Source organism: Vulpes lagopus, chromosome 8 (assembly GCF_018345385.1).
Source record: "Vulpes lagopus strain Blue_001 chromosome 8, ASM1834538v1, whole genome shotgun sequence".
In the NCBI taxonomy this organism is placed as follows: Eukaryota; Metazoa; Chordata; class Mammalia; order Carnivora; family Canidae; genus Vulpes; species Vulpes lagopus.
Genome location: NC_054831.1, coordinates 80,250,555 through 80,394,733, shown reverse-complemented (window position 1 = coordinate 80,394,733; position 144,179 = coordinate 80,250,555). Strand labels below are relative to the sequence as shown.

Genomic DNA, 144,179 nt, shown 5'->3' with positions numbered 1-144,179 from the left:
AAAAAAAAATCTTATAAATTTACATAGCACCTTAAAATTATCCCTATTACTTATGGCTTTGGCTCATACAGTTTTAGGACTTATAAGTACTTCAGTTGAAAAACCAAAATAGCATGTCTTTGTAGGGTAAATTGCATATAATGAAGTGGTATTCTCACCAATCCTTGCACCCCAGTTTTATAGAAGAAAATGTGGAAAAAGTTCCATGGATACCAAAGGTCCCTGCCGAAGGCACATGACTGATCCTGTTGATTTGAATCCTAGCATCTTTCTCCTTATGGGATGACAGTAACTTTACAGTTGCATTGTATATATTAATTGATCTTCCTGGAAGTGCTAGGAGAAGTTTGTTTCCATGAGTGGCAAGAGGAAATAACCTGAAGCATTGACCCATGTCTAGAAGGACAGGCCAGTTTGGATGGGGAGTTCAGAAAAATATGTAATGACAACAGAAAGGAGAGGAAAAAGGATAGCTTTCGGGTGCTCTAAAGGAAAACATTTCTGCTGGAACACCACTCAAAATGTTGGAAGAAAATGTAAACATTCACACACATGCACACACATACACACACACACACAGATGGCGTTAGCGGTCAAGAAAGTGAAGCATTCTGAAAACCTGAAAACTAAACCTCATAGGATCCCAGAAGTCTACACCTCTGCATAGTGGCATGCTGAAGAAGAAACTGCCCCACAGAATAAAATAAGAAAGGGCCTCAGACCAGCTTGGAAGAAGAGAGCCAAGCCATGTATGAAATTAAGGGTTGAATTTTCCTCCAAAGAAAAATTAATTTACTGTGGTCTCAAGTTTATGGGGCTCAGGTTTATACAGAGAAGAATTCCTTTTGCAATTCCTTTTGAAGGAACGGCACTTTGACTCACTTTGCAGAATATTCTTACATGAAAACATGTAAGAAAGCAAAGACTGTCATTAAAAAGGAAATCACAAGACCCCCAAGAAGGCAAGCTAAAGTCGTTATTAAAAGAAAGATTAAAGAGCAAAAGTATGTAAGAATGATGAAACACTTCAAAAATAACCCAACTGAAACCTAGGCCTAAAAAATGGGAAATGAAAATTTTTAAAGAATTGGGTTTAACAATAGTTCATCTAGATGAAGAAAGAACTAAAGAAATACAACATATATTTGAAAAGTTTGTCAAGATGACAGAAAAGACAGAGGTTGAAACATAGAAGACAAGTGAGGAGAAATAGATGCTAGAGGACGTCGTCTAACATTTGAGATAGAGTTCATGGAGGAGAGATGAGAAGGATGGGAGGGGCTCATCAGCTGGCTCAACTGGCTTCCAACACAGGCAGAGAATGGTTGGGAAATATCTGGAAGTTCTGGTAAGTATTAATACTCCAAGATCTCGTTGAATTCCAAACAACAAATATAGAAAAAGTAAAACTAGTCACTGCACAGAAACATTAGCTCCAAAGACAAAAAGAAGATGTTAATAGAAAAAGAGGGAATAAAACAAGACAAAGTAAAACAAAGAAAACCTGAAAAAGATCAAGGTTAAATGTGCCCTCTCATCAGCAGCAGTGGAAACTATCAACCAAAAACTATTTTCAACCAAACTCTCTGAATATATTTATAGTCACAATACATGTCAATGGACTTAGCTCTTCAATTAAAAGATAAACTCGTCAAAATGGATAAATAAACCAACAGATCAATCCATATGCCATTTACTAGAGATAAATTTAAAACTCTGGGACAGAGAAGATTGAAAAAGTATTCTTTAAATAATGTATCAACTAATTGATATAGAATTATCAATAGATAACTTAGTATTCCAAGTATTTGCTTAGTATTTTAAAGAAAGTTGCTATATTGTCATCACGTAAAATGTATTTTAGACCAAAACTTAAGTTACTTGAGTTAAAGAAGGCTATCAAATAATGATTAAAAAAAATTGAATTCACCAAGAAAATATGAAATCCTATACTTACATTCCTTCAAATTATATACAGCAAATATTGACAGAAATAGAAGGAATAATTGAAAAATCCATTATAGTTAGAGATTCAATGCAGATCTTTTAGTAATTGACAGATCAAACAGTAAAATCAGTAAATTACTATAAAATAAGCCTAATACAATGCACTTGTATTACAACCAATGTTGAAGGATTCTCACTCTTGTGAGAATTTTTTATATTTTTATATAATATCTATATTTTTATATAATATCTATATATCCTCAGCAATATGCACATTTAAATTTGCATATTAAAATCATATTTTAAATTCACTAGGAAAACAAACATTAAAATCTGACAATATCAACTTTATTGGAATATGCTTTAATGGCATAAGAAATAGTTATACATGAAGCTTTTTTTTATGAACAGACATTATTTGTGTAGACAAATTTTAGACTTATACAAAACAGTACAAAGTTCCCATGTATTTCTCTCTCTGTTTACATGTTTTTCCCCTTTACTAACATCGTTCATTAATAAAGTATATTCATTACAACTGATGAATCAGTATTGATACTAACTAAAGTCCATAGTTGGCATTAGGGTTCACTGTTTTACATTTCTGAGGGTTTCAAAAAATGCATCACATCGTATATCCAGCGCTAGAGTATCATACTGGCTAGCATCACTGACCGAAAACCCCCTATGCTTCCCCTATTAAGTATCCCTTCTCCCTATAAACCCTTGAAAATCACTGATAATTCATTGTCTCTATAGTTTTTACCTTTCCAGAATTCCATGTTATAATAACACAGTATGGTGCCTTTGCAGATTGCCTTCTTCCACGTAGTAATAGGCACTTAAGGATCCTCCTTGCCTCTTCCTGGCTTGACAGCTCTCCTTCTTCCTATTGCTGAATAATACTCCATTGAATGGGTGGGCCACCACGAATGTATCAATTCACCTAGAGAGGGACATCTTGATTGCTTCTAATTCTTGACAATTTAAATAAGATACTGTACACAGTCATGTGCAAGTTTTTGTACGGATTTTTTTCGGTTTTCAGCTTATTTGGATAAATACCAGCCAGCACAACTGCTGGAACACACATAAAAGTACGTTTAGTTTTGTAAGAAACTACCAAACTACCTTCCAAAGTGGCCATAGCAGGTTGCATTCCCACCTGTGGGGAATGGGGGTGCTTCGTGCTCCAAGGCTCCCCCAGCGTTGGGTGGAAAGTCCATCTGCAGAAGCTGGAAGCCGAGCAAGCCCACCTGAAGGGCCAGGTGCTCCGGACCTAACCGCCCCCACCTGCTCGACCACCGCAGCAAACCCAGTGACGGGCGGGGACAGGTAACAGGTGCTTACCTGTTAATGCGCTCACTGCTCGCAGGGGACCCCAGGCCCAAGCCTGGAACCTGGATGGTGCAGGGCTCCCACGGGGCCAGGCCACCCTGCAGCCTCCCTCTTGTGGAAACCCCGGTGCTGAAACCCAGGCCGACTCTGCCTCACGTGTACCGACTGCAGGTCCCGCAGAAGGTCAATGGCACAGGGGCCCAGCCCACCCAGCAGGTAAACCGGCGTGGAATCGGGGATCTCACTAGGACCTGAAATCGGTTTAGGGGACACCAAATCCTGAGCGTCGACCTTCCTCCCCTTCCTCCTCCAGCATGTGCGTGGTGATGCCGAGGGCTGGGCCCCGGGGATGCTGGACACCCAGGCCGCCAGCACCTGGCCTCTCCCCGGGGCTCCGGGGTGCTGTGGGTGCCCCCCAGGCCTCGTCCTCCAGCAGCCACTGGGTCCCCAGCTGCCCATCACCGCCACCTGGCGCCCCTGAGGCCCGCGCCCCCTGCTGCGCAGCCCCAGGTGGGCGGGCTAGGCTTGCAGGTGGTGCGGCTCCCATCTGCGCTGCAGCCGAGGGCCACCTGTGAGGCGTCACCCCACTGGGGCGGTTGGGTGGAGGTGCCCGAGAGGCGCAAGGTCCTGCACAGGCACAGGAGCCACAGGCCCGGTTGGGAAGCTGGGGGCCAGAGAGCACAGATGCAGCTTCGTGCTTGGACCCTGGTGAGTTCGCGCTGGGGGTCACAGCGGGCGGGGAGCAGAGGGGAGAGCTCGGCCCCTTGGTTGTGTGCAGCTCAGATGAGGCCTGCTGGCACGTGGACTCCAAGCCCACCCCCTCCAACGTGGTCCCCAGGCCACCGGAGTCACGTGCCACCGCGCACCTGTGCACCTGCTGACGCCAAGTGGACACAGGTGATGCCTACACATTATCCTTCCCATAACTCAAGGACAGCTGAAAGAAGGAAGGGAGGGGAAGGAAGGGAGAGGAAGGAAGGGAGGGGAAGGGAGGGGAAGAGGGCATCCAAGTGGCTCAGTCGGTTAGCCACCTGCCTCTGGCTCAGGTCATGATCTCAGGGCCTGGGATCCAGCCCCCATGTTGGGGGGGGGTGTCCCTGCTCAGCAGGGAATCTGCTTCTCCCTCCACCCTTCCCTCTGCTCGCTCACTCTCAAATAAAGAAATACAATCTTTAAAAAAAGAAAAAGGGTCGCAGTGAAGAGCAGGTGCAGTCCGATATAAAAAGTGCCAAGTCACTAGCATTGTGTTCATCTCTTGCTTGTATCTTCAGCTCTTCCGTGACATTTAACCACGTTATTGGTTTTATTGTTTGTAATCCCACTTACAATGCCAGTTAAAAATCACAGTGCGAGTGATTTTTGATTTTTTGTATCTACTGTGGAGATATTTGAGTTAGTGCTAATGTGATTAGAGACCGGGTGCAGGTGTCAACAAATATTGAGATTGTAATGGTGCTTAGTATTGACGCATGCTCTGGTTTAATTTTTTTTTCTTCCTAATCAAAATGAAGTGCTGAGATAGAGTTCAGCACACATAGAAAGGACTCGTTTATTTTATCACAAAGTACTGTATAGCTAGGGTTCAAGGCATAGAACCTTTTTTATCTTCACAACCTGTGAGAAAATTTCTTTTTACCATTAATGTCATTAAGCGTACTTTGAAAAAACATACCGTTGGAGAAAAGAGGGCTGAGTAAGAGAAGAAACCTACTCTTGGAAAGCTTAAAATTAAATATAGGTGATGCCAGGAAAACCATTGAGCATCTCAGGTACATGTTAAGTTCTGTGGAAAAATAGTATTTTACAAAGTTAAGCTTGATATAGAAATATTAATAAATATTATTTAAATAATACTTATAAAGTCACGGTTTTGTTTTTTCACGTAACATCTGTCATTACTCCCTTTAACCTTCTGATCATTAGTTTTATTTCTTAGGCTGTTTATTTTCACTCTTTTCTCTACTTTTTTCTACTGTACACAGAAAAAGATGTCTTAAAAGTTAATTAAGGAGACACTACAGATTATGGGGTACTTTAAAAATATATTGTAAGCTTGTAGACATAATATAATTTTATTTATTTTAAGATACAGTGAATAAAAGTGTCTCGATTAGCAGCTAAATTCTTGTGTTTAGAGCTTCATTCATAAGGAGAAAGAACTAAAGCTTACTCTCCTATTTTAATTCACAAAATAGAAACTATTTCAAGCATACTTAATGTGTAAAGTATATATACCAGAGAGAAATGGATTCTAATTACATGCTTGACTTGAGAAACCTAATTTAGTTGCCTGAGAAAAGTTAATTTGATTGAAACATTTTTGTTGATGTCATTTTAACAGACCGACATAGTTGGTGCTTTCATTTGAAGACTGATTAATTGGTGACAAGCTGATTTTTGATTTTTGTATCTACTGTGGAAATATTTGAATTAGTGCTAATCATAAGTGAAATTTATAAATTATGGGTTTACCTTTAGCAGTTATTTAGGATTTTTTCCATGTAGTTACTTAGCTTCGTTGAACTATAGGTCCTTAATTATATAGATTTTTTTAAAAAATCAACCTATCAGAGTGTTTTCACTGGTAAAAAATTCTGAGCAACTACTCACACCATCTATAAAAATCAATCCTAGTTAATTGCTATTCTAAATGAGGAAGCTAAAACACCAAATCTTCTAGAAGAAAATATAGAACGAAATCTCAAGTACCTGGATCTAGGTGAATAGAGCACAAGAAGTGCAATAACCATAAAGTAGAAAAAAAAAAAAACTGATACATTGGTCTCCAATTCAAACTAAGAAATTCTGTCCATTAATGATGCCACAAAAGTGAAAATACAAGTTATAACAAGGATGAATGTTATTTTTAAGTTGGATAAATGAAGTCCCTACTATGGAACCCCCGACAAAAAAGCCACTAAAAATCTTGGACATAATACAGAAAACAAGTCCTTGAAAGCACTAAAGAGTGAAAAGCAGCAGAAAGATCCTAGTGAGGAGTCCAGGGATTGGAGACTGACAGCTGTAAGGATTCTGTAGCCTGTGCAGTGGCTGTGCGGCAGCAGACATGGAAGACATCCACAGTCTATCTAGCTAGGGACACCTGACAAGTGGAGCTGGGAAGCGAATGCAGAAGAGATAGTGAGAATCCCATAAGAGAAAGAGCTAGGGACAATCACCCAAGGTCTTTCCACGCATATCTCTGACTGAGCTCCGAAACCCATGTGTAATCATCTCGGCTAAAGACGAATGATCGACTCAGACCTCAGCTGACTCTTAAGGAGTAAAGCTTGTGGCTCAGTAGAGTCCGTAGACTCAGTAGAGTCAAACAAATTATCTGCTAACACATGTGAAACAATATTCATCAGAGAAATGTAATAGAATCTAGAACCTCCTTAAATTGGAATTCAAAATACCCGAGATGTCATCTTAGGATAGCAGACGTGCGAAGAATCCAAAAATTAGAACACATTCTCAGAAGAAAATAAAATACATAGAGCCTATCATGAGGTGAACCAGATGTCTCAACTAACAGACAAAACTTTTAAAGCAGATGTTATATGTGTTCTTCATAAATAAATAAAACCATTTTCAATGAATAGGAAATAATCAGTATTAACAAGAACCATAAAGTTTTTATTTCCATTTCAGATGGGAGTTTTAGAACTGAAAAAAAATAGAATTTATGAGACAAAATATTTACACACAATGGAATGGCTAGAACTAAGAAGACAACATTAGGTGCTGAGGAGGTGAAACAGGAAATTGCATACATTGCTGGTAGAAATGGAAAGGGATTTGAAGGTTTTTCAAAGGTTAAACATAAATGAACAAGGGACTCAGTAGTTCTATCCCATGATATTTACCAAAGAGAAATGAGAACATGTCACTAAAGACTGGTACCAAGTGACTTTATACTTAATAGCTTAAACCTCGCAGTTGAACCAAATGTCCACCCACAGGAGAATGGATCAACCAACTCTGGTGTGTGCACTCAGTAACAGAGCACTGGGCAATACACCTTAATGGTTTATTTCTATTCATAACCTGTGTATCACAAATACCTTAATGAGCAAAGGAAGACGGATGACACAAAAGAGGATATGTTATAATTGCGCTAGTATAATATTCTAAAACAGGTCAAGTTTTGTATTCACTGAACACAAAGCAATGGTTACCTGTTCCTGGGATAGAGGAGGGGAATGACAGCTCAGGGCACAAAGGGTCTTATAGGAAGAAGAAAATATTCTGTGTCCTTATTGTGGCAACGGCAAAGTACTTCAGTATTTTTTTCAGCATTTTTTTTTCAATCATACATGAGTTTCCATCAGAACTTATCCAGCTTCTGAAGAGTCACAAGATACTAAATTTTAAAATTTGCTTAAATTTCCTTAACACAGTTCTCCTATTATTCTATGAATAGATTTTTTTATGCCCCTTAAACCCTGTGAACATCAAAGAATATATATTGTGAAACGCTGTCGTAGGGGATAAAACAACAATGAAATAAGGGCCCTGACTCGAAGCCCCTTACACCCTTGTTGAAGATGTAGCAAGAATGCAGATTTCTCTGTCACAGGACATTTAGTGTTACGTGCTATATATATTTAAAAAAAATCCAAAAACGTGCTAGAAATTTTAACAATGCGTCTTACATGTCACTTCGCAGAGGAAGTTCAAAGTCGTGAGAATGAGACCCTTTGAGCTAAATTTCCCTCTGGGAGTCTCTGTTTTTCATATGACCCATGGGTACTAGAAATATGAAAGCTTTCTTAAATTTAGTTTTGAAGAGAACTCTCTTAAGAAACAAGAATTGTTTTTTGAGATCTCATTGTGTAGTGGTGGGAACTGGGAAGGAACATAGTTTGGCGGAGAAGGTACAAGATTCTGTGGGTATTTAGAGGTAAAGACACATGTACCTACTATAGTTCTATCCACATAACGGCCGGTGAACTCTTAAGTCTATTTTGCTAATAAAGTAGAAGCTAAATGGTGGAACATTTTCACATCTTGTCATGTCCAGCAATTCAGACTCAAACCTGAAAGGAAAGATTGACCTGAGCTTTATGTCTTTTTTCCCCTGCCTTTCTCAAGGTTCCTAACAGAATTGATTTATTTGAGCATCTGCTTTTTAAATGAACAGTTTCCAGCAAAATATATGCCTACGGTCACATTCAGCACCTTGTCACTTAAGAGATATGGTGACCCTAGACCAACGGCTTTTACAGTAGTTTATCTTTCTGTGAACTTTACACACCTTGGGCCCAATTTGCTGAGTAGGAGTGTTTCTCTCTGTTCGTATTTTTTAACATTTGGAAGCTACTTTGCCTTTTACGGTCTGCTAAATGCTGCCTTAGTGATGTGAAAATAATATACAGTTTGCCCAACCAAGTGTATTCTTTTCAGCACGTGGTATGCACAGCATCATTCCAAGTCCTTTTGCCTGACGTAGGAAAATATGTTATGGTTCAAAGCCCACAGCCAAGAGAGAATTCTTGAGACGTCTTTAGTGCAGAAAGGTAATTTTATTAAAGCCTGGGGACAGGACGTAGAGGTAGAAAGAGCTGCCCTGGGGTCACGAGGAGGGGCCCATTAGATACTTTCAAGCTGAGAGGGGGCTAGGGAAAGTGTGAGTCTCTATGGAACTTTGGAAGCAAAGTTCCCAGGACCTTGAGGGGGTCGCTATTGTTGGGACAAGGTCATTTATTACCATCTAATAAAACCTGAGTCATGAGACCCTTCAGATGTACATTGGTGGGTCATATGCTTGGGGGATGAACACCAACACGTATGTATCTTGGGGGTCTTAGAGATAAAGGAAATTTCTAAAGGAATTTTTATATGTTGAAGTAGACTCCCAGGATCCCGGGGGGTTGGGCTAAGATTGCCCTTCACCCTGAGCCAAGTGTTAACATGCAGGCAGTTGAGTCCCTAGGGGAAGGTCACCCTGCCTGTCTCAAGGATGTGTCAGTGGGCTGTAGGGAGTAAGGACATTTAATAATTTCTCTTCTGCCTTTGTTTCCCACATCCTTACCCATCTTGGTTTACCACCCTAAGGGAGCAATGGGTCAGTTTGAACCAAATAGCCCAACCAGCTTCAGGTAGGTTAGATATTTGACCCCAGAGCACCCAGGTCCAAGGTCCTGGCTGACTGCAGGCATCTGACCCGGTCTCCACTTCTGTTGCAAGAACCTGCCAGCTCTAGAGTTCACTCAGGTCTTGGCAGAGACTGTAGGAAGGGCTCCCCTCCAAGCATGTCATAACACATCTAGAAGCTTGTGTGCCCTCCCCAAATTCTGAATTCTTGAAAAGAAATGAAAACTCTGCACCACCCAGGAGCTAGCATTAGTTTGGACAGAGAACCCAGCACTGTCCTATTTCTGGCCTGAAGAAAGCTCTTCCTCCCCATGGAAGCAGTCCTGTCATTTACTGCCCTCCTCTCCAAATCCTAGTTTGGACTCCTGTATGATTTTGGTTGTGAACTCAGGGAGATTGCATTACTGCAGACCCATGCAGGCGTCTGAGGAGGTTCTCCACTCATTGGGTCCTCTCTCCCTCACACTGTTTCTATTTCCATCATAAACACAAAAGAAAGCAGAAGGAGAGCATCTACCTCACATTTCACCTAGAACAAAATAAGATGAATGGCCAAGGTGTGTAAGTTTATATAATAATTACCAGCCATTCGAGCTATAGAGTACCCTGACTTTCTACTTAATCCCTCACTATACCATATTGTTTAGAAAGATTCCATCACATGATTTATAGATAGTCTTTCAAATCAGTAAACTCAGAAAAATTTCAAATATCCCAGAAAGGTATTTACAATTGCCTACAGGGGATTCAGCTGGCTACCAGGATTTTAAATAGTTCAAAGGATACTTTAGCCATGTGTTAATATAAATTATGCACAAATATGTCTTTGTCATGAGAGTGAAATATCCTTTTAGGACTAGGGTTACTGAACTAATTTGTTGAACTTATTTTGTATTTCAAAATTAGTGTTAATATGAATGTCGGAATATAAGGGGCCTTGTAATTGGATTACCAGAATATCTGAGTATTAAAAAAGATGTGAAAAATTACTTCCAGTTCTATTAGATTCAAAAAGATTTATTAAGATTCTGAAATATCACACTTGCCAAGGGGGGGGGGGCTGTCTTCCAAACTCATCTTTCTTTTCTAAATTTGGTTGTCCAAAATCAGTGCATTTACTGCAATTAATAAAACTCCCTGGCAAGGCATGAGTGTTCCTGCTGAAAGCTGCAAGCACTCTCCCCTAAAGAGTTAGAATGACACGAAATTAATATGAGGGAGGAAAGGAAGAATTAATTAGTGTTTGATAGCAGAGCATTAGATGTTGATTTATTAGTCAGGACCAACATTAGCTGAGTTTACTTTATAAACCTCAAACCATATCCTTCCCAGGCTCATTCTCATCACCACCATAAATTGTCCATGTATTAACAGATAGTAATTTGTTAGAAACAAACATAAGGAGCTCAAAGTCAGACGGTAACACAGGCGTGGAAGTGCAAATTTCCTCTTACTAAAATGACCAGAGGAATATGACAGCTATGGGAGCCATCACACTCACATAGGGAAATGAAGAACTGGATTAAATACAAGTGAGTGAAAATAGACACAAGAGTGAGACTATTACTGCCAGACACAGTCACGTTGAAGGCAGTAAACTTTAAAAAAAAAAAAAAAGAGGAGTATTGTTTCTTGATAAATGTTACAATTTGCTACCATTCACCTGAAAGCTCTTTTTATAAATAGATTTTATTTCTCCCTGATATATTTTTATATTGCTGATTTTATAATTCTGATTAAAGCTGAATGGATCAGTTTAATCTGTACTATTCTACCATGATGCCTTTTTTTTTTTTTTTAGGAGAAAGGATTATATATTATTTTTTACAGTTGTAGAAGGAACTGGTAGTAAGTCAAGACCATGGAACGAAAGAACTATGTACATGCAATAATTCACTGCCATTTTTATAACATTTTGAAAATGTGTAGGTACAGAACAAAGGAATCTGTTAAACGGTATCATAAATACATGCAGAAATTTATTTCACTGTTATTTGTAGCATTTCATTGGGTCAAGAAAACAGGAAAACTAAAAAAAAAGCATAAATTATTGTGCTTAAGAACATGTTAGAAAATTGTAGATCAAAATATTTACAAGTGCTGGGAGAATGTGGGACAATTTGAGCTACAAAATACTTGACACTAATGAATGATAATTCATAAAATTATCATAAATTTATGATAACTCATAAATGGATATTTCATAAGTCTCTCCTGATATTAAAAAAATAAATAAACAAGAGAAGGGAAAACTTTTTCTTATAGTATAATTCCAACATATAAACATAGAAGGAATGATGATGATAATAGAAACTCATCATTTACAAACACTAAGACCAAGATTGTCTCAGGCAAGAATGGTGATGCTATAATTAGTGGGCAAAGGTATAAAGAGAAACAGAATATTTATATACTCTAAAATATCACCAAACAGGATACTTATTAATGAGAAATGGAGGAATTAAAATTGTACTTTATCCAGGTATCAAAGGTAACCTCACTAATGAAACGTATCAATACCCTGGCGTTCCCAACTCAATGCACTGGGAAAGGGACAATGGCGGAGACATCCTTGTAAAATAAGGCCTAACCTGAATGTAACCAGAAACCTCAGACACACCTAACCTGAGGAGCATTCTGGAACATAGCTGGAGAGGAGACTTCAAATTTCCAAGGTTGAAGACCCTCGAGGACCAATGAAGACTGATGAGCTGTCTCAGACTGGAGAAGGCCGGAGGCCCGAGCAGTCAACAGGCGTGGGGGCCTGTGATTCTCTCCTGGAATTACAGCAAGGAAACGAGCAATACAGCTGGACAGTTGACAAAATGCAAGTAAGGCCTGTAGGTCAGTGGATAGCATTTTATTAGTGTTCACTTTCTGCTTGTGATGCTGTATCGTGATTACGTCAGAGAAACTGAGCGAAGAGGGCATGGGAATGTTTTTGCATTTTCTACCTTTCTGGTCACTGAAATTATTTGAGATGAAAAGTTTAGCATTTTTTTAAAAGAAATGTAAGGTGATGTTGATAAAAAATAGAGCAGCTTCAATGCATTTTCCTGAGTGTTTGATAAATCCAATAGACACAATAAATACTTGCTGAGTCTTGAATATAGAAAGTCTGAAGGACGGCATTTGTGAGGATATGCTACTATGTGGTGGCCGGCACAGAGGAGATCCATTGCCCTTCCCCACTGCCAGAGGTCAGAATCTACTGTCAGCGCCGTCAGTCTCTACCTCATCTGCACAGCTCCTTGCTCCAGGGACACCCTGGCGGGGGGCAGCCAATTCCAGTGACTTATGGGGAGTATAAAGTCTGGCCTTTCCCTTCAATTCTGAATAACTCTCATGGCTAGGGCTGAATGCAGAGCATCCTTCCTTTCGGACTTGTGTACACTCTGACTCTGCCCTCAGCCCCTTCCTGCTTCCTCCCCTATCTCCCCAAGGGATCATCCCCTAATACAAGTGTACATGCAAGACCCTATCTCGGGATCTGCTTCCAAAACCCCAGCCTGTGAGACACATATTGAATGCTATTCTCAAGGAATAAAACCTCATTTCTATGCCCCATGGAAATGTCACCAAAAAATGATATGACATTACATCCAAGGAATATCTCATATTCTGTATAACAAATGATCCTTTTTCCCCAAAGCAGAAATTTCACATGCCATGTTTCCTAGACACAATGCAATAAAAAAATAATAAAAGTCAACACAACCAACAAAATGAACTCTAGCATTTTAGTCTTATAAATCATTATTCCAATCAATTATTGGATAAACGAGGAACGAGGATTATAAAACATCAACAGTCAGAACTCTATAAAAATATATTCACTGCGGTCACAGCCATGTTAAAAAAACCCTATAGCCTTAAATTTTGGTATTTACTGAATAAGAATGAATGAAATAAGCATTCGTTTGAAAATGCTGGAAATAATATGAAAAAATAAGAAAAACAAATGACAATGAATTGCATATTACAATGAATTACAATATTGGTGAATTATAACCTGAGAGTTAGGATATGGAAATACAGCAGAGAATTGGTGCTTTAAATAATGATATAAGATACACATATACCAGATTCAAGGAAACATACCAAAAATATTATTTATGGTTTTCTCTGAGCATATCAAGTATTGGTTATTTTAAAGTTTGCTTTCTTTTCTTTTCTTTTCTTTCTTTTCTTTTCTTTTCTTTTCTTTTTTTTCTTTTCTTTTCTTTTCTTTTCTTTTCTTTTCTTTTCTTTCTTTTTCTTTTCTTTTCTTTTCTTTTTGGTGGGAGGGAGCATTGGATATGAATTTATTTTATGAATCAGAATAATGTTAATCTCTTAAAACATTAAAATGTTAAAGTTTAGGATCACATATCTCAAACCTTTGAAAAAATCATAAAAATCGACACCTTAGAAATTCTTTGAGATGACAGTGTCCCTTCATCTATAGCACCCTCTTTAGTCTTCCACAATATAAGTACTAATATAAGAAGGCTGTCTTCCTCTTTTATTATATCTGACACTGTTGTTGCTTTTCCGATATCCATTCCTCTCTCCTCTTAGGGAAAAATAAAGTTGCTTGGTGCTTCTGAGAAGAAAAAAACACAGTAGGAAAGCCTCTCTCCCTCTGTGTCTGTATCTCCTTCCCATTTGTGCATGAGGAAGGCTATTGCCTTCCTTGAGGGTGGTGGTTGGTTGTTGTCTGGCATTTTGCAGCCATTGAAGAACCATCAGCCTCAGAGGGAAGCTGGCACTTAGGGAACCGACGCCTTGGTGACCTCCTTGTGTGTCTGGGTCCAACTGTAGACCCTATATAAGCATTGTCCTGGAATGGAAATCTCTCCTGTCAGGGAACAAAGCTGGAGTTGGGTTATTTGTTACTCATGATTATAGCGCTGTAATACTTTTACACCAATATTCTCATAGTAGAATCTTACACAAGTAGAGCTCTACAAATCATTGTTAAGTCCTCTCTCGTCAAATAAAACCAGCACTTTTAAAAACCTGACTCTGCCATTTTTTTACCTTTTTTTAAATTTAAATTCAATTTGCCAACATATGTCTTAACACCCAGTGCTCATCCCATCAATTGCCCTCCTCAGTGCCATTTTCTATCTGTGTTCTTGTGAGTGAGTCTCTTTGTCCATGTTAAGATGGTGTGAGTGATGTAATTTTTTGTTGTTGTTTTCAATTTCAAACATAAAATATAAGTGCTATACGTAGTTCTTATAGTAGGCACACAAAAATGATACAGGGCCCTTCATTGTTTCTCCCATCATATCATAAACCCTCTGAGTCTTCAGTGTTAAATACACCTGCTCATAAGGTCTTCTTGAGAATTACCATCAAGAGACCGACTATACATGTGGATAATCCCAGACTACACATGGTGGTGGGACTCTGACCCACAACCTCTGCAGGGATCATTCCAGAACCATCAGCACAGGGACACAAGCAACCTCCTACCCTGTTTTTGCCTCCTAGTTCCAGACCAACCAGAGAAAGCCAGTAGGCTCTTTTAACAATCACATGTTTCTCTTGCTTTCCTTTATTTTTATTTTGATTATTTCCTACATTTAAAAAATCTATCATGTAGAGCAGCAAACAACATACACACACACAATTTATAACTGTCCTCATATTAACAATTTTCAACTCATTTGCCTGTGGTTCCCCCCACCCTCTGACTCAGGTTCTGCAGACAGATTTGTTGCATAAAACTACACCTCTGAGAAATTTGATGATGCTGGCACAGTGTTCTGGACTCTTGCTGTGGTATTACTGCCAACAGTATGCTCCTTTATTAAAAAATGCAGAGGCTCACTTGCAGCCAGTTTGATAGCAGGATGATCAAATGCAAGATATTTTTAAATACAGGTTTCATGAGACATGTGTTTTATGTAATGAAGACTGAACGTCCAAGAAATCACCATGCTGCTCTGAGTGTGGTGTAGACTATCCTGGCCTGAATCGCACCACTCTGCTAGCTCAGCCGTAGCATCATGTGCAGGAGACATGCACACAGTGGTCTGTGATGGCACCACGGGGTGTGGCACACTGGTTATCACACCTCCCCACCAAGATGTCTCACCTGGGAAGGTCTGCAGGGCAGCAGATGGGCGAATAATGGAAATGCCTGCTAGAAGAAGATGTTATGACTCTTTCTCCCACACACTACCTCTTCTTCCTCAACACACAAAATTCATTCCTTAAAACCAGACAAAGAGCAGGTGCTTAATAGGAACACATCTGAGAAGCTGTGCTTTTAGTTTTGCTCTTGGTAAGATTAGCCTAAATGTAAGGTTATGCGCCTGTTTCTCATTTGGAATTTTCTATGCAAATTTCAAAACAAACTCAACAAGGACCACTGATTTTCCACCAGTTCTATACTGTAATATCAACTTCCCCCAGCTCATAGTTCTCCTCTCCATTCTGACTCCCTGAACTGTCATGCAGTTCACACGGAATCACATATTTGGATTTGTTTTCTCTTTCTCTCATTGTCCAAATCTATGTTTTTATACATTTTTCTTTCTACTCTCTGCCCCTTCCATATCACCTGCATTCACCAGGGACTGAATTTTACTAAGCAAGATCCAAAGTGCTGGAGATAAAAAGATACACAATCACTGCTACTAAGAATATCCCATTCAGTCAGGAAGACAGCATGTATAGTGACTAGAACGAAATCCAGGGAGGGAGCACAGAGGAAGTGAGTTTAGGTGGGTGGCACAGGGGGTCACGCAGGTTTCCTGGGAGAGAGAGTGCTTGAGATGAGGGCTGAAGGGTGAGGGGAAGATGAGGCAGGGTTGGCTTCAAGGGTGTGTGACCTGGGTGATCACTCATCCTTAAAAAGGATCTGTGCTTGGTTTAGAGCTCTGATGTCAATGTCTTCAACATCTTAATTTTTGGACAAGCAGCTCTGTGTTTCCATTTTGCACTGGTCTGTGCAGATTATTTGGTGAGCCTGGGAGAAAGGGAATACCGTGTGCAAAGGCACAGAGGCACAAAAGAACGCGGTCAGTCAAAGCACAGCAGTGGGCTCAGTGTGACTGCCAGTACGTGCAGGTGGGGCCCCGAATGGACAAAGTGCTAGGAAATAAAAGGATGGACTACATTTATAGAGTGAGATGAGACTGGCACTGAGCTGAAAAGAAAATGCATATGTAAGGAGCTAACAGAAGAGAAAACTACAAAGGAAATGAAGAAAGTGTGTCCAGAAAGGAGGCAGGGAGCAGAGGCAGGGTTTTGAGAATTTGATAGGGTAGTGACCACGAAACACCCATTGGGTTCTGCAACATGGAGAATGTTCAGCAAGAACATGCATCTTTTGTAGTGTAACAGGCAGTCAGATATCAGTGGGTCCAGGCTCCTGCTGATGGAAAAGAAGCGATTAGAGAAGCAATGACAGCGTTATAGGAGAGAAAGGGAAATTACCCATCGGTGGAGCAAAGTCTCAAGAAGATGAGAAGGACATCCTCCCTAGCTCTGTCTCCCTTCCTTATTGCCCCAGACACTGACTAATGAATTCTAAATCCTTATCACCTTTCGATGGACACCGAGGCTCCTTCCACAGTTTGGCTATTGTGGCCATTGCTGATAGAAACATCGGGGTGCAGGTGTCCCGGCATTTCATTGCATCTGTATCTTTGGGGTAAATACCCAGCAGTGCAATTGCTGGGTCATAGGGCAGGTCCATTTTTAACTCTTTGAGGAACCTCCACACAGTTTTCCAGAGTGGCTGCACCAGTTCACATTCCCACCAACAGTGTAAGAGGGTTCCCTTTTCTCCGCATCCTCTCCAACATTTGTGGTTTCCTGCCTTGTTAATTTTCCCCATTCTCACTGGTGTGAGGTGGTATCTCATTGTGGTTTGGATTTGTATTTCCCTGATGGCAAGTGATGCAGAGCATTTTCTCATGTGCATGTTGGCCATGTCCATGTCTTCCTCTGTGAGATTTCTCTTCATGTCTTTTGCCCATTTCATGATTGGATTGTTTGTTTCTTTGGTGTTGAGTTTAATAAGTTCTTTATAGATCTTGGAAACTAGCCCTTTATCTGATACGTCATTTGCAAATATCTTCTCCCATTCTGTAGGTTGTCTTTGAGTTCTGTTGACTGTATCCTTTGCTGTGCAAAAGCTTCTTATCTTGATGAAGTCCCAATAGTTCATTTTTGCTTTTGTTTCTTTTGCCTTCGTGGATGTATCTTGCAAGAAGTTACTGTGGCCGAGTTCAAAAAGGGTGTTGCCTGTGTTCTCCTCTAGGATTTTGATGGACTTTTGTCTCACATTTAGATATTTCATCCATTTTGAGTTTTTCTTTGTGTATGGTGAAAGAGAGTGGCCTAGTTTCATTCTTCTGCATGTGGATGTCCAATTTTCCCAGCACCATTGAAAGATGAGTGGATAAAGAAGATGTGGTTTATGTATACAATGAAATATTCCTCAGCCATTAGAAATGACAAATACCCACCATTTGCTTCAACGTGGATGGAACTGGAGGGTATTATGCTGAGTGAAGTAAGTCAATCGGAGAAGAACAAACATTATATGGTCTCATTCATTAGGGGAATATAAATAATAGTGAAAGGGAATATAAGGGAAGGGAGAAGAAATGTGTGGGAAATATCAGAAAGGGAGACAGAACATAAAGACTCCTAACTCTGGGAAACGAACTAGGGATGGTAGAAGGGGAGGAGGACAGGGGGTGGGAGTGAATGGGTGACAGGCACTGTGGGTTATTCTGTATGTTGGTAAATTGAACACCAATAAAAAATAAATTAAAAATAAATAAATAAATAAATCCTTATCACCTTGTAGTAGGTGACAGGAGAAAATCCCCGTTGGCATCTCCCCAACGTTGACCCAATATTTACACCCCTGACAAAGCAGTCCTATTCAAAGCCACATTGAGTGGTCACCCCTTCTTGCTTTGCCTCTATCCTGTCTCCCTTAAGCTCTTGACATACCTGCTTTCCTCATCTTGACATACTTTCCAACCATCCTTTCAGACTGACCTCTCCCACAGAATTCTCTTCCATGATTAATTTTTCTTGCCGCTTTTATTATAACTGTTACATGTTCCTAATAATTGACTCAATTGAACTATTCCTAATGTTCTGCATTTCTGCCATGCCCATTAATCCCTTCTCAGAAAAAAAAAATCATGCTGATTTACTCAAAATTAAGTTATCGGATGTTATGCAACCTGATGGCTTTATCTTAACATGGCTCAGAAACGCATGAAGGTGCCTCCTGGGGACCAACCAAACTCATGCGGGCACCACAAGCCATTTCCAACTCTGAAGGAAACCGAGATACTTGACATCTGTCAAACACTGCCACAATACTAGCTTGCATAATTAGTAGTTTCGACATTATATCACACTATAATCACTTTAGCAATGTCACCTCCTTGCCAAGCAGGAGTTTGGATGGTTGGTGTGATAAAAAGCATGCACAATGAAAGTGTAAACCAACAAATGAGGATTAAGAAATTGCACCATGCCCAACAGGTGCACATTTTCCACTAATGGTAATGAACTATAAGATAAAACAATATTTGCCTTTCAACTTATGTGTGTTATTTTTCCCCATGGCCCCTAAGTTGTTAGGATATAAATGTATATTAAGTTTTCTGGACTTCACTGCTTAATGAGCAGAGCTATGTTTATTTTGGAATGGGGCACTGTGCAAATACTGCAGGGACTGAGAAAGCTGAAGATCTCTGCCCTACTTCACTGGACCAGGGACCGGGTGGAAGCCAGCTGTCTGTGGTGGGTCTGCTCTGAAATTACAGTCCAAGAGGGGAGCAGGCCACGCAGATCGCCCTATCCCATCAGACCTGCTCTCCGGGGGGATGGGGGGGTGGCCCTGAGACGGAGAGGGATTTGAAATCATGGTGGAGAAATCAGGGGGAGAGTGCCTTTGGATTGAAGCCCTGCCTATTACTGACCCACCTTCGGGATTGAGCACCACAGAAAGGACTTGGCCACTCCACAGTGGGGCCGACCTGTCAGGGAGAGCAACGGAGACAGCGACTGAGGAAGACTGGCCCTTAGCCGACCTGTTGGATCAGCCAAGGGAAGCTGCTCCATTCTCATAGTCTGAGTATGAATGGCCAGTGTCCCAGTTCCAGCCCACGGAAATGTTTTCTTATGTGTCTTTATAAATCTTTACATCCTTACGTAACTCCACCAGCGCGTGTATTTACTGTATCTTGTGTGCTTTTGACCTTTGCCACCCAAAAGAGCCAAATTATCATATTAGCACCCATTCTCTACTGCTTGTTCCTTTAGGTGTTTTACGTGTCCTTTGAATCTCCCAAATAGAAGTCTTTGTTGCCAGGGAGACCTATTTTATGTAAACCCCACAATATTAGTCACATAATTTTTATTATAAAACATAATTTAACATATGGCGAGCCATATGTTTTGAACCTTATCAATTCCGCTGCCTTATTTTAAACACAAGAAAAATGATGTCCACTAAAAGTAAAACAGGCCAGGGTTATATATAGTGAGTCATAGAACCAAAATACAATTTTGTCTCAAGTTGTTGATTCCAAAACACCAATGTACCCTGGGAAGGTAAAGACGCTTACTGTTCCTGTTTGAGTTTTAACCTCCATTATTAGCATCAGCTAAAAATCTCCTAGCTGAATGTAGCCCATTATATAAGTGAGTGCATATTCTTTCCACGTATCTTAGCCTAATAAGACTCCATTCTATAAAATTAACATTTCAATTGTAATACCAATTAAAATATTAATCTTAAAGAGATATTTGCTCAGATAGTTCCTAAAGGGTTAACTGCTAAAATATGTATTAAGAACCAGGGAACTATAACAAGGGAAAATTCGAAGTAAGTATCTCCTCTTAGATGAATTTACCAAAATCTTCTGATTTAAAAAAGTACGTACACATTTGTTTTCACGTTGTACATTGTCAACAGATCTTGTCACGTAGACCTCTTTTACCACTTGCTCATCGTCTGCTCTATTCTAACTTGCAGTCTCTGTATTCTTAAGGGAGGTTATTTTGCCTCAGAAATCCCATTGTCTTTGGGAGAAACATATTATCTTTCATATTATCGAAGCCAGATACTTATTGACCCGGGATCACTAATGATTAATGACAGTCAGATCTGAAGAATGTGGTTTCGCTTATTGGGCTCTTAGGCTACTTGTGTAATTCAGACTGTGTGTCCTCGGGGGAAGGGAAGGCGAAGGCTGTATGAACATTTATGAAGACATAAGTAAATACACAGGTTTGTTTTTTGTTTTTTGTTTTTTTTTTTAGTACACAGGTTCTTGCAGAGCTGTTTCCACTTAATGTAGACTGGTACATGTATTAGATATCCATCCAGTATTTCATCTGATCACTAGAATAGTCTGTGGTCTATCTTTGTTACACGCACAGATTTGTTTTCATTTTGTAAATATTTGCTTATTTTTAAAAAATGTGTCTAGGCTACATTGTCAGAACACTCTGTTAAGTCACATGTAAGGAACTCAAGATGAATTTGTAGTTCAACATATGACCACATAGATATTTATAATTTTTCTTCCTTCTTAGTCTCTAGATGAACATTTTCTCGCCAGGTTTTAAAATATAAAACTCCTTAAGGGTCTATTAAAAACGTCTGATTGCTTCTGCACAGGACAAATGACCACTATATTATACTACCCTGAATCGGTCACATTTTCTACTTTATTGATTTATTGATTTAATTTTTTTTTTTCGTTTTAAACAGACTGGCCTGGAATTGAAACTTGCAGGTAATTTAAATGTAGTACATGCTGCATGTTTCACTTCAGGAGGGTAGTTGTTTTTCAGTCAAAATGCTTACATCAATGTATGGTTTTGACACATAATTTATTTGTTTAACAAGTATTTATGGGGCGCACATTGTGTGAAAAGCACTGCAAATGTATGGCCTCAGAAAATAAAACCTAAATTTTGCCCTCAAGAGAGATTAAAATTTCATTGTGAAAATTGGCAGATACATAAAGGCATACCCCAGATTGAATTATGGCATAAAATGGGGCACAGAAGGAAAATGTGTGGTGGAAAGAGGATTGCTACCTACAGAGCTCTGTAAGGTAATGTTGTTTAGGCTGGACCATAGAACATATATAATATGTTATAGACAGAAGTAACAGTACATATACAGGTAATATTATATTTACAGTTTAGATAAAATTTAAAAATCATCACAATTCTATTCTAACAAATACTAGGTTAATAACTTTATATATTTCCTTCCAGTGTTTTTCCTATGAATTTAAATTTTACATAACTGTAATTAAGGACAAAATATAACTCTGTATTCACTTAAAAAAACCAATTATTATTATACCATAAACATCTGCACAGGGCTGCATTTCTTCATATCCACTGTTTTGAATAAGAGCGTAACGTGGCTTTCAGAGGATTTGCTATATATATTTTTTCTCTCTTCTGCTTTTACTTTTTTTGGTTGCTTATAGTATTTCATTCTTTTATATAGCTTGTTTTGGAAAATACAGTCATGCATGCGTTTTTGTCCCCCCACACTTTAAAGTACTTCCTTAGAAGAGGTTCCAAAAAGTGGGACAAACGTTATGCAAATTATTGATAGTGTGTCACGGAAGTTGCATTTCACTATTGAGACTAAGGCTGTAGGATCCTCTCTTGTCTGAGGACACAAAAGAAGTGTATGACAGAGCATGTCAAAGCATGGCCCAGCATCTCGAGACAGTAAGGATTGGGACAAGGATGCTGCTAAACCAGGGAACATTTCTCCTAAAGACCAGAGAAAACACTTCCTGAGGGTAAATAGAATAAGCATTTACCGAGAGTTCTGATCGGGATTGGGAAGAGCATGTAATAAACATCTCTGGAAAGAAATACAGACTTGGGAGAAAAAAAAATCATACACTTGTAAAATTGCATTTTGCTGGTTTCTGCCCAATATTTAAATATAACATCTTTTAAAATCCCAATCCTTACCCTGTCATATTGATGTATTAACATGCTTGCCCCAAATCGTGTTCTCATAGATTTTATCAGTCAGTCATCTATGTTGTTTTCTCTTGCTTTTGAAAACCAGTTAGCCCTGCAGATAGAAATTTGTTTTGTATCACAGGAGATTTCTATTAAGGTTGCAATTAACCCACCGTCATCTCAGTCCCGGGACTTTCTACCAATTCACAGTTCTCCCTCTTCCAGAGAGATTCATCAAATGACTCACACACACCTACGTATTAAAACTGGATACAAGTAATTAAGTCCCTTTGCCTAAATCTTGCATATTTTCCCAGGACCAGTGAGCTCTTACTAAATGCATGTTTGATCATGGTACTACTCAATTAAAAACAAAAACAGAAACAAAACCAAAAGGAAATCTGGAAATGCAAAAATCACAGAGACCACGAGTGCTTTATCCCAGAGTGTGTTATCCTCAGTACCGCCCTGATGCCACTGGCCAAACCTTGGGTTCTTTCCAGAAATGCCCATAATTTTGTCTACAGCTGGCAACATAAAATAGGGTCTTTTCCTTCTGTAGCTCTTGAATATCACTCATTGGAAGCATTTACTATTATGCTGGTGACAGGGAAATCTGGAAATATGGAACAAAGTTGAACTTAGAAGAGTGCAATTCATATTGAATATTAACAACAAAATTCTGGCCCAGTGCTTAACAAGCCATTGTTGTATCAACTTATCTTTTTTAGCCTCATTTTTTCCACTTTTGAGGTGCAGCTTGCTGCTGGGACACCCTTAAATATTCCAGAAAAACTGCCCAGATATGGCAAATGCAGAACACTGTCTCATGATCCACTACCCAACTTATGAGAATCTCAAATTCTGCAGATGCAAAAGCATACCCCTCTGTCTCACCCTACAGATAGCCTGGTACCACTGTCCACACTGTTTGTGCGATGAGAAACTTGGTCTTTATCTTTGACCCTTGCTTTGTCTCTGTCTCCTTCACCTAATTGACCTTCAAGTCCTGAGGCCTCTAGTTCTTCCTTCTGAGTTCCCACCTCACTTTAGGTGAAAATTATTTATCTCCTAGGTCATTGCAGGACCTAAATCCATACCCCACACTTCAAAAAACATCTAAGTTTGTGCTCAGATTCTTCTAATGGTTTCCCCTCATTTTTTTTTAAGATTTTCTTTGTTTGTTTGTTTGTTTGTTTATGAGAGAGAGAGAGAGAGAGGGAACGGGGTGGGGGGAGTAGAAGGAGAAGCAGACTCCCCGCTGAGCAGGGAGCCTAATGAGAGGGTCAATCCCAGGACTCCAGGATCATGACCCAAGCCTAAGGCAGATGCTCAACCAACTGAGCTACCCAGGAACCCCATCCCCTCATTTTTAGAATAAATCCCACTTTCTTAATATGTTCTAAAACATGTGTGTGCTCTGACCTCCACTTCTGTTCCATCTTCTGTCATTTCATCTACCTCTACATCCCTATCACATAAAACTTCTGATATTTCCATGTGCCTAATTACAACCCCTCTTTTCTCTCCAATTTTCTCTCCTTCCCACTCTTTTACTCAGAATCTTTTTCTGACTAATTTCTACTCATCATTAGGTCCCAGCTGAGATATCATTTCTTGAGAAGATACATACACAGTGGTCAAGCTGAGCCACTGTAGAAGGTACTATTTAAATATAAAATGAGAAAAGATGAAATTCTGTGTCCTGCTGTCCCATGAAGGTGTTCAATATGGTGGTCCTTTCTGTACCAGTTCATGTAACCCTGTAGCATCTGGTTTTCTGACTCATTAACAACTATAACATAGTATTTTCATTTATTTCCCTTGTTTTTACATCCACCCCATTCGGAATATGGGCCTTTGGAATATGGGAGAAAGGAAGAACCCCTATTTTGTTCAGCATTGTATGTGTAGACACATCATGAATACCTGTTACATGAGCAGATAAATAAGTGAAGTTCATACTCTTTCCCTTATCTGTCAGAAAGCCAATCCATACATAATCTGACAATGACAGACTGGTCTCATACTTACTGCAAGGTGCTATTCATGTATGACCTGCCCTTGTGATACACACCTTGATTTTTCTCTCCCACAACACCCTCTTCCCCTGGTAGCAGCAAGCACTTCCCCCTGGGGATGTAGCTCTGTCTTATCTGACATGGTGCCACTTCAGTTACAGGCTGCCCAGTGGAAGAGCAAAAGCTTACCTAGGCTGGCCACATACTCACATTCTCTGTTTTGATCCTTGTGTCGTGTCCCAAGCCTGGTGCAGAACAATCAAAGCTGTGAAGTGTGTAAGGTATTGACCTGATGATGTCTCCAATCGATACCGCTCACTACCGGCCCTCCAATGTTGATTGGTTAGGATGTAACTTTTTTACACTTTCTATTTTGTTGTGATATTAATAATAAATATGTTTAATAATAAATATGTATTAATCCCTGTTAAAATAATTTCATCAAGTAATTATTAAAGACTAAAAATTCTCCAGGCAGAATTATTTCTCTACATCCTAAAGTATTGAAGCAATGCATGCAATATGCTTGCAAGGAACAGACTGCTTCATTATTCTATCCTTTGCATTTCTGTAGAGTTTAAAACATTTCCAGAACAAAAGATTTTTTAAAAACCTACCAAAGCCAAATACATGTATTTTTGCTGGTGGAATTTCAGGGGAATTGTCCAGGGCCGAGGGACTTCTACTGTGACATCAATTTATTCCCTTAAAGAGGCAGTTATAAGTGAGCACTATAATTTTATGAATAGATTTATCTCATCATGCAATTTTTATTATACTTTTAATATGTGTAATGTTATATTTTTCTTTGGATGTCAGCATTATTACATGAATTTAAAATTTTTGTGCTTTGAATTTTTAGAGTGAACATTTCAGTTCATGTATTAATCTTTTTTTTAATAAAGAGCTTCTTAGAAGCTTTTTCTACAGCTGAAAATAATTAAATCCTCTCATAAAATTGAAGTGCACAAATTCCTCAGTAATACAAATAATTATTCTACAGATGACAATGTGTAGGATCTTGCCTTCTTAAATTCCAGGTGTTTCTGAGGTAAGCCTTACCTTAATCAGGTTAAGCTCTTCATAATTTAGAGTCAAATTTACATAGGTAAAGTGAGCGGCCCCTCCTTGAAAAACAAGTGTATAAAGAAACCCTGTTACAAATTTATATAAATGTTTTTAAGCAACTTAGAACAAAAGTGCACCATTTTTTTAATGAATGGTATCAGGATGATCAAAGAGTATGATTTTATTTCTCTCACTGAATGCATTATTTTATGACTACTTTAGTTGCATTTTCACCAGTTCATTGTAATCATTAAATGCAAGCTATAAGACAAAAATGTCCTTTTAAAGGTCACTTATTTAAATTTTCAATGATCTATCAATCCCTTCAGTCTTAAAGATTAACCCTGAACAGTTATAAATTGAGGATGATTAGCATTTTCCTTAGAAGGGATCTATTCACACCACCAATTTAGGTTAGGTTGACTTAAAAGTATATACTTTACGTAATTAACTACTTGCTCATCAGTAATTATTCAAATGTCTCCAAATTTTTATAAATGATACATTAACGGCAAATGTAGTTATTTCAGTTAAAAAATAAAACTGAAAAATGTGGAAAGGATTAAGAGGTATAAACTTCCAATTTTAAAATAAATAAGTCAGTGAGATGAAAAGTATAGCACAGGGAATATAATCAATAATATTATCATAACGTTATATTGTGACAGATGGCGATTATACTTATCATGGTGACCACTGAGTGATGTATGGAATTGTCGAATCACTATATTGTACACCTGAAACTAATATAACATTGTATATCAATAGTAAAAATTTTTTCAACAAAATATACCAATTCTGACATTGGTTCCTTGGCCATTTTCTTGGTCTTAAAATGGTTCCTAATTAAAAAAAAAAAAATTGTTTTTGCATATTTAATATATATGTTTAGTATTTAGTATTTAGTATTTAGTATTATATTTAGTATATATATATATATCAATGACTAAAACAATCTGAACAACTTTATTTTTATTTTTTTTTGGCTGGAAAATACAGTGAATTATGATATGGAGTTTATATGATAGTGTAAGTTAGCATTTTTTCTCATACTTTCTTTGTTTCATACAGAGATATGCCCACATATCTGAGCTGAGTCTGCCTTCATCTTTGTATTTTATTCTTTTGAAGCCATGGGCGGGGAGCATACTTGAGGGTCTACAGCATAACCAGGGAAGTTTCGACTTAAACGATACAATCGATGACATGCGATCATAATTTCTGTCATTACCAATCAACCCATGTGTCACTTCCTAATACTTCACATATAGCTCGTCTTGCTTCAGTCCCTTCTTTCTTGCATGGACAAATCAAATGTCCAGTGAAGGAGGCCTTGCCATAGGCCAGAATGGTGTTATTTCAATAAACATGTGAATGAATGGAAAAATAAACTGAAGTCCAGACAAAGCAGAACATGCCCACTAATCAGCGATAAAGAAGAGCATTTTGTAATGATAAAATGGTCAGTTCTCTGAGAAGACATAACAATCATTAACATGTAAGTGCACTTGACAGATGTCACAACACATGAGGCAAACACTGATTGAATTGCAAGGAGAAACAGATGAAATTCTCATACATGGAGACTTCAACACCTCTCTATCAGTAGTTGACAATTCCAACAGGCAGAAAATCAGTAGATGACAGAGATGAACTCAAAAACACTAAGGATCAACTGCATCTAACCAACATTCATAGACTTCATCCAACAAGAGCAGATTGCATACTCTTCTAAAGCCCCAGTGGAACATGTGCTAAGACAGACTGGATACAGGGCTATAAAACGGACCTTAAAAGATTAAAGAAAATTGATCATGTGAAGAAATGTTCTCAGGCTAAACTAGAATTAAACTCGAAATTAGTAACAAAAAGATGGCTAGAAACCCCCCACCCCCCAAAATATTTCAAGATCGAAAAACATACTTGTAAGTAACACATGGCTCAAAGAAGAAATCCCAAGAGAAATTAAAAGTGTCTTGAATTAAATGTAATAAAAAAAAACATGGCCTATGAAATTTGGTGGGATATTACCGAGGCACTGCTTAGAGGGAAATTTTGGCATTGACTGCATGTATTAGAAAAGAAGATCTTCAAACCAATGATCTGAGATCCTACCATCAGGTAATAGAAATGGAAGAGCAAATTAAATACAAAACAAGCAAAAGAAAAAGAAGAAAAAAATCATAGCAGAAATCAATGGAATTGAAAGCTTCATTTATAACCGCCTTATTACCAAAAAATTGGAAGCAAGTGGGATATTCTTAAATATGTAGTTGGATAAACAGTGGTACATCCATGCAGTGGAATATTATTCAATAATAAAATGAATGAGCCATCAAGCCATCAGAACACATAAAAAACAAAAAAACCCTTTAAATCCAGATTGTTAGTCAAAGAATCCAGTATGAAGATCCAAGAGTATGATTCCAACAGTACGACATGCTGGCAAGGCAAAACTGTAGAAATTATATAATTATCAGAGGTTGTCAGGGTTGGGGGAAATGAGGGATAAATAGGCAGAGCACAGGAGAAATTTAGGAGAATAAATCTGTCTGTATGACACTGTAAAGATGGATATATGGCATTTGTCAACCCCTACAACTAGACAGCTTGAAAAAGTGAGGCCGAATAATTTATAGACTTTAGCCAATTGGTTCATCAGTTTTAACAAATGCACACCACTAAGGCAAGATTTTAATACCAGGAGAAATTTTATCAAAGGTAGGGGAGATCGTATGGGAATTCACTGTACTATCTGTACATTTTTTCTATAAACCTAAAATTAGGGCACCTGGGTGGCTCAGCGGTTGAGTGTCTGCCTTCAGCTCAGGTCGTGATCCTGGGGTCCTGGGATCAAGTCCTACATCAGGTTTCCCGTGGGAAGCCTGCTTCTCCCTCTGCCTGTGTAGAGACAGAGGCAGTGTTGCCTCTGTCTCTCATGAATAAATAAATAAAATGTCTTAAAAATATATTAAAATAACTATAGAAAATAAAGTAATTTTTTTTAGAAAATAAAGTCTTTTTAAAAAGAAAATAATATTCCTTAAACTGTACCTTTAAAGTGCGTGCATTTTTTTTTAATTTGGCCTCAAAACGCTGATTTAAAAATTGGAGAGAAAAAGGATAATGGTTAAAGAAACTTTGATCAATTCTGTATAGCTCTTGTCTCAAATTAACAACCAGAGGCTTTTTGGCAAGGAAGAAAACAGGAATCTGGAATGCGTGATATAGTTTAAAAGTAACTAGAGCAAGGATGAGTAAGAACCACACAAATTTTGCAATTAAAAGTTAGCTATGGGTTAAACAAAGATAAAAGACTACCAGCTTTAAAGGATTTGTCATATTTTGAAATAAAATCTCAGTGTGGAAATTTAAAGAATAATTAATACTACTAATTTAAGAAATAATTGTATCAGAAGATAAAATTGAACATTCAAAATATAAAACTGTACCCCCAAGTGAGAAAGAATCGGGATGGAGCTCTTCCTGAAGGTATTTGCAGCAGCAGTGAGTGTGGGTTTCCGAGTGACAGAGCCTGGATTTCCTTTCCATATTATACTTTACTAACTAGCTGACCTTTGAAAGTTATTCAAAATCTCTAAGACTCAGTTCCTTTCCAATGGGGAAAACAATGGAGAGAGTAGTATTATCTACTCTTAGAGACATTTGAAAGTTAAATGAAATAGTACATATAAAATGTTTAACACATTCCTATTTTTAGGAAAAGTCAATAAAATGTGTTATTATTAGTAATATATTATCATGGGTATTCTTTTGAGTATGTCTCCCTCCCCCAAGATTTCATGAGAAGAAAGGATCAACATCTGCAGAAGAAGTAGTTAATAGGGTTTTAGGAAGTGATCATCAGTGGTGATTATAACAGAACTGGTATATTAGGTGTATAAATTTGATTTTTTAAAGATTTATTTGTTTATTTGAGAGAGAGAGAGAGTGTGTGTGGAGAAGGGGAAGAGAGGAAGGAAAAGAGAAAATCTCCAGCAGACTCTCTGCTGAACATAGAGCCCAACGTGAGGTGGGGTTCAATCCCATGACCCTGAGATCATGACCTGAGCTAAAATCAAAAAGTCAGATGCTTAACTAACTGAGCCACCCAGGCACCCCTAAATTTGATTTTTTAAAATTTTTGTTGTATATTTTTTTATTGGAGTACGATTTGCCAACATATAGTATAACATCCAGTGCTCATGCATCAAGTGTTCCCTTCAGTGCCTGTCACCCAGTCCCCCCATCCCCCCACCCACCTCCCCTTCCATTACCCCTTGTTCATTTCCCAGAGTTAGGAGACTCTCATGGTTTTTCACCCTCTCTGATTTTTCCCATTCATTTTATTTCCTTTCCCCTATTCCTTTCCCTTTCTCTATTTTTTATATTCCCCGTATGAGTGAGACGATATAATGCATTTAATGTTTGTCCTTCTCCGACTGACTTACCTCACTCAGCCTAATACCCTCCAGTTCCGTCTGCATCAAAGCAAATGGTGGGTTTCCGTTCTAATGGCTGAGGAATATTTCATCGTATACATAGATCACATCTTCTTTATCCATTCATCTGTCGACGGGCACCGAGGCTCCTTCCACAGTCTGGCTATTGTGGACATTGTTGCTGTGAACATCAGGGTGCAGGTGTCCCGGCGTTTCACTGCATCTATATCTTTGGGGTCAATCCCCAGCAGTGCAATTGCTGGCTCCTAGGGCAGGTCTATTTCTAACTCTTTGAGGAACCTCCACACAGTTTTCCAGAGTGGCTGCACCAGTTCACATTCCCACCCACAGTGCAAGAGGGTTCCCTTTTCTCCACATCCTCTCCAACATTTGTTGTTTCCTGTCCTGTTAATTTTCCCCATTCTCACTGGTGTGAGGTGGTATCTCATTGTGGTTTGGATTTGTGTTTCCCTGATGGCAAGTGATGCGGAGCATTTTCTCATGTGCTTGTTGGCCAAGTGTATGTCTTCTTTGAAAAAATGTCTGTTCATGTCTTCTGCCCATTTCTTGACTGGATTGTTTATTTCTTGGGTGTTGAGTTTAATAAGTTCTTTATAGATCTTGGACACTAACCCTTTATCTGATGTGTCATTTGCAAATATCTTCTCCCATTCTGTAGGTTGTCTTTTAGTTTTGTTGACTATTTCTTTTGCTGTGCAGAAGCTTTTTATCTTGTTTAAGTCCTAATAGTTCATTTTTGCTTCCCTTGCCTTCATAGATGTATCTTGTAAAATGTTGCTGTGGCCAAGTTCAAAAAGCATGTTGCCTGTGTTCTCCTCTAGGATTTTGATGGATTCTTGTCTCACATTTAGATCTTTCAACCATTTTGAGTTTATCTCTGTGTCTGGTGTAAGAGAATGGTCCAGTTTTATTCTTCTGCATGTGGCTGTCCAATTTTCCCAGCACCATTTATTGAAGAGACTGTCCTATTTCCAGTGGATATTCTTTCCACCTTTGTCGAATATTAGTTGACCATAGAGTTGAGGGCCCATTTCTGGATTCTCTATTCTGTTCCATGGATCTATGTGTCCGTTTTTGTGCCACTACCACACTGTCTTGATGATCACAGCTTTGTAGTACAACTTGAAATCCGGCATTGTGATGCCCCCGGCTCTGGTTTTCTTTTTCAATATTCCCCTGGCTATGCAGGGTCTTTTCTGATTCCACACAAATCTTAAGATTATTTGTTCCAACTCTCCAAAGAAAGTCCATGATATTTTGATAGCAAGAGCATTGAACGTGTAAATTGCCCTGAGTAGCATAGACATTTTCAGAATATTAATTCTTCCAATCCATGATTTTTTAAAGTCAAATGTTTTACCTGAACTTTACCTGTAAGATTATTTTTTAGAAGATTTTATTTATTTATTAATGAGAGACACACACACACACACACAGAGAGAGAGAGAGAGAGAGAGAGAGAGAGAGAGAGACACAGGCAGAGGGAGAAGCAGGCTCCATGCAAGGAGCCTGATGTGGGACTCGATCCTGGGACTCCAGGGCCAAAGGCAGGCGCTAAACTGCTGAGCCACTCAGGGATCCCTACCCGTAATATTTTTAAGAACAATGGTTTCTCATCAAATTGCAAACATTCATGATTTTTAATTTCTTATAACCAATGACAGTTTAAACATTCTGATAGACATGTACTTAAATTTCTATTTTAGTTTGGCACAATTTCAAACTCGCAGAAAAGTTTCAAAATAGTCCAAAGAACTTCCAAATTTCTTTCACTCAAAGTTCTCAAATGTTAGCATATCACTACATTTGCTTTATCCATTTCCCCCTTCTTCACACATATGTGTGCATGTGATATTTCTGAAACATTTAAGAGGAAATTGCATGTATGATGATCCTTCTTCCCTAAGTAAGTCCCTCTATATTGCCTAAAAACAAAGTATTCTTTCACAAAACCACAGTATAATCATCAAACTCAGGAAATAGCACTGATACAAAACTACTCTGTAGTATACAGACCTGGTCCAGATTTTACCAATTATCCCTGTAATGTCACTTATAGACAAAAATCCCAGATGACTGGTTTCACTGGGGTGTCATGTCTCTAATTTCACTTAATTTAGAACAGTTCCTGTGTCTTTACACATTTTAATATATTAATATTTTATAAGAATATTAGATGCATTTTGTAATGTGTCCCACCATTTGGATTTGTCTGATGTTTTCTTAGGATTAGATTCAGGTTACGTACTTTTGGCAGGAATACCACAAAAATAATAATGGGTTTTTTTTTCTTAGTTGGCACGATTGGAAAGCAAATGTTGTCAATGAACTGCATTGTTGCAGTGTTAATTTTGATTATTTGGCTAAATCATGCAGATGAGCTTTCTCCACTTAAAAGTTACTATTTACCCTCTGTCTCAGTGTCGTTTTCTGTGCTTAGACACTTTGAGACCGCGAAACTCTTGTGGCTCCTCAAACTTTCAACCCTTCATTTTAGCATTCATCAATGATTCTTATCAATGCCAAAACAGTCATTGTAATATCATATGATAATATTATTTTAGTTAAATGTATCAGTCACCAAATACTAGTGATCCCTCCTAGATGGGCATAGCTGGGAAAGGTCATCGTTCCAGAATCCAGTAGACGTGGAGGTGCAAGTTCTCCTGCCAGAGCCAGGAGCTCTTTCCATTGGCAAGAGAACGGAGTCCATCACACCTGTGTTTAAATGGTGACACTATCATTTCTTAGCCATCTGACTTTATGCAAAATACTTAACCAATTCTCAGGTTTCCTTTTTTTTTCTATGTAAGAGGAATAAGAACACACTTCATAGGTTTTTCTTTTTAATTGAGGTACTTTATATAAAGAACTTAGAAGGCATTACTTATATGTAAATATGAGAGCTACTTTTTTTCTTCTAGGTTTTATTTGCACCTACAGAAATTTCACTCTTACACCTATCACAGATACAGGGGCTTGCATTGTGTATTGCATGAGAAATCTGTTACTTTCGCATTTATGTTAATCATGGCAGAATGTGATTATTGAGAATGGAAAAAGAAAGTGTGTTTCAATCCAGTTATTCCATTCAACTTTCCACTTTTCAGGACAAATTTCTCTGCTTAATTGGAGTCACAGGTTTTGAATCGAATCTAAACACTGAACTGTATCCAAAAAGATGTTTAGATATCGTTGCTGTTCTTATCTCCTCTCTGGTTTCTCAAGATGTTTCCATGATATATTTTCAGAATGAAATGTAGTTAAGAAGCATTTATCCTTTGGGCTTTATGTTAATTTCGTAACCGGGAAGCTAAGTGAGAAACAGACAAGAACTGTACGCGTAATTCTGGATTAGAATTTGCAGTTTGAATGTAACTCTTTAAAATATATTGAATCCCTTCATAATGTGGATAAGCATACGAAACATCTAAATTCACATAGTACTGATATGTAAATTTGGCAAACTTGTATACTAAACAACAAAATTCTTATACTAATTAGGTTTACAAAATGTTATATGTAAATAATGCACATAATAAAAACTATTTCTACCATTTTTATATTAGCAGCCCAATGAGGACATTTGCAATCAGTAAGAGAATCCAGAATTACAAGGCACATGTTCAGGGCTCAGTATTTATTTTTCAAATAAATAAGCAAATGGAATAAACGAATAGATTGCATTGTTAATCATGTTTAATTGCAAATGAGCGGTAATTTTTCGTGGACTCTAGCCATGAAAACAATACTTGTGAATATGCTTGGCAAATAGGACACACTCACAAACTCCCTAGAAACATATTTTATTTCATTTTCTAATTTTTAATCTTCATATTTTTCAATTAGTCTATATATTCATATCAAGCACTTGTCATTCCACAAGAGCAAATGTAGAAAGTGCAAACTTCACACATGTTAGTATGGTTATCATAGAATATTATTTGATAGCCAAGAACTTTATACAAATGCAAAGCTGCACCACTAAGCCTAGGGATTTAAACTTCGACATTTTTTAGCTTTCTGTTTTTTAACTCTTTAATTTTTTTTTTTTTTTTAAGAATTAGCTTCTGGGATGATCACTACACTATTAATTGGAGCAGTGCATATCCATGTTTCTACTTCATCTGTTTACCTATCAGTACTTAAAATGAGTGTGGATGTCTCTTATGCTATATCTAGCAGACATTGAAATCAAAATGGGACTTGCTTTTTGAATAGGAATGACATTAAGTTTGACCAAGGTCTTAAATTTCTTAGTAGGGTTGAATATAACACTTTTTTAGAAAACAATTTTTTAAGTTTCCCAATTTCCCTTTTAGTCTAAAGAAATACTATTATCTTTCTGTTCTTGGCTTCCCTGGAAGAGCTTGCTGGCTATGGCCAAAGATGAAACTGGGGGACTCCAATTAATATCCAATCCTTGAACTTTGAGACCGGAGCCCAACACCTGTTCATGTCTCCAGTGGCAAATTCTGTATCTAATTGCACCAACATCTTCGTGACCCTTGACTAAATGTTAAAGTTATACATTACACTTCCTAAATGTAAATTTATTTTTAATGTTATTTATTTATTCATGAGAGAGGCGAGACATCGGCAGAGAGAGAAGCTGGCTCCCTGCGGGGAGCATGATGTAGGATTCGATCCCAGGACCAGGATCATGCCCTGAGCCAAAGGCAGATGCTCAACCACTGAGCCATCCAGGTGCCCCTTTAAATATAAATTTCTATAATCATTGTATCTTAAAATATCTTTACAGGTTTTAAAAATCTGTATAACATGGAGAAAGTCACTATTATGTTTTGACAAGAACCTAATGAAATAATGTAACTATTCAGGTGTTGATTCATTGAGAAAATCAAACCCCTGGCAGGCTGTTCATAGTCCATTAAGTGCCACAACACATAAAATTATGTGAAATTTGGATATAATGTCTAATATTCAGTTTTAATATATATCCTCTCCAATTCCATGCCTCATTCTATTTCTTAACAAATTGATAAAGCTTCTGTTTAAATGGGCTTCATTTTCAAACTCTGCAGGAATTATGGATCACTATTGAGTATTTTTCTTATCAGAGCATCAAAGTAGTCAGTCATAACTATCCTCAACCCCCAATCTGTACATTAGACGAGTCATATGACGTATCCTCAAATAAGTATATTTATCCATCTGCCTTCAAACAAGTATGAAGCCAAATTAACAGAAAGATAGCTGTCTATTCTTCACATTTTTTCATGAAAAAGAATTTCCAGTAGACTGTTTTTAACTAGCAATCATCATAGTTTGTATGAATTCTTACATCAACCAGTATACGTTCTTTAAAATTTAACTTTTTGCCCTTGTTTAGTTCTCAATAAACAAAAGAAAATAGTTTTGGGGGGGTATCATCTGAGCAGTTATTTTTATAGTAAAACCTCCCACCATGCTCTTCTTATTGAAGCATTATGTTGTCCCACTCCATTTTTCTGCCATCAGCCTTTTTCTCTGGCCTCCCCTTAGGTTTCTTCACATTTCTAGCATCGTCCAAAATCAGGTATCTTCCCTTTGAGGACTGCACCCAACCACACTGATGAACCCCTTCACATCATGTTACCTGGAGTCCTTGGAAATCAGATACAAGCTTTATGCCTCCTCCTAATTTTGTTTATGGTTCTGAATGGTGCAGTACTCGGGAGAATTAGATGTAAAGAATTTGTTTTTCACACAGCTGTGCTGGCACCTACTCACCATAGATATAGAGTGAAAATCCACATAGATTGGTTCATGAGTTTTACTCGATGAGGAGTTCACATACATGCCAGTAAAGACTCTGGTGTTAGTAGTAGTTGTTATTTATATATGACAGGAATTTGTCAATGCCCTTTTACAAAGAAAGCACAATTAGAGTATGCCCTTATATCCAGCTCAAAACTGTTTACTTTGAATTAATTATTGAACACAAAGTATTTCTTGCTCTTGAATAAAATAAGAGTGCCCTCTTGGAAGGATACTGCACTCTACAAATGGCAGGGAATGAGGACCAATGCAGGGCTTGAAACAAACCGTGAATGTTTTCACCCATGGAAAACAACACCAATTTGACTGGCTATGGAATTTTATTTATGTTTGCTTTATTTGAGTATTTTGATTCTTAGTTTTTAGGCAATCCTGGATATACTCCCACTAAACTGAGATCAGTTTGAAAGAATGAACGACCTCCTGTTATCCTGTCACCCCTAAATAGCTAGCCCAGCACCTGACAGCCACTGGATAATCAATATCTGGTAATTGCATGAGTCAAACAGAATTTAAATACAACTTAAATGGTTATTTTCCCAAAAATATGATTAAGGACTCCACATTTTTTAAAAACCTCATCTTTTATTTTTTGGAAAACATGTCACATAAAATATGTGCATGATGTGTGAATTCCATCTATTTATTTATAAGCATCAGAGTCTTGAAAAAGCTTGCTCTAGATTTCCATAAAGTCTTCAGTCAGACTTCTTTTGGCACACAACTTTGGTGTCTGCATTCAGAGGTGGTCATAAAATTTCTGTACACACGCTCAAACAGCAGGGCTATCAGCTAATTGCTGCTTCAATCAGCCACCTGTGCCCCCAGAAGCTGAGCCGGCACAAATGGACGCTGGCAAATAAAATACGAAATTGCCAAAAGGGCCACCACAGTCAGGAGACATCTCTCTAGATCCATATCACATGGATCTTATCAAAGCACAGTGAGGAAAAAAAAAAAAAACATAGCGTGGAAACATGGAACAGTAATAATAATGCAACATCTAGCTCTGCAATCTAAATACACTCCACATGATACAGTACTATTGTTAACCAAATATGAAGTCACAACAAGGCAAAATTGGCAAATTGAAAATCAAATAACAATTTTAAAACAAAATTTCCTTGGATATATTACATTTATATTCAAGAAATGGGTGAATGCATGCAAACATGTGTGAAATATGAGGGAAAAGAATGACTCCTTTCACAGAAGCACCTATGCCCTGAATGTGGGACATCATGCCTTCTATTTCAAGGTATTGCTTGGTAGCTCTTTGAATGCTTTCTGTAACCAACAAGTTTCTTATCTTATATGAATTTTACAGACAATTTTAGAATAAACTTTAACCTTCTAGCAAGAGGAAACGCTTGAGATTTAAAACTCCTTCTCATCCTGACTCAAAGTATTACCATTACCCTAAAGGCACCGTGGTTTAATTTAAGCGGTCAGTTACCCACTGGCAAAATTTTTCTTTCTCCTACTCCCAAGCTCAAACTTCAGTGTCCCGAAAGAATACTTCACAGAATGGAACACCCTAAATGAGATATTTTGACAGTTTCAGGAGTCACTTATGGCTTTGTAAAGAGTAATTTAGACCCTGAACTATTTTTGCCATATGTGCAGACCTTACAGGTTTTAACCCTTTTTAAATGAAAAAATAACTGAGTTTAAAAAAAAAAAGGTCCAGTTGAATTTTTAGCTGTGAAAGCCATAAGAATATAAAGCCAATTATTTTACTGTTTAATTTTTTAAATTTTAATTTATTTTGTTTAAAAAGCCCAAATAGTACGTATATGTGGCTGTTAAATGAATGATTGGTAATGTTCTCTTAATTTAATTTTGAAAAGCATGTTTTAGAATGTCAAGCTCTTTTTCCTCTGCAATCACAGAATTACAGCCCCCTTTGTATAGTATTTATATTGTATTGAGTCTTCTATAGTATATAGCGTATAGATCACTCCTCATGAGTTGCATATACTTCAGTCACTTTATGTAGAAATAGGACTAAAAATATCTCCATCATAGGATGTTGAGAGACTTAAACAAGGAAAAATAAATAAATAAAACAGCCAACTACTCCACGTTCAAAAATTTCAATTTCTCACTCCCTTACATCTTTTAGTTATTGTTGCATATTGAGAGTCGGTGTAGATTAACTCTCTCTGGAATGGTATAAGAAAAAAAAATCAGCTTCCCTAATATCAGTAAATATCCATAGAGGGCTTCTTTTTTAACCAGCAATTGTTCCAAATATTTTACACTAAATAATCTTTTTAGCCCTCCAAGGCTCCTTTGGAGACAGATGTTAATCGTGTCCCCATTTTGCAGAAGAGACAGCGAGGTACAAGGACAGAAGAGGTCCTAAACCTACAGAGCTGGTAAGGGGTAGGGCCTGGGTCTGACCCATGTGGTATACATGCAGGGACTGAACTCCTATCTGTGATACCCTACTACCACACTATAGATAGGGAAAATAAACTCTTGTCTCTAAATGTTGAAGAAAAAAAAAAATCATGAGAACCGAAATCAGTGGTTTCTTCTCGGCAGTTTACCATTCCAGTACGATTTCTTCCCTACTAACCCGTGCTGCATGGCTTTACCCTTAGCATCATGCCATAGATTCTGAATGATCAAAGCATTTCAGAAATTCTGAAGCCCTACAGCAATGTAATCCCTTCCGAGAGGGATGGCCATCACTGGCCATAAATTCTAAGCAATCCTACTGGGAAAAAATGAGAAATGATTACATTGGACATGGGGGAAATGCCTTTAGCTCAAAATCTGGGCTTTCTGTATATATACAAAGTACAGATTAAACCTCCTTTTGCTCTGTCCAAAAGAAGCACTTGCTTAGACACTCAGCTTTTCCACTTAGACAAGATGAAGAGCTAAGTGAATACAGCTGGAAGCTAAACCGTTTGCTCCAGATGGCATAGATATTTCAGACCTGTCGTTCCGAGGCAATGGCAGCGCACAGAATTTTACTCTAGGAGAAAGCAGTAGCGTGTTTGGGAGGGCGACACTCACTTCTTTGGTATATGAACAAAAGGCACGCCGAGTTAAGGAAGTATCTGTGCTCACAAAGTGGAGTACAGAAATGGGGCAGTCATCGGCCCAATCACACTGAAAAAAGTGTGCCTTTGAATCAAAAATAGGATTCTTTTGAGCCTCCCTCTTTTCTTCTTTTTTGCTTTAATAATCTGTTCGATTGCTTTTTGAATACTTATTTAAATTATCTTATGTAGAACAAGCATTAAGAAAATATTTGCAAAATTGTGTGCGTGTGTTTCATTTTAGCTGCGTCCCTATACTGTTTTTTGGGTGCCGTGTGAGAGTGGAAGGATGAAATCCTCATCCTCTGGCTTCCAGGGCTCTATGTCGATGAAGACCTGTCTCCATGCCGGCAGTGACATGGTCGCATTGTCCCCCATGTGGTTTTGATCCCATAGCTGATGTGCACATCCTGTCCAGGATACAGGAGAGCTTCTGTGCAGGCAGAGAATAGATATCGCTTAGGAGGTACATACCTTCTTCCTCCCCATCTTAACCACAGCACCCCAGTGTCCCTCCAAACTGCAACAAGAGCAGCAAAAATGCCATGGCCCCACATCACTGCTACTTCACTGACTCACATATTTGGAAACATATGATATCCTGAACACGATAACATGTTATTCCAGCTTCTTGAATCATCCTCAGCCTTAGCCGGCCACTGTCCCATCTCTGTGATCTTTTCTTTCCAAACCTGTAAATGAAGGAAAAGTAGCAATTGACCAAACTTACTGTTTTAGCTGTGATGTCCCTCTAACTTCCCTTCACAGAGGGTGGAGTGGCCCCTGGCCTTCTGGAATTATCGGATTTGAGTTCATGCAACCCGTCCTTCCTCTGGCCCACACCCATGGCACGTCTAGGATGAAACTTCCATTCTGGTCCTTTTGCTGTCGCAGGTCTCCTGCAATTGCCCCGAATATCCCAAAGACAAAAGTGATATTTTATTACCAGGATTATTATTATTAATTCCACCAGAGTTAACATACAGTGCTATGTTAGTCTCTGGTGAACAACATAGTGATTCGACACTCTATACCTTACTTGGTGCTCATCAGAAATGTACTCTTTATTTCTCATCACCTATTTTATCCATCCCCCAAACCACCAGTTTGTTCTCTGTAGTTAAGAGTCTGTGTTTTGGCTTCTCTCGTTTTGTTTTCTTGGTTCGTTTGTTCCACTCCTTAAATTCCACATAAGAGTGAAATCATACAGTATTTGCCTTTCTTTGACTGATTTATTTCACTTAGCGTAATACAGTCTAGTTCCAACCATGTTGTTGCAAAATTGCACCATTTCATTCTTTTTATGGCTGAGTAACTTTCTCTTGTGTATATACCACTTCTTCTTTATCCATTCATCAGTCAGTGGACACTTGGGCTCTTTCCATAGTGTGGCTATTGTTGATAATGCTACCATAAACATAGAGATGCACATATCTTTTTTAATTAGTGCTTTTATATTCTTTGGGTAAATATTCAGTAGTGGGGTCTGGGTCATACGGTAGCTCTATCTTTAATTTCTTGAGGAAGCTCCATACTGTTTCCCAGAGTGGCTGCACCAGCAAAAGTGCAGGAGGGCTCCCCTTTCTCCATATCCTCGCCACCTGTTGTTTCTTGTGTTGTTGATGTTAGTCATTCTAACAGGCATAAGGTGATATCTCATCGTGGTTTGATTTGCATTTCCCTGATGATGAGTGACACTGAGCATCTTTTCATGTGTCTGATGGCTATCTCTATGTCCTCTTTGAAAAATGTCTGTTCATGTCTTATGCCCACTTTTTAAATTGGATTACTTCCGGGTATTTTTGGTGTTGAGTTGTATAAGTTCTTTATATATTTTGGATACAGGCCTCTCTGTTTTAAAAGATAGATATTTATTAGGAAATAGAAGAAATGCTTCATCTGTGATGGAGGTGTGTTTCTTGCTACTGTGGATGTTAAGCAGCATCTGGGAGAGCCTCAGCAAGGAGAAGCCAACATCCACTCACTAGTCCATTCTGGCCCTTGGCTTCCCATTTGTTTCCTTTCTGTCAGCAATAGGCATATGAGTGCTACAGTTTTCAGATGCTGGAGCCATGATTTGGCAGTGGATAATGATGAAGTTTTGGAATATAGGTGAGGTCCAGAGCCTACAACCAAGAAAGAATTCTTGAGATGTCTTTGGTGAAAAATGGTGCTTTTATTAAAGCACAGGGACAGGACCCACAGGCAGGAAGAGCTGCTGCCCCTGGCCTGTGAGAGGTAGCTGATTATACACCCAGGAGTTGGGGGAGGTAAGCAAAAGGGAGATTCCAAAAGGATTGTCATCTGCTCTTGAGGGCCTACAAGATATTGGAGGCTTTGCCATTGTCAAGATTGCTTTTCCCTCTAGCAAGGCATTAACATTAAGACAATTGGAAGCTTCCTGATGAATGTCACTTTATCCCATCCTGGGGGTGGGGGGGGGGGGATATCAGCTGGCCTTTGTCCTCAGCTAGCCAAACTCCCCCATCAGATCCTATGAATACACATAGAACAAAGGCCACATGTAGCCATAACTGGATTGGAAAATTCATTGAAACTAATTGCAGAACTTTGTAGATAAGCAAATTTTTTTAGGAAAATAATGCAGTATTTCTGATTGTGAATGAATGCTGTCTGCATAAATACACAAACTAACCCTTACTAATGGCTGTGGGGTTGTTTGAGCAGCTCCCAAGGTTTGTCACATTGTAATTCAATGTGTATTTAGTGTTTATTTTTACAAATTTCCTGGCTTCCCGAATTTGTGCAAGTTACTATTCATGACCTTGAAGCTCATTACCTTGAATATTCATGACCTTGAAGATTCCAAGTTTTGTCTGTGTCCACATTTCCAAGCACATCATCTCTCAGGTGCATATAGTGCATCCTCATTAGATGTGAGCTATCTGGATCTTTCTGAGTCAGTCAATAACATGGTACCTATGTGGGAGTGTCTTCAAAGTCATCATTATCTACTCCTATCACTGTAAAAATGAGGGAATGTCTTAAATGTTCCACTTTGAATTATAACTCAGTATATTTTAATATGCTTGTACTTTTCAATTCAAAATAATATCCTCTGATTTATTTCATTTTATTTTCAAGTACATAAATTCATTTGCTTTTCAAATGTTATATTCATAGGCATTTCTTTGTATTTTCCATTAGTTAACAGAATACTATGTATATTTTGAGAAAAAGCTATTTATGGGCAAAATATTGGGGTTACTACTTTTTTGCCTTATTTTAAGTTTTAAAATACATTCATATCTTTTTGATTGTATAAGACTCTTAAGGACTTAGGTAACATTTCTGCTTATTGAAAATGTTCTTAGCTTGTGTACCTTCTTTGTGATTCATTTTCTTCTTGAGCAAATTCTTTTTTTGTTTTCCTTGAGCAAATTCTAAATTTGTTACATTATGATCACTTTTTCTATATATAATACTAATGGCTAGCCATTAAGATCCTAGAGATGGTGAGAATTCTGGTTCAATATTTATCCTTTCTTTTTTTTTTTTTTTTTAGTTTCTCCTGTGAGTTATGATATTTACTATTTTCATTATTTAGGTAGAAGTTTACTTTTCAAAATAGAAGCATTTATTTCCTTTGATCAACTTCTTAATAGTCCATTGAGAACCTCAGGATATTTTTTTCTCATTCTATTCCCCTTAATAGGTATTATATCTATTAGAACCACCTCTCAGTATCTACCAGGATCTCAATTCTACAGATTCCTTTTTATGGAGCAAAAGATCAAAACTTTCTTTCCTGTGTAATGATTCAAATTCAGCAATGAATTTTATACATTATTTTCTTTGCCTACATATACTTACAATGCTAAAAAATAATAATAATAAGAGAAATAAGGACAATTTCTTGCAAAAATGTATTAATCAGTCTTTACAAATCAGTGACAACAGGGGAGGACCTCTTGTTTCTTGAAACTGCAAGGAGCTGGGGTGTTGGGCTCCCAGATAATTGCATGTCTCCTATCAAGTCTTCCCCCTTAATGCTCTGTGGATGGCTGCTTGAGCTGCTCCTGGAACACCACAAATCTAAATTAACCTGAACTACAACAGAGGTTCTGGGAGTTACATCATGAGTGTAGAGAAGAACTCAAAAATATCTCTATTTCAGGAGGCCTTATCTTAATTAACTTTCTTATCAATGTACGCATAACATTTTCAAACACACGACAAGCCTTTCAGGCAGATCAGCTTGCTTCCTCTGTCTGTGTAGCTCCTTCCACAAGATCCTAGACAACACCTGCTCCCCCACCCGTGCCACAGGAAGATCTATTTCACTTGCATTTTATTTTTCTGTGGATGCCAGTTACCACATCTAGATCCACAAATATGACGTAAAATGATAAAAACTATTCTTTTACAGCAGCGAAATACTGCAGCACGTAGACTGGCTAACCTCATGGGTTGGAAAAGGGAGATGATCCAATCCACCCTTTGGCTCACTGGTGAAATACAAAACATGCAAATAGTCATGGCTATCAAGCCAAAACAAACAAATAAAAAAGAAGCCAACAATAAATGCAGGTTTGTGAACTTCTTTGGGGAAGGTAATGTTATGTTAACTTGAGGAACTGAAGGACTACTGGTGGTTTTCCTATCATGGTAGAGAATGAAAAGCTGTAAAGGAAGTAGTTTCCCTGAATTGATTGGTTAGATGACTATCTATTATTTCTCTATTTAGACAACCTCATGGGTATTGGGAGGAACTCCTAACTCTCTGTGGAGACTGAAGAGAATGAATGTTCTTCTCTTTCTTCTGGTTAGTGTATTGAAAGTAAAGTAAAATATATTAAACTGAAAATTTTGTTTCATCCATGACCTTTTACACGACACAAATGAAATGACGTCTTGGCCAATCTAGTCTCCCAATTTAAAATAAAAGCAATGAGACTCTCATTCGGTCCCTTGTCTTTCAGTGAAATAGAGGGTAACCAGAGGCAGGCGGGCTCAACAGCATAGGCAGAAAGGAGCCTAGGAAGAATGACTGTCAACCAGCATATTGATGTTAATGATAGCCCAATGAGTCTTCTGTGACCTTTTGCTTACAAGATTAGTCCAATGACACACAAATGTAGATTTAAAAAAAAAATCAGAAATGTACTTTTAATTTGTAACTCACATTAAGGGAAGAAAAAAAAAAAGCACATACTTAAAAGACATCAGCAGTACCATAATACTGGATTGATTTTAGTACTTTTGACCCTCTTCCTCCCAGTAAGTATTGCTTTTGGATAATATGTTAAATTTGATTACCAAAAAACAACAACAAAAAACTATTAAGAAGACAAGCCATAAACTGAGGAGGTCAGGGGAGGGCGAAAATATTTGCAAAAAACACATTTGATAAAGGACCACCATCGGATATATAAAATGAATTCTTAAAACTCAACAATAAGAAAAATAAAAAAAGGTTAAACACGGACAGAAGACCTGAGTAGACACCTTACCAAAGAAGACACTCAGATGGCAAATAAACACATGGAAAGATGCTCCACATCCTGTGCCATCAGGAGATTGGAAATTAAACAATAGTGAGGTACGACTACACACCTACCAGAGTGGTGAAATCCAGACCCCTCAGGACACCAAACGCTGGCGAGGATGTAGAACAAACCACAGGAACTCTATCGCTCATCTCTGGGGAGAAGGCAAAATGGCACAGCCACTTCAAAAGACAGTTTGGTGAAATTGCTGGATCATACAGTAAGTCCATTTTTAATTTTTTGAGAACCATCACACTGTTTTCCCATCATTTAACACTCCTACCAACAGGACAAAGATTTTAATTCCTCTACATTCTTGGTAACACTTGCCATTTCCTGTTTTGTTTTCCATAATAACCATTCTAATGAGTGTGAGTGACTCAAGTCTACGAAAGCAAACCTCAAGCATCAGATTGTTTTTATAACTATCCTTGTCTTTTGGAAGAGTTTTTTTTTTTTTTTTTAATGTAGAAAGTCCACATTAACTTATGATTTCCAAGTATTTAAACTGTAATTCATTTATCCAATTGATATTTTGTAAAACTACCCAACTGCTTATAGTAGCCATAATATTTTTAATACATTTCTATAACTTTTACAAATGGTATGCCCAATAAATTCAGCCAATTATATAGAAATTGAAACCAAGGAAATTAAAAACAGATTTTTCTTCTAAGCCTGGTTTAGGCAGTTCTGAGTCTCATGACAATTTTGAAAGGAGATATGAGAATAAGATATTTTTCGTTTGTCTTTGGTTATAATTGAAGCAGATCATGTCTCATTACTTTCAGTTTCATGTCAGTTTTGACAATGAGGTTATGCCAAGGTCTGAGATTTTTTGGTCATCAGGGAAATCCAGTGGATATTCCTGTTTTTGTTTTTGTTTGTTTGTTTCTTGTTTTTAATTCTTTTTTCTTTTTAAGGTTTTATTCATTTATTCAGGAGAGACACAGGGAGAGAGAGAGTCAGAGACATAGGTAGAGGGGGAAGCAGGCTCCCTGCGGGGAGTCCCATGGGGGACTGGATCCCAGGATCCCAGGATCAGGACCTGAACCAAAGGCAGATGCTCAATCACCGAGTCATCCAGGCGTCCTAAGGGTATTACTGTTTTGAATGCTTTTAGGATTTCCATGATTTCCTTAAAAGTTTTCAATTTCAGATTGCAATTTTACCAATTCACATTTTTATTATGGGTCTGTATGTGATTTTTTTCATAGTTAGTAGACATTATGATAAAATGGAAATATTTTTACCTAAAATTAGTTTTTATGATTTTTCATTTTGGAAGCAGGAAAAAAAAGAAGGGAAACAAGAAATCTACCATTTCTTTCATGATTGCATCAGAGACCCTTGTAATTCAAAGGTATTTGTGAAAATAACTGTCCTGTAATCTTCAAAAGCTGCAATGTCAGGAAAGACAAAAAAAAGTCTGAGGAACTAAGTCAGATTGGAAGAAACTAAAGAGGCAGGACAGTTTAGTGCAACATATCTTCTGAATTGGGTCTTCTGGCTTCTCAGAGGTTATTATTGGAACAACCAGCAAAACTTGAATGCGTCTCTAGATGAGATGGTGATAATGTATAATGTTAATTTCCTGATTTTGATGTTTGTACTTTGGTTGTGTAAGATAATGTTCTTGTTTGTAAGAATTACAGACTAAAATGTTTACCCATGATGGGACATCATGTTGGCAACTTATTTCCAAATGGTTCAGGGGAAAAAAAAAGAGAGAGAGAGATTCCCTGTTCTAGTCTTACAAATACCTTTACATTGAAAATTGAAAATTATTTCTAGGTTACAAATGATCCAGACGAGAAATTGAAGATAAAATAAAGATCTTTTATTGGACAAATAAAAAAATATATATTTTTGAAAACAGTGGAAACCTAACGTTTATCACAAACTTAATTTAAAAAGGAAAGTGATTTATTCTATTCTAAGACAACTAACCCAAAGTAATAATGGAATTTGACACTTTGATTTTCGACTTTATATTTCATAACAGTCTGAGGATGCCCTGGGTGAGAGCTGTGTGATAAAGGACGGGCAAGATTAGACCCACATTTGGTAGGCGTTTATTACATGTTGGATGATAATTGAAAAATTGACTATTCTGTTGGAAGTTCTTTAACAGGAATCTCGATAGAATATCTTGTCATTTCTGTTCCTTAAGAACATCTTGTGTGAACACTTCAACATGCAAAGCTCACATGCACCGTGGAAGTGAGATATAAAAAGGAATATTAATGCTAAACCGGTGTGGGCAACAGAGGTGTGCTAGTTTGTCAGATGATAGGGGGGAATGTGGTGGCTTCAGTGGTGTCAGATCACCTAAGTGAACAATTTCCCACAGCTTGGGGACACGCATGATAAGCCCTTCCACCACAAGTGCACAATTTCCCTCTTTCCTACCACCAAATGCTAATTCACAGTAACTCTTAAGGAAAATTATTTGATAAAGATGTTGCTTAGCTCATCAGAAATATGTTACTCGATTTTCTAAAGCTATTAGTGCTTTGAATGAACAGAGGGAAATATTTCCTGCATGAACCCCATGAGCCTCTTCCAGCTTCCCCTGTCCTGTGAGTTTTGATGTTTTCGTCTCTGATAAATTTACTTCCCCGAACATTTGTCATCGTGCTGTTCATTATGACATACGTGAATTTTTTTGGAGGATAATTTACAATGTGGACTGACTTACTGATCATTCTAATGGTAATCTGCACTCATGAATCTATAATTCTTTATGTCACAAAACCCTTTTGTGATACACTTACACATTTTTAAGCACATTTATTTATTCTCAGAATGAAGCACTTGGAGAAGAAACAAGGAAATTTGAATAGCAGATGCTCTGAGTTATTTCAAAGACCCATCTGGAATGAAAGGTCTTGGCAAAAGACATCCTCTGTGGGTCTGCTTCATGCGTACGTCTCTGCCACTGTCTTCTTCTGTTTCACTCATCCACATGATAGAGATCAAGGCTGCCAAAAGCTTCAAACATGGTAACGATCCAGCCTATGGTAAAGAAATTAGATAGGTCTCTTGGTCCCAACTCTGATTCCTTGGAAATGAACTTGTGGGTAGCCTAGTCCATATTAGGTGGATCCTGTTTCAGGTGATTGTTGCCTAAACACAAGACCATTATGGATGCTGGGAGTCACTCATGTGACCTTGTAGATCTGAGGAAGTGTCAGTTCTTAGTAAGAGGCTGGGGGAGGGAAGCAGGCCAATAATCCAACAGTCGCTCACTATAATTATAATGGAAAACAACATTAATAGTTATGAAAACATGGCTGATTAATTAAAACATCTTTTTTAATAGCATATTCAAATTTTTATTTGTATTAAACATAGATCCTTATGGGGGCATAACATCCCCAAGTTTACATTTCTTCAGAGCTAAAGTTAATTGCAAATTCAAGTATGAGCTCAAAATTCTGCAAGAAAATAAATATTGGATTTGGGGACCCAGAATTTCATACCATAAAACTCAGTCAGCTCCTTCTTTCCATTGCTCTCGGCGGAAAGCAGGATCTTGATCCAACTTTCCCAATAGATGTCTGTGTTGTGGGTAAGAGGAAAGGTAGTCATGTAGGGGGGACACATGGGAAATAACTGATGTCAGAATTGGTCTGGGTTTGACAAGCAGTGCTAAAGCTCTGAATTTCTTAAAATCGCAGTATGTACGCTCATAACAGTATCTGTAATTCATTCCAGAGTGCAGTCGCCCCCCTCCTGAAGCTAGTCTGGCACTATTTCTTAAAGAGCTTTGTACACGGATGACTTGCTCAGTTGTGGGTGATGTCTTTGATGCTCACACCTTTGCTTTCAACAAGACAATACATCTCAAGAATCTGTAGGAGATACACCATAGGACAGAGTAGATTCTTTCTACATCTCAGGCATAGGGCATTCTGGGTTGAATCCAGCCGTACCTACATAGGGTGCAACATCTGTGTGAGTATAGCTATGACATTTCTGCCAATGGTATTTCTGGGCAGAAAAGGGACACGGGTTCCTAGGCACTCGCACCACTGCATTGGCTCCTGTGGACTTTGTCCTCTTGGGCTCTGAAATCCTACTGAACCTTCAGCATTTCCTTTTATTTGTTTGTACTCTGTGAAGTGGGATGGGGGTAGGGGGGCTAGTGAAACCAAGATAACAAAATAAGAAAAGAAAACATTTCCTTAAAATCATGTGAGCTCTAGTTGCTAAAACCAACCCTCTATATTTATTCTCATTTATATAATTTTAATTTGCTTATTTTCACATTGCAGTAGATATTGCATTATATTGGTATTTCAGTTAAAATTGTTTTTGTCTTAATCCAGTGTTAAGAAGCAATATTGGGCTTCTGGAAATGTCAAATTATTTTCCAGGGCTTGATAAAAAGCTGTTAAATAAGAAGGAAATGGAAAAAAAAAAAACCACAACATTGCAGATTATAGTACTTTCAGATATTGAAATAAATGTGAAATAAATAAATAAATAAATAAATAAATCTCCAAAATCATAAAATTACAGAATCATCTATCTTGATCCTTTTGACCTTAAGTCTTTCAAAGACTTTGAGCTGTATCTTCAAAGCAGGAGCTGCTTCTGGAAGATTCTCCGTAGAAGAAACTTCTAAAATCCTGGCAAAACTGGGCTTGCAAAGCCATCAGCAGAACACACCCTACATTATACAGCTTTTGTGATTTCTATTCCAAGATAAACCTATTTTTTCTTTTTACTTCCAAAGTAAAGATAAATTAATAGCATTTTACGACATCCATAGATAGACTTTCTGAAACTAAGAGGACTCTAGCTAAACTTTAATTTCTATAATTATGTTCTTATACTCCTTTTATGCCATTTTTATGTACCGTTACTATTGTGTATCTCAAATATATCTTAAAGACTTCAAATGAGAACAATTTTATTTGATTTTGAAAAATTTTCTATTTAAATTCAATTTAGTTAACACACACTGTATTATTAGTTTTAGAGGTAGAATTTAGTGATTCATCAGTTGCATGAAACACCCGCTGCTCATTACATCGGGTGCAGTTGACAACAGTCAAATTACGTTGTGATGTCTTAAATACATTGGGACTTTCAAAATATTTCCAAATAGCTAAGTAGTTTCCAGATTAATAGTAAAATTAAGTAATAAGAAGTGTATAGAAAAATATGGTTTGGAGAATGAGCTGCAATTTGCTCCAGAACTCTTTGGCTGTATCCTGCAGGTTTCCTCTTCAGAGGCAGGAGGAAGTGATCATTTAAGGTTTGAAGGATGATCCAGAAGGTCCTCTGAGCTATGGGAGGTGAGGGCACCTTGGCCCGGCTTTCACAGCCCGACAGCCTGACTCAAGTTCCAGCTCCAAAATAAATCCATCTTAAGCAAGTGACACCGCCTCTCTACCTCTGTCTCCTCTTCTATAAAGTGGAGACTGTAATAGTCTTGGCTTTGCTGTGTCATTTCAAAGATACAGTGAAGCAGTATTTAGAAACCACAGTGTTAGACACAAATGCCTGTGAAATATTACCTGTTGTAATTGCTGGTGTAGGGAAGACGTTAGGGTTCAAAGCCGATGGCCAAGAAAGAATTCTTGGGACATCTTTGGTGCAAAAGGGTGATTTTATTAAAGCCTGGGGCCAGGACCTGTGGGCAGGAAGAACAACCCTGGGGTCAGGGGGAGAGGCCCATTATATACTCTCAAGTTGGGAGGGGGTGAGGGAGAGGGTCAGCCTCTCAGGTATTTTGGAAACAAGGTTTGGGAAAGGCCAGTTATTATGCATTAGTGAAAACTCAGTCATGAGACACTTCAGATTGCTTGGGGGATGATTGCCAGCATATATCTTGGGGGGAGAGATAAAGGAAGTTTCCAAAGGAATTTTTATATGTTAAAGCAGACTCCCAGGATCCCAGGGGGTCGGGCTAAAATTGCCTCTTGCCGTGAGCAGAGTATTAACATCGAGGCAGCGAGTCCCTAGAAGAAGGTCACCCTGCCTGTTCCAAGGAAATTTAATAATGTTTCCTGTGTCTTTGCTTCCCACATCAGTTGCTAACACCCCTGATCAAATGGATGCAGCTTCATAAAAAATGACCTGAAATTGTCCAAGCAAGCCCTGAAAAACATAAGGAGTCAGCTTCTGACAAAAGAATTCAAGGAGCTTCCCATAATATTCTCCCAAATTTTTTACTGAGTCAGGAAACAAGTGAGAAGGATAAAGGTGAGATAAATGCGTGGATCACTCTTCCAATCTCAAAGGAAAAACGAAGCAGGACTAATCATACTTTGTCGTTTCTCAAATCCTGGAAGGTCCATTTGGCTAAAATAATTAAGGTCAGTAAGTTAAAGTGTCCTAGACCTTGCAGTGACTTTACTTTCAAAAATCTGCTCCTTCTTTTTATTTTATTTTTTTAAGATTTTATTTATTTATTCATGAGAGACACACAGAGAGAGGCAGAGACCCAGGTAGAGGGAGAAGCAGGCTCCCGGCTGGGAGCCCACTGTGGGACTCAATCCCAGGACCCTGGGGTCACGCCCTGAGCCAAAGGCAGCCGCTCAACCCCTGAGCCCCCAGGTGCCCCTCTGCTCCTTCTTCATCTGTCTTTCCATAACATTTCTGAGTTTCCTTTTAACAAAAAGATTTTCCATCCTGATGGAGAGGAGATCTTTTCCTGAATTTAGGACAGGATACATAATCCCTTGATACGTCAGATCTGATCCACCTCCATCAAGACATCTGCAAAACAGGTTTTTCTCACCAAGACCTGCTGTGAAGGCCCAGGGGGAAAGGGTGGGTTGGGAAGCCCATGTGAATTTGCTCCTGGTTCATTCCTTGATTATTTGGCCTTGGCCTTGGCAGGCCTTCCGGGGCTAAGCGACCAATTCCTATTTGGTAGGCGCCTGGGGCTCCAGGCCCCCTTGAATTCCTACATCTGAATGAGAGCAATGCTGGTTGCAAGTCCCAGAGGTGAACTGCGTTTCATCCTTTGATCGGGCTATTTCAGTTCCCCGCAGCCCTGCCACCTGCAGAGACAAAACGGTTCAGCCAAATCCTCATTCATTCGAACCCCAGCACAGACACTGGTGTCTCCCTGTTAAAATAAGCAAATTCTTATCAGTCAGCATCTGTTTCCCGTCCCCCCTCCACCCAAGAGCCTGTTTACCAGATTTTTCATTGAGAGACTTCCCCATGGAGTATAATTCACTTCGTTTTTGCTCATTCATAAGATTTTTTTTTTTTTTACATCTCCCAGCTGCAACTATTTTAGGCAATTTTCTGAGTACTTATAATTGAATGCGACTCATTTGAATAAGGTGGTGCTGCAGCTCAAAGCAGTCAGAGCTCTTTGGAAATACAGTAAATTTACACAATATATATTTTTCGGTGGAAGAAGTATGTGATTCATTGATGAAGAAGCTTGTCAGTAATGTCTGTGCCACGTCTATTCGAAAATGACGTGGATCGTTTTTTAATATGCAAATGTCTTGAAAGGACTATTTTTTCTTTTTTTTTTTCCTCCCCCCCCTCCAGAAGTTGCCAGCACGAGGAACATAATCTAGACAAAGTAAACTCATCAGTTTCATACAACACAAAATCAAATTGCTATTGCCAGGCGTTCCCATGGCAACTGCCTTCCTAAGCAAACTTCACTACAAAATATACAGCTGTTATTTTATCTCGTTGCTAAGTTCCCTTGACAAAACCACACTATAATAACCACTCACATATATGTGGTTAAAGGGGATAAAGCTCCCATAGGCCTCACATGGCTTATTTTTAAATGATAACTTAGGAATTCACCCCTCCATCTTCAACACTGTATGGGGGTTTTCTCTTCTTTGCTTTGAAATCGTGCCATATTAGGAAAAATCTATGCAAGTCTTTAACATACACTACTGTTAGTGGTGCAGTAGAATTTTGGGGGTTGTTTTTTTTTTTTCATTATCTAACAGTGAACAATATGTTAAACTACCCAGATTTCTCTTCTGATATGTCCTATCCCCACAGTAAATATATTTTCTATCATTGTTTTTTTCCAATTCTTTTTTTTTAGCATACCCATGACTGGACTGCTCTTTGGGTCCCAATTACCCCTGTGCGAGTTGTAAAGAGAGTTGGTGCTGCCTGTCTCTAGAGAGAAACCAGTAGGAAAATTGAACTCATTTGATCAAACTGCCAAGAGCTGGGAGAGACTGCTTTACCTGACTGTATGTCCAACCCTAACATATTTTATCACCAGTGAAAACTATAAATAAGCCAGAAGAAAAATAGGTCCAAGCCCTAAAGGAAAGTCAGGTTCCCATGAAATATTCACAGTGAGGATGCATTCTCTCACCAGTGAGGGGACCCAGAACAGAGAGGGAGCAAGTTACATCTCCAGGAGGACAAGAGGGTCAACGCAAATCATTCTCCCAAAACAATAAAGTTGGGCTTAGTTTCACTGATACACTGCTGCATTTCTTCATTACCTCCCTGTAAAATAGTGGATTTTTTTTTTAGTTTAATTTCACTGAATTTGACAAGGAAACTGGTTGTCAGTGACCCTTACAGAAAGTTACAGCTTTCAGAAAGATTCATTCTTGGCAGTGTTTAAATGTAATATTTTATTTGCAAATGAAAGTCAAAAACAGCTTATTCTTACAGTGTTTTTCATAGAAGTCAAGCACAAAGAAAATCCTGGTTATCATTCATTGCCCTCATCAAGAGTGGGCATCATGCCGGCCAACCCACTTCCACCCCAAAGATGGACAGGGCGAGGGTGAGCGGGGTTTTCCCTCAGTAGGCTGCAGCTGGATCCATAAGACATCTTCATTTATAAATTTAAAAAGAACCCTATTGACTTGATTTTTCTTAAAAGAAAAAAAGCCCATAAACATTAGTTTCATCACTGTCTCACATGGATTAAGATGACATCATAGTTTATATGGAGGACAAACCAACCTTCAAATTCACGTCCACTTAGGTGTTTTTTCCAGATTCTTCTTGTTAAATCCTTTGATAGTCTTTCCTGCACATTAGTGACATCAGTGCTTTGGCAGAAAGAACCCCTCATCTCCATGAGGGTCAGAATCCTATCAGGAAGCAAAAGAGGAAGCTAAGAAAGGTCAGAGTGATCAAAGGTTCTCTGAGGCGGCAGTGATTATGGGTGTATATAGTTATAGATATTTTTTGTCATCCTGGGATAGTTTTCATTTCACTGTATATGGATTTTTTTCCCCTTGGAACTCTTACTTGTTTGCTCCAAACTTGTGGAAAGAGCCTTACTAATAAAATCAATTTTAAGGACACTTGGGTGGCTCAGTGGGTGAAGCACCTGCCTTCAGCTCAGGTCCTGATCCCAAAGTCCTGGGATCGAGTCCTACATCGGGCTCCCTGCTCAGCAGGGAGCCTGCTTCTCCCTCAGCTTCTGCTGATCCCCCCCTTGTGCTCTGTCACACTCTCAAGTAAATAAATCAAATCTTTTAAAAAATAGATAAAATAAAATCAATTTTACTCACAAACTGAAAACAATATGTGTCTTGTGGGACACATCAAGCTCCCAACCCCAATGCCTTGGCTGTGCCCCATCACCAACCTTGCCAGTGCCTGCAGAGCCATGATCCTGGTGGGCAGCCCTCCGAACCATGCCCCGTCTCACCCAGCACCTGCACCTCAGCCCACTCTCCCCATGTTTCTTTTCTTCTCTTTTCTTTTCATGTATAGAGTTTTCCATTTTTGGTATTCAGTTAAACAAGATACATCTTCTGTAAATAAACCCAGCACAAGGCCAAGAGCAAAGAAGGAATAAAAGCATGAAAAACAGAAAGTACAGGGTTGTGCCTTATTAGGCATCTTTGTCAGGGATGTGCCCTTCTTTACTAAGGGAAATGGGGCTTTTTGTCCTTGGGCATCTGTACAGGTCCCTGTTCCTAAGCCCCACAGTTGAATATGGAACCAAGAATATGAAATGTTGAAGAATATTCAAATGTCTTTGAATATTTTTTTAGCTCATGGACTTGGAGTGCATGGGGACTCCCCTGAAGGAAGCTTTACCTCATCTTCCCAGGAAATGATTTACTATCCCTGGGCCCCCAGGTCCTGCTTGTGAGAGGTGCCCAGTTGACTGTCCCTTCTGGTTGGTGGTGGTCGCAGTATCTTGTGCAGAGGTTAAGAGCAGGCCTGGGATAGAAAATGGGGCAGGAGACAGGCCAGTTGCTGAGAGGATGGAATGAAGTAGTGGCTTTGTTGGATTAAAGTGGGCCTTGTTGGATTAAAGATATGCATGAAGAAAAAGTGTCGGTATAAATGTGCACCCAAGTCGTGATGGTGAGAAAAGGAAGCCTCCACTTCATCCCATGAAGTTCACTCAGGCTTAATGTGCAAAGCTAGTGGTGGCTTTGCTGCTGGGCTGAAGTCCACCTGGTGGCTCTGCTCTCAGACCTGCCCAGGAGGGCTGCACAGCTCATCTCCACCTGCCCACCTGCCTTGAGGCAACCACAGCCTCATAATAACAATATTGTTATGTATATTTATACATATAATATGGAGGGTATATTTATATACCCTCTATAATATGAATATGTGTCTACCTACATCCCATTTATGTAGTGATTTGTACCTACCTTTATTTATATATACCTTATATATGAATATGTAACTAGAAACCCAGCTGGCTTTTTTTTTTTTTTTTGGAAGGGAGGTGTGGTTTATTCACCATAGGAAAGTGCTTTATTGATGAGCTATCTCTGGAAACCAGAAAGACTATATACCCACTTCCCGCTACCCCCTGTCTCTCCGGGGTCTCACATTGCTCCAGCTAGAGAAGGGGTATAATTGCTTCTTGAGGTTCTAGTGCCCAAGTCTTTCCCCTTATTATGTAGGTTTACTTAGAAACTCATTAGCAATATTGTTGTTGTTGATTTTCAGAAATGCTGTAGCTACTTAATAACAGTTATTGGTGAAGAGGTATGGGGGGGGAGATATCTATATATATCTATATTTATATATATATATTCCCTCTGACCTTTTATATATATATTCATCATGGTTTGTATCAGTTAGAAAAGTCTCTGCCATGCTGCAATAACAAATAGCCCCAAACATTAGTGGACTAAAAAAGTGAAGGTTACTTTTCCCCTTCCTCATCTAAATTCTCCTGCAAGTCCAGATGATGCTAATTTGTCCATGACAAAATGTAAGCCTCATCTTTAACCCACTTTCTTTCCTCTATCCTTAATATGGAAGTCAATAGTCAATTCTGTTCAAATCTGAATCCTTCACTGTCTCTTAGCTCTATTGACTGGTTTCTATCCACCCCACAGCTAGCACTATTTCAGGTCAACATCATATGCCAACCATATTGTCCCCCCATAGTGGCACCTGCTTCTAATCTTTCCACAGCTCTTCCTGCTGTCCACACCCACAGTATACGCCCAGTGAATTTACATATGCACCACTGGCCCAGGTCTTCAGGATGGTGTCTTATGGTACTTACTTACTCATGAGGTGTGCAGATTCTGAGCAAGCTGGCTACTCCAGCATTCTTTTTTAGTTATTTCCATCCTTCTCCACGGGACTGATGACTTTCTGTTTGTCCACAGTATTTTGCTTTCTCAGGCCTCCATAAAGACTGTATCTTCTCTGTAGTATTATTTGTTGTTCGTTAATATGATTAACTCCTAATCATTTAGCTATCTTGGAGTTCACTTCCTCCAGAAATCCTGTCCTAACTCCCTGAACACTGATCCTTATTACAGCATTTATAAGGCTGGAGTTAAGAGTCTGCTACTGCATCTGTATTCCCCAAGGCCAGGATAGAGCAGGGACTCTGTCTTGTTTGCCACCAGATTGCTCTGCCTGGCACAGTATGTTAGCCTTATAGACAGTCAATAAATGTTCATTGATTTTAAAAGAATGGGATATCCTAATCCTAACTCAGATAAAATGTGATATAGAAGAAACTATTTTGCCTTCATGAAATACCCTATCTTGGTGAGCAAAACCACTTTAATATCTATGGAGTACTGCAAGAAAAATGTAAAAGATATACTTTAGAATTATATCTATTCATCTCTATTAATCCTAAAATGCAACCACTTTCTAGAAACTAAGAATTTGCATGCTTATAAAAGGATATTTCAGAATATTTCATAATCCTGTGTCTACCACAATTTTAGTATTATCAATTTAATCTATAATTCAAGTATTTATTTTCCTAATGACTGTATCATATAATTTTCAAAATGGTAAACTGGCCTAGGGTTTTCTTAGGTGTTTGTATGTCCTTTGTTACTGTCAATAGCAATGCAATCTTTTATTCATTCATTTATTCATATATTCATCGAATATTCAGTAGGAACTGTGGGAAATATGAATGAGAATAATGTATGGTCCTTCCCTAAAATTATAATTTAGTTGAGGAGGTAGCCAGGTATCAGCAAAATATAGACAGAGAGGAAAATGCTCTCGTAAAGTAATAAGCACAGTACTGGAGAATGTCAAAGGAGAGATTTTGAAAATGTTCACAAAAGATTACATCTCAACTGCAGTGTGATGACCAAATCTTTCTTTCCATACATAGAAAGAGAAGATGGTGTTTCGAGGGTGAGAGTATAGGGTGAGTCAAAGCAAGGTGGTCCCAACATCCAGGAAGAAGAGTGGAGTCCAGTGTGACAGAATGATAAGATGTGATGTTATGGGGGAAATGAGGGGAAACTAAAGAGCTGTTTCCAAATGATGAACTGACATCAACACCAATGAATCATTTGTCTTTATCATCTCTTCAATGGAAATCCACTGAAGGCTTTTGAAGCATGAAAATGTCCTGAAATTTAAAAACATAAATGCAACATGAAGCTGAATGAGAGAGCCTGAACTGGAGGCCTCAGCTGTGAGACTCAGGGACACGAAGGATGATGAAGTGACCAAGTGTGGGAGGGGCAATGAAGCTGCCAAGGGGAGTATAGAATATGGCAACAACAACAACGATGAAAACCACTTGGGTCTGAAATCCACAAAGATTTGTACCCATGGAGCTGGAATAGAGAATGAGGGGGTCAGAAATATAAAAAATAACTTTAATTTTTATATTCCTGAACTGTTCTTCCTAGACATAGTATATACTCCTAGCAAAAGCATAGTCACTGAAATAAAATGAGACATTGCCCCATGCTCCACCAAACATATTTTCACAGACCATGGTGGGTATGCATACCATGCCCCCAGAAACAGTTGAGTATTGTTTTCTTGTACTGAAATTTACATTTTATGCCTAATAGTTTTTTATGTGTGTATATGCTATTTCCCCAAAATAATTTATCTCTTTCCAAAGAAAATAAGTGTTCTAGTTGGGAATGATCACTTGGAAGCTTGATGCCATAAGTTATGTATTTTATTTCTAAAATATTTATTTATTTATTTATTTATTTATTTATTTATTTATTTATTTGTTTGTTTGTTTATTTTAGAGAGAGACTGTGTGAGAAAGGAGAGGGACAGAGGGAGAGGGAGAAAGAAAATCTCAAGCAGACTCCCCACTGACTGTGGACCCCAATGCGGGGCTAAATCTCAAGACCCCAAGATCATGACCTGAGCTGAAATCAAGAGTCAGACGCTCAACTAACTGAGCCAGCAAGCACCTCACAAGTTAAGTTTTAAGCAGCATATTAGTGAGTTCAGAATCAGAAATTGAGCTTTGTCATATAGGCAAAAGAAACATGTGGAGATTTTCATGAGATAGTCAGATATTTGGGTCTAGATTCATAGAATGAATATGGTTCAGAATATAAGTCACCAGTTGCTATAAATTTATGTACTGCATAATGTCTCATAGATAGGTCATCATTAAATGCTTTGACTGCTAATAACATTAATAAAAACTTGAGGTAGTAGAGATCTTCTAAAATCCTGTGGTTCTCCAAGTCAGTTTTAAGCATTGATATTTTATTGATTCCAGAAAAAACTTCATGTAAAATCTCTGTTCGATGCTACAGTACTCAAGATATAGACATTTATAGCCTTAGAATAGTACCCTGGAGAGAAATTTGCCAAGAACTAATAATCAAGATGTTATACAGTCAGCCAACTGTGATCTTTATTAGACAGTAGGATCATGAACTATATTTCCTATTTCAGGACCTACAAAAAAGATTCTTTTCAAACTTGTAATAGGAAATTATTCTGTTCACTCCATAGATAGAATGATAGGAGAAAATTTATGTTTGAAAAATATTTCATATTCTGTGTATTTAGAAGCACATCTAAATCGTCATTTAAGGCACTGGCAATGTGCAGTGTAATACAAAATAATAAATTCACGTGAGCCATACTGTTACTTTATCCCGGAGGGAAATACACTAAATATAAAAGAGGTAATAGAGCATACATGCTATTCTTACAATTAGTGAAATCAGTTGAAGAGCAAATTAACAGGACTTATTTTTAACATTATAGACATATTCCTATATGTTTTAAATATATTTTTTAAAGATGATAAGGGCAGGAAATCACTTAGATGCAGTTGGTTATGGATACAGAAAAAGAGATCCTCAAAGCAATGTAAGAAATAAAATGAGATGGACATTTGGAATGAATTGAGAAACGTAGAGACAATCTGGTTTCTAAAAGTGAATTAACTTAGTGATAAATGTAGCCTTATGGGAAATACATATTTATCTCTATTTAGAGAGAGACTTGCACACGGAAAAACCAAACCCTTGGCACACCGCCTCATGACTACACACCCAAGGACATTAAAGCATTTATCCGCCTCTGTTTCCCAGTCCACAACCTTCACTGTGTAGAAGTAGGAAAGTACACGCCTGCATCCCTCAGAAGTTACTCCTACCTTTGCTACTGTGCAAAGCTAGTTGGGCCCGGTCCTCCTGCGAGGACCCAACTAGGGTTGGTCTAGGACCTGTGTCAGGTTAAATTCAGCCTGACTTTCTTGAGAGGCGGGAAGCCTTGAACGTGCATTAGGATGAGGGAGGTATACCGTTTAAATGTGGTGTCGTCTCTGTTGTGTTTGCCAGTGCCTACCTGAGTGCCATCCAGAGCCCACTGTTCTTTTTCTTTTTTTCCTCTGAACTTAATTCCCAAGGCATATATTTATAGTAGCTTGCCAATATGTTCAGGTTTGGCTATGAGAATCCGTTGAGAGTATTATTATAGTTATAAAATAAAACAGAAGCAGAAGCGGTGTATCCTTATTAGCAAGTGGCTCCTCCACGGGCAAGTAAGGTTGGCAGAAGGTCCAAAGCAGTCCTTGTCGTGACAAATAATCAAACACATACAACACATGTACTTGATGAAATAAATACTTTCGGAATATTAAAATAAACCACAAAAGAAAGTGAAGAAGCAGGCAGAAATGCAGATGCCTGAGGCCCATCCTGTAGTCTTAGCACTCCTCACCCAGTGCATCTATCCAAATGCTTGCAAGCCCTGCAGAGAGCCCTCCCTTCTGCTTGGTCCTCCTGAACTTGAACCCTGCTCCGTTCACAACCTCCCTGCTCCTCCTCGGCTCCCATCCTGGTACCAATCTATGAGCCTTCTAATTAGAAAACTAAAGTCTTTCTCCACTACTTTTTAAAAACATGACTCTTCACCATTGAACACACTTTACTGGATCCTCTTCTTCTGCAGGAGAAGACCCATTCTGTGTCTCAGGGGGGTTTTCATAATCTGGTTCCTGGAATTCTTGCCACTCCCAGATGAAGACCCCATCCTCCAGGCTCATTGGACTAATTTCATTTCATGGAATCTACCACAGTCTCACATCCCCGTTTTCCCCCCACTGAGTGTTTAGTTTCCTTCTTCATCCTGCTAAACTCCAAAGTCAGGACGCAATTCATGAGTCACCTCCTTCAGGAAGCCATCCCTGGCCCACCGCCCATGCTTTGCCTGTGTCCCTGGTGTCGTGGGCACATTCAAAGAGTATTTTGTGCAGTTAGTTAGTCCACTTGGATACCACTTTTCACTGACTTGATGTACATGTGAATCAAATTTCCCCAAATCAGCAATGCTGTCCACGACTGATAAAATTAGATAGGTTTCACATGTAGACCACAAAACGTAGTTCCGCTGTATGACGACTACTATTTGAACTTGATTCATGATCTAGTTTTTAAGCCTCTGGATCCATCTCAAAATTGCGTTATGGATTTAGAAATACTTTGTTGTCATGTTTTCACTGTTATAAATGATTTAATTCGGTATGTAGAAATTTATTTTCTTTGAAGGACTATATCTGAGTGAAATATATGAGTACTGTTCCAGTGTAACAAGTCCGAGGGAGTGTGTTTAAACAATATAAAATTAAGTAATGGGGGGGTTAATTTGGAAAAAGATTACATGAAAGATGAAAAAGAAGTAGATCAAAGCAGATTTCAAGGATACATAAACAAAAGAACACAAAGAAAATTGGTCAAATGATCAACAGGATTATACAAGAAATAGGAAAAAGACTAAAGGAACTAGAAAAAAAACCCAGACATACAAGATATTCGGTATGAAGAAAAAAACTGAAATAAAAGCAAATTGGATGACAAAACAAAAAATAGAAAGCATTGTTAATGCAATAGTGACAAAATCCTGTTCTCTCCTGCAGGATAATATATAAAATATTCAGAAAATAGTTTCTGACAGTAATAGAAATAGAACAAAGTTTTGTTCTGGCTTACTTTTAGTGAAAGTCTGAATGTAACATGACAAGGTTTCTTCTACTAATCATTTTCTAGACTATCTAGCATTCATAGTGAGGGACAGATCACAATTTGCTCAAACTATTGTTGATTTTAAATGTCTTGTAATGTCTATTTTTCCCCAAAATATCTAGATGTCTTTTAATATTCCTATGATAGGAGCCATGCATGACCCAATTTCATGCCCACGATTGCATATATTTTTGACAGTTTTATTAATTGATAAATCTCTAGGGACAAGAAGAAAATGGGGCACAGATTAGGTGCTTAATTAATACATTTTTATTAAGTGAATTTTATTTTATAGCCCTACTCATTTCATCTTTGACATTAATTGTAGTAAAGGCAACTCCCAGGAAGACAGAAAAGAAAGTAATGAAACCACACTTCTTTGTACTTATTTCGTTAAAAGAAACGAGATGGTTAGATCATTCTATTTCTGTAGCGATAAAACAAAAACACCACTATAAGCACGCTCCGACTTTCCTATTATGAGTCACTTTAATGACAGGACCTTGCACCTTGAAGTAGTTGGTTTGTACCAATTGCTTCAAAAAGTCAGTCTGTCCTTCTTTAGGGTGAGTGAAGCTGTGTGGGGGGTCTTACTGCTGCCTCGGGTACCGGGTACCGTCTCTCGCAACACCTGTCATCAAGCTATGCTGCTCTTCTTTTTTTTTTCTTTTTATAAATTTATTTTTTATTGGTGTTCGATTTGCCAACATATAGAATAACACCCAGTGCTCATCCCATCAAGTGCCCCCCTCAATGCCTGTCACCCAGTCACCCCCACCCCCGCCCACCTCCTCTTCTACCACCCCTAATTCATTTCCCAGAGTTAGGAGTCTTTCATGTTCTGTCTCCCTTTCTGACACTTCCCACTTATTTTTTCTCCTTTCCCCTTTCCGGCCATACCACCCTGAACGCGCCTGATCTCGTCTGCTGCTCTTCATTCTCAAGCACAGATCCTGTTTTCCCATGAGAGTGCAGGTGGTTTGGTTATTTAGCCTATGCTTGCTTGCTTATTTATTTATTTATTTATTTATTTATTTATTTATTTATTTGTAGTCTTGCTCAGTCAAACTTAGGTGTGTTTTAATTTTTTGCTTTGGATGCATGTAATAGATAGACACACACTAGCCCGACTAAAACACAGGTTTAATGCAAGAATGCCTCAAGGCCACAAAATCTAGTCTCATTCAGGCATCTCTCCACAGAGACAAATACAACACCTGAGCCCCATTTCCGATTTCCAGTTCTCAAAAAATTAAATGTGAATGTAAATATAAATATGCCTAATGGGTCCTATGATCTACTTCATCTTTGTGCCTGTCGTCCTAGAATTCTGGGTGGTCTGCTCACTGGCTGCTGTTGAGCTGGATGCCCACTCCTATTCTGATAACTGTACCTGGGCTGAATTTGTTCCTGATACGTAGAATGTGGCAGTAAAACAAGCCAGGCATTGCACGAGCGGGTCTGCCCTAGAAAGCAGGGTGAGGACACTTCACTCTGGTGCATATTGAATACTAGAGATGCTCTTGCTAATACTCACTGAGCACATGATGATGACACATACTCCTTTATTTATCCACTTACTCCGCAAATACTTGTCGAATTCCACTCTCAACAGGCATCAGATTAGGCATTAGGGATGCATAACTGATTAAAAACAGGCAAGTAACCTAATTCCCTAACTCCTCAGTGCTGGGTAGGGAGAGATATTTATCAACGAAAATACAAACAGGATAATTGCAGACGATGATAAGTTGTAAAAGGAAATAAACAGAATAACATTATAAAGCAAGGGTCAGAAATTTTTTTCCATGTGGAAAATATGTTAGGCATTGCAAGATATACTGTCATTGTTACAATTGCTCAACTTTGCCATTTTAGGATGAAAGCAGCCACAGGCAGTGGGTATAGCTGTATTCAAAAAAAATTTTGAATTCAAATTCAAAAATTCAATTGAATTGTATTCAATTTGAATATATATTCAATATATATATATATATGTATATATATATATTTTTTTTTTTTAAGAAAAAATCAGGTGGTGGGCTTGATTTAGTCTGAGAGCCATAATATGCTGAGCCAGTCACAGAGAATAACAATGGTGGTGGCCGGGTGAGCATATTGCTGGAGATGGTATAATGAGAAGTCTCTGAAGAAGTGCTGTTTGAACTAGTGTGCAAAGGATGAGAAGGAGCCCATGACAGCTGGAACAGCAGGCATTGCTCCCGGGAAGGAGCAGTAAGTGCAAAGGCCCTAAGGGGAAGTACTAGAAGACCGAGATGGCTGGAGTTTAATGAGAAATGGAGTAGGTATTGTAATTAAGTTTCCAGAGGCAGACAGATGTCAGCTTATGTAGCTCATCAAATTGAAGACAAACGTGAATAACTGGGAGAATCAGAACCAGGTCAGCAAGACCTGATGGGCAGCCTTAGTGGGGCACTGCTGTGAATCAGTCAACTATCTCTCCCTCCCTGTCCTTGCATGGGATTCAGATTCCTGGGGAAAGAATTGGATGGCCATTGACCATACATGTTGATTGAGTCTATAAGACTACACAAAATGGAGGAAAGGACACTTCCCAGAGCAAACATTCCCAGAGATTCCATGTGTGATCAAAGGAGAGAAGGATGTAACACAGACACGCAAGAACCTTTGTTTCTCGTGGCAGCTACTAGATCCTCAGATCATTCCTTTTAATGAATCCTGCAATCTGGAAAGTTTGAAGAGTTGCCCAGGTAGTCTGAGACCAGCATTTAGATTCCAAGAGGGAACAAATGAGTAAAAATATTATTTATTGATGAGTTTGCAAAAACTCTCACCTCTAGGTTAAGCAACCTTTTGTTTTAATAAAGAAGCAAGAGTCTTAAAAATGTAGATGTCACTAATTATTTGTGTAATGCATGCTTGAATAACTTATTTAATATTTCCTTGGGAGCTTTTACACCAGTTTAAATGACATTGTATAAATGACGGTTTTGTCTTAAAAATAGGACCTCTGTTGGCCAATTTGAAATTTTGTGGCATTTTTATTATATGCATTTTCATCAGATAATCCAAATCGTTAATGAAAGCAAATAAAGATTCACGATTTGTCAGTTAACTCAAGTGTCTTAAAACACCTTCCTGTCCATCCCTTCTGACCTGTAGCATGAAGTGCGTGGATGCCTTCTCCACAGAAGATAAAATTCATTTGTCATAATCAATCAAAAAAAGAAAAAATATATCTGGAGTAGTTGAATGGATTTAAAACTGCTGGAACTAGATGGCATACCCGACAATCTAGCTGGGTTATTGATCGTGATGTATTTTACCTGGAAAGCTTATGAACCACAATGCAGATTTTAATAATCAAGAATCTGTGCTAGAAGGAAATTATTCAGTATCTCACCAAATGTAAGATTATCACACATCTATATAAATTATTGACTATCTCCAGGAACAGAGGTTTTAACAAATTATGTTCAAGGATACCATATAGGTATCCTCATGGTAAATAAAAGCATTTAATCCAAATGAAAAAATTTAAAATTTTTGTGCTTTTTTTTTTTTTTTGGTAAACCACATTTTTTTTAAAGTGACAAAATGATCCTGATCAAGGAGATCTTTTCTGATTTATCTTTATTTGTGTTAGACACATTTAATATTTTTATCATTTGTCTTCTTTTATATGTATATACTTTTTAGGACATTAAAATAGTATAACCTTGTTATTTTGAAATATTGTACTACTTTTGTATATTGCATCAGATTGTTTTAAATATACCATATATAATGTTTCTTTCTCACACGTTAATATATATTCATCTAAATTTTTGTATTAAATAAATACACTGTATTTGTGCATTTATCTCATGCAGTTTAGAGATGAACCCAGAATTTTGATGAATCTCATAGTATTGCATATTTACCTATGAGTCACTTGGGTATTGCCAAAAAATGCCATTGAACAAGCCATCCCTGAATTCCATTGCTTACAACAGTCCCATATTGTCACATATCGCCCCATGAGCTGATGCTCAGAAGACATGCAAGGCTCAGCTGGACGGATCCGCTGATCTTGGCTGGGCTCTGCGGTGCTCCTGTAAGTTTGGAATGAGGCAGCTGGTCAACCCTGGGCTCCTCTGGGGTGTTTCAGCCCCATGCCAAGTATCTCATCCTCTCCCTGGAATCAGCAAGCTGTCTCCATAATACTCTTCTCATGGTCATGACAGAGATGCAAGAACAAGTCTATGTGTTTCTACCTCAGTCTGCCATTCTCTGCCCTCTTCCCTTGCTCTTCTTCTCCCTTCCGTCTCCTTGATCCCTCTGTCTCTGTCTCTCTCTCTCTCTCTCTCTTTCACTGTCTCTGCCTCTCTCTTCTCTCAACAAGTAGAATACCAACATTTTATTCTTCTGCTAAGTTGAAAAATTTAAATAAAGAGTATACAGTCTTTGGCCTAAGGATTTAAGTAACATTTTTTTAAACCCTCCTTCAAAGGTTTACAGGGGTAACACTTAAACTTACTGTGTTGTTTACAGTTTGGGCTCTGCTCCTGTTCCTTCAGAAATAATTGCTTGAATGAATCTTAGTTCACACCAGCCAGTGAAGCAGGTGTCTGAAAGGATATGAGCTGCCCACGTGTGCTTCCTATGGCTATGCCAACCCCGGCCCACCAGAGTGAGCTACCTGTTGTTTCCATTTTAATTTTATTTCTGGTGGATGCTAACTATAGCCAATGTATATGAGCCAAATTGCTCATCCTTCAAAAACCTGACTGGCACCCCACAGTCCTGTTCTCTTCCCAAGACCTTCCCCACAGCGCCAAGTGTATACAGTCCTGTTCAGCAGTCTCTATCTTCCACTTACACTTTGTGCATTAAGATTATAACAAGTGTGGCCTATTATCTGTTTTCATTGCTGGATGTTTTACATAATTTAAGAAAATTTATACAGGTGGCTATGTTTTTTAAAAAAGATTCCCCATTTTTAAAGATTTTACTGATAAACTATTACCTGACTAGAAGAATTAATAAGAAATTAGTGTTCATGGGCTGATTTTCTTCCATCAATTATCTTGACAGGTTGAAGTTCATCTGAAGTGAATCCAATGAAGTGTTGCTATCAAACTACTAAACATGAGGACAACTGCTTTCACAGAAACCTCTCTCTTTCAGAAGCTGTTATGTTGGGATGCATGAGTGGCTCAGTTGGTTAAGCATCTTCCTTTGGCTCAGGTCATGATCTCAGGGTCCTGGGATCAAACCCCAGGGAGTTCAGCAGGGAGTCTGCTTCTCCCCCTCCCTCTGCCCTTTCCCACCACTCATGTTCTCTCTGTCTCTCTGTCTCTCTCTCTCTCTCAAATAACTAAATACAATCTTAAAAGAAGAAGAAGAAGAAGAAGAAGAAGCAGCTATTGTGTTGGTGATCCCGTGGCGAGGTCACCCATTGTTCAGTATCCCCAGCCACCCCCAAAATCACAAAAGGAGAGTTGAGTGGCTCAATATTTTTAAGAGATTGCGGTCTACTGTGGAACATCAACAAGTAGATGAATACTGATTAATTCAGTCCAGCAGAAATACAGCAAGGGACCCTTTTGGCATGTAATCACTCCATTACACCTTTTCTAGCACCAGTGCTGATAGATACGTGACATTTTCAACCCAAATGGAAGTTTTTAAATTCATTGTTTAAAAAGTTATTGTTTATGTCTCAGTTCAGACATTAGATTTGCACTGCAAGTGAAAGATGTATAATCCTGCTAAATGGAATAAATTGGAACTGGTGTTGATTGATATCTACTAATCCATGTAATCCTGTTATAATTCCGTGTAGTGCATGTAAGCCTGTTTTGTGTGTATGTGCCTAAGATTGGAATTATTTGTCTAAAATCACATGCTAAAGGAAGCAGCAATAGGTTTTCAATCAAATCTGCCTAACTCAGGAGTCTGTGTTCTTTCTATTACATCTGGTACTGCAGTGATGTTTGCTTTTCAATTCTTTTTATGATTAATCTGAGAAAACCTCATAGAATATGAATTTTCAATGGCAAGATTTATGAGCTTCAACACTCTTATCTTAGCCTAAATTTTCTGGTTTTGCCCCCTGTTCTCTTCTAGAACCATCTGTCACAGTCAAGCTACTCACCCTTTCTAGACCCCATCCTCTGACCTACAGACCTCTGTGTGGCATTTCTTTGTTGCCACCTTCTGATCTGCTGGGCACTGGGAATTCCATCCCCCACATCTCACCTAATCAACATCTTCTCTGATCTTTGTCTTCAGTAAAGATTCACTCCATTTATCCATGTCTTCCTCTTTCTTCATGCTATTGACAGAACATTGCTCACCTAGCAGACAGTGACCGGTTCTGAAAGATATTTCTGAAATTTCTCTTAGCTCATACTATAGCTCCTTCATGTAAAAAGAAACGTGTGAGAGAAGGACTAAAGAGTTGCTTGCATTCCCACTTCAGACCTTACAGTTAATTTGAGCAGTGTCATCCTATCCTACATTATAACACTGGAATTATAGTACAGTACAGTTATACTACATTACTGTTGTGAGAAACAAATATACTTAAATATAGTATAATATATAGTACTAGACTAACACACTATAATGGGGTTATGTTTTCATTTCAACCACTCTTGTGGGCCCTTTCTACTTACTAAGTACAGTAAGTGCTTTTTGTGCATTACAGATTCAGTCATCATGGCGACACTATGATAAGTGTTATTATCCCATTAACTAGAATTGCCACTGACATAGAGCTCCCAAGTGAAGGAGCAGGAATGTCTGATTCTAAAGTTTAAATTCAACTCCACTGAGCTTTCCTGCCTTCTGGAAAAGCCAATAGGTTCAGAGATGTTAAATACCAAGCAACCAATAGCGTTGGTAGCAATTTACTCCCAGATGCTTCCAAGCCATTGTTTGTTTTATTTTATCGAAGTTGCCTTCCCCTTACATATGTACTTGTAAGTCATTCAGAATTGAAGATGTTGGCTTGAATTATTGTCAAAGGAGTAGAAATTCTTCCCTTTCCAACTTAGCTATTGGTATCTTCAACAATTAAAATGGTTTGGGCTACATTGAAAACCTGCCTGTATAGCTCACTTACATGCTTGTATATACCCTAATGTCATCCATAGCACCAGTCTTAGAGAAGTCAGATCAAAGGAAATGCAGAGTCCAGACATTGGAAACCCATATTTGCCTTTAGGCTGAAAAGAACAGAGCTGCTATCAACAATTACTATTTTAACAGCTTACTTCCTGTTTGGAACTGCAGTATAAAATAGTGTCTACTTGTTCTGAATTTGATGCCAGTTTTCAATCTTAGTTTTGGGAAGTTGCTTTGATAGAAGACTCAAGCATTCCAGTTATATAAAGTAGAACCTATAATTTTTCTAATAAAACAACTCTAAATGAATCACAGCCCTTGTAGCGATCTTGCAGCCATGACACATTGGCCATAACTCAGAACGTAGCCCAGGGCTCTCACACATCTTTAAGGTTAACTGTTTCTTCAAATACCTGCTCCAAAAAAAGTGAGGGCTGTGAAAGGATCAGAACGGGTATACTCATTTAGGCAAGTAGGTAAAGTTTGTATACAGCATTGGTCGCTGCTGATAATTAATGATTAATATGTATATTAACCATGTGGGTAAACCTCTGTCTTACTTTGCTAACAAGTGATAAATGTCTTAGATCTAATGTAGGTTTGAGAAGTAGATTGCTGTTGTGTCCATTACAACTTCCCTACTCCCTGTTATATTTGATTATAAGTTTTCTCGAAGCAATCTCTTCAGAGTATTTTTGAAATTATTTTTTATGTATTTCTTTACAATTTTGTTTGCCAAGAAGTTTTTAAATTGTACCAGCTTGTTTCTTATAGTATTTTAGATCTCAATAAAGAACTGTCTCTGTTAGAAATGCTTTGTTTCTAAGAGCAGCTCCCAGGAGGCCGAGAGAGTGTGACGGCCACTGTTGTTCTGGAACTCGACAACATGGTACCCAGCATCTTTATGAAAACCTTAGTTTCCCTCTGTATCACTGCTTTCCTTTCACTTTCACCCTTCATCTCTCTGTTCAGGGCAGAGAGAAGGTGGGTGAGATATGCCAGCCTCGTCTTTATGTCAGCAAAACCAAACAGCCAGGGCTCTTCCCAGCAGACTTCTATTCTCTTAAGATCAGAATCAAGGCTCTCAACCGTCCCTGGCTAAAATGTTTAGAGACAGTTTGCATAGGCATGATGGAAAAGATTATTTAATTCATTCAAATATGTATTTAGGATCCACCACGTGCCAGCCACAAGGTGACCTGCTAACTTACCTAGATGACCCATGGAAGCTTTCTTCAGTTTAATGGTCACTGAAAGTCATACTTCTCTGAGTCCCAGTAGTGAAGTGGAGGGCTTGCAGATGGAGCTACTATGGAGGTTAAAGTAGGAGAATGAATTATTCATGGTCATACATTAGTGTCTGGGAGGACAATGAGAGTGTTAACTGAAGGATTTGAGATGTGGTTTTAAGTACAAAGCAGAAATACAGGATATACACTAAGTTAATAACCTGGTGACCTAAGATCTGTGTCCAATTTTCCTACTCAAAAGGAAAACCACAAAATCAGCAATTTCAGGTACAGATTTCAGACTTTATCTTAATTACTCTGACTCTCTAATGGACCTCATTGTTATTATATATTGCTTAAATATTTATAAAGTAATATAGAAAACTCAAGCTAATGAAGCTACCAGAAATGTTATTAGACTATATTATGGATGAATGCCGTTGTCCCCTCAAAGTTCACATATTGAAGCCCTAACCCTCAATGTGATGGTGTTAGGAGGTGAAGCTTTTGGGAGGTGATGAGGTCATGAGGGTGGGGCCCTCAAGATAGCATTAGTGCAGACACCTTGATCTTGGACTTCTAACCTTCAGAACTGTAAGAAATAAAGTTCTGTTTCACACCCTCCATCTATGGTATTCTGTTAATGACAACTTCGGCAGGCTGATACAGGCTCAGTTAGATGCTCTCTAAGAGGACATGTAACAACCATTATGATTTATTCTGGAGGTGTTTTTATTCTGGTTGCTTTTGTTCGTCTAGTCAAGTGTTTAAAAAGCAAATGCATAGGACTTTACTATAATCATACAAAAGTGAAACATCTGTTAGCTTGGGCTCTACCGTCAGGCCTAATGAGAGAGAAGCTACTAGCTGAGGAAAACAACCCTGATGGCTGGGGCATACACCACTGAGGTAAAAGTATGTTGATCCATTAGTGTGCCCTGACTTAAATAGTGAAAGATGATAGGAGTTTCAGGGAAAGTCTGGAATAAATTAGGAAGGGAAAATACATTTTTAAAATAGTTTTATTTCATATGTTAATTGCAGACTTATCTTTGAAAAAGATTCATTTATCATTCATTTAATCAATATTTATTAAGCACCAGTTATGCACTGTTGCAATGCCTGGATAGATCACAAAATAAAATACAAATCTAGCTAAGGGAGACAGATGATAAATAATAAATATGGAAGTAAGTAAATTATGTAGTAATGTTAGAAGTTAAAGAAAAAATGGTAAAGCATGATAAGGAGATTAATATTCTTTGGTAGTGATGGTGTTGAAAAGAACGATCTTACTGAGAAGATGAAATTTGACCCAGACCTTGAAAGGCAAGGAACCCGCCAACTAAATATCCTGGAGGAGAGGCCCAGGATAAAGTATGGTTAAGCATACAGTATATGTGTTAGTCCAACAAATTTATGACATGCACAGTCTAGTAAGAACCCCTTTAGAAATCTGTAGAAAGCATAACAGTGGCAAAATTTAATTTTTGGAAATGTTAACTTGATTAGGAAAATAGATCTGAGAGTTAGTCAACATCTAACTAATAGATAATAAATAGATCTGAGATCTGCAAGTTGAATACAAAATAACATCTAAGAAATATGGTGCAAGCATTTTAATTTCTGCTGCACTCAGGTTCTATACATGTAAGAGAAATCAGTGTATCGACAACACTTGTGACCAATGATTCTTCTTCTCTATTTTGTCTTTCGGGATGTACACCATAGACATCACTGGCATTAAGACATTTGTGTGAGGCAGGATCATGGATTTTGGAGAAGAATCAGGTTCAGGAGTTACACTTACTTTACAAGGACAGATTTGTTACTTGCTCTCATGAAGAATAGTCTAGTGGAGAAAACTGACATTATGCACAGAGTTCCTGTTCAGGCTGTATAATTACAAAGTGAAATAAGGGAAAGACCAATGATTATGTGACACGGTATGGTGGTGAATAAAACTCACGAAGACAGGAAAGTCCTCTATGGGTGTACCTGTGTCCTAAAATCTGAAGGGCAGGTGGGGAAGAGCTAGCTACGGTTTCAGGATGGGACCTGCAGAGGACAGAATGGCCCCACAGTGGAAGTGAGCATGATGTGCTCAGGGTGTGCCCTAAGAAGGCCAGTGCTGCAAGAGTGCTATAGTGAGGGGAGCAGAGATGCCAGGTAAGGCTAAAGAGCAACCAGGGGACAGAAGTTAGGAATTTTGTCTCATTTTTCTCTAAAAGCAATGAAGAGCCATGAAAGGTGGCAAGCCGTGGAGAGGAATATCTTGAACAAAACTGCCTTTGGAACAGATGCTCTGATTGTAAGTGAGGGAAGTTTTGTAAAGGGTCCTGGATCAGGGATGGGGAAAGCAGAGCTGAAGACTCAAACTCAGGTAGCAGTGGAAGAAATGGAGAGAAGTCGACAGATTTGAGAGCTGTATAGGAGAAATAAATCAGGAAAGCTTTTATTCATGTGATAAACAAGGGGAAAAAAACCAGCTTAGGATGGTTCCGGGTTTCTAGCCTGTGGAAAAGGATAAAGGGCAGTGCTGTTATCAGGGATTTCCCATAGCAGATGGTAGTGGCCTTGACCAACTGGATTCTAAGACCCTCTGAAATGTGGATGGTCTACTGGGTGGAGAAGACGGTTAGCGTGTATGGATGCTGTCTAAGAAACCTTGGGAACACACTCTGAGAGCAACTGCGTGAGCCACAATGTGAAAGCTCATCAGGCAAAGATCAGAGAAGGTCGCAGAGAATGGATGTCTTTTGTTGGACTCACCCCATCGGCGCTGCACTAAGTATTATAGTCATCTATCTTCTTTCTGCTGTAGACCTCGCCTTAAACACTCTCGAGGGGACCAACTTCCTAGGACGCAAAGAGAGACTTAAAAAAAAATCCAGACTCTCGGGGCCTGGAAGATTTAGTGGGATGGACATGTACCTTTTGTAAGCATGTGTCTAAAAACAAGTGGAAACCACACTGTTGATTTTCTCTGTATTATCAGATACTTGGGCTGGTGATCTCTAGCTTTTTTCATTAGGATAGAGAAAGGGCTTTTAAAAGTCCCATTAATCTTCCATTGAGGTAGGACACAACCCAAATAAGCTCACTGGTTAGGCATTGGTGGGCGCAGGGATTACAGAAAGCCACATACACTGACCCTGCTCAGTCAGGGTCTTGGGAACAGAGAAGAGAGCTTGTCTCTACTGTGAAGTATAAAACCGTCTCTGCAGTCAGCACAAAACAGCTCTGGTAGGAAAGCTCCTTCCCTTTCTCCTCTTGAAAAATATTTTGGGAAGCCTCGATGTACCGCCCGAGTATAAATTGCATTCTGAAAACAAGACAGGACAAATCAGATGATTTGCCAAAATAACTTACTGCTGATACGGATCTCATGGGACGAAGCGCCTCTGCACCCCGGAGCTCAGTTTAGGGCAATCACGAATGACAGAGAAGGTGCTCCCAGGCACAATGTGGGAGGCTGCACTTCTGACCCTCAGAAGGCAGCAAGGGAATCAATTTCTGATTCATAAGATGAGGAAACATGACAATCAAGAGTTTAAGCTGGGGTGACAGGCATTACCTCATCCGTGATGACCATGAGCCTGCAATTCTCCAAATAAGATGCTGAACGTATGTGAAAGAAATGACCAGGATCCAGTAGTAGAAAACTGGCCCAGAGCCCCGGATTGAATAGCAATTCTCAGAAGAGGCCAAATGAGGAGAAATAGGCCAAATATCCAGATTCTTGATGTTTCTGGAATGCCACCAGGAGATGTCGTCCACAGGGAATGTCCTGGCGTAATCTGTCTACCGAGGCAGATAAATCCTCCCTCCTTCCCACCATCTTTAAAGGAAGAACTGGAACAGTGGCATTTCCAAGCAACTGCAGTGCTCAGCTTTGAGTTGGATTATGTCAACCCTGTGACTGTAGATAAGGCCGATCCTAATTTCTGGTGACCTTGAGGAGTCAACCCGTACTGGGAGTCAGTGTCCCAGGTATGACATTATTTAATTCACTCAACAATGCACCTGGACAACCTCCTACTGCTATGTGACTTTGAGTTTGTCTGTTTTAGATTTGTTTCCTCAAGAAACAAAGTCTGATATTTGTTTACAGGATTTTATCAGGATTTTATACTTTCAGGAGTTAATGTGTGTAAGGAAATCAATGCAGAAGATTTGAGCAGAGAGAAAAATTGAACTGCAGGGCAACCTCAGCAAGATTCTGGCCAGTCCCATCCATGTTCTGGAGCTCAAAACACCCCAGAGTGTTCCTCAAAGGGGTAAGGACCTTCCCAGGAAGGGCCTGGGCAGGGAGCACTAAGCAGGCAGCACTCCTTCGGCTGGGGAGTACCAACCTCAGACCAGACAGACATGAGAAGAATGGTTTCTTGGGCCCAGAGAACCAGGCCACACCTGTCAACACAAGGGTTCCTCTGCAGGGAAGTGACGTCCCATCACCATCATCCTGGGAAGAGGTTAATTGGGGAGAGACTGGGAGCTGCTTTTAAGGATGATGTGTTGGTGGAGGGATTTCAATTTATAGCAACATCACCCATGTGGAGCTGTACTCGGGAGGTTATAAAATGACACAGGTATCTCCTGCAAAGCATGACTACAGTCTGTGTTGTCTGATTCTGATTTCAGCAATCAGACACAATTATTCTAGCACAAGAAATAGGCCGCTATGCAACAATTACATGATTAGAGGAATTGCAGTGTTGGTTGTAGTACGGTGGCATTAGTTTGTGTGGGCGCCCAGGAGCCCCAGGGTCCAGAGTTAGATGGCTGAGCCCAGCCCTCAGGACACGAGTGACCCCAGGCCCCTCCACAGCCCGTCCCCTGAGCTTGTTATCTGAGATAGTGAGAGAAGCACTAACAAACAGCACCGTCCTGTAGAAATAGGATGGCAACCACATACAGAAGTTCAAACTTTCTAGAAGCCACGCTAAAAACCAGAAAAAAAAAAAAAAAAAAACGCCAAATGAAATTCAGTGTATTTGGCTTCCTTAACTCAGTATGTATCATCATTTGATAAGTAATGAAAATAAAAGTTATCGGTATATTTTACTTTTTCTTCATACCATATTTTCCAAATCCAGTGTGTGTTTTATACTGCTCCCACATTTCAATCTGAACTAGCCACATTTCCACTTCTCCGTTGCCACACATGGCTAGGCACTACCGTCGTACAGATTAAGCATCATGTCTGTCTGGTGCTTAAGAAGAATTAGCTGATAGTATTTTTAATTTGTTTTCTGTTAGCTAGTATGTCCTTGCCCAAGTTGATGTTTTAATAATTTTTACACCCTAAACTTGCAGTTTAAATACCAAATATTCTAAAATTTTCTGTCACCCTCTCTTCTGTGTAGACACACACACATGCGTGCACGCACACATATTTTATATAAAAGGGATTTTTATTTGTTTGTTAGTATTTTCTTGAAGAGAGAATGAAATGGACTATATTTACATAAACTAATTTGTCTGAATATCAATGTGGAATTTCCATCACAGCTGTAACGGTGGGTTAACAACTTAAAATTTGAGACAGTTCAGAAAAAAATAGCGTTTCCACTACAGGGGGTTTTAGGTCCTCATTTGGAGGCAACGAAGCTATTGGCGAAAATTTCAGTGGATAAATTTAGCATTTAGATGTTAGTTCGAAGTGTTTTATCCTAGAGAAATTAAAATGTGCTATGTTACTTTTGAATGAAAATATTCAAATAGGTTGTGCTTTTATTCCTTACGCATACAGAGAAAATAATTTTTCTCACTGCAGGAGGTATATTTGTCATTGTTTTTTTTTTGTTTTGTTTTTTTTTATTTGTCATTGTTTAGAAGATCTGTAGCCACTGGTATTAGTTAAGTAAGTAAACACAGAGCTTTTTCTTTTTTTTTCTTTTCACTGCTTCTTTTTACCAGTCAGGACCTGTCCAACCTAAATCCAAAGGCCTAGCAGAATGTCCAAGAGCATTTCATTTATCCTGATCTGAAGACTGCTCAGCTTGATATGTGAAAATTTGGTTGAATAGCATCTTGTGAAATAAGAAAAGTAAGGATGTTTGGGTAGCATCTACAGTCGTGTGCTACAGCACACCTCAGCAGCGCAAAGTTTCACTGGGGCCCTGACTTGCTTGTCATTTCTGTGTCTGTATCATTGGGCTCTTACCACAGTTTGGGATCTGCCATTGAATTAAGATCACTGGATACTAATGGCTCAGTCAAACTAGCGTGTTTAGTAATGAACGTTGGCACAGTGGGTGCAGAGCTGGAACTCAAACCCTCATCATCTCTCTCTTCGTGTGGTGCTGGTCTCTTCATCCTCTGATTCCTCCTAACACATCTTGAGCTGGGGTTGCACTAGATGAAGGAAGTGCGGTGGACCTCAGGCCGCACGTACGTACATGTGTGCGTGTGTGTGCATGTGTGCGTATGTGGGGGGGGTGTCTGGGGACAGGGATGGTGTGGGGGTGCTTTTGGGCTGCTGTAACAAAGCACCCCAGCCTGGAGGCTGGAAATCTGAGATCAGGGTGCCAGCATCCTCAGGTCCTGGTGATGCCTCTCTTCAGAGGTGCGGACAGGTGTGTTTTCTGTGGGTCCTCCCATGGCAGGAGTGACAGGGGGCTCTCTGGGGTCTCTTTTATAGGGGCACTAATCCCATTCATGAGGGCCCGCCCTTGTGACTTCATCACTTCCCAAAGGCTCTACTTCCTAACAATATAATTTTGGGATGAATTTTCAACACAGGAATTTGGGGGGATACATTCAGCCCATAGCAGGATGGGAGCAAGAACCATCAGGGAGGGATAAGGCATGCTTCAAAATAAAAGGAACAGGGGATCCCTGGGTGGCGCAGCAGTTTATCGCCTGCCTTTGGCCCTGGGCGTGATCCTGGAGACCGGCGATCGAGTCCCACATCGGGCTCCCGGTGCATGGAGCCTGCTTCTCCCTCTGCCTGTGTCTCTGCCTCTCCCTCTCTCTCTGTGTGACTATCATAAATAAATAAAAATTAAAAAAAATAAAATAAATAAAAGGAACAGTATATGTCAAGAAATGGTATGAGATGGGATCCCTGGGTGGCACAGCGGTTTGGCGCCTGCCTTTGGCCCGGGGCGCGATCCTGGAGACCCGGAATCGAATCCCACGTCGGGCTCCCGGTGCATGGAGCCTGCTTCTCCCTCTGCCTGTGTCTCTGCCTCTCTCTCTCTCTCTCTGTGTGACTATCATGAATAAATAAAAAAAAAAAAAAAAAAAGAAGAAATGGTATGAGAGCTGCCTCCTTAAGCTGTGGGAGAGGAGACCCTTGGGTTTAGAATTATTCTGGTTTCTCTGTGTGGCTTTGAACTGTTTTGATCGAAAATATTACTGGTTCCAAAAAGTAATATAAAAACTTGGCATTTTCATAATCTTTTGGTTCTGTTAAATTTACCTAGGTATTTTCAAATGATTCAACTTACTAAAACACCGTTAATGCATATATTTTCATATATCAAAATGAACTCAAGCGCAATAGAAATTGTCTCCCACCATAACAGCCGCACCTTGACTTATGTTTGAGCATCTTTATCTCTAAACTGGGAATAAAAGCTCTTGTCTGCCTAACCAACCATGTGATGGTGGGAATTAAAAGTCTCATATGTGACAGGATGGTAGATTCTTTTTTCAGGGAATTCATAAAATTTAAAACTGCAACCACAAGACCCATCACCTTGAGCAAGGAAAAAAAAATCAAAGCAGCTTCCCAATGAATCTAGCGTGCCCCTCTATTAGGGTATTTATGTAGCCTTTGGATTCCTAATTGTGTGTGCAAGACATGCAAAGACCTGACAGGGTTTAGGGAAAAGCAGTGAAGATGATGAAGGAGCTGTTTGCATTGATTTATGAAGACATTTTAAATGAATGCAATATGAATAACTCTCCTAAGTGACGACCAGGGAAAGACATCATAAATGTCTACAAATATCTGTTGGGTGTGAACACTGCAAAGAGAGATAGATGAGGTACAGAAGGATATGATAAGGAATAATGAGACACAATTGGGGGAGTCTATATGAAAAAAAATTGTAGTCATTTTGTTCTCCTGGAAAGGGTCCATCAGTGAAAAAGCTCGATACCATGATTAGAAGCACTCAGACTCTAGAGTCAAGGCTGTGGAAATATATTGCTACAAATGGGTGCCAGTGAGCTGGGCAGGCAGGCAGCAGGGTTGCAGGGAGCAGAGCCGGGTCCCTCAAAGAGCGTCCCTATCTGTGTCCTGTGTTCTTGTCTCGTGTCAAAAACAGGCAGGGACTCAGAACTTCTCTGTCTTGATTCTGTGCCAGCCCCATTGTTCACCTGCGTCTACTTCTGTATTCCTTGGAAGAAGTGTGGAGAAGGGTCTGCTAGGTTAGCAGCTTTGTATAATGGGCTGTGTCTAGCGCGCTCACTTCTCTCACCCAAGGGCACGAGGCGCGCAATATTGGAAGGTCTACGTGTGTCAGCACACAGTGTACTAACATTATGGTCTTTATTTTCCCAATCCATGACCTCTTCCATCCTCCTTCCCACTCTGAGATCTGAGATCATAAGACAGAGAGCCAGCCAGGGAAGGAGGGCGAGCCCTGGCATGGGGTCCTCCTAGGTCCCACTAAGTTAAGACTCTCTATTCACAAATGGGAAGTCAGATGGCTAATAATTAATGAGCCCAGCTGAGGCAAATAACAATTACATTTTAATAAGGCCTTAAAATTAGCATTTTAACCATTATTGCCTGGGAAGCGAAACATTAGATTAGTTATGCTTGCAGGAAGTAATCAGCTAAGAATCACTCCACTCATTTTTAAGTAATAAAATTATTACTCTGCTCATTTCTATTGAGACTTTCAACGGAGGCTCTGAGGCTGAGCCCATGGCACAGCCGAAAAAAAGGATACACGTTGCTGACTTAGAAACTGTAGTCGTCGACGTGTAGCCTCAAGTACATTTCTAAAATAAATGCGTGAGGATTTCAAAAGAAGCTGGACGAGTGTGTATTTGAATGACTGCAGGAAGGGCGGGTGCAGGCCTCCGCAGGAACCTATTCAACATTTTGGGCCAGGGATGTGTGCAGATTCCAAACGAAGTCACAATCATTCTTTGTCACATTTAGCCATCAGGCATAACTGCCAGAAAAATGTTTTGAGCAAGTAAATAGATAAAATACATCACTGGTCAAATGGTTTATATGAGCCAGGACTAAAATGGGAGGTTCCCCAGTCAGTAAGATAATCATCTGTATGTTGCACAGTTACTGGATTTTTATCTTTTTTATATTTACCATTTTTATTCCTGGCACCATGTTTCTATTATTTTGTCCTACTGGTGGGAGAGTGGAACACACACTGGTCAACACTCTCCTTTAGAAGTAAACTCTTTACTGGTTGCACATAAGCTGTTAAACTGGACAGGGGACTGTTGGACAGAGGTGGCTCCCATGCTGCGGTGGCCGAGGAAAGCAAACCCGTACCTAGGCTTGCACATACCCCAAGGTTACGCAGTCAAAACACCCAGGTCCCCATCACAGGCCACCAACGAGGCTTTCAGCGACAGCCAATCGATAACCTCCTTGCTCTGCTGCACACTTTCTGCCTGTCTCTCTCTGGCTCCTGCCTACAACGTCCTATTTGGCATACCCCCGATTAAAATCAATCTTTGCTCCAAGAAACTTTAAAAAATTCTTTCAGTGTGCCTCCGCTTGTCTTTTAGCAGCCACAAGAAGAGGTTGGGTGAAATGTCCTTTTTCAAATTAAAAATAAAAGATATTTTAGAATTTGTGATGAAAACAGGAAAACCTAAGAAATCACTCACACGGAGCCAATCCTAGGGACAAAGGCCTTAGGACATTGAAAGGAAACAGATTCTAACATGTACGGCATGAAATAAAAATAGAACACCATTTAGCTGTTTTTTCCATGAACCCGTAATTGATCTTCAGTGATCGTCATAATGGTCGAAGCTATTGGTTACCAATTGCTCTAAAGTCCGTATGACACCAATTTTGACCTTTTAAGTCAGGAAACATTTCCCTCGCATGCCAGAAGAATCCTAATTTCATTTGAAGTCTTGGAGCAGCATATGTGCTAATGCAGAAACTATCCTTTAATTTCCCATGACAATCTAATTAAAATGAATGACCTACAATTAAATTGAGCCATATCTACCTTCCAGTGAGTGACGTGAAATCCTGCTCAGAGCTCTTGAACTTTAATTCAATATCTGGCTATATTTAGGCCCATGGTGCGACTCTCATTCTGCATTCTGCCTACGTGTCTAAGTTTATGACGTTAAACAAAAGAGCGCCTTGTTTCTATAGTAATAAGAGGGAAGAATTAATTTCTTAATGCCTTGAAAATTAGCGTTCTGATATTTGTGAACTCTTATCTTTGTCCCTCAGTAGATGGATAATCGACCGGTTTGATACTTCAGGTTATAAAATTTTCCCGACATACACTGTTTATGGTAACGTTTCAGTCAAAGTACAGTGATCATCCAAGAAAATGCCAGTTGTTATTGCAAAAGGGGATGACGTGCGCAAACACAATGCTTTTCCCCCCAAAGTCTTTATTTTCCTGTTATCTTGTTTCTTCCTTTTCTGTTCTCTTCGCTTCCGTAACATTTGCCGAAAATCAAAGCACGTACAGTTCATCAATGCGCATGTGGAAACATTTGCAGTTTACTAAAAGATTAACACATGGGTCTTTGGCTTTCAGGTCTTATTAATAATGAATAATCTGTTCCGTCTTACAAGAAATTTTTTTTTTGTATTAACTTTGCCAGAGTCCTTTGGAGGGGAGAAGAAAAGGAAATGGATTTCAGTTTCTGTAAAACACGGTTTATAAATGAGCATAAGCATTTGTCAGCAATTTTATTATCAGGAAGAATTTTCTGTATGAAGACATCTCAGCATGTCAAGGAGAACGCTTCCTTGGTTCGGGCTCTGCCCTTACAAGAGGCGTCGGGTTTGCTTGAGGCATTTTGAGACTGATTTTAGATGTTTGCAGGGTGACCATTTATGCCCAACAGTCATAAAATAGGAGCACCTGGGTGGCACGGTCGGTTGAGCATCTATCTGATGCTTGGTTTCTGCTCCAGTTGTGATCTCATGGCCGTGAGATCGAGGCCCATGTTGGGCTCCACGCTGGAGAGTTTCTCTCTCCCTCTTCCTCTGCCCCACCTGCTCATGCTCTCTTTCTCTCTTTCTGTCTCTGAAATAAATACACAAATCTTTTAAAAAATGTCATTGAAAAAACAGTCATAAAATAGAAAAGCCATCCCTTAGTGTTGCAAGTGGAAGGTTTTGCATCCAGTCCCATGACAGTTATGAGGATAAGGTCTCAGCCATCAGAGAGGGGCCGTGCATGGAAAGGCATCAGGGGAGGACACCATGTGCCTGAGGGAAGAGCCCTCGAGGGGCTAGGTGGGGCTGCCCAGGACCAAGGGCAGGCAGGTCTGCTGCAGGCTCCTAGTGCTCCATGTTGGCAGAGGTGCCTTGTTTCTCTGTAGTAAACGTGACATGAATGACACACGTTTATAGACAGCTCCTTTCTGCTTCCAGCATATCCCATATCCTGAGAAACCGTGAACTGGGGAGCCACAGAGAGGCCAGGCAGTTTGGATGTTTCTTCAGAAAACAAAGTGAATGAGTGCTCTCTGGGTTCATCTCTTTGCCCCAGGAATTCCATTTTGCTTTTCAAAGGATCCTTGGCTGCTCCTTGGATTTTGGAAAAGGTTCACATGAGAACCCTAACTCGGCGGAGTGGCTGCTTACCTCAAATCAAATGCCCCAACACCCCTGGAGCTTTGGTTCAATGGGTTCTCTTTGTCAAGGGTCAATGAATGCCTTCTCCTATGAATCCAGCACCCAAGGCCAAGTCAGTGAGAGAGTGGCTACCGTGGAGCATGGGGGCCGAGGCTTTGGGGGCTTTGGTGCCTGAGTCTAAGGGCCCCAGAGCCACTTGCTCCGGCCAGCTGACCACCTGGTTGCATATCCATGCAAAGGAGATGGCAGAGAGGCTAAAGCAAGACCATATAAGGCATAACAGGCATTTATGAGCCTTGCTGGTGTAAAAATAAGTAACTGGAAAGAACAAGACCATCTTCCTGGATAAAATACTTTTTTTTTTTTTTTTTTCCACAAATCTGTGCCGGCCACATGGAGTTGCTTTCATTGCGGCCCTGGGCCTTTGCTGCCCTTCATCTCTCAAGAGTCTTCCTGTCTCCTCTCTCCACATTTTCTAATCTAAGTGCAATTTTTTTCGGTTGGTTTTAACTCCCCAGACAACAGCAATAATGCATGTTCCTTCCGTATTCACTTCAGCAGTCACAGCTCTGGGGACCAACGAGGCCTCTCTAAAGCCACTGACCCCCAGAGACGGAGGGAAAACAAAGATGGTCTTGTCCCCCTTCCCGCCTGGGAACAAACTGAGGTCACAGCTCCACTTTCTTGTAGAAAAGGAGAAATCTTTTCTCGGCATCAATCCTCACCACACTATGTCAACTCAGGCGGAAATGCTGAGCAAGCGCAGGCCTTGTGTGATGTGTGTCACTCATTTGGAAATGGGTAAGAGAGAGAAATCTGGGAGTTGCTTGTCAGAAAACAGCACAAAAAAGGGAAAAAAAATTGGGAAACATTGAAAGGATCCTAAAGTATTAGTAATAAGGATAATGGTGATGACAAATGGATAATACTAAAATAGTGTCTCTACTAAGCTTCCGCGCAGCCTCACCATGGAGTTAAATATCGACAGTGTGAATTATGGGAGTAAACAGCTCATAGGCCACGTCTGTCTGCTGAAACTTTAAAGGAAGCAACAGCTTCTATGAGGGTGTGTTTAGATTTCACAGAGAATGAGATCAAGTGGTATTTGTCCTTCCGTGACAGGCATATTGCACTCGGCATAGTGTCCTCCAGGTTCGTCCATGTTCTTGCAAATGGCAGGATTTCCTTCTTTTTAAAGTGTGATGTGTGTATATACGTATATATAAAACACACAAGAATGGTGGTTGCTGGGGGTGGGAGATGTTGGTCAAAGGCCATGAAGTTTCTGTTATCAAATGAAGTCACTCCAGAGATCAAGTGTACGGAGCAATGACTGTGGGTAACAAGACTGTGTTGTGCCCTTGAAATTCGCCAAGAGGATAGATCTGAAGTGTTCTCACCACAAAAAGAAAATGCTAACTGTGTGAGGTGATAAATGTATTACTTAGCTTGATCATAGAAATCATTTCACAACGCATATGTGTATGAAACAGAACATTTTACACCTTAAAGATAGAGTTTTTGTCCGTTATACCTAACGAGGCTGGGGCAAAAGAAATGCTAGCAGCATCCGGGTATTGAGGCCAAGGTGCCAGCGTAGCCTTGGCAGAGCAAGGAGTAAGGAGCAAGACTATCCTGGGAGCTAGTCACTTCACAAAGAATCCTTACACAAAGCCAGAGAACTCACCAGCTCTGGGGAGCTGGGACATTTCAGCCCCAGGAACAGGGAGGCTCACCAGGGGTTGTGCATGGGCTTGCACACCGTCTCAGAGTCAGGGTCCTGTGGGCCAGCACCAGAGCAGAGCATGAGCTCCCCAGCACCTGTGGGCATGACAGGATTCTGAAGTGGCTGAGGCCACGTGGCAATGAGGGGGATCTGTGACCCAGGTGACAGACAAGGTTGGCACAAGTGTGAGGTGGATGGGCAGCTTGAGGGTAGTACTTGACCCATCTAGAGAAAGACTGTACACAGCAGTGAGCAGTTACCACAAAGACAACTGTTGAGGTAGACAAGTTAGGATGTCTCGTTTCCTTTGCCCTTCTGGGTTCTCTGACTGGGATGGCCATGAACTAGACTGACAGAGACTAACAGGAGGAAAACAAAGAGGAGTTTCTTGCCACGTGCATCGCGCATGCACACGGGAGCACTCAGGGAGGAGTAATCCAAAGCGTTGTTTAGAACTTGTGGTTTATAGAGCATCTTGGGAAAGAACAATAAATACGTAGAGAGATGACAAGACAAAGGAAAAGAATTTTGCGTTCCTAGGGTGGCATGTTATAGAGAGGCAAGTCTCTGGGGAGCTAGTGGGAAATGAAGCCTAGTTACTGAGGTTGGCTGTGTAGACTCCTCTGCACCATCTCTGGACTGATCAGGATATAAAGATGTCTCCAGTGCTCAACTTCTGTCCTTCCTGGTAGAGAAGGGGACAGGGGGACATCTTTACAGATCTACAGGGGAGAATAGAGAGATTTTCTTCTATCTGTTTCTTCTCAATCTATTTGACTTCAAATCATCCTCCTGCCAAAGTGACATCTTTTGGAGTGATAGACTCTGCTACCCTACAGTGGGAAAGAAGTCCCACTAAAGATTAAGGGGTAAAGAGTTCAGGGGCCTAGTGCACAGGAGCATTCTGTGATACCACTTTTTAAAAATTGAATTGAATTGAATTTATTTTTTTATTTGAGCACAGTTGACACACGATGTTACATTAGCTTCAGGTGTGACATCTCCTTGAGAGTAAAGAACACGTTTATATCTTGCATCTCCTGACACAAAGAAGGAAGCACACACGGCTCTCAGTACATGGTTCTTTGGTTTTGGAGCTATCTGAACCCAGAAATACTACTCCACCTCCTTATTTGGTGCCTGGGAGGGCTGCTATTTTTGAGAAGGGCCTGGAAAGAGACAACTTTGAAGCAGGCGCAACATGAGTGAAAGGGACCCCCCCCCCCCCAGCTTGAGCCATAGGAAACAGCAGATCCTGTTGTGCTGGAGCTATCTGCGGTTATAAGAGTGCTGTATAGACCCCTGCTAAGCCTCTGTCAGAGGGTTACAGTATAGACCTCCAGGGTCTTGGAGCCTCACCTACTTTCTAAGATGGAGAACCTGTGATTTCTGGATAGAGTAGAGGAAGTGGCATGAGAAGCGATGTTGGAAGTCCTGTCCTGGGGTGATGGGGCTAACAGCTGCAGCCGTGTCCTTACTCAGCCACGCTGATGCTGCAGCGTGTCTGTGTTTATGGCTGTGGAGATTCTAACCCTCCAGAAAACCCCACGGACTATCCAATATTTGTACAACAAATTCCTTCACAACTGAGACCATCACAGTTGGTACCTGTTGCAAAGAATCAAAACATTGAACAGTGGTAATGATTACCCCGGCTCTGTTGCCACGGAAGTTTTCTGGGTTTACAGGCCCACCGGTTGCTCCAGGATTGGGTCAAAGTTTGCTAGTGTGTTCAAAATCATCTTGTGCGCTGCCCTCACTTTCCACACTAAGGGATGAGCCTCCCAGAGAGATTACCTCTTGCTCAAGTTTGCATGAGTGTGCAGGTTCTTAGTAAAAGAACTCTTATCCCCCAATGGTGAAGCCAGGGCCCCCTCACTTTGGGGCTGTTTCTTTACCTCTGCAAACACACAAACTGCAATGACTTTCTCTTGTTCATTTTATTAACCTTCTGGGACCAAGTTGGATATTATCCAAAAGGAGCTTATTCCCCTGTATGTCTGAAAAATAATGGCGTTACGTGTTTCTTGGTGGCTATCGAACTCTATAGATTACTTGTACGATATGATGAAGGACTTTAAAAATTTTGCAGTAATGATAATTGGGTCAAGGATATATCAAGGAGTTAATCAGAGGGGTTTATTAATTAGCATATCTCCAGTGGAGCCATTGCAACTGATTAATAACTTGGTAGTGTGGAAGGGAATGTGAAGTTTAAAAATCAATGACCCAATCGACAGCACTGTGTCTTCCGGATCAATTGCACTGAAGCTTTTTTAGAGAAATCTCAGATTATTAATCATCAGCCCAACAGCCCTTTGTTTAAGTTGACCAAGGTAATGTATACCCAGGGAAAAACAGCTAGACTCTCCCTAGGAAACATCCTATGAATTTATTTATGTTAGAGAATACGTCTTCCTGTTCAAATTGAAATAGCTGCACTGTTTAATTTTAGTTTTAAATAGCTACAGCAATTAGTCCACTAAAAGAACTAATTGCTTGCAAATTTTCATATTTAAACACAAAGCCAATTTTTTTTAAATAACGGTACCGAACAGCATTTCAAAGTCTAGGGAAACAATGATTTTTAAAGTATTGAGTTATGCATAATTTCATAAGATCTTTCACTAATTATAAAACAGTAAAGCAATGGTTTCAAAAAATTCAAGAAAAGAGTAAAAGTCATTATTACTTTTTAAATTATTTATTTTTGTAAGAGGATATTATCAAGAGGGTGATTATAACCACTGCCAGTGTTAAACAACATACTCCTATTTAAAAACATCACTCTTGGCATGTGTGCTCACATCAGACATAATGCAATCTACTCCTAGGGATTATCATTATTTTCAGAGCTGCAAGATGATAAACTTGTTTCTTTCTTCTCATTTAATCCCACTCTACAACCACCTCTCCTTCTTTTGAGACTACCTCAGGTGATTAGTTCACAGAAATAGAGTGGATGACCATCCACAATACTTGCTCTCACAGGTTTGCCAAAATTTTAGAGCTCTCAGAATTAAAACGAGCTTTTTTTTGGGTGGAAAGCTGTTCTTAGAAGACCCTCCCTTCTCCTTAATCTTATTTCAGAGCTTATGACCAAGAACTTTGGAGCCAGCCAGACTGGATCAGAGGTAACCTTGGGTAAATTACATGCTCTCTTCAGCATCAGGGTCCTCATCCATAAAATGATGGAACACCATAATCCATATCATCTAGTTATTGTCAGGATTGAATAAGATAAGCATATAGTGTAATTACTCAATAAAAATGTGCTCAGTTTTTGTATTAATATTTTATGATCATGAATAAAATGGTCATACATTACAGAAATTAGACACAGGAAAAGTATTTTGTGAACCCCTACTCTGTGGTAATGGCAAAGCAAGATAATAAAGAAAAGAACTGCTAACAAGAGATAATTAGGATGGGCCTCTAGACTAAGCAAGTATGCAGTGCTCACTCACTGCTAAGATTTCAAGGTCTCTGCGCAGAGATAAAGAGTATTAGGAAGTTAAGTGGGCAAAACAAACACTTTATCCACCATTTTGTCAGACTGCTTATAGAGAGTTTAATTCTGTAGCTATTTTTAAATTTTTGGTGACCTTAGAGCAGATTAAATAAAAGGTTGAGGCAAGATTAAATAAAAGGTTGAGGAAACCTTTTATTTATAGCCAAAACATGGAAGAAACCCAGTGTCCATCTATAGGGGTATAGAAATGCAAAATATGAGGTAAATAGAGAGAATATTAATCCTCTATCAGATACATGAATTGCAAGGTCCCCCCCCCCCCATTCTGTGGGTTATCTTGTTATTCTGTTGATTTTGTCTCTTGATGAATAAATTAGAAAATTTTTCATGGAGTTCAATTTGTCTCTTTTTCTCTCATGGGATCATATTCAAGAAAGTCCAGCCAGCTCTAGAGTCATGAAGTTTTTGCCCTATGTTTGGCATTGTCTTACAAAGCTAATAGAGTCTTACCATATATATTATCTAGTAATAACATCTCTTGATATTTTCTTAATTGAGCTGAAAACATATGTCCATACAAACCTGCACAACAAATGCTTACAGCAGCTTTATTCACAACTGTTGAAAGCTAGAAGCAACGAAATCCAGCATCATGAAACTTTTGCCACATGTTTTTTTCTTTGAGTTTTACAGTTTTAGCTCTTAGGTTTAGGTCTCTGGTGCCTTTTAAGTTAATTTTTGTAGTTGGTGTAAGATAAGGACCCAACTTCATTATTTCTTTTTTTTTTTTTCCAACTTCATTATTTCATATGTGGATATTTAGTTTTCCCAGAACCACTTATTGCAAAGATTACACTTTTCCCCTTAAGTGATATTTGCATCCTTGTTAAAAATCATCTGACCAAAAAAAAAAAAAAAAATTCATCTGACCATAGATGTGAGGGTTTATTTCTGGGATCCCTGTTCTGTTAGATTGGCCTGTGTATCTGCCTTTATACCAGGATTACACTGTTTTGATTCCTGTAGTAATCAAAAATCAAATTACTGGAGTAATTTTTGAAGTCAGAAAGTATGAGTCCTCCAACTTTGTTCTTCTTTTCTTATGTTTTAAGATTTATTTATCTATTTTAGAGAGACAGACAGAGAGAAAGTGAGCACGAGCAGGGGGAAGAACCGAGGAAAAGAATTCTAAGCATACTCTACACCAAGCATAGAGCCCAACTCGGGACTCAATCTCACAACCCCGAGATCATGATCTGAGCTGAAATCAACCAACTGAACCACACAGGCACTCCTGTTTTTGTTTGTTTGCTTATTTTGTTTTTAAGATTGTTTTGGCTACTTGAGATTCTTTGTGATTCCCTATGAATTTTGGAATGGGTTTTTCTATTTCTGCAAAGAAATGTCATGAGATTCTGATGGGGATTGCATTGAATCCACAGATTGTCTTAGGTAGTATTGGGATCTTGACGATATAGAGACTTCTAGTCCATGATGGGTGTGTTTCCCTTTATTTCTGTCTTCCTTAATGTCTTTCAGTGGTCTCCTTATAGTTTGCATTGTAGTCTTCTAGCTCCTTGGCTAATTCCTAAGTATCTTATTCTTTTTGATGCTATAATAACTAGAATTGTTTCATAATTTCTCTATTAGATTGTTCATTGTCAGTGCATGGAAATGCAACTGAATTGTGTGTTGAGTTTATATCCTGTACTTTTGAATTCACTTATCAGTTCCTAAAGATGTTGGTGGAGCCTTCAGGGTTTTCTACAGATGCGATCACAATCTGTGAACAGAGACAATTTTATTTATTGCTTCCAATTTGGATATCTTTAATTTCCTTTTCTTGTTCTGGCCAGAACCCCCAGAACTATGTTGAAAAGAAGAGAGAAAAACTTGTTTCCTTGTCTTGTTCCTTACCTTGGAGGAAAAGTTTCTAATCTTTCACCATTGAGTCCAGCATTTGCTGTGGGTTTTTCATATATCCAGAAAAAGGCCTCTCAAACAGATAAGAATTTATGAAAATGGAAAAACACCTAATACATCTAGAGACTAGAAAGCAGTGAACCAATTGATAAATATGATGTTTTGAAAAGGAAGATTGTAGCTGGGCGTGGGAATTTAAAGATAGTTAAGATGAAAATGTCAGATAATAAAGGACAGTTGTATCTCGTACTGCGCAGGGTGGCTGCTATCCTGACCTGTGGGCCCATGGTTTTCAAACTTCTACATGCAAATTAAGGCAAAATTTTTCATGCATTATCATTTTGAGGTTTCAAAACAAACATTAGTTTGGATAAGGAGGAATCAGCAAAGTTTTTAAAGGAGAGAAAGGTGTGAGGCCAAAATATACAAGTGCTAATATGATTGTAAGCTATAAGAGAAAGTCCAAAACTTTGTCTCTAATAGAACACAAATAAAAATTAGTTAGATGGCCTGGGGGCAGGAAATAGAAACTTCAAGCAAACCAGATTATGTTATAAGAGCAACTTTTAATCAACCATACACACTTACATAAGATTAACATTGTGCCAATGGTTAAAACTAGGAGAGAGTTCCAATAGAAATTGTCTGGCTGGGGCACCGGAGTGGTTCAGTGGCTTAGCATCTGCCTTTGGCTCAGTTCATGATCCTGGGGTTCTGGGATCGAGTCCCACATCAGACTTCCCACAGGGAACCTGCTTCTCCCTCTGCCTGTGTTTCTGCTTCTCTGTCTGTGTTTCTCATGAATAAATAAATAAAATCTTAGACAAGAAAAAAAAAAAAAAAAGAAATTATCTGGTTGCCCAGAGTTCTGGAGCCTGAATTCCTGAGGTATCTGGTCACCTGAAGAAAACTGGATGAAAGCACAGAATGTCAGCCGACCTAATGTCTTCATCTCAGAAACATGAGAATTAGCTTTGCAAGTTTTAAAAATCTATATTACTCTATGGTTTTGTGCAAATCAATTTTCCAGAGGTTTTTTCGCCTCCCCTAAATCAGAGATCCCAGAGTATAAAATAAGGATTTTCATTTCAGAAGAACAAATTGATTTTGGAGAACACGTCGATAAAAAAACTCTCCACCAAATTTAGGAATCGCCTAAGGGAGCATACAACCAGCATATAGATATTGTAATTGCTCTATAAGCTTATCTACCCAGAAATTTTATTAACCACCTCTAAGGAAACATACTCAGCGTACTGTGCATTTCCTCCTATACGTAAATTTACCGAATTCTTTATATTCGAACGAAAAGTGATGGTATTATCTGTATTAGTCTCCCAAGATTGACTTGAAGCTGTCCTCAAGATTTTCATCTCCCAAGCCTCATCCCATCAAAGTGACCATTACTTCCTTTGATTCTGTAAGCAAGATAGTGCTGGGTTTACTCTCTCCTCTCCAAGCCAAATGTACTATTTTAATAGTCATTTATTTTAGTCAGAACCATTTGTTGGGGACTGAGTACATTCCCCAGCAGCCACTTATCACATTTCTGCCACAATTAACTTCCTTTAAAAGTCATGGATGCCCTTGTTAGGAAAGCTGTGTTATTTGGAACGTAACAAGAGTGTGGCCAGGAGGGTGAAGCAACTTGAAATGGGAACATGCAAGGAAGGATAAATAAACTGAAGTTTTTAGCCTGCAGAAGAGAGAACTGGGAAACAGAGGGATAAGAAACTGGAGAAGGAGAATATGTGGTCGTCGTCACCAAGCATTTTTAAAAAGTCATATGAAAGAGTTATCAATCTGTGTGTCCAAAGGAGCAAATCTGGAACTAATTGGGAGGCAGTAGCAAAAAGGATTTTGATTTTATGCCAGAGAAGCTATCGATCAGAGCTAGCAAAAGGGAAAAGGGGATCAGAGAACCTTGGCAGGGGAAGTATTTAGAGGCTGGATAATCACCCAGCGAAGTTATTTTGAAAGGAATTCCAGCAGCTGAAGAGTATTGGACTAGAAGACCTTTATGGCCTATTTGATGGAGATCTCTATGATTCCCTACCTTCTGTTTTCTCTACACACTTGCTGTTCTTCCATGATGGATATATTTGTGTTTTTCCCGAGCACGTTAAGAAAAGAGTGAGTTCTGTTAGACAATAACACTAAGGAACATTAATATTCTCTTTGGCAATAGATTTATGTCGAATAAAAGTGCCTTGATGCTAATGGAGAGAATATGTGCTTTCCAGTCTGGTACATACAGAGAGCTCATTAGTTCTAAATTTAGATGTAAGCTTTAGTGTTGGAGGGGCTCCAAGTTTGACTAATACATCTGAACATGTCCTTGTTAGAAAAAAAAAATGATGGAGAATTCTATTTTTCTACTTTGTGTATGTGTGGGTGGAGAGGAAAAAACACATGCTCTTTTATATCAGCTAATTCCATCTGCTCACAATTATTCAGTAGGTGTGCCAATCTAATGATACTAAATACACAGAAGGTATGCAACCGATGCTTTTAGTTTGATAGAATAGTTCTTACTTAGCAGAGGTGAATCAGTTTGCAAATTCTTAGAGTTGATTTAAATCAACTGCTGTACTTTTTTCCACGGCAAGCTCCCCCCAAATGAGGCAGTGGCTAATGACAAGATGTCATTTTATTTCAACAAAGTTTTATTAAGCGCCTACGAGGTTTAAAGATAAGTGGGCAAAGGTAAGCAGGTTGCCGCCTTCAAATTTCAACTCTCGAGGAACTCAGTCTTGACAGAGATGACTTCAATAAGTAACAGACATGTCACTACCTGGCTCAAAAAAACCTATTATTTAGCACAAATTCTCATACCACTCTTAAAAAATAACTACAGTGGTGCCTGGGTCACTCAGTCGGTTAAGCGTCTGCCTTCAGCTCAGATCACAATCTCGGGATCCTGGAATCAAGCCCTGAGTCAGCCTCCCAGTTCAGCAGGATACCTGCTTCTCCTCTCCCTCTGCCACTTCCCCTGCTTGTGTTCTCTCACTCACTTGCTCTCTCTCAAATAAATAAATAAAATCTTAAATAATTCAAAATTCTCTAAACTACATTGCCTGTAAGCATTCAATAAATGTAAAGAAAATAGTTCAATGTAGAGTCTATTTTCCCAAATATCCCTTCTCCATTAATATCAGAATAAATTATAAAAATGATTTGTCACAAATTTTGTATAATTTTATTAATTATAAATACTGTTAAATATGAATTTTAAATAGTTTAAAATATTTAGTTACAGTTTTTATTTAAGGGGTGTCTGGGTGAATCAGTGGTTAAGCATCTGCCTTTCACTCAGGGCCTGATCCCAGGGTCCTGGGATCGAGTCCTGCATCGGACTCCCTACAGGGAAACTGCTTCTCTCTCTGCCTATGTCTTGGCCTCTCTCTGTGTGTCTCTCATGAATAAATAAATAAAATCTATAAATAAATAAATAAATAAACAATTTTTATTTAAAAAAAGGAAGTTACTTATAGGGAATCCTATAACCTCAACAGTTCTCATAATAATCTACCTGCAGGTTCTCCCTTCATTGTTAATTATCAACTAGTAGAAAATAACACTGTCAGACTTATCACAGGAAATGTGGCAAAGTGAGAGGTAAACCACATTTCCACCCGGAGAACCAGCTGGAGTGCCCTCAGATCAGGAGTAGTTGGCAAAATGATGTACAGCTGACATTTAATTACAATCTAAATAACAGCTGATATTACACTGGGCTATCACTATCAAATATTCACTCTGTTTCCTTCCTCCTAATATTTCCTGAATGACTCTACTGGAAGTGGGTTGCCCTCATATTAGAACCTAATTTACAAGCCTACATTGACAAATACTTTTTCATATTATGCCTCACTCAAAAAGGCACTAGTGGTTGTGTTTTAGTCATTGCTAATATATTAAGAAGAAATGGTCATGGTGGTGATTAGAGACCAACATAGTAAAGCAGGAATAGAAATAACACCTAGAGATGGGTATAAAGAAAAATAAACGTATGTGTAGTACTTTTTCCTCAAAAAAAAAAAAATCCACTTGGGAGTTCAACAACATCATCAATTAACCAGATAAAATTAATACCGATGGAATACTTCACCAAACAACAGCAAAATCCATACTCTTCTCAAGCTCATATGGGATGTTCAGCAAGACAGGCCACATTCGGGGTGAGAGATGTACCTTCTCAACTTCAAACAAATAGAACTCATGCAATGTCTGCTCTTAGACCACAACACAATTAAACCAGAAATCAGTAATAGAAAGGTATCTGGGAAAAAAAATCCAAAATACATGCAGATTAAACAACACACTTCTCAATAACACATGGGTCAAAGAAAAAAATGACAGGAGAAATAAAAAGTATTTTGAGCTAAATAGGATTCAAAACACAATGTATCAAAATGTGTGGAAAGCAATGAATGACTGAAGGAAAATTAACACATTGAATGCACATATTAGAGATGAAGAGAGATATAAAATCAATAACCTAAGTTTATGTTTAAGAAACCAGAAAAAGGAGAGCTAATTAAATCCACAGTGAGTAAAAGAAAGAAATAATATGCATTAGAGCAGAAATCAATGAAATTGAGAGATAATGAATAAAACCAAAACCAGGTTCTTTGAAAATACAATAAAACTGGTAAAGATCTAACCAGGTTAACTAAGAAAAAAAGAGAGGACACAAATCACTGTTGTCATAAATGGAAAAGGAGACATCGCTGTAGGTCTCATGGACAATAAAAGGATGATAAAGAAATATTATGAACAACTCTTTGACCACAGATTGGATGACCCAGATGAAATGGACTAATTCCTTGAAAGACATAATCTCCCAAAACTCAAAGTAGAAATAGGTAATCTTATCTATTAAATCGATAGTAATATGAGTATATAATAGATTAAATATCAGTTAAAGAAATTGAATCAGTAATTAACAAATCACCCAAAACATAAAGCTCTGAGCCCAGATGGGCTTACTGGTGAATTCTACCAAAAATTCAAAGGAAAAATATACCAATTCTCTACATTCTCTATCAGAGGATAGACACAGAGAGAATAAACCAAACGCATTAACACAATCAGACAAAGATATTAAACTCTAGATGAATATCTCCCATGAACATAGATCTGAAAACCCTCAACAAAAGGTTATCAAATTCAATACAATGGTGCATAAAAAGAATTATATACTATGACCACATGGGATTTATTCATATATGCAAGTCTGGTTCCACGTTCAAAAATCAATTATAAGAATGAACAAAATCCAGAACACTGACAACACCCAGTGCTGGCAAGGTGGAGCAGGAATGCAGAGGATGGTAAGAATGTGGAGCAACAGGACCTCTTATTCATCGCTGGTGGGAATGCAAAGTGCTGCAGCCACTTTGGGAGACAGTTTGGCAGGTTCTGAGTATAAGTGCTCTTACCCTATAATCCAGCAGTTATTCACCCAAAAGAGCTGAAAACCTATATCCACACAAAAACCAACACGTAGAAGTTTATGGCAGGTTTCTTCATAATTGCCAAAACTTAGGAGCAGCAGAAATGTCCTTCAGTAGACGGGTGGGTAAATTAACAGACAATGGAATATTATTCAACACTAAAAAGAAATGAGCTATCAAGCACTGAAAAGACTTGGAGGAACCTTGAAGGCCTATTACTAAGTGATAGATGCTGATCTGGAAGGGGTACGAACTGCATGATTCCAAGTCCATAACAGGCTGGAAAAGGTAAAACTGTGGAGCAAAAAGATCAGTGGTTGGCAGGGAGGGGTTGGGGGGAGGAGAGTGACGAGTGGGCAGACAGAGAGGGTTTTTAGCTCAGTGGAAATATTCTGTATGATATCATAAGTCCGTGTCATTATATATTAGTCCAACTCCCTACAATGTGCATCACCAAGAATGAACCCTCATGTAAACTGTGGACTCTGGGTGATGTTGACTTGTCACTGTAGGTTCATCAGTTGTAACAAAAATGCCACTCTGCTGGGGATGTTGACAGTGGGGGAGGCTGTGCAAGTGTGGGGCAAGGGGGCACAGGAAATCTCTGTACATTACCTTCAATTTTGCTGTGAACCTAGAACTGCTCTAATGAAATCAAAATTTAAAAAACAAACCAGGGGATCCCTGGGTGGCTCAGTGGTTTAGCGCCTGCTTTTGGCCCAGGGCGTGATCCTGGAGTCCCAGGATCGAGTCCCGCATCAAGCTCCCGGCATGGAGCCTGCTTCTCCCTCCTCCTGTGTTTCTGCCTCTCTCTCTCTCTCTCTCTCTATGTCTATCATAAATAAATAAATAAATCTTTAAAAAAATAAATAAATAATAAATAAAAAATAAAAAAACAAACCAAAATACACCCAGCTGTATATCCACCATGAAGCTTTGTCAAATCTTAGCATTAACAACATTTGCATTGCCTAGGATGTTAAGTAATAAGTGGGTAGATGTTGAATGTGGGGAAAAATCCACCTGGAATTTTGATAGGACACCATAGAACTGATGATATAATATGTGCAATCATCAATGAACAATACTTAGTAACTAATAATAATGCCAACTATTCACAGGATGTCTCTCCATCTTGAAGTTCCTTCAAAAAAAATTTTTTTTTTCTCCAGAGAGATCTTTGTCTTTCTTTCTCCAGTCAGTGCTTTGAAATGCTCTATTTTCTTAGTACTAATGGAACTATCTTATTCAGTATGATATTTTCTACATTTTTATTGCTGGTGTAGGTAATACCATATATTTGGAGTTTTATTGTTAGGTGACATTGACAAACTCTCTTTATTCTAATTTTTGAGTCTCTGGCTTTTGTATTTGGATGACCGTATCACAATTAGTGGCCTTCCTGGGGCACCTGGGGGGCTCAGTGGTTGAGTGTCTGCCTTCAGCTCAGGGCATGATCCCAGGGTCCTGGAATCGAGTCGCACATCGGGCTCCCTGCATGGAGCCTGCTTCTCCCTCGGCCTGTGTGTCTGCCTCCCTCTGTGTGTCTGTAATGAATAAATAAATAAAATCTTTAAAAAAAACTGTAGTGGCCATTCTAATTCTTCATTTCTACCACAGAAGCTGAGATAATGAGCAGTTCTGACTTGTTTCTAATCATAAAACAGATGAGTCAGAAGCTTTCAGAATACATAATATTTACAATGCCCTGTCAAGACCAAATTGAGGGACATTTTACAAAAATAACTATCTCATGTGTGTCAAGAAGCATGACGGTTGAGATTTTACTCTACTCTCAAGCTGAAATGTTAGCTGGCTGCAATTTCATGAATCTAAGAGTTTTTTAAGATGGTCCTTCTGAAGCAATATTTTAAAGACTTTGTGTGGCTGAGATAATAAGTATTGTGCCCTTATTTTACAAAACAATTTGGGGTGCTATAAAATTACAGATTCAAATCTTTTCCTTTTCCTTCCATGTTTTAAAATATTACTTATTTTCTTAGATCCAGTTTTGTCCGTCTGATTTTCTTTCTTTTTTTTTTTTTTTTACCTTTGTCGGGGGTCATTTTTTTTTTTTATCTCTGAAGCATTTAAATGATTGTCAGAGAATATATTCTTCAATTTTCTTTTAATGTGTTCTCAGGCAGATTTTTTTTTTTCAGTTCTCTTTTTATTTATTTATTTATTTATTTATTTATTTATTTATTTAAATTTATTTTTTATTGGAGTTCAATTTTCCAACATAGCATAACACCCAGTGCTCATCCCATCTCAATTCTCTTTAGTATTCTATAGGCTATTTAAATCAGGTAACTTTCACCTTTTTGAAACAGTGGTTTTCAAAAATGGTCTCCGGAAGGATTCAACTTTGCTAGAAAGGCAAATTCTTGTGCCCAACACCAGACCTACCAAATCAGAAGCTGGTGGTTGCTGTGGCAGGTAATTCTGACACCTTGTCAATACGTAACCCACTATTTGAAAAGACAAGAAGTCTGTCATCCTGTTTTCTTCAAATATTTCCTTTCTTCCTTTTTCCCCCCAGCCTTACTGAGAGATAAATGACAAAGTTGTGTATATTTAAGGTGTAGAACGTGATGATCTGAGATTTATGTGTATGTTTTATACACATATTGTGAAACGATTACCACAAGCCAACCAGTTAACGCAGCCCTAAGAGAGAAGGACATGCCTCCATTTGCAACAGCATGGATGGATCTGGAGGCCACTGTGTTAAGTGAATAAATCAGTCACAGAAAGACAAATGCTATGTGATCTCCCTCACACATGGAATCTAAAAAAGTGGAAGTCCCAGGAGGAAAGAGTAGAGTGGTGGCTATCAGGAGCTGGGGGGGCGGGGGGGAAGGGGGGCGCGCAGAGAGAGACTCAGAGATGTTGGCAAAGGGCTCAGGCCTCCAGCTGTAACATGCACACATCCCAGACCTAGTGTGCAGCAAGGGGACTCCAGCTCACGGGAATGTACTGCGTGTGAGAGGAGAGCTTAGCTGTCCTTCTTTCCTGTAGCTTTTCCTTTTTTACCAGACTCCTGTTCCCAGATGTTGACATTCCTAGGAATGTTTCCCTTTCTGCTACTTTATCCAAGGCTCCCTCAATGGCGTGCTTCTTGTCATCACTCTACAGCTTTATCGATCTTGCTTTTCTCCCCAGGGCTTGCTTCTTTTATTCCAACTCCCATACATTGTGCTTAATAGTTCTGTTTCAAATTTGATAAGTTCTTATTTCTTTTTCAGACTAAAACTACCCATCTTTGTCTTTGTAAGGGTTTTTTATCATAAATTCCTCATCTTTTACAACCTTTCAGGCTTCTAGGTGTAGGTTGGGTCACCTGTTGTCACCTTTGTCGTGGTTGTAATCTCCAGATTTTAGCCATGGGCCTGTGAGCCCATTTTCTCTGGGGGTCTCACCATCATGGATGGTAAAATATTTGAGGGAGAAGCAAAGGCAGGCCCCAATCTGTGTGCCTCCAGGTGAGGTCCATTGGAATGGAGAGAATGCGGCCAGAGCAGTATGTGCCAAAGAACACAGAACCACTACTGATAACTTATCTCTGTTATGGTGTACCCGTCTAGCTAGTGTTTTATTTTTAAACTTTTAAGGGGATGCAGAATTGAAAGGCAAATATTTTTAGTTTATGTTCCTTCAGGTGTTTGCCTCTGGAAGGAGGCGTTCTTCAGGAGTGCATGTCTAAAGGCAGCTGGTCAACCTGTTTTCATCAACATTTTCCCCTAGGATGACTCCTTCTTTCCAATTTTGGTAATACCTGGACAGTAATAATCCTTTCAATGCAAGACTCAGGGCAAGTAAGAGCAGATTCTTTTTTCTCTTGCAATTTGTATGCTATGTGCAACCAACAGATCTAACACCTTGTTCCCTGCAACCCATACACACAACAGTTTATGCCAGGCCTTGTTGTCCCTCAGAATATGTTTTTCACTCTGTGTGTATGTGTGTGTGTGTATTGCCCATACCATGTTTTCCTTTAGCTTTGTAGCTTCTTCAAGCTTGATGTGAAGAAAAGAACCAGTCTAACAGCCTGTGCTAATTCCCCATTTTGTCCTAGTGTTATCTTCTTGAAATATGGATTCAATTATTTTACTTTCCTTTCTAAAAAACACTCAAATACCACCCTTCTTCAGTGAATCCAAACTCCTCAGCATGGAATATAGGGATTGTCATAGCCTGGGCCCAACCAACTCTTAAGCTTCAAATCCTGGTACCCTCCTCATTTGCCATGTAACCTGGTTAACCTACACTTTCCTGCATTCCCTGATATGCCAATCTGTTGTATCTTCATGCCTTTTCAAGTGTTGTTTGTTTTTTATAACATTCCCTTCTCTCTCACTCTCTCTTTGGTAAAGTCAAAATTTTCACTCAAAGAAATATCACCTTTTGGGGTGGTGAGGGGCATCCCCAAAATGTGCCTATCTGGTGTGTGGATTATTTTGAGCTGAAGATCATCAAAGCCCAAAAACTCGGAAGAGCTTTTACCTCCTCCTTAACTGCCTCTAGGAATTTAGACAGGGAGCCTGGTTCCAGAAAAGTGATATCACCAGAAATGTCTACAAAGAGTGTGAACTAGGTGTGGTAATCTGGGGGCAGTGGGGGCAGGGGGTGGAGTTCAAATTCCTCTCTCTGACCCACTATCTCTGCAAGTCATGAGAAACATCTGTTTACCAAACATCTACTCTTCCTTTTTCTGTGAATTGTCTTCCTTCCCTTTGAAGCCACAGACCCCTACCTCCCTGCCCTTATATGCTCAGAATGGCATATAAGCCTCAACTGCCTGACTTTCCCATGGGTCTATTTTTATGATGCTCCCATATGTATCAAATTAAATTGGTTTTTCTCCTGTTAATCTGTCTTATGTCAATTTAATTATTAGATCAGCCAAAGAACCTGGAAAGATAGAAGAAAAATTTTTCTACCTCTACAGTATAATTATCCTTTTCTTTCTTTATGTGGTCAGGATGTGGAAAGAATACAATATCTAACTTTCTTGTTTAGTTTTGTAGATATTATTAAAACTGAACTATACACTTAGCCTTGTTAATGCTTAAGCACTAAGTAGATTCAGTTCCTAATTATTAAGTACTAGTCTGTAATCTTGTATTTGTTGCTCTAGCTTGAACCCAGACCAACATATTCAACATGTTTTTGTTTTTGTTTTTTTAAGATTTTATTTATTTATTCATGAGAGACACAGAGAGAGAGAGGCAGAAACACAGGCAGAGAGAGAAGCAGGCTCCATGCAGGGGCCTTGATGCAGGACTTGATCCTGGGACTCCACGCTGGGCCAAAGGGAGGAGCTAAACCACTGAGCCACCCAGGGATCCCTCAACATGTTTCTTGAAGTGGACAGACAAAACTAGGCAAATGTTGGATGACTCAATATAACTCATTTAAGTAAAAAGAACCATTAAAAATTTTTTTTGAAGTAGGCCTCTTGAGTGTCAAGTTTTCTTCATCACTTATATCAGTTATAATTCCAAATAAATCCACTCTGCTATGAACCTCTGCTAAGGCTAGATTTAGCCACTGTCATCTCTTAAACTGCGCTACATAAAATAGCTGCTAAATGATATGCTCGCTAAGAGTCTGCTTCTTTACAATTCATCTTTCAAATGGCAGATGACGTGAGCTCTCCAAAAGAAAATTTTCTATTTTTCTGTGGCCTCCAATATGTCAAGAATAGAATTTTTGAGGACCCTGAATGACTTGAATCTGGACAGACTGGTTTACTATCAGTTTCTCAAAACTCTAAGCAATTTTCTGCTTTAAGGCATTTGCACTTCCTGTTCCTTCTATCTGGAATGTTCCGATGCCCAGCTTCTCATCATAGGTCAAGTTCCAGCTCACTTGTTTGCTTTTCCAAGAGTATCCTCTGGAAACAATATTGTATCTGGAGTTTGTCCTTCGGGACACTTTGTACTAATTTCACAGCCCACTGAGTTCATTGCATTGTGTTGCATTGCATCCATGTTATGTGACGGCCATCCTGCTTCCTTGTGAATGTGTTTAGGCTTGTCTTTGAAGTCTGGAATAGATAATTCATGAAAGCAGGGAAGAGCTCCTCTGACTTCTTTATAATTCTAAACCCAGTGACAGCCACAGTAAACAGCACATGTATATAGTCCTAAAGTCTAATCAACCTGTCTCTTGCTGAATAAATATGTGATACTTAGTTGTTCAGAACTTTTACAAAACTAACTTCCCACCACCCTTTCAATATATTTGTTGAAGACCCAGTTTTACCTTTTATGTTGTCTACTTTTTTCTGAAACAGAAAAAAAAAACCCCAATATTTTGGGTCTTTATCAAGCTGAGTAGTGCAGAGCTAATAATGAAATATTATGACCATCCTAGGTAGTGATTTGTCAACAGGTACTTCACACATTCTCTGATATGTGGAAAATGTTATGCAAATAAACATGAACAGCATTATAAACTATTAAATTATACTTTTTCAGCATAGTATAGAATTCTTGACCGATGATCATTTCAAATTGTATTTGTTCAGAACAACAACTGTGGGCTTTTAGAAACCTTTGTGTCCTCTCACAGAGTTCTCTTTTGATTAACAACTTTCTTGTTTACTGTTGCTTGTCACACTCTCTAGCCCTTTATTTGCTATTACTTCATTTGCTATCCAGTGATGCAACTCTGTCTGGAGTATGTCACAGGCAAAACAGAAACATGTCCATAGCACTCGGCTTTCTTCCTTGGATTATGTAAGACCAAAACCCACCAGGCGCACTGCCAGCTTTTGCACGTAGGTTGAAATGCTGTAGAAACCCATGGCTGACAATTTTTATTGTTTCTTCCAAGTTTTATGTCTTTCTAGGCAAGAACTGAGAAACCAGAGAAATGCAGGACATTGGGAAGAGGCCCCGTTTTCATGTGGTTGTTGTGGCGCAGTGAGGCCCAGGTGGGTCTGTGATAGAGAAAGGTGTCTTGCCTTAGGAATTCAATAGCATGTTTAACATTTATAACTTGGGAGTTACTTTTTCTTTAACACACAAAATTCTTTATTGATGCACTTTGGACATAGAGAAGGCTGTTCATTTATCTTCAATAAGTCTGTGATTTATTGAGAGGAATAAAATACTTATTAATCATTTGAGTTCAGGATATGAAATAATTTTTCAAGTTGTCCAGATGAGCCTGTCCAGTAAAATTCTATCATCAATTGTAGGAGTTGGTAGAAACTTGGCCTTGAATGTCAATCTGTCTTCAGACACAGTTTTAATTTCAGCTTCTCCCAGTGCATCGGTGACTTGACAGTGAGTTATGAATTCTCACTCTCTCAGCTGGACAAGTTGCTCGCGGATTTTCTGATAACATGACTGTATTCTGGAGGAATATTCTTAGATAGATGTGGCTTTTTAAATGAAAATAAAAATCTCTCTTCTTCTGTACTACATGAAGATTGTGAGTGTAGAATGAGTTGTGAGACATATAAAATGGTAACTGTATTCACCGTGCAATTCCATCTTTTGAAAATCCTGCACTGTATACTGAAAATCAATTTTCATCAGTGAAGAAGAAAATTTGGGTAATGAAGTAATATCATTCTACTAACAATTCCCATGGGCCAGAGGCAAACTCCATTGTCATTATACTTCCCAAAGTGACAGTTTAAATGGCAAGAATACATTTAAATACACAAGTTGACATACACAGAATAGAAAATCAATTAATTGTACTGTCCAACACTGATGAGAACACAGGAAAATAAAATAAAATGGCAGGATTTATTTCAAAGGATGAATTTAAGGTAAATATCCTTTAACACTACACATTCTAATAGAAATCAATGACAGAAAGGATTAAAAAAACACACAGATCAATTGATCGTGAATGAAGTGAGGAAAACTTATGAGGCTCTGGCAGAAGATGCCTCAGGTAACTTTTAAGGCAACAGAATTTGAAGTCCTCAGTGTGTCTGTATACCCTGCCTAGGTTTATATACTCCCATAACAGGCATTTAGTGTTGTTTTAGGGATAAAGTTAGGCTATGTAGGTGCAGAATGTGGTGCAGCATCTCCTGCATGGCAGGTGCTCAAGGTAAGTGAGCTATTACAGTTACTAGTAATTATGAGTTATTATGTATGCCTTTTAATACTGAGCTATTCAAGTAACTACGTATGAACTTATGCTTTCTGAATGTAATTTCTGTCTCCAAATCAGTGGGTCTCAGTGGAGGTTTTTTTTTTTTTTTTTTTTTTTTTTTGGCTCCACATATCATTTTTGACAGTATCTGGAGACATTTTTGGTTCTTGTAATGGGCAGGGGTCTGTTACAGACATTTGATGGCAGGGGTCCAGCATGCTGCTAAATGCCCTACAGTGCATAGGACCATGCCGACCACAAAGAATCTTCCAGCCCAAAGTGTCAGTAGTGCGAGGTTGGAGAATCTTGCTCTAATCCTGTGTGATTTCTGTAGATGTTATGAGAACTAAGAAAGCAATCATCATGAAAACCATCACACACCACTTCAGTTCTTGTCTGACCCTCATCAGTGCTCCAGGCAGACTGGTGAGAGGGTGTAGTAAGCGAGTGCTGAGAGAGAGAAGCAACTGAAGAGAAGCTAATGAATAAACAAGTTGACTTTTCAAGAAAATTTGTTTAGTATCTCTTCTTCCAAATTCCCATGGTGAGGGAATGTGCTGAAAGTGAACTAAAACCATCGAAAAGCAAAAATCCAACCATAATAATAAGGCTCCACACAAATATGATATCCCAGTACTGGCCAGGAGGGTCTACAAGAATATAAAACACACAGAAATGTACACACATAATTGGAAAATACACAAATAGAAATACAAACGAGACCACAAAGGTAATTATGTTCTAACACCTGCTGCTGACCTGTACTGTCCATTCAGGCTGCTATCACAAAACATCACAGACCAGGTGACTAAACAATATGTGTTTACTCCTCACAGTTCTGGAAGCTGGAAATCCCAAGATCAAAGTGCCAGCAGGTTCCATATTCGTTAAGAACCCACTTCCTGGTCTGCAGAAGACACTTCTTGCTGTGTCCTCACACAGTAGAGATAGATCATCTCTCTCACGTTCATTCTTACAAGAGTACAAGGGTCCCACCCTCATGATCTCATCACCCCCTAAAGGCCCTACTTCCTATGGGGCTAAGGCTTCAACATATGAATTGAGGGGGACACACTCACTTTATATCATACACCATAATCAATGCCATAATAAAGAGAAAGTGGAAATTATACCAGAATCCCTCTTTTTTTTTTTTTTTTTAAGAATTTATCTATTTATTCATGAGAGACACACAAAGAGAGGCAGAGACAGAAGCAGAGGCCTGATGTGGGACTCGATCCCAGGACCCTGAAATCACACCCTGAGACAAAGGCAGATGCTCAACTACTGAGTGACCCAGGCTAGAATCCCTCTTTATATTCTTGTTTATATAATTATTTGTTACCATATTGTAAATTTGTTCACTGAGTACTGAATAATTCTCAGACTTCCTGCCTGAGTAAACAAACTCACACAAAAATTGCTAGATATCCTTCTCTGCTATGTGGGTACCTGGCAATTATGGCTTTGCCCCCCGGCACTAGTAAAAACATGCTGGAAAAGACACTCTTTAGAGAATGTTAAGTTTGCAAGGTCTGTGTCAAGGTCTTTCCAGGATGTGTATACAGAGAGCCCTCTTGGCTGGATCACTCACACTCATTTATAAAGCTAAGTATTATTAGCTGCAAATGAAAAATATCTTTAATGAATGCTGATCATGAAGTAGGAGATAAGAACCAAGAGGAAAACTTAAATGAGAAACAACTTTGAAAAATTTATAAAATGTTATGCACCTTGCCATCGTGTAGGCCAACGTCATCATCTTATAGATAAGTGAGGCTCAGAAAATTAAACCCATCCAAGTTGACACAGCTAATAAGGGGTGGATTTCAGTTTAGATTTGCCCAGTCAAAGCCATATTCTTTATTCCTGGGCCATGCTTCTTTCTCCAAGCACACAAAGATACTTCCTGGAATACAACCTAGGTCAGAGGCTAGAGGGAAGGGAATCAGAGGTATTCTTCTGAAGGCATCTCTATTGTAAAGAGCAAAGTGTGGTCATCTCAAAGGGTCGTAGTCATAGAACAACAGGGATCAAAACTGGAACAGACGTAGTGCTGAGAGCAGTCCCTAAGGTGCAGAGACCATTGATGATGGTCTCCGTCAGAGAGCAGGTGGGGGAACAAATACAACATCATGTACGATAGGAGAACTTGCGTGGGTTTTATGGATTTGGAGTTTTTGCCCAATTCCACCATGACTCGACATAATAAAATATTGCATAGACCATTAACATGCTCGGATGAAATAGTAAATTCAGGACATCTTAAAAATTTAAACATTGGAGGTGGACTTTAAAGATTCTTTTAAGTTTTGGACATACCCATATCTATGTTTTTAGTCTTGCCTTTTTTCCATGAAGTGATTTGTGGTGGAATAAGCACCCACACAGTAGGGTGTCTTTTCAACAATGCTCTGGTGGATTAGCACACAGACCTGCGTGGTGTCGTCAGAGCTGATAAGATGCTCTGAAGACACAGCGGTGATTAAAGAAATGCTGACGGTGACAGAAACAAGAGTTGGCTAGAAGCTCTCCAATTTTTCTCTTCTTTGTAGGGAGGTCAAAAAGTCTATCATGCATGATTAAAATTTTAATTAAATACGTTTAAATTCTGGTTTAAAATGTAGTTTCACTATCTATCGAACACTTTGAATTCTCCAAGAAGATAATAAATCTCAGTTGCCATAGGAATTTCACTCCTTGAAATGTGATTAAAAGTGGGTTTTTGTTATCTAGCAGAACTCATTATAGGGATTGGCTGTCAATAATGGTAGGGAGATTTCCTGTTAAGAAGGAAGGAAATTAGTATTTGTTAAGTCACTACAAATGCCAACCACTGTTACTTGTTTTTCAGGCATGATCTCGTGTACTTTTTTTTTTTTTCAGTTAGTGAACATATAGTACAATATTGGTTTCTTGAGTAGAATTCAGTGATTCTTCACTTACATATGCAGGGCTCATCAAAGTGCCCTTCTAAATGCACATCCCTCATCTAGCCTATCCCCCACCCTGCTCCCTCCACCAACCCTCAGTTTGTTCTATACCCTTAAGAGTCCCTTCTGGCTTGTTTCCCTCTCTCCTTTCTCCTTTTCTCTATATTCATCTATTTTGTTTCTTAAATTCCATGTAAGAGTGAGATCATATGGTATTTGTTTTTCTCTGATTGACTTATTTTACTTAGCATAATACACTCTAGCTCCATTCACATCGTTGCAAATGGCAACACTTCACTCTTTTTGATGGCTAAGTAATACTCGATTGGGCATACATACCACATCTTTACTCATTCATCAGTCAATGGACGTTTGGGCTCTCTCCATAGTTTGGCTATCGTTGATAATGCTGTTATAAATATTGGAGTGCATGTGCCCCTTCGAATCAATATTGTTGTATCCTTTGGATAAATACCTATTAGTTCAATTGCTGGGTCATAAGGTAGTTCTATTTTTACTTTTGAGGAACCTCCATACTGTTCTGCAGAGTGGCTGCACCAGTTTGTATTCCCGCCAACAGTGCACAAAGGTTTCATTTACCTTTTTTTTTTTTTTTGCCAAAATTGCAGGTGATCATTAGCACCTCCACTTTATATATGAAGAAATCGAAACACGGGGATAAAATAAATTATTTTCTAAGTGATCACAAAGCTAAGAAAGTGGAAAGAACCAAGTCTGTGGCTACAAAGGCTTTGAAGTTTACACCACAACTCAGTTGCTCTCCAGTAAGACTGATAGGAATGGATGACTTATTTTCTAAAATGGAACTATCAAAATCTAAACATACTACATAAGGTTGGAAGGATTCCATGGAGTTATACAATCTTTAGGAAAAATTAAAATTTATTTTCAAAGTATTAAACAACTTTGCTTCAGAGGCTATATAATTTTGTTTTAGACTTACCGGAAAAGATGACATTGTGGGTTGACCATGTCTGTGCACAAGTGATTTGGCCTCAGTTGAAGGGAGTTTCAAGAGAAAGGAATCCTGGAAATGCAGTGTCTGTCTCTTCGGTCTAGTGGTATTGTAGTTTCTTTGCCTTACAGCTTCATACTGTGACATCATCCTAATCAGAAATGGAAGAGTGTCCTGCCAAATTTAGAACGTACTTGAACTTTGTGATTTCATACATTAGAAATAAATGCCAATCTTTAGAAGTCAGTTTGTAAACTATAAAATAAAAGAACATGACTTCCTTTTTCCAAGAAAAGTGCCTCCCAGCAGCTTCTTGGACATCACATTTCCTCCATAAAACTAGACTTGGATGAGCTAAGTGTGAGTCAATTAGAAACATATGTACCAAATTGTCCCTGGATCTAACGGCTACAAAGGAAATACTCAAGTGCTTTCCTGATAAATATAGAATCTGGAGATTTAGGTACACATCAAACAGAATAAAAATGAATAACTGAACACCTAATGGGGGAGAAGTTACGTTTGTTCACCAATTCTAATGCTTGGTCCTCACATATTTTTCTTAAAAACAAGTCTAAATATAACTTAAAATAAAACATTCCCTTGTGACAGCAAAGCCACCCCAGAATGAGAAAGAAAAACAAAACAAAACAATGTGAACATGGGGGACAAAATCATACTTTTCATGTAGGCACTTCTATTTAGGCTTATCCAAAAGGTGAGGTGTGCTGGATTAGTTTTTATATTAATATTAAAAGTGACGATCAAGATTTTATGTGTCTTTGAGAAACTGAAAAAAAATCGATTTACCCTTGATGAATAGTTATGATATAGCACTTTAGAAATATAATAAGCATCTTATAATGCTGTTGCATTTCAGTATCAACACTTTATCAACCCATCAACAAATCTCCAAAGGAATTTGCCTTCTTGATTTATTTCCATGTTATTGGGAACTCATATTAATTGTTTTCATTTGTATTTGAGACCTGGCATAATTCCAAAACCTTTATCCTGGATTATTTTCAGAGTATTTGGAGGGACAACAGCTATAATTGTATTGCTTTTATTTTTATGTATAACTTTATCCATAACCAATAGATCTGAAGAAAATCTTATGCCTCAGTTCTCACTCATATGAGTCAGTACCTTCAAATGTGTGTGTGATAGCATCTTTGATGGACCCTGGGTGTGTTCACCTCGGAAGGCATCATCTCAGAAGGATGCAACCAGCCTGGTGTGTTTTGAGAAGTTTGGGTAAAAAGCAGCGAAATCTTGAGTATGTGAAGGATTAGAAACCTATCTCAGCTCTTATAAAAGCACAAATTTCCCTTTTATTTTTTAAGTCCCCAAATGATAAAGGAAAGGATGGTTCTTGAACTGAATATAAAGGCATTCACAGATTGTTTTTCTAGCTAGTGCTGTTTTCTTCTCAAGTCAGGCACTGATATTTTCTTTTGCTTTCAACGGGACCTTTCTTGAAGTGGGGGGGAGGGGATTTCGAGAGCTGGGACTTCCGCACGTTTCTGTGCACCTTGGCTTTATTGAGATGGGATTGAATTACCATGACATTTCAGGAAGAAAAAGCAAGCTGTTCTGAATTGTGTGTCTCACTCGTAATCTATTTCTGAACCATGTACTATGACAATATTCCTGTTCACACAGAACCAGTGATTTACCCTCTGGTGGGTTCTACCCTTACAGCTGCTTGGCAATAAATACAGTCAGAACAGAGAGAGTATAATTAAAAATTAACAGCACCCAATTGGCTCCACACTGCTTTCATTTTGGCATGCTTGTCTGATGAGGTACTCTTCAGATCTTTTTAATTGCGATATAAAATAAGGTCTCTGGTGATCAAAAGCCCTAAGTAAGAGAGGGGAGGGGTGTCGTCCACCTTGATTGTCCTCAAACATTCCTTCCTGGGTTTCTGCTCCTCAAACTTATTATAGCTTCATGACTCCTGGAGGAGACTGGACTCATAAAAATCATGACCAGATCAAGAATCCAGCTCTGATTCTTTTACTAATCTTTAACGTACTCTGGAAGATTTTGAACAAGAGTAGTTGGCTTTCAGAGATGTTCTCTAACCATTAAATGAAAGGGAGAGGAAAGCATAGAAAATAGAGAAGGAATTGTGTTACTCATATAAATTTCTAAAATAATGGCCATAAATGTATTCTGTTTCACTCACTTAGGTTGATAAGTTTTAAAGATGAGACCAATTCTGAGCACCCATCTCTTATACCGTTCCATGAAGGACCAGCCATCTGCTCTATGGCAAGTCCATCACAAGTCGATTCATGATGAAGTGGGAAACTTTATTTTACAATATTTATAGGAATTTTCCTTTATTTCCCACACTTCTAGAATCACCATTCATAGACTTTCAGAATGTCTTGTTAATCACTACTTGTTCATAAGAGAAAAGAGGCAGGGTGCTCACATCCATGGCATTGGCTGGTTTTACCTGGTGCCTCATCATCCCAGAACAGCTATGGAATGATAGAGCACATCCAGAAGGCTCAGAGCTAAGAGACAACTCCTCTGAGTTTGGGTTTCAGTCCCACAGAATTCTATTTGACTCCCAAGATCAAAACCAGTGTATCCTGCTGTTGATACCACGTTAAGAAATGGAGCAGACACCTGGGAAGATTTTGACTTCCCAGACCCATAGTCTTGAGCCTATAGGCTTTGAAGGTTAATATTGACCAAGAGAACCATGTGTCACCAGAGAATGCAGTCAGTCTATCAGAGTGTAAACCTGGACCGCCCACATGGCAATGCTGGGTTTTTCATCCTGCTGAAAAACAGATGGGCAGTGGATTTGTACACAGTGCTTTTTGTCAGTGTAAATATATACATATATACATAAACATAAAGACATGCAAATTGTATATGGCTATTAAATATGCCTTGAAAGAAAAAGTGAAATGCATCCACATTAAATCATTTGACTAAATAAATTTTAAGAACACAATTGACCCTTGAACAACATGGGTTTGAACTGCAAGGGTCCACTTCATATGCAGATTTTTTTCAATAGACACAGTACAATACTGTAAATGCATTTTCTCTTAGGAATTTCTTAATAACATTTTCTTTTTCTCTAGGTCCCCTTATTATAAGAATATAGTTTATAATTCATATAATAGGCAAAAATTGTGTTAATTTCCTTTGTTATCACTAAGGCTTCCAATCAACAATAGGTTATTAGAAGTTAAGTTTCCACAGAGTCAAAAGGTATATGTGGTTTTTTGACTATGCAAGGGAAGTGGTCACCCCCAATCCCTGCATTGTTGAAAAGTCAACTGTAAAAAACCCAACCCTTAGCTGCATATGATCTGTGTCCCCGATAGGTCTACTATTTATTAGTAGTCTGGTTCTGGACAACTCAATCACTTTTGACCTGATTTCTTTAACTGCAAAATGGGACAATGGTAGTAGATATCTCTTAGAACTATTAAAAAGACTAAATGACAGAATTTATATAAAGTCATAATTCATGTGAAGTGCTTAGTACCCCTTTCTGAGGAAGTAATCAATAAAAATGGTCTGTTATGCTCATGTATTTATAAAGATATATTTATGTACATGTATGCAAACATATCAGACAGATGATAGATATAGATAAAGTGACCATTTATCATGTAATTCTTTTAATATTTTATTTCTAGGAAAATCATAGTGGAGTTATAAACCTTCCTTAATACATATCAACTTAAAAATTATAGTTTAAAAATGACAAGTGTGAAAGTAACAAATTGTTTTATCAAATATGTAATTCATTCTCTGAACAATATTAAGAGGAACAACCAAATATATTTGTGTTATGAAATTGAAACTTTAAACCTTTGTTATATGCTTAACTGTTTTACTCTCCCCATATTATCCCCAGAATGGTTTTTCGTTGTGCTCTCTTGTTAAGTATTAGCAACAATGTTAAAATTACCATTACCATGGTTCCTAAGATTATACATTTTTGTCAGCCTTTAGCTTTCTGCTACATTTTATCACAGTTTTATAATTTATAGGGCAGAATTTGCTAGGAACATACATACCTAGGGCCATTTTTCTTAATGCTTATATGGCTTTTTAAAAAGTTTAGGTTCAAATTGGTACAGATTTTGAGTAAATCACTCCCCTTGAATGTCATTACTGGGATGACAACTCTTGTCGGCCCAACCTTCTAACCCACAGACTGCCTTGATGTGGGAATTGTAAGGCTATAATTAATCCTGAAGCAAACTGAAATACCCGTGATCATTTCATGGAATGTTTTTTAGCTGTGTAATTCCTCCCACACTGGTGCTCAATCTGTGCGTTTTCCAAATATGGTTGCCAAAGAGAAACACTGATGGAAATAAGCTTGAAATAGACACGGGAACGGGAAAAGTAAGTGGATTTAAAAGTTTAATGAGAACCAAAATAAGTTTAACGGGGTTAGGAGTTTTTTTTGCCAATTCTTGGTTAATTGCAGTTAATCAAGCTGGCTGTTATTAAGACTGAGAAGGGGGAGTTTCCTCTCTTAGAGATCCTTTAGGCCATACAAAGACTGACTGAATTTCTTTTTTAACAGCCATAAACTATTAAAACTAAAAGAAAGGGTTCATATTAAGTAGTCTGATTGGATAGATACAAACACCAAAAGATGTGAGTGGTTTACCTAACTGACATCCCCTGCACGTTATCAGTAGAACCAGAACTAAATTCACTTTGAGTTTTCCATATGCGGTCCACATGACACACTATATACCAGACATATATCTACCGTCTGTCCTGTTTTAGCCATAGTTTGATATGTATAAAGCTGATTTCAAAGCACATAATTAAATTAACTTCAGAAAGTGGAGGTGGGGAGAGAAAGCCTTATCCATAGTGGAATGCCCACTAATAAAAGCAGATGGAATGATGGAGACCATAAGAATTGCCACTTAGCAAACACAGTAGTAATAAATGATCCAGGCAAGAGTGATCAATGAATGCTAAATCCATTTGGTAAAATTCTTTGAAGACAGGATATTCAAAGAACTTGAAGATATCTCTGCAGAGATTGCTTATTCACAACACCAGGAAAAGGTCACCGCACTGGAGAAAACTGGCTGGTACCACCACAGTCCTGAGCCTCACGCTGACATTCCATGCACAAAGGAGCTGGGGAGATGTCTCCAGTATGATGAGCTGAGCACACACACCTCAGAGAGCATTGCTGCCAACAAACAAACGGCTCCTGAGTCCACTCAGAAGGAAGCGATCAGAAATCCATTACTCAGGGGACAGTTTGAAAATATGCTTCAAAAGACGTAAATGTCATAAAGGGCAGAGATTGAGGAGTTGTTCCAGAAGAAGACTAGAAAGGCATGGCGGCTAGACAAAACCAGCAATACCAGACTGCTTGTCAACTTGAACAAAATGTAGGGAAAAGACTTCACTAGAACGATGGCTGAGGCATGAATGTAGTCCCGCCTTATGTACTAGTACTGCGTCACGATCAATTTTCTGAATTTGTTAAAGCACTATAGATGAGTAAGGTGATGCCTTGTTCTTGAAAGTAGGGGAAGAAGTCTTCTGGGGTTGAAGGCGATGCCTACAACTCATGCTTTGGTGGTAGAATGATACTATGGGGTCAACTTGGCTGGGCCTCAATACCCAGCTATCTGGTCAAACATTATTCTGGATGTTTCTGTGAAGGTGCTGTTTTATGAGATTTTCATTTAAAGTGGTGGACTTTGAGTAAAGCAACATTGGCTTTTCTTGGTTCTCTAGCAGACTGCCTTAGGACTCGAATTCTAGCTTTTTCCTGAGTCTCCAGCCTGCTCCCCCAGCAGATTTTGGACACACCAAACTCTACAGTCGTGTAAGCCTTACATTCCTTAAAATAAATACCTTTTACGAATATGCACATCCCATTGGTTCTGCTTCTCTGAAGAGCTCTGATGAACATGGCTATCTAAATCACGGAGGCAGTGCCAAATTGATGTATCATGATTAAATTTAAAAATACCAGAAAACTACCAAAAGAGAGAAGACCAAGATAATGGAGAAATGACAAAAAAGGAAGTAAAGTTCAAGTATTTTTATAATACCATTTGACTGCTTTCAATCTTGCCAATATGCTGTTCAAATTAGCCTTATCCCCCCAAGATGATCTGGCTTTCAATTCATGTAAAAACACACGTCCTGAAGTGCCTGGCTGGCTCAGTTGGTTGAGCCAACTCTTGATTTCGGCTCAGGTCATGATCTCAGGGTCCATGGGATCCAGCTCCACTTCGAGATCTGTGCTCAGCAGGGAGTCTGTTTCTCTCCTTCTCCCTCTGCCCCTTCCCCCACCTCTGCTCCTGTTCTTTTTCTCTCTTTCTCTCAGATAAATATCTTTAAAAAAAATAAAAATATAAAATATAAAAGGTTCAGTTCTAGCTACAGTGCCAGAGCATCATTAGCTGCATCGGCTACTGTGATTCTATCCTAAGTGAAGTGAGAAGCCATGAAAAGGTTTGGGACAGGCCAGTGAAATGGCAACCTGTTTCAAAACGATGAGAGAACTTCAACGAAAGGGTTAAAAGGGGGATATTCAGGGCTTGAAATGAAATCAGCTCTGGAAGAAAGGCTGCAGAAGGGGTGAGGATCTCGAGTCCCTGCGTGTCTGAAGAGGACTTGATTCTCTCCTTACTTGACAGATCTGATGAACATAAAACTTCCAGGAGGAAAATAATTTCCTCTCCCAACTTGAAGGGCATATTCCAGTGTGTTCCAGGCCACCAGTGTTTTTGAAGCAGGAGAAGAATCAGTTTTAACCCCCCCCCCATTGTACATGGACTTTGAATGATATGAATTTGTTTTGAATTCTATGTCTCTGTAGGAAAACGTATTTTCCTTTCTATCATCTATGAGAGTCCTTTCACCCCTAGTGTTTTCGATCTCACAAAAATATGTCTTTGTTTAGATTACTGCATTCATTTCTCTAGGTACTGCTTCCAGTTTTAACTGGTCAGTTTGTAATTTTTCCATTCAGCAATTTTTTCTGTGTATTTTAACACATTTGTCTCCCTCACTATGCACCCCACCCCCATGCCCAAGTGTACACGCAGAGGCATATACAAGTAGGGCTTTGAACACAATTGCTTAACGCGTGCCCTGCTTCTCTTAGGCGTGCTTAAATGCTCTCTTCTTTCATTTTTATTCTAACTCCGAGATGGTCCTGATTTTGTCACCCCATCCTTGCATTGAACCATCAGTTTTCTTCTCTTTTTCTCAACTTCCATGGCATATTTCATGTGTCTCAACTTTCTCTTATTCTTGCTATCCTGTTTTTCTTTAGTGGATGCAATGTCTCCTCTTCATCTTTGGGGCCCATTGATTAATTATAGATTCTTTTACTCGTGTGGTTCTCATGTTGCCCTAATTTCCCCTTTATTCGTTTCCATCTTCACTCCCAGCCCTGAATGCTGCTGCCTGGCACTTTCATGACTGGGGCTGTGGTCTCTCCCACCATTGTTCTGTTTAGAAGCTACAGAAGCTGAGCACTGTGCTTGCCTTGGAAAGTCACATCTTTCCGTCCTTCCAACTTTATGTTTCAAGTTTCAACTCTCCCCCTTCTCCTCTTTGCTTTTGGGTGCTCTCCAGCATCTTCAAGTGTGTGCCTTTTTAATCCATCCATTCGATAATTGTTCCCATGATCACTTCATTCTTCCACCTTCAGCCAGAAGCCTGACATGGTTTTGAAAACAAATGATGCTAACTTTTTGCTTGACTTTCTAGTAGTCTTCATTAAGTAAATTACACCAAAAATAAAGTTAAAAACTCTACAATGATTTGTGCTGTAACATCTCTGAAAGGATGAAGGTTAAGAAGGTAAAATGGGTTCTTATTGAATTCAATTTTGCCTGGAGGCATTTGCCAGACAATAAATTAAGGCTAAATTAAGTACCATTTAAAGGATAAATTGTTATTGAACATCAGTGAGGGGATTGAGCAGGTTAAAAGTAAAATTGATTCTTTCCCATAAAGGCTGAAAGAATGTTCATATTTTATATTTTGTGTCGTGTCAGTAGGGGAATGATTGGCAGTCCACTGTGTGGTGGTTCCTCAATTGATACAAGGTTTGTTAGATGCAAAAGTCAATGTTTGATGTTTACATAGACAATCAGGTTAGGAAGCCTTTTCCAGAACTGATTTTGCTCCAATTGTTCATCCTACTGCTCCCTATTCCCGTGGAAATGCTAAATATCTCTGTTCGTGGTCTTTTAAGACCAGTTTTCGATTTTGTAGCTATGAACTTACAAATTGGTATTTACCTGTCTTTTGAGAATTTATAGAGAAAGGATAATCTGCCAATAAAAGAAAATGGGCCACTTTTATGATTCATTTCTGTGTATTTTGTCCTAGTATTGAATTTCAAACAATATTTTAAGGCTTGATCATGTTGAGATTTTTTCCTTTATCAAAACAAAGAATAATAAGCCCAATTTCTGAAATTAAAAATAAAGCCTATTTAGTATAGGCTAGTCAGAGACAAAATTACCCAAACTGATATGATGGAAATCAGATTTCTAACAAAATGCTTGGAATTAAAGTCCATTTTATTTTAGCTGTATATTATATTATATTATGAAGTAAATACCATTGATTTTTTAAAAAGTTATTTGACTGGGTATGCTGGCAACAAACCTATCATTTCTGATTTCAACATCCTAACCACAACATTCCTAGCTGCACTCCTAGATTCATGCAATTTAAAATTTTCTATTCATTTGCTAATCATCTGCAGATTCTTTCAGGGGTAGTGTCTGATCAAGTATTTGACTCACTTAAGATATTCCTGTTTTTTTTTTTTGTTTTTTTTTTTAATGTTATTTCCTTCTGTCCTAGGTTCACTTTTGTGTTTTAATATTATTTTGTTTTCAGATGTGTTTTTAATTTCTAGGTCCAATTAACATATTAAAAATGTAACTTTCTTAACTCGTGTTCAATTTTGTTAAAGTTCTACTCTCTTGAGTCACTTTTATGTTTTTTCATTACGTTTTGAATCGCGAGAGCTTGGACAGCAAGGTCATCTTGGCATCCATGACAAGTTAAGGCTAAATTAAGTACCATTGACTTCTTGCCTGTGACAACACACGGGTCAGATCAAGCCTCCAATCTGTTTTCTTGGGCTATGCAGCTTTACTATGTGAATTTTGAGAATAATGTGTAAGGAAAATGTTTTGCAACCTATACAGAAATAAGGAGCCTTCGGAATGTGAACAACATGGCATCATATACTCAACCAAGAATGGCAGGTAAGACTGGTCCCCACGTAACATGGCTTCTGGAGGAAAGAACTCTATAGTCAGAAGCCCAGCCTGTGCACAGGGGGTCTGACTATAGCACGCAATCTTACAAGGATTGCAATACATTTTTTTAAGGTAAAATATATATATATTTTTTAACTTTTTGTTTGTTTAATCAGATTCTTAAATCACATATTCCTTTATCTGTATGAAAGTAAGGACTGTAGAGCTAAATACAAAGTAAGGAAATATGGAAATGTATAATTGAAATTCTAGGAAATGCCCTAGCAATGGAATGTCTCCATTACTTAAGAAATACAGAGGAACCAATTAACCTCTGGAGCTCTATGTAGTGGGAAGAGAAAGTAGAGAGAAAGCAGCAGCTCTCAGGAAGAGCTGGTAACTCGAGAGAGCATCATGAGCAGGTCAAAACTAACAGTGAGGTGCGTGTTAACTTGTAGCTCCCTGGCCAAACACAGTCTAACACAAAGCAGAGAAAATCATTTCCCTCAGAAGTACCTCCCACCTCTGCTCAAGAAGACAGCTGCCCTTTAGCCACCAGGGTGTGTGGGATGGTATATAACTGGTTTGACTTGTGTGTTGTCCATGTCCTGTTGATTATGGTCACTAAGATGACCTATGAAGCTACAATTCTGTGATTCTAAAAATAACAGAATAAAATTCAAGACTTGAGCTTTTAAAAAATTGGATACCAGAAAATAAATGAGATGGTTCCAATTGGTTAGATGGGACCTAGAAATTAAAAACACATCTGAGTCTTGCTCTCGACCACCCATAGTTGCGGGGGAGGGGGGTGTCTTTCATGGGGAAGCATGGTGCCAATGGCTAGAGATATTTTCCATCCAAATTAGCAATATTTCAGGCAGAAGTACTTGTAAAATACAGAAAAGTGATATTCCAAGAAGTGCTAATTGGTGGTTTACAAGTACCTACTATTTTTCAATAATCTCTCAAAGATAGTTGGTTTATGGTGGGCTTACCTGTCAGTGGTCCAGGGATGGGACTGTCACTTACATTGATGTAAAGTGTCTGAAATGAAAGACTTTTGTTCCATGGTTAGCAGGATCATTTTCTCTCTTTCACGAATGGTATAATGCTTCATATTATAAGATTTCTCAGTGCTTTTTTGGTACCTAATTTCAGATTGTTGACATAATTAAAAGCTCACCCTACTTGTTTTTATTAACTGTTCCATATTCTGGATTTGTCTAATTTTTTCCCATGATTGCATTCAACGTTAATGTATTTTTGGTAAGAATACTCCATAAATGATTTTATGTTTATTTTAAGTGTTTATGCAGAAGTGAGACTACCCTTCCTTCACTTGGGACACCAATTTTGAGTCCTGCATCCCCCCAAGACGACTGTCAGACTTTATAATTTGCTTGAACTCACATTGATAGCTGTTAAACTCACGGTTGTGGTTTGTTACAGCAGAGGGATAGAGAGGAAAGTCAGCCAAGGGAAGGGGGGTCTGGCGGCAGTGACCAGGGCACTCCCAGGGACAAAGAATCCTGTTATCCTGTCCCAGCAACTGTGGGCAGCATTGCCTTCTCCTGGCAATCACGTGTGGTGATGTAGCATGGAGTGTGCCAACAAGGGAAGCTTCCAAGTCTTGGTCTTTGGCATTTTTATTAGGATACTGTCCACCTGTCTGACCTTTAGTCACTTGACCCTCTTGACCTTGAGCTGATACCACGTGTCCCACAGTCCCCACCATAAATGGCACTGTAGGTGATCAGTGTGGCCCAAGGCACCAGAATAACAAAGATACTCCCATCAGACAGGACATTCCAGAGGCTTAGAAAAGACCTTCCAGGAGGTGGGGGCAAAGGCCAATGCTCTCCGGGTATGGTTAATTCTTTACTAAACAACTCTCTGTCTCCTGCCTTTGGTGATGTAAGAGGTTTTGGCTTTCTTATAGCAAAATGATCACATTTGTCCTAGCATCTACAATTAGTATAAAATTTATGAGAGACAGAGCAAAGATAGTATCATTCTGAATATGCCTAACATTTGGAAGATCCAGAGTTGGGCAGGGATAAATTTAAAGAAAGAACTAATGTATCCTATAAAGCTATGATTTTTTGTATTTTGTATAATTTGATAATTCCTTTTCCTCCTTGATCTACTGCTATTTGGACCTTAAGAAAAAGTTTTGCAGGGTCACCGGGGTGGCTCAGTCATTTAAGTGTCTGATTCTTGGTTTTGGCTCAGGTCATGATCTCGGGGTCCTGGAACTGAGCCCTGCAACAGGCTCTGCACTCAGTGTGGAGTCTGCTAGAGATTCTTTCCCTCTCCCTCTGCTCCTCCTCCTGCTCATGCTCTTTCACTCTTTATATATAAAATAAATAAATAAAATCTTTTTTTTTTTGAAGTTTTGCAGAGCTATTTAGCATACAAGTTAGCTGAGGACTAGCTAAATCAAGTTCCTGATGAGGACAGTTGTCTTCTTTTGTTTTTTCCATTGGTACTACCAATATTATTGGTACTAGAGTTGGACATGAGTTAATTCAACTTCCTGATACATTTGATCACCATTATCAGTATTATGATCTCACCAACAGTACCAATATTATGCTATATTATAGTAAGTTAGTAAATGTTCCTGAAAAATGTGACTCAGAAGATACTGGCACATTGATAGAGTCCTACTCAGTCATCAAAAATTGCTCTAGTTCATCACCATCATGTGACCAAAATGTGTCCCTCAGTGGTGCCACCCAATTTTTTGGCTTTTGTTTGACCTTTTCGATTTCCAAGCAATCTTGGCAACATGCAACTTCATCCATGCAAGTATCTGATACAGTTGAGCAAGACAACACCATCTCTTCCTCTGAGCCTCTCATGAGGTATCAAAATATTAGATTTGCCTCACTGTATAACCCATTTACTTATCCTTTTACCCTCAGCTATTTCTGAGGGTACTATTCCTTCTTTTCTCCATTTGCCTTTTATTTTTACCCAAACCTGTCCATTTTGAGAAGGAATATTAAGTTTGGCTACTGTGCTGGTCCATTTTGCTGACAGTAGCACTAGTCTAGCAAGTCCTCACCTTGGCCCATTCCCATCCATGTAGGGTAGGGTTGTGTAGGTATGGAACTAGCAGTCTATATCAATCACTGTACAGCACAGATGCATTCCCTGTCAAACCAAATTTTGCCAGAAGGGATGAAGTCATAATCTACCCCACCTGGCTCTTAGTTATTCTGGCATAAAAGTCTAAAGATAAAGTTAGTAATATGCACATGCATGTGAGATGTGCTGTGTGTATGTACATGCATGTGCTGTATGCATGCACATACTGTGCGTGAATGGCATGTGCACACATATGATATGTATATGTGTATGAGGGTGTGATGTATGTGCATGCATAGTTGTGTGATGTGTGCATGCATGTGCATATGTGTGTATATGTGCATGTGGTGTGTACATATGTGCCATGTGTGCATGTGTAGAGAATGTAGAGAAGGGGATTATAGGTCGTGGTCACTTTGACATTTTGATCCAGAAATAATTCCTATGTGTTTAAAATAAATTAATAATATTCTTTACATAAAGTTTTATATCCTGATTTTTTTTTATTTTCACTTTGTCTATGTAAGGTGATTTTTCCAAATAATCAAATAGTATTAATTTGGAAAACTTAATTATCAGTTACTTGATAATTACATAATATGGATAAACTATTCCTTTTTCAACTGTTTATCTGTTATTGAAAGTCTAGATTGTTTTTCATCTTGCCCTATTGTAAACAAGCATGTGTGAAGCATCACTCCACAGATACACAAGTACACTCAGGAAGCATTCTTTACTGACAAATACACATGTTCACAGTGGCTTTCTGCTCACCCACCTTCTCTGCACCCTCATTCTATTTTTCCATAATGTCCAAAGCTCCTTAGCCATGAAATTCTGTGCAACTGTCCTTAGTGCCTCATACCTGGCACTGGTTTGTTTTAGTCATTTTACTAAATTTCATCACAAATTTGTATATAGTAAGTCATATATTTTACCCATTTGTAAATTTAATGAGGGCCGTGATACTCTCCAGTGTACCTTCTCTGTTATTTAGAGTTTGGGGACCGTGCTGTACCTGGAGGAAATGTCTAGCAGACCCCAGTGCCCCAGCAGTACCACCGCTCCATGGAGGAACGCTCCCCTCTGGCTTACCGCCCACCCCACCTACCCCCCAGCTCTGCAGGTCCCCTCACATGCCCTGTGGTGCCATTTGAGTCCTCCAGGGATAGTTCGTGTTATAGATGTAGATCACGAGATTTGAACTTCCACATGCACCTGCAATGATAATCTATGGATTTCCCATTTTTATTCCTTTCAGCAGAATGTGTGAAGCCACGTTAATGCACGGTCAGCCCACGGTTTCCAAATCATGTTCTTTGGGGGGAAACAAAAGATGACTTGCTTCTATTTCATTATCAGAAAAAAATTTTCTTCTTCGAGTTGACTAACTTTTGTCCTTTGGATTATGAATCTTACACAAAGTACTTAATCTAAATTTAAATAAACACCATATACACTAGGCTTAAATAATACATATTCTTAAAAATATAAATTTGTAATAACCAATATGCTTATATCCATAACCTCCTTTGTCAAGTACTCTTCCCATTAAGAACGTGGTATTGTACGTTCAGACATTATTCGTCCATTATTCTACACTGTTTCAGACAACTTTACCTCTTCTCTTTCCTTGCCACTCCCCCAAGCCTGACCTGTATTCCTTTTACTGAATTACAGAACTAATATCACTTACTACCAGCTGGAATGCTAACCATATTTTTAAATAATAACTCTTTTTGTTTGAAGACAATGTTTTACAAGGCTGGATAGAAAAAGCTCAGCAAAAGGTTCAATCAAACACATCTTATTTTTCCCTCTTCTTACAAGAACACCTCTTTGTGAGCATGAATTAGTGGAGGAAGCAAACATGAAAGTGAAAGAGATGAGTCCAGGTAAATGCCCTGTGCACATTGTGTCTAACCGCACAAACCTGTGAGGTTTATGTGGACATTTTTAGCTGGTAATCAGGCAAATCCACCTGATGAGCAAAATCTCTTTTGTCATGTTATTAAATCACACTCACTTGCTTTGGTATAGCCTCGTCTAATTATCATTAACTTTTTCACTCCAAGTATGAAAATTTCATTTAATAAAAAACACACAAAGGAATTCAGAAACAATTCAGAGACAGCTAGAAGCACCAGGAGAAAGACTAGGAAGTATGTCGTTGATGACAAACCTACTAAGGGTTTTCAATCAAATCAGCTCCTTTTAGCACAGATACCTTTATTTACAGAGTGTCTTAATTTATTACTTCAATTTATTTGCTGGCCTATTTTATTTGTAGGCTTAGTCTAATTTTAACACTGTCAAGAATAATTCAAAGAGAACCGGGCAAGTCTGCTTAGAAGAGAAAACCCACGTTAATCTTTTCTGACATTAATAGAATTAGACCTTATTAATTCTGACATGATTTATTTCATATTGTGTAAATACTAAGTGCAAGCATCATGTTCTCATTGAAACAAGTGTTTTACATGCTTCGTATACTGCAATTTAAAACACGAATTGAAAGTGAGCCTTGAAAACAATTTGAAATTACTTAAATCTTGTCAAACTTAGAAAGATTATTACTGCCAAATGGGAATACTACATTCTGACAAACAGTGCTCATGGTAGTAACCGAGGGGGGTGGGTGGAGAAATAGAGGCGAGTCCCTCTTAGGAAGAAACCAGGCTTGCTAGGCTGCCTCTCCAGCCACTGAAGCAGATGCTCTTTCCAGGTGAAGAAAATCCTTCTCAATACAAATCCATGTGTTTAATGTGTCTTTATTTTCTTCTTTTTATATCAAAAGAACTGAAACTCAGATCAGTTAATGTTTGGAATTAGTTTGGATGTACTGTTTCTCACTCAGGGAGGCATGCTGGAGTCTCAGCTGGGGCTCTTGGGAGGGTGGAAAGGTGAGACCAGCAGGGTATGTAGAAGCACCACCTACCTCACACCCTATCCCTCACACGCTGTGCCTTTTGTCCTGTTAAGGAAAAAGAAACTGCGTTTCCAATGGTTTGCCTAAATTCCCAGTTGCCCAAGTGAGCCTTTGACAAAATGACCAAGTGCATGTCGGTGCCCCATACCTGGGTTGCTTGCTATTCAACAACAAAGATGGATTTTCCTTTCTCTTTCCATTGACTTGGGGCTGATGCCATCGGCTGATTAGCCGAATGATTTAGGCCAAACTGTTGCTTGGCAGTCCTTTGGAGAATTTTTAAAACATGAGCATGTTAGGAGTACATCGTTAGAGGATGTGGCACATCCACATCTAAGTTGCAGATGTGTGGAAAGCGTCTGAACTACTTTATGAGCACCATAAGATGAAAAGGAAATATTAATATTGGCTTCCTTCAAACGTAAGTGATCTATGATGTGAATAATTTTTTTCAAGAGTAGAAATGGATACTGTGTCTTTGTTCTTTTGAAATGAGAGCAGAGATACCATTTCTCTTAAGCCTCAATTATTTATTTGCCAGAAACATATGGGGCAAATTATTAGACAAAGATTTTATTTCTAGAACAGTTTACTTAGTAGCTGTCAATTGGGGTGTGAATCACACAGCTTAATATAGTGCATGAATGAGTGAAAACAAGCGAAGGGATTTTCTGCCTTTGTCTATTTTATACACTATCCATTGTTATCTTGAATTAGCACACCTTGTCCAAAGTTCTTAACGCATAGGGCAAGTCAGAATTTACTTTGTAAATCGTGTAGCGTTTATGTATTTAAGATTGTCTTTAAAAAATTTGTCATTGAAATGGCCATCCCATGCATCAGTGGAAATGCCAGCCTCCATCAGTTTGGTGGAAGTAATGATGTTATGATACAGAAACGCCACCGATGACAAAAGATTTCACTCCTTACCATCATGATATCCAAATGGTAGGTTTTACAAAGAAGAAAGCTCATTCACTGGAAAACCAGTATTGCAGAGCTAGAAGATGCTGTAGGGCTCGTATAAGGCTAACATCAGACTGGATGCTGAAGAGGCCAGTGACTTGCCCAAGGTCGCACACCTGGACCTACAGCCCAGACCTCATTTTGAAGTCCGCTCTGCTCTGCCTCAGTGTATTTTCCCCTTGAGCTGCGTCTGCAAACTACCCTTGGGTATTTTAGGATTGCTGAACGGAATGACACTCTGTGCCTAGTATGTATGTCTCAGAATTATTTGGTTTGTTGGTGTGTTTATTAGTATATATCTTCCTCTAATTTATTTTGTAGTGCTAGAGAGTGTCTTCTGGATTTTTTCCCTCTACTTTCTGTCTCACTTATTCCCTTTACAGCATAATTTCTAATAGCCCCTGATCTCTACCACAGATGAAAATGAAGAGGACTTCAAGGTGTTCTCTTGTTACAGAATTTTAAATGATCCTTTGAAAGACTGACCTGTATTACGAAGCCTGCATCACTCTTTGAGACGTGGGTTTCCATAGATTGAGCTCAGTTTATTTCCTTTTAACTTAGAGCTATAGGTCTTAATGGAGACATATGCTTCTCTTCTCTTGGGTAAATGCCTAGGAATGGAATAGCCTCATCATATGGTAAGTTTATGTTTAACTTCTAAGGAACTGCCACACATTTTTCAAGGCAGATGTACCATTTTGCATGCCCACCAGCAGCAGAGAGCTCCCACTGCCCACATCCTCATCAACATGTGGTGTGATCACTCTTGAATTTAGCCATTCTAGTGGGCATGTAGGGGCATCTTATTGTGGTTTTAACTTGTATTTGCATAATGACAAAATGTGATGAACGTTTTCTCATGTGCTAATTAGTCATCTCTGTGCCATCTTTGGTGAAGGGTCTTTACAATTATTTTTTTTTTTCAAATTATTTTGTCTTCTGGTTATTGAGTTGTAAGAGTTCTTTATATATTCTAGATACAGATTTGCTCTTGAAAATCTGTTTCACACATATTTTCTTCTACTGAGTTACCCATCTTTTCATTTTCCTAAGTGTCATCTGAAGAGCAAAAGTATTTTATTTTTGATAAGTACACTTCATTGATGTGTTTTCTTTCATAATCCTTGATTTCTACTTATAATTAAGAAATATTTGCCAAATTAAAGGTCACTAATTCTCCCCTATGTTTTCTTTTAGAATTGTTATGTTTGAGCTTTACATTTAGATCCAGAAATGTTCATAGCAGCTTTACTAGTGATAGCCGAACCTGTAACACCCCCATGTCCATTAACAGATTAATACATAAATGTATTGCATATCCATTAGATGAAATCCTATTCTGAAATTAAAATCACTAATATACACAACAAAATAGATGAATCTCAGAATAATTATGCTAAGTGAAAGAAGTGAGCCCGAGCAAGAGTACATGCTGTGTAATTGCATTTCTATAAATACAGAATGTGCAAGCTAATGTGAAGTGACAGAGTGAAGATTGGTGGTGATCTGAGGATGGGTGAGTGAGGGGAGCAGGGAAGGGTGTGTGGGAGCACTACAGACCAGCACAAAGAAATCGAGGGGAAAGCCAGATATGCTCCTTGTCTAGATTTTGAGGATGAATCCACGTCCAAAATACGTGCAGATAGTGGAATATCAATTTCACTTCAATAAAGCTGTAAAAAATAAATAATAAATATAAATATAAATGAAAATAAAGAACAAACCAAGCCACAATTCTAGCCTTAAAAGTGAACTCAGTTACTTTGTATTGATGTTTTTTAAGGAAGAAAACAGATTTGGAGGTTCAGTGGATGGCAGGTTTTGGACTAAAAGCTTCATATAATTTACCTTACCCTCCACAGCTACCTCATAAAATAGGACTAGTAGGCACCAAAAAAAATTAGCCTCAGAGAGGGTGACTGACTGTATGATGTCAGATAATAGAGCTAAGAATGATCATAATTGAGTAGGAGAACCTGTTTCACTTCTCACCTCTTACTCTTTGTACCCAGTGTGAAGACCTAGTATGTGGGAGAGGTAAGAAAGAGAGGCATGGGATGCTCTGATTTGGCAGATCTCACGGTTGTGCCCACATTGGCTGGGGGAACCCAGCTCCTGTCTGTTTTCTCAAGAAATTAGACACAACTAGAGAACTAAAAGCCTCTGCAGCACATACCCAGTCACTTAAAGTTAGCCCTACATATTAAGAAGGAAAGTTCTGGAGACAAGGTGCAGGGCAGCTGCAGCTACAGTCACAGCCAATGGGGACAGGCCATCCAGGGTGACCACAGGTGACCAAAAAGACCGTACCAGGCAGTGGTTCCATCTTGGGCTTGTGGCAGCAGCCCTGGGATCCAGTACATTTCACAATGGCCTCTGGAAGGGCTGTGTCCTGACAGGGTTTGGCTTCCAGATTCCTGGAGAGACTTTTCTGGGGCTCCTGTTCCACTGCAGACTTGAGGCCAAGTCGTACCAAGGCAGAGCTTCCAGCAGCACATCTGTCCTCATTCCATAAATCTTGTCAGAACCCACTAGGGGTGATGTGTGCTTGACGATGGCCCTCGGAATTAGACCAAAGTGTCCTCAAATTGCCCTTGGATACAGAGTAGATGAACTTTCAGGTCTGGAGCAAATTAAATCTACTGGTCAGAGTTAAATAGGCTCAAACTTAAATTGAGATGGGGCAGCAAGAGGCAGTATTCACAAATACTACATATTTTGGCTGAAGACATTTGAAAGTCAGGTCCAAGAAGGATTATCTGCCTTCGCCTTCTTCTCCTGGAAGCAGGAGGAAGACCCCACATGGAAGATGTCCTCCTGTGCCCAAAGGAAAGTAACATCCTCATCACCAAGGATGAAGAGTGGAAGCCGAGAGAATTCTGTGCAAACAGGCCTTGTTAAAATGATCCCATCTTCCTTTAGCATCCTTGTATATTGAGCTATTTTTCTAAAATTCCCTGTCTTTGCTCAGCCTGGTAGTAAAGCATTTAGGTTTGCCTCTTATGTGGGTCTTCAATCCTTGTGAGGGCTGCGTATCACCTAAAACTTACACTGAACAGTCCCGTGGGCTTTTTTTCTGCTAATCTGTCTTGTGTCAACTTAATTCTCAAGCCCAGGTGAAAACCCTTTGAGTAGAAAAGTAAAATTTTGCTTCTTCTACTACATTAAATATTTTCCCCACGTATAGTGCTATCTCTTAAGTATATCACTATGAAAAATAGATTAATCAACAAAAATATTGACTATTTACTAGTAAATGATGTTCTGTAGTTAGCTTTGTGAAAAACAAACAAACAAACAAACATAAAAACAACCTGTAAGCCATACCATGACTGAACTCTGGGACCATATGAGGCCAGTGGGTGATGGTTTGCGAAAGGCAATGTGAATTAATATACATGCCATCCTTGAATAGTTACTAGTCTCTAGATGAGCAATCACAGCAATTAAATGACCTGGAGGGATTCTGGAGAATGTTCAAGGAGGAGGTGAGGCTGAAGCAAGGCCATGATGCGGGGCAGGATCCCATGAGGCAGAGAGCAGAGACCGCCACACAACGTGAATAAGAAATGAGTCCCCATTATTTTAGAATGAAGGCAGAGAACTCTGATGTGGGTTCAGTAAATGCCATTTTGATTTCTGAGGAACAGATAAATTATCTGTAGCTGATGCAATTTGAGACATCATAGATTACCATTTTAATTTAAATGTCAATCTCTTAAATTTTGTCATTTCTTTGAATTACAAATCAGAATTATGTCATGTTTGTAAATAGGAAAAACCATTGGTTTTCTGAACTCAATCCTTGCTGTGTCTTGGTCACAGAGCTTTTGTAGTACAAGGTAAGAGCTAAACAGAAGCATGGAACATGGGCCAAACACCAGCTCACACATTGCAAAATCATTTTTTTAGTCAAACCGCTATTATGAAATCAAATATCTCCCTTGCCAAATGTAAACATATTATCTGTTATATCACACAGGCTGGCCTGAACCTTGAAGAGACAAAACCCATGAGTTCTTGAAAATATGTAAATACTTTAACAAATGCTGCATAAGAAGACGAAAGGAAGAACGGAAAACTAACAATTCTTAACCACGTGTTAGGGAGAGGTTATAGGGATGTGATATCAAATCTTCTGTCCCTTTTCCAGCTAATAGTTATCCTGAACCATTCTTCCATTTGGTGGGTGTTTCTGCTCCCAAAAGAAGGAAAAAAAATGTCCACTGGGTAATATATCTTGGCTTTAGTAGGTATTTTTCCGGAAATCTACTGGGGACCTATTTTTGTTTACTTCTCTAAGCCCACCTCCTTGAAATTCCCAGAAAAAAAATACATAACAAAAAACAGACTTGGTTTTAAGTATATCACCAGTGTGCTGGAGTTGAAAGCATTTAAGCATTCTGGAGGCTGGGCAGAGAAGTTAGGGCTCAGGGCAGCTCCAGTGCATGTTTGATAAACACAAAGAATGGGTGACACTCTGGGACACCATGCACTGTATGGATGTTACTGAAAATGGGAGGCTGAGCTCCTTTATTTAAAAAACAAACAAACAAAACCCCTTAAAAGTCAAGTATGGGCTATAAATTAAAGATGAATGGTAATAGATCCAATAGCTAAATGACGACAACTCTGTGCGATTTACCACCTACACCTCCAGCTCTCACTTTCCCTGGAACATGGCAACAGAGCAGATAAAGGAAATTACTGAAGGTGTTTACAGGGACGTGAACTAATACCAGTGCGCCTTTTGTGTTTGCTTCTGAGAGTGGCCTTTTGTGGCTGAACATTCTTTAGTGTCTCCTGAATTTTGTGGGAACTGTAATTTCTGAGAGAGAGAGCTATGGGAAATTTGCTATATTTGGGACAGATGAGTTCATTTTAATAAATTCACGTCTGTTTCGTGTCAGCTGACATGATCTCAGATAACAGATTAACATTTCAGAGGTGGTGAGGTTTGGCTAGGTAAAAGGGAAATTCACCCCACATACGGAATTCCCATATGGTTTTGTTCATCAGAGGGTATATGAAAATGGGTGTTGTTATTGAAAATGACACCAAAGGAACCCAAAGCAAACATTTCATAAAATGTCTTCCCTCCCAAGGAAACAGATCTCCAGTGTTCTGAAATGGTCAGAAATACTGCAGACATGTCCTTGGAGTATCCTTGCTTCTGTACCTAGCTTGGTCCCACTGTCTCCTGCAGGCCACTTACTAGCAATTCCATTTTCTGTTTTGAGAGTGACTCCACTCTCATCACTACTTTCCAGCAACTCTGAAAAGGAAACATGGAGGTCATCCTCTTGTTTATAGATGTAGAAACTCTATTCATGAGAAGGGAGGTGACTTGTTGAGGTTATGAGGCTAATGTGTGGGGATCACTAGCCTTATAGAACCCTGGTCTCCTGACAACTTACTTCCTGTCCTCCTCTCCTTTCATAAGAGATAAATGGGCCAGAGATACGAGGATCCTAGACCCGCAGAATCCATAACCTGTAGTAAATAGAGAACATAGGGAGTTAGGTGACTGCAAGTGTTATGTCTTGGTAAGGGTGAGATTCTTGTACAGTAGGGACCATTTATGGTTGGGTGTCACCAGAAGCCGGTATGATATGAGGATTTGAACGCCAATAGTTTATGTGGGAAAAAAATCATAATGAGTGCTCTCTGGGGACCAGGGAATGGAGACACAGAAGGGAAGGAATGAGCAAGGGTCTTCACTGGGTGGATCACTTCTGTGGGCAACTGAGCCTGCTTCCTGGGGTATTTCTGGGAAATACTGTGGAACACACATCTGAACTGTCCCCCTTTGAGCATGGATGTTGGGGTATTTATGCTCCCAGCCCCACCCATGAGGGCCACCCCATGAGGGAGGCCTGCACATAGAGGGGCAGCTGAGTTGAGAGGACACGGCAGCGGAGAGCCCAAGACATGCATGGCGCTCAGCCCTGGGAGCACCTCCCACAGACACCACTGAAGGTTGTCTGCGAGGGGCTGGGCCCAGGTAGCTACAAAATTGCTGCAAACTGAAATGTTCTCTTAAACAGATACTGTGATCTGATCATCTGAAAAGCTTTCCAAAGTCTGATAACATCTAAGGAGTTCAGATGTCCACCTGTGGTCTCAGAGCAACTCCTTCCAGGGTGAAAAGTATGCACAGCACCCCACAGAGAAGACTCAGGGGGGGTGCTGCCATGGATGGAATATTCATGTTCCCTTAAATCTTATTCAAACCTTTGTCCCTAAGGTGATGGTTATGAGGTGGGGCCTTTGGGAGGCACATACGTCTTGAGGGTAGAGCCCCTGTGATGGAATTACTGTCCTTATAGGAGAGACAGAGCCCAGAAAGACCCCTCCTCCCATCCACCATGTGAGGACACAGAGAGAAGAAGCCATTTGTGGGGAAGGGGCCCTCCCCAAATAAGCTGGCAACTTGATCTTGGATTTCCAGCCTCCAGAGCTGAGAGAAAGCTGCCCAGTCTGGGGTGTTCCGTTGCAGCAGCCTGATTAGACTAAGACAGGTGGGGAGCACTGACATATTTAGGAGGAAAGATTATCAGGCAGGGGATCAGCGCAAGGCAAGTTGTGAAGAGTGGCTCAGGGACAGGGACTAGATCCCTTTCTTTGGAACAGAACACGTATGCTGGGGCACTTTTTTTGGAAGGAGGGCTGGCTGTGCTGTGTATTATGAAGGCTTCCTGGACTCCTGAAGGTAGAGTAAGAAGTCTGAATTTATCCTTGTGGCAAGCAGAACACCAGTGAAAACTTTTGTTCTGGTGTAAAATCTTAGTGAAAATATGGGAGCTATTACTCATGCAGTGACAGGTCACTGGGGAAAGGAGGCATGAAGAATGAGGGGATCTGCCTTCATTCTCAGCTTGGGTTAGTCGTGACCCCTGCTGTTTGGATAAAAACACATGAAAATCACTTTAATTTCCTTCTTTCAGCAAACTTTGTGGCAGCAAGTGGATGCAGAGTTTAGGTAATTGCAAAAAAATGATATGAAATATCATTTTAAAATATGATTATAGGGGCACCTGGCTGGGTCAGTGGTTGAGCGTCTGCCTTCGGCTCAGGGCATGATCCTGGGGTCCTGGGATCGAGTCCCACGTCGGGCTCCCCACAGGGAGTCTGCTTCTCTCTCTGCCTGTGTCTCTGCCTCTCTCTCTGTATCTCTCGTGAAGAAATACATAAAATCTTTACAAAAAAATATCTGATTCTAAAATAAATGTTATGATTCAAAATAAATTAGAAGTAATATTAGAATTTTTAATTTATTTGGAAGCTTGAATGGAACACATGATCATTGGATGAAAGATCCTTGCTGGAGTCTATGGACATTCACCTGAGTGTAGAAATTTAAGTGTGGATCTAAACACAGCACTATGGGAGAAACTGAGCATCTGAAACAATAGCGTGATCATGATAATAACTGACAACTTTTGTAGCATAATGGAAACAAGGCAGGAGCAGATGGCATAGCATTCCCGTTGGTCACAAATGAAATCTGGTTATGGAGGCGGTAGGGGGAAAATGTTACTATGAGACACAAATTTAAATGTATTAGAATTTAATCAGTTTATCTGCTGTCCTTCATAGATTATATTTTGGGGGAGAAAATGAATGATTTCTCTATCTGCCGGAAGTTGAGAAGAAGATTGGAGGAACTTAGATTCATTGGTGTGAAGACAGGGTAGTTCTTTAGTGAATGACAAGAACACACTAAATGGACCTTTGACAGACCAGTAGTGAATGCTGCTCCATCAATAAAGCACGATAAGCTCATCTGGAATGGAAGGCCTGGAAGGGTTTTAATGGCCATGCTTTGAAATAGTTGCAGCTGCTTTGTGTCAACTTTCAGTTCTGTTCGATTTGTCCACATGTAAGTCCCTGAAATGCACAATCCATGATGCCTCCCTCTTTATGCTCCTGTAAACACTGCAGGTGCCAATGAGGTTATAAATACCATTCCCCATTTTTTACCGGTGAACGGAGGGCATGGCAGGTACTGTGCCCTTGGATGAGCTGAGTGCAGTCTGTATTTTTCCATAAAGTTATTATACAGATTCTTTCCCATCCGCACTCTGAATGCTTGTTCCCGGAGTTGGCAGCCAGCAGTCACTGGTGACAATGTACTCATTACTTGATTACGTACATCTCATCCTCTGACTACTAACCATGAGCTGTAGAGAGAGGGTTTTAATAAACATTGGGGTTTATATAAAAAGAAATATTTTAAAATGCTAATAGGATTCAAGTGACCTTTGGGTGCTTGTAATTAGTGAAAGTAAGGCACAAGTACATAGATACTTGCACCAAAACAAATTTAATCACTTAAATACTGAAAACAACTCAAGAAGAAAACACTGAAATAAAGAATTTAAAAGATAGAGTCAACCCTGCAGTTTAGACTCAATTACTATATATCCCAACTCTGGTAGTTTCTTCTAATCCATCTGAAAGCATGTTATTCTTACAGAATTTTATTCTTTTTTTTTTTTTTTAAGATTTTACCTATTTATTCATGAGAGACACAGAAAGAGAGAGAGGCAGAGACACAGGCAGAGGGAGAAGCAGGCTCCATGCAGGGAGCCCGATGCGGGACTCGATCTCCGGACTCCAGGATCACACCCTGGGCTGAAGGCAGGCGCTAAACCACTGAGCCAGACAGGGAACCCAAGAATTTTATTCTTTAAATATCTGTTTCACTATTATTAGATATTTCTCTAGAACTGGCCTTGAGAATCATGCTCCTTTCATGCTAAGAATATTCCCAAGACTGTTTATTTTGATAAATATTACAAAGTATATTCTCTAATTTGAAATTCCAGGTCATTTACTTTTAGGGTCATAGTAGGTCCACTGGTCTCCATTCCTGCCCTGGTGCACTATGGCTCCGTAATGTCCTTCTGTGTCTCAGTCTTCAGGGATGCTTGAGTTTCTGTTCCTCGTCCATGTGCCAGCACAGCAAGAGGCAGCAGAGTCTCTAGCACCCAGGTCATGCTGCCAGGACACACAGCAACGTGCCATGTAGCACGCTAATCTCTTCCAGAAACATCCTCAGAGACACCCAGAAATGTGTCCTACCAGTGATCTGTGCATCCCTTAGCCTGGTCAGATTGATGCAGAGAATCAACCATCACAAGGCAGACAGATTATATGGCCTTCCCTTTGCTTCCCCACTGGGGTATTTTTCCCAAATAAAAGACACTGGAGGATATTGATGCCACCTCTTTTTCACTACTTCACTGTCTCCCAGATTGCAGCCCCCTAGTTAAAAATATGAGCGCTCACACATAAATGGATTCATCTTTAAATGGCTTCTTGTGGAAACCACATAACTAGAATGCACAGATGACTTCTATCTAGTAACAAATATAAAAGTAGGAAAGAAGAAAGAAAGAAAGAAAGAAAGAAAGAAAGAAAGAAAGAAAGAAAGAAAGAAAGAAAGAAAGAAAAGAAAAAGAAGAAAGAAAGAAAGAAAGAAAGAAGATAGAAAGAAAGAAAGAAAGAAAGAAAGAAAGAAAGAAAGAAGACAGTTATTGCTCTAAACAACCCTAGTCCTCATCCATTATTAAATGTAAAATGATTCTTATTTCCTTGATCTATTGGTTAAAGAAGCACAATAATTAAGGCAAGAAGGTCACAATCTTTGCTGCAAAGGCCCTCAGAGCCCTTGACAACTTTGGCCAATGATTGAGCTAGATGATGTTCCCTCATTAGATTTCCAGTCCATTTAGACCTGAGACCAGGGCCAACTACATAATCTGCATGGTCCTGCACAAAAGGAAAATTCAGAGCTTGTTGTTCAAAGTGCATGAAATATGTGCCATTAAAAGGGATACAATATTAGGCTGTTCTTTTCCTGTGTGGTCTCTCAACTTGTCATGGTGTCTTTTGCGTGTCATTTAAGAAATAAAAGACAAAAACTTAAATTGATAGCATGGAATTTACCATTCACCTTTTGTGCAATGCCAACTTTAGATATAAATATAAAACATTTAACTTATATGCTCTTTAACTGTGTCTTTGGAATCGTGGCAGTTGCACAATTCACAGTTCAGACACTTTTATGTATTTTGCTTTTACCAGGAGAATGGCGGTGCTGCACAAAACAGACTCAGTGCCTTTATTTCCATTTGTGACATGCACACAGTCTACCAGCACTCTCTGTGTTCCACTGACTGCTGCATACGGAAGGACAGACAGGCAAGGGGCAATAGGTTGCCACTTTCTCTTTCTTTCCATCATGCTGTCATGCCTTCTTTGTGTGTTCTAAATTCCGGTTGGAATGGTGGACAGGCCTCCTCGAGCTGTCAGTGCCCCCACTTGCTCAACTCCAGGGTCTTGCCGAACCCCCACTCCTGCAGGTGCGCCAGGATTCTGTGCTCACAGGCCTTGCGAACTCCCCATGCAGTGGAGACATGCATCTTATGCTTGCTTATCTCCTCAGCTCAGGTGTGTGTTTCTGCGTCCCATCAACCAACACTTAAACCCAAATCACTATGAATTTCAAGATGGCAGCAGCACAACATTAAACTGAGCACCAGACTTTCTGAAGGCAAGGCCCTGTGCCACAGTACAGGCCCTGCATGGCTGTGTCCCCTCAGCACCTGGCTTACTGGGGGTGTGCAGTGGGAACTTGATGGCCAGCAAGCCCCATGTGACTGCGACACAGAATCCAGTGCCCTCCCTCCCTCTGTGCTCACTCTGTGTCTCCCTTCCTCACTCCCTCATTCTACCCGTTTGCTTGTTCTTCACTTTCCTCTTCCAGTTGTGGAATTTTTAGTGTATATTGTGGTTGCAATCAGATAGATGGGGAATTTGACTAGGTCCTAAAACTTCCTGATAATAATTCAATTTTTACCTAATGCTCAAGTGCCAGGGCATTGGGAATTTTATTATCAGCCTTGAAATTAGCCACGTTCAGCATTTGCATCTGGTTGCAAATTATAGCCATGACCAAAATGAGAGTCATGAAATCTTTCATGCCTCCAAATGAAATTTATAAGACTGCTAAGCTCTTAACACGTGCTCACTGCCAGCATGAGGTCACTAAAAGCAGGGCTGATTCAATAGTTCCTGGAAGAAAAAGTGAACAAAGGCACACACACACACACACACACACACACACACAAACCCAAAACAACCTTTGCCTACCCTGCAATTAAAATCATGTCCATATCTTTGAATATGCTTTTCTCTTTTTCTAGATTGTCCCCATTGGGAAGAAGGCCTGGACTCTCAGGGGTGAGGTCACATGTATTTTGTTCCTTGCTGCATTTTGCTCTCAGTCTCAGCCAGGCTCTGCTCAGTTGCTCTCCACCCTATAGTGTATGACCTGCTGCTCCAGAAAGCTCACTTCAGAACATCGGGAGCTCCACTCTCTTGTCATATATGTATCTCCAAACAACAAGCAAAATGCCGGTCACAATGAAGGTGTTCAATAATTATGTCCTGAAATGAAAGTACACATATTGCCTTCCCCTAAATCCACATGGAAAGGAAAACGTGTCCTTACCAGCAGGGAAGGAAATCCGAGGGCTCAGACATGCTCAGACTCTCCTTCCCTCTTCTGGTGAGAACCTGCTTGCTGTGGGTAGGGCCGCAGCTATCCTGCTGCTTCTTCCCAGCCCCTGCCTTGGAACATGAGAAGTGAACGTTGCAAGGACCAGGTGCAAAGAAGAGAGTAAAATTGTCAAAAGCAAAAACAACTCGGTTTGCTGAAAATCAACATTTTGCAACAAAATGCATAAATTTACAAAACTTCTTAAGCAATTTACCACTGTCTTTGAGATTTAGGGGATCTTTCTTGTGCCGTAACCTTTCAACTACTGTTGCATTTTAAATTTAAATATTTGGGGAAAATGAATTTTAGCTAATACAGCTCCATACCCAAAAAGTCTCCAAATGTAAGGAGATTCTGAAAAGTGGAGAGAAGGAAACAGAATGCTTAAGGACCTCAGGGCCTGAGGAAAAAGATGGCTTTGAGCTTCCTCATGCATCCTGGAAAATAAGATGGAAAAGTTGGCAATCTGGAGACACCAATGGGTATAGACAAAAAGGCCCAAGAAAAGCATACTCTCGTTAGCAGAGGGAAAGGAAATGGACAACCACACAAGAAAACTTTCAGTTCCTAACTGCTCCACTCCAACTGAAGAGTAAAAGGAGTCAGAATTGTGTCACTGTGAATGGCACAAAGTCTCCCCCATCTCTTACTGTCATTGGAGCCACATGGGGATCAGTAGGGGGACACCTTTGCCTGTTGCACCCAGAGCAGCATCAGCAGCAGGGAGCCAGAGTTCCCACCACCACCCAAAACAAGCACCCTTGACCCTGGCCACTGCCCCCAGAGGTAATGAGGCAGACCCACCCTCCTCCTATAGTGTAGGAGGGGGCCTGCTAACAATATTTAAGCAAGATCCACAGCCTCATGACACAATGAGTTTTAGACCTGAAAATATAATAACTGAAATAAAAATTCAGTGGGTGGACTCGACAACAGAATGGAGAGGACAGAAGAAAGAACCAGTGAGTTTCCAGACAGAACAATAGAAATGACCCAGTGTGGATGCCAGAGAGAAAACAGACTGAAAAGCAAGCAAACTGAGCCCCTGGGACCCTGTACCAGAAGATCTGACACTTGCTGGTTGGAGCACCAGAAAATGGGCAAGGTGGTGGCACTGGGAAGGAACTCAAAGAAATAATGGCTGAAAATTCCCCAAATTTGGCCAAAGACTAGTAAACTAAAACAGGATGTACCAAAGAAATCTATGCCATGACACATCCTCTTTAAACTTCTGCAGATGAAAGAGAAAGAAAAAAAATCTTGAAGGCAGTGAGAGAAATAATATGCCTCATTCTGGAGGAAATACAATTAGAACAATCAGATATTTCTCACTAGAAACCATGGAGGCAAAAAAAAAAAAAAATTAAAAAAAAGAAAAGAAAAGAAAAGAAACCATGGAGGCCAGAAGGAAGTGAACTTTTGTCAAGAGCTGGGAGAAGTGCATGGTCAGCCTGCAGTCTCATACCCAGTGAAAATATCCTTCAAGCATGAAAGGGGAAATCCTGGCATCCTCAGACACAATTAAGACAGTCGTCACCAGCACACCTTCATTAACATAATGATTAAAAGGAAGTTCTCTAAACAGAAAGAAAATAACAAAAGGAAACTCAGGACATCAAAGAGGAAGAAAGCAAAAATATGGGTAGATACAATTGCCTTTTCTTCTCCTGTTGTGTTTTCAAAATCATGCTTGGAGGTGGGGCACAACTTACAATTGTCTGTAGAGGAAATACTGAAGACAATTATGTTATAAATGAGAAGGTAAAGGGATGCATTTTTTTCTACCCTTCCCTCAAACTGATTCAATCACTCTGGAACTTTTTTCCAAAACTAAATATATACTTAGCATACAACCCATCAATCCCACCCCTGAACATTTCTCCTAGAGAAATGAAAACCTTTGTCCACATAGAAACCTATACAATGATCTTCACAGAGGCTGTATGTGAAATATCTAAAAAACTGAAAACAACTAAAGTGTCCTACAATAGCTGAATGGTTAAAAAAAAAAAATGCCATTACATTTATTCCATGGAATACTACCAAGCTATAAAAAGGAACACATTTGGTGACACGTATAACAATTCACATGGATTTCAAGGCATTGTGCTGAGCAAAAAATGTCAATCTCAAAAAGTCATATATCATATGTTTCCATTTATATGACATTCTCAAAATGGCAAAAATTATATATATGGGGAGAAAATTAGTGTTTGCTAGGGATTAAGGAAGGTGGAAATGGGTGGGAAGTTATGACTATGGAAGCATAGCACAGGGGAAGATATTTGTGGTGGTGGAACATTCTGTATTTTGACTGCAAGGGTGGTCACACAAACTAGCATGTTATAAAATGACACAGAGCTACACATACATGCCGTACCAATAGCAAACTCCTGGTTTTGATATTACACTATGATTATGGATGCTGTAGCCATGGAGGGAAACTAGACAAAAGTACACAGGGTCTCAGTGTACTATCTTTGCAACGTCCCACGAATCTATGATTATTTTAAAAGAAAGATGCTTTAGTTCAATTAAAAACCAAGATAGGGCAGCCCCAGTGGCCCAGCAGTTTGGTGCCTCCTTTGGCCTGGGGTGTGATCCTGGAGACCTGGGATCGAGTCTCATGTCGGGCTCTCTGTAGGGAGCCTGCTTCTCCCTCTCCCTCTGCCTGTGTATCTGCCTGTCATGAATAAATAAACAAAATATTTTTAAAATAATAAAATAAAATAAAAAAATAAAAACCAAGATAATTTCACTAACAACTACACCACAACACGAATCCAGTATCACATATAACATACTATAAATAGCTCTCATTTATGTAAATCCCCAATAGTAATGGGAAAATATCACTTTCCCAACAACGTCAGAAAGGAAATATCAGGAAGGGAGACAGAACATAAAGACTCCTAACTCTGGGAAATGAGCTAGGGGTGGTGGAAGGGGAGGAGGGCGGGGGGTGGGGGGGAATGGGTGACGGGCACTGAGGGGGACACTTGACGGGATGAGCACTGGGTGTTTTTCTGTATGTTGGTAAATTGAACACCAATAAAAATTAATTTATTAAAAAAAAAGAAAGATAAGATTAGCATAACTAAAAACCAATATCCTTATGAAAAAAAAGTCATTAAAACGATAGAAGGATAGAAGAATTACGAACATACCAATTGATCAACAATGTTCTCAAATAAAAAGACCCAACATCACAGAGATTTCTGTCTTAACTCAATGTGGAAATTTAGGATTATCCCCTTTCCTTAAATAGCAACAGATTTTTATTGAGAATGAGCTAAGCTTATTCAAAGTTCATGGAGAGGGGAACAAAAGGAAAACAAAAAACTGAAATAATGAGGACTAATTCAAAAAACCACAGAACAGGGGATCCCCGGGTGGCCCAGCAGTTTAGCACTGCCTTCGGCCCAGGGTGTGGTCCTGGAGTCCTGGGACTGAGTCCCACGTCTGGCTCCCGACATGGAGCCTGCTTCTCCCTCTGCCTGTGTCTCTGCCTCTCTCTCTCTCTCTCTCTATCATAAATAAATAAATCTTTTAAAAAATATATATATAGAACAGTAAAAAGGGGTCTTCCTAACAGGTATCAGAATGTGTTATAAAGCCTCAGTGAATAAAGCAGAAAGTTGCTGCCACATGTATAGACAGAAAAACTTATGGAACAGAAAGGAAATCTAAAACCTGGATTAAGTATATAAACCAATGTCGTGTATTTAAAGGATGGCATTTCAAATAGGCAGAAAAGGGTACTTCTGCTTCTGGTGGTGGTGGGCCCAGATATTCAAGGCCACTCTTCTAATGAACAGAAGAGTAAAAGCCAGATAAAATGTCTTAGAAATCAGACTGAAGTTGTCAGAAATCTATGAAAAATTATGATGCCAAGATCTGAGATAATAAGGCATCCCCAGGAAGTGATCTGATATTTGGAGCAATTTTTATCTCCTGATAAGCAGTATATGCCCCAAAGAGAGTGAGATGCAGGTGAGTATGTGCCACAGAATGGTGGAGCGGGGCCCCGAGAATGGAGGTGACTTCTGGTAAATGCCTAGCTTATCTGGACCCCAAAGATTACACCGGGGAAATGAGAATTACTTAGAAAAATACTGACTCGTCTTTAGGTCATGCCTCTCTTTCAAATTACAAAATGTGATTCAGGATGTGTAGAGTCACCAGCCTTCTATAAGAAGCTAAGAACCATCCTCCCAAAGGAGATAGCAAATTCCTCTGCATGTTTCCAATGAGTTTCACAACACATAATTCACAATAATCAGGCAGTTGAGAAGGAAATACACACACATACCACAAAAACAAAAACAAAAAACAAAAAAGAAAAACACAGAAACAGAGAATACAGATAAAAGATTTAACCTTCATGGACCTTGAAATAATTAGTCTTAATATTATCAGAGAAATGAAAGATGAGATGAAGAACTTCTCCAAAAAATTAGACTTTATAAAAAGCAGCAAGTGGTAATCTAAAAATGAAAAATATAGCAACTGAAATTAAAGACTCACTGGATGGGTAAAAGTAGGTTAGACTCAGGAAACAATAAAGAAGAAAAAACTGCTACATAGATCTGTAGAGGGCCTCCTGGGTGGCTCAGCGGTTGGGCATCTGCCTTCGGCTCAGGTCATGATCCCAGAGACCCTGGATCGAGTCCCACATCAGGCTCCCTGCAGGGAGCCTGCTTCTCCCTCTGCCTGTGTCTCTGCCTCTCTCTGTGTGTCTCTCATGAATAAATAAATAAAATCTTTTTTAAAAATGTAGAAAATGGGAGAATACAATGCACAAGAGAAAGAACAGCACAGAAGCAATACTTGAAAAAAAAATAAATGCTAGTAATTTTCTGAAAATGAAAAAGGGGATTGAGCTGCCAGTTAAAGGAGTATATGAACTACGAGCAAATATGTAATTTTCATGTAGTGCTTGATGACATCATGATAAAAATCATCAAAACCAAGGGGACAAGAAACTCTAAAAGCAACTAGAGGAAAAAATACAGACAACTTTCAAATGAATACCTTCTGAGAATAAGCAATAGGGTTAAGAAAACAATATATTTGAAGTGCTAAAAGACACCCCCATCCAGAATCATATATCCAACCAAAATTCCCTTCAAAAGTGAAGGTAAAATAATAATAATTTTTTATACAAACCTAACAGAGTTCATCACCCTTAAATATACACTAAAGGAAATAATGAGGAGTGACCTTCTGGCAGAAGGAAAAATGTCCCAATGAAAGCATTGAGCTGCAGGAAGGTGTGAGGTAGAAAAGGTAAAGATTTGGGCAAACCAAATACATATCAACTGCTTGAAATTTTTAAAAATAGTATCTTCTGGAATGTAAAATGAATTTAGACTCAAAAGGAAAAGCAAAAATATCTTTGAGTTTGGGAGAGAGTTAAATGAAGTAAGAATTGCAAGATCTTTGTCTTGTCTTGAATGAGGTAAAAGTATCCGTTTGTGTTAGGTGTTCATAAGTCAAGAATGCATACTATAGTGTCTCTGATAATCTTTGAATAATAATAAAAACTGTTTGATTAAAAAGCTAAGGGGAGATAGAATAATAGAAATAATCTAAAATATTTACTCTAAGGGAGAAGAAAGAGCCTAAAAATAGGAAGTGACTACTACGGTGGTAAATCTAAACACAAATAAATGAATTATTACTTTAAACACAAAAAGTCTCTAAGAAAAAGGTCAAAAATTGTCAGAATTAAAACACACTTGCCTACCTGTTCACATTTACACACTAATTCTGTATTGTTTACAAGAGATTCACTATGAGACTATGTATAGGTTCTACAGGAGATGATATGAGATCAAATAAATTGTGAATGTATATATTAGGGGGAAAAAAGAAAAGTTGGCAATCAATGAGCTAAACCTCACTTTAAAAGTAGGTAAACAACGGTAAATAAAACTCAGAAAGTACAATCATGAAAAACAGAAAAAGTAAAATAATAATTAATAAAAAATTAATAAAACAGAAAATGAATGGACCAGAGAGAGGATCACTAGAGCCAAAAATGTGTTCGTTTTAGAGAGCTGGTATGTTCGTAGTGAAGCTGTCCTAATATATTGTATTAGGACAACCAGTTCCATCTGAAGAAAACAGAAGTAAACGTGATGTGTATCTCCAAATGTGCACCAGGTTAAGTTTCTGATGGGTAAAGACTTAATTCTTAAAAAATGGAGCCATGAAAATAATGTATGGAAAATAAGGTATGGAGCAAATAATGCTTCTTCATATGTATGAAGTAGATCTTTTATAATATCTGAAATCCAGCGCACATCAACAGAAGTTGATAAACTTGATTACATTTAAAGACCCGGGTGGCTCGGTGGTTTAGCGATGCCCTCAGCCCAGGGCCTGATCCTAGAGACCTGGGATCAAGTTCCACGTCGGGCTCCCTGCAGGGAGTCTGCTTCTTCCTCTGCCTATGTCTCTACCTATCTCTCTCTTTCTCTCTCTCTCTCTCTCTCTCCCCATGTCTCTCATAAATAAATGAATAAAATCTTTTTAAAAAAAAGGTCTATTACATTAAAAAGGAAGCTCTTCATATGCAAAGATAAAACTACCCAAGAACTGGAAAAAAAAAAGTTTGGGTCCATATTTCAGAAAAAAAAAAAGTTATCCTCCTAATAAACTAAAGATTCCTATAAACAAGATATAAAAAATTGATTGGTAAATGATGAAGAAGTCTAAAGAAAACCACGGGAAGGCCATGAGTGAAGAGGAACTTTTAAACAGAAGAAAAGGCACTTAGTTCCCCAGATGCTACCAGCAAAGGAAAGTTCTGATTCTCAGCAACCCTAGTTTTCACTTTTGGCACAGTTTCAAGTGTGAGCTAAGCCCTGCTGGTATGGCTTGGGCAGGAGGGACGTGCCCATCTGCCTTGGCGTCCACAGGCACGTCCAACCCCTGGGCAGGCACTGTGACAACACAGTCGAAATCTCAAACGCATAACTGCCTCTGAACCCACAGTGTAGCTCTTTGGATTTCCCATTTATCCATTGAAATATGTGCCATGGGACACGCAAGCAAGGTGACGCAAAACATTGTCAATAACCTCAACATTCATTAACAGGAGGTTAGTGAAGTAAAGTATGATGAATCCATGCCGTGCTGAGCTATTGAATGGAAAGTTTGAAAGAATAAAAAAGGACTCAGTGCTGTAGGGAAAATCTGTAAGATACATATTTCTAGGTGACTCAAACAAGGGACATGGTAATGTGACTTTTATGAAAGCATTTTTTTGTTAAAGGCCTAATGTAGCATTGTTACGTACCTACCTGTACCTACCTGTCTGAACAGGTGTGTGGAAATCCTGGAGACGCACAGAAGCAGGGAGACCAGAGGGCTGGCCTGGAAGTGCTAGGAGGAGGAGCCAGATGCCTTGGGGACAGTGACCATAAGGCTTTCCTCAATTCATTTATTTATGTGAAAAAAATTTCACATAAATATTAAAGGCATAATAGATATGCACGGACCTGCATATATGCATATGAACAATGTAATGGGTTGTGCAATTTCAGCCCCTCCTTGCAGATTCTCAGTGGAGGGCCCCGCAGAGCAAAAGCAGAAGGGGAGTCATTGCCTTAGAACTCCATGTGACCAGGATACGGCAGGGCAGCCCTCAGCTCCCGCCCTGGTAGCACGTCTGTTGTAGAACCATGTGATATATTTCCAAAAAAAAAAAAAAAATCACACGGAAATAGAAAATAATCATAAAATGAATTAAAAACATAAGGATTGGAAAGGCAGGACAAAGCAATCATTATTCGTAAGAGATATAATTGCCTCTATCAAAAAGGCCAAAGAATCTGCAAATATTGAACTAATGTTCTTTCAATTTGCTATCAGTGCAAACAGGAGTATGTTTAATGCCATGTTTTTCATTAAACCAATAAAAGCTAATTTAGTCCGCACTGAATTCTAAAGTGGGAATAATTCATTCATCTTAACCCTTTGCTGTGGGTGCTTCCTTGAAGTGTCCTGGAATGGTTTGATATGTTAGCTTGTTCTATCCACTTGGACCAAAAAACTGCAGAAAACAGGGACCGTATCTTATGTTGGTTTTTAAGCCCCTGGACCATCTTGGTCTTTGGATGAAGAGTTTGTGTGCAATAAACCTACCCCTTTGTAGACAGTATTCAAGTTGAGTAAATGCAAATTCAAGTTGAGTTGAGTAGAGGACATCTGCCTCCTAGATGCTGTGAGTGATCAAGACCATGTAGTAGCCTGGGGCACAGGGTGGTCCCCAGACCAGCAGCAGCAGCAGCATCACTTGGAGCTTAGAAACACAAATTCGAGGGGCAGCGGGGTGGCTCAGTGGTTGAGCATCTGCCTTTGGCTCAGGTTGTGACTCCAGGTCTTGGGATCGAGTCTCATGTCGGGCTCACCAGAGGGAGCCTGCTTCTCCCTCTGCCTGTGTCTCTGCCTCTCTATGTGTGTCTCTCATGAAAAAATAAATACATAAAATCTTAAAAAAAAAAAAAAAGAAACAGAAATTCTACTTTTCACAAAAGGTCTGGGGTGGGTTTTACCATACTCTCCAGGTGCTCCTATGCATGCTGGAGGGTAAGGGCTACTGGTCCAGGAGCCAGAGTCAGGGTCCTCAGTGAAGAGGCAAGATGGCACAGTTATCTTAGAAAATTAAACATCTGGTGACTTGTCTCAGGCAGTAATTGTTGGCACCAGCATTCTTAGTCTTGTACTCAATTGATTATTTTGTGAACGGTTGCTCTTGACCCCCGATGCCTAATGCTCAGGGTCACACACATGTACAGACACAAACTGTGCAATCCCCTTTGGAGCAGTGCTTTTCAATCCTCAGTATGCAGGAGCTTTCTCGTGCAGGGCTTGTTCTAGCTTCACAGGGTCTGGGGCGATCTCTAATATTCTGCATTTATTTTATTTTTTTTTAAAGATTTATCCATTTATTTGAGAGAAAGAAAGAGCAAGGAGATGGAAGGGGTGGGCAGAGGGAGAGGGAGAGAAAGAATCTCAAACAGATTCCGTGCTGAACATGGAGCCCAACACAGAGTTTGATCTCATGACCTGACCCGAAAGCAAGGGTCAGACACTCAACCTACTGTGCCACCCAGGTGCCCCATTCTGCATTTATTTTTAATAACCAGTCTAATTAATCTTGCTTCTGGTGGAGGGACCACAGTTGAGACATATTACTATGTGATTGTAAATCCTAACTGTGATTGTAAATCCATCTGGGAGATTGTTAAAAAATCCAGACTCATAAGTCCCATCCCAGACCTACAGAATCATCATCTTCATTTTGGCAAGATTCCCCAGCCACTTGTTCTGCGCCCTAAAGTCTGAGAAGCGCATTGCACGTGGTTCATGAGAACACCAGGGGCCAGGACTCTGGCAGTACACTGGCCGAAGGGAAAGTAAAATAATTTCCAAACAATTTTTGTCTGATTTCCATTCCTGACACTGTTGAATTATACCATGTTTATTCTATTTCTTGATTTCCAATTACTTTTTTCTCCTTCATGACTGCAGCTCTGGAAAAAAAAAATCTAATATGTAATATGTTTATAATATTACACATATAAATAGCTCTAATTAAAGCTCAATGGAAAATATATGGAATTAGAGATGAAATTGATGTAATTAACAATAATTTATGTGGAACCCTTTATGTTTCAGTATATCAAAATAAATTAGTTGATTGTAGGAAGTTAATAATTAATTTGAGATGTTTATGGTAAGATATTGACCCAATAATATATTCTGTTTTCTTTCTAGATTTTAATATTTATATAATTTAGAAGTTGGTTTAAAAAGGGGGGGAGTATTTTAAACTCTTATAATTGGATCTATTTCTATTAATTTATAGTCAAGAGGAGTACATTTATTTAAAATAGAGAAATACCATTTGCATTGCATTAGCATTTACTAAGAGGGACAAAATCTTGGTACTTATTAGTATAAAAGAGCTTATTAGACATAGCTTTGAATTGATTTTTGTATTAGCAAACTTTTTTTTTTTTTTTTTTTATCATGGCTGTTTGGATACCCCGCCATTTTTCTTTTACTTTGTCTTTGGAGTTATTTTTCTTTACCTATGCTTTTTTTTTTGCTTGTGATTTTCATAATTGATTCATCCTTTTTTCCATATTTATGCCTTAGGGACAGTCCTCTAGCTCTTGGAAGTACTTCATGGCTAAAAGTATCTAGATGCCTCATAATTAGTGATATTCTTAATTAAGTATCTAAAGGCTGCAGAAGGCTTGCCTAAACCAGGGCAGAAACTGTGGGCAGCGGGATGGCCACAAATCCGTTGGGAAACAAGATGGGATAGAAATAAGCATTGGATAGATGTTTGAGACACTGGGGCAGGAGGTACAGGTAGGTCACTTCATCTGAATTACAAACATGACTACCTCACATTCCATCACCTTGGAGATATTTCTTAAAGACCACATCCTCAGAATTACAAATGCCCTGGAGAGGAACACACTTTAAGTTCCTTTGAGCCATCTTTAGATTTCAGAATGCATGAGAATAAGACAGCACTGGAAATGGATAAGGGACCAGACCAGGGAGCCACGAGTACACCACACATGAATAGATTTTCTAACTCAAGAGTTGTTTAAAGTAAAAGACAGATTCTATCAACAGGCCTGTTA

General features: G+C 39.1%; 1 long non-coding RNA gene and 1 pseudogene across 1 annotated transcript; one reads left to right on the top strand and one right to left on the bottom strand.

Moving 5' to 3' along the window:
- Positions 1-50,627: 50,627 nt before the first annotated feature.
- On the bottom strand, positions 50,628-105,760 carry LOC121498150. Its single transcript, XR_005989622.1, has 3 exons — positions 105,660-105,760; positions 53,205-53,335; positions 50,628-51,286 (listed from the first exon to the last, which is right to left on the bottom strand). It is a non-coding gene; the product is annotated as an uncharacterized LOC121498150 (long non-coding RNA).
- A 26,468-nt stretch (positions 105,761-132,228) lies between these two features.
- Positions 132,229-144,179, top strand: part of LOC121497762 — a 19,573-nt pseudogene continuing 7,622 nt past the window's right edge.